At 39.7% G+C, this 144,179-nt stretch overlaps 1 protein-coding gene across 4 annotated transcripts; it reads left to right on the top strand.

Annotated features, from left to right (window-relative positions):
- Positions 1 to 1,537: 1,537 nt before the first annotated feature.
- Positions 1,538 to 106,257, top strand: BCAT1 (branched chain amino acid transaminase 1). Of its 4 annotated transcripts, none has more exons than XM_045873747.3 (11): positions 1,538 to 1,885; positions 34,773 to 34,844; positions 44,758 to 44,958; positions 53,176 to 53,286; positions 55,627 to 55,746; positions 73,946 to 74,109; positions 81,701 to 81,843; positions 86,731 to 86,816; positions 89,845 to 89,985; positions 92,076 to 92,150; positions 99,964 to 106,257. In XM_045873747.3, exons 1-11 carry the CDS (start codon positions 1,682 to 1,684, stop codon positions 100,003 to 100,005), a joined length of 1,359 nt encoding a protein of 452 aa, XP_045729703.1. In that variant the 5' UTR covers positions 1,538 to 1,681; the 3' UTR covers positions 100,006 to 106,257. The 4 variants fall into 4 exon arrangements, with proteins under 4 accessions (XP_045729703.1, XP_054363121.1, XP_064447565.1 ...); XM_054507146.2 differs by lacking the exon at positions 1,538 to 1,885 and adding an exon at positions 33,560 to 33,711; XM_064591495.1 differs by lacking the exon at positions 1,538 to 1,885 and adding an exon at positions 33,923 to 33,993.
- Positions 106,258 to 144,179: the final 37,922 nt, after the last annotated feature.

Raw genomic sequence — 144,179 nt, forward strand, 5'->3', positions numbered from 1 at the left:
ATGAGATTCATTCTTCCACTCCACCAGACAAGGACCCTGTAACCCTATAACATCAAAAGAATCCTTAGGAAGTCATTGACAGGCATGCTCTAGAATTTACACATTAATTCATTCAGGTCTACTGCCCTATCATGCTCTTTCCCCTTACTTTGCTTTATTTTCTCATAAAATTTACTACTTGCTACTTGATTTTAAAAAATAACATTTTGATGGAGATGTAATTCATGTATCATACAATTCATCTATTTAAAGGGTATCATACACTGGTTTTCAGGGTATTCACAGAATTGTGCAACCATTACCACAATCCAATTTTAGAACATTTTAATCACCCCAAAAAGAAACCCTGTACCCATTAGCAATCACTCCTCATTACCCCCTCTCCCTAGGTTGGCAACGACCATCCATTTTCTGTCTCCGTGAATCTTCGTATTCTAGACATTTCAGAAAAATGGAATCATACAATATGTGGTCATTTGTGACTGTGTTATTTCATTTCATGTAGTGTTTTCAAGGTTAAGGCATGTATGTAAGCATGTATCAGTAATTCATTTCTTTTATTGCTAAATAATATTTCATTGTATAAATCCATTCATTAGTGCATGGACATTTTGCTACCTGAATTAATGTTTATTTTCTGTTTTCCACACTAAACTATGAATTCTATGAGCATAAGAACATTTTTTTTTTACCACTTTATGCCTAGAATCTTGCCCAGCATCTGACATGTCATGAGATCAATACATTTGTTTAATGATCTAATCATTCATTCCCCTAACCAACATTTGCTAAGCAACGCCCCCCCCCCCAAGTTTGTGTTCAACATTGGGATCCGTCTTCAAGAATCTCATAATCTAATGAAGTACCACCTGTGCAAACAAATAAGTAAAAGAAAATGGATTTTAATAAAGGGTATGGACAAAGCATGGTGCATAGACAAAAGGTTCAGGTTTGCTTGAGAGACTCAGCAGGACTGCCTAGCAAAGAACTTCATCTGAGATTTACAAAAACAGTACGTTGCCGGAGTGAGCCATCAACCACGAGGGTATTTAAGGGTGTTTAAGCAAAGCCCAGGAGCCTAACCTGGAAAAGTAGCAGTGCTGGAACTCTTGTGAAGTGGGGAGGCATCCCACAGAGGATGAACTGGGCCAGCAGGCAACGTTCAAATCAGAAAGAATTCTAGATGTTCAAAGGATTAAGGATTATTTTTCCAGATCCTGAAGAAACTGGCAAAAATGGTGGTATCTGAGGGTGGGCTGTGGAACTGAAACAAAGAATGGGAGAAAGAGAGACTGGCAAACTTTTAAAAACCAGACCCATGTTCTTTCCATTAAAAAATACGTTTAAAATGTTCTGCCTCTGATGATGGGAATCCACTGTATAATTTTGAACAGGACGTGCGGGAACGTTTCTCTGGGGGTAGTGGGAAGTGAGGCGGGCAGGCAGCCGGCTAAGAAGGGAGTGGCAGTCAGCATCGTTTCCTCCTTCTCCTTGGCATCCCGGCACTCGCAGTCAGTGACTGAGGCGTGACATGTGCAAACGTGCTGGAAACCCTGGCACCCCCAGCAGTGAGTGGCGAGGGAGGCCAGGGCGGGCGCTGGGTCGGACTCTCGGCGCTGGGAGAGACTCTACCCTCTGGGGGCGGGCTGGGGGAAACACAGCCTCAAGACTCTTCCTGCTGATGCAATCTGCGAGAGCCCGCGATCTCGGCTGCGAGAGGGCCAGGCTGCCGTCCCGCCCGCCACGTGTCGCGCCGCCACCCCGGCCGCTTCCCCAGGCACTCGTTCCCGCCGCCGCCGCCGCGCGCACCCCACGAGGGCTGGGACGCACCCGGCTTGCCCTCCGCGCAGTTGCCCCGGTCGCCACGGCTCACCGAACCATGAAGGTAACTGCTTACGATTTGGGCTGTATTTTACAAAAAGCCGTGTGTGTGGATCGAGCCTGCGATTCCCCAGAGACACAGCTGGCAGAGAGGGGACGGAAGCACGCCTACCGTGGTGTTTCCACGCAAACATTTTCCGTTCTTTCTTTGTCGGTCCTCGTTGGTCGGGACCTGCCGTTCTTTTCTTTTCGGACTTGCTCACAGGATGTGCCTCCTCAGGCTTTTTCCCTACTGCATGGGTGAGCGGAGATGAAAGACTGCGCGCACCTCCCTCCCCTACCTGCTTTGAAGTTTGGAAAGGAAGAGGAAGCTTTTTTTCAATTGCTAAGATGCACAGGAGGTGGGGGGCCTGGGGGGAACAGGTCTTGGGGTGTTTCTGGCTGTAAACAGGGGTTTCCTGGTGGGTGTATATAATGAAGGAGGGAGGTGCAGAGCCAGGGGATGAGGGTGGGAGAAGGGAGGGAAAACTGCCTCATCGCTATTAAAAGCAGAAGGCTAAGTCTTTTGCTTGTGGAAATTAAAAGCATCTACGAGTTACAAATCATGTTAGCCTAAGGGCATTTTTTTATTAAACTGAGTGAGCCGCCCTAATGGTTTTCATTCTTATGCTAATCAAGGATAATCAGCCTATCGGCCTATTCTGATGGTTTAGGTGTAGGACTGGTGTCTTCCTGTTCTTACACTTCGGAAAACTGCAATGACGTCAAAAACTGAAGAGCAGCTTTTTTAAGGGAAAGTGAAGAGGAGCCGGTAGCCCTGCCATCTAACTATCTTGGGAAGCGGCTCCTGGCGGCTCGGTCGGTTAAGTGTCTGCCTTCGGCTCAGGTCCTGATCACAGGGTCCTGGATTCGAGCCCCGAGTGGGGCTCCCAGCTCAGCGGGGAGCCTGCTTCTCCCTTTGCCCCTCACCCCACTGGTGCACGCTCTCTTTCAAATAAATGAATAAAACTCTTTAAAAAAATGTCTTGGGTGGAAGAGATATATAACCTGAACTTTTAGGAGAAATAAACCCACGTTTCAGCATTTTGAAGGAGGAAAATTGAAGTATGGTTCTTAACTGCACTTATCCACAAGCCATCCCAATCCACAATTTCACTTACAAGAAGTAATGTGTAAATGGTGCCTCTTTCACCAAACAAAAATTTCTGCTAAGATTAATCGGGAACTGAGTGAAAACACTGTTTTGTGTTAAAACGAGATCATGAAAGTGCACCACAGTGAAAAATTTAGCAGCCTTTCCTTCCATAGTCAGATATTCTATTTCTGCCCTGCTCATTCCTGTCTAATTTTAACTGAAAAATACACTCTGATCACATTTAGGGTTAGTGAGTAATAGGAGAAAATCATGAGAATAAACACTCTTGCTTTTCCAGGTTTCCCTGTGCTGTGTGAACTTGTAGTTGACTATACATTTTTGTAAATTCATGGATGCTTTAACTTGAGTCCAAAAACCCCTCCTGTGTTATAAAAACACAGGAAACTAGAAGATATCTTCAAGTAGTCTCATATCTCTTTTCTGATATTTTACTGAGATTGGGAAAGAAAAGATTGTTTTTTTAGGCATTGATGTGGGAAACAAAGGCAGAAGAAAAATTATTAAATTTCCTTACTACTTAGAGCTCACTGACAAGTCCTTGAAACAGGCAGAGTGACATTCCTCTAAGGACTCAAAAGCCTCAGTGTTAATACTTTGCTAAGGGCAAAAGGCAATCCCGAACACCGCCCCCCCCCCCCCGCCCCCAATCAGGATCCTGTAAGTCTACTTTAACATATAAAAATTCCTTTGGAAACTTCCTTTATCTCTAAACCCCCCAAGATATGTGTTGGCAATCATACCCCAAGCATATGGCCCACCGATATACATCTACAGGGTTTCATGACTAAGGTTTCATTAGATGGTAATAAATGACCTCTTCCCCAACAATAGCTAGCCCCATCAAGGTCCTGGAAACCTTACTTCCAAAATTCCTTAGAGACTTACGCGATCCCTAACCCCCTACCAACTTGAAAGTATATAATGGGCCACTCCTCATGACCCCCTTGCAGCTCTTTCTACACACAGGTCCTGTCCCTGTGCTTTCATAAAATCACCTTTTTGCACCAAAGACTTCTCAAGAATTCTTCCTTGTTATGGCAAAAACTTTTCTACCTTCCTTTCACCTATTATTATTTTTTAAATGTTATTTGCACTTGGCACCAAGATAGGCTCTGTCCTTGACAGATTTTCCAGACATGGCTCCCTTCCCAGGGAGCGTATATTTTAAGATGGACACATAAAGCTCGGGCTACTGAATAAGAAAACTAGCATATACATCAAATAGAATGTGTATAAGAATAGTAAGTACATATTATGATTGACTAAATTAGGGTGGAGATTGAAAAGATTCATATATCTAAAGGGGTAGAGACAAGAGAAGTCATTGTCAGGGATGTATAGTCAAGTGAAGGAAGTGAGAGAGCTTGACTGGCAGCAAGGGTAGAGAGGGCTGTTTCTGTGTGTGTGCAGAGGGTAGGACCTGGGGCCTGGCAGGGAGAGTGGTTTACTTTTCAGACACAGGATGTGGCCCCTCAGGCAAGACTCAGGGATGCATAGCTAGTGCAGCAGGCCTAACAAAAGGGCATTGGTAGAAACTGGTGGTGAGAAAAAAGGAAAAAGGGAGGGAAAAATAAAAGACAAGAATTTATTTTGAGCTTATATTTCATTTAGTGAGTTTCCATAATAAACCATTTCATTTGATTTTAGAACTACAGAGAGAAAGGAAGGAAAGAAAATTTTCCATTTGTATGCAAGAATTTCTCTTGCCCAGTCAGCTCATTGAACCCCCAAGAAGGTCTAATGATTTGAAATGGGTTTAAAACCTCCTGAAAGAAAGTTGAAAACAGTCATTTGATTATTACAGAGATTTATGCTAAGAATGAAAAACAAGTTGTGGTTTCTTTCAGCTGTGTATTTTTTTCATTGTTTTCATAATTTTAGATTTTATCCCTTATTTCAGGTCAGGCCTGTTAGTTCTGTAGGGGAGGAAAAATAATTTTCCCTCTATCCTTCTAGGTTCTTGGCTGAGACCCCCTTGTCATAAAACACAGATTAACAGGAGAAAAACAAACAAACGTTTAATAAATGTGTACCTCCTGTATACATAGGAGATATCCAGGAAAAGTAACTCCCCAAAATGGCCCAAGCTATCACCTTAAATATCATCTTCAGCTAAAGACAAAGGAAAGAGGCTGGGGACGTGGTGAGAGGGGGAGCCAGGCTGGAAGTTTTTAGGCAGAGCACAATAAGCAGTGTAAGGTTGCAGATTTAAATCAGTACTTTCTCCACTGATAAGTGTTCTGACACTTAGTTATCCTTCTCTTCAGAGAAGAGACACCCTGTACAGAGGTGGGAGTCTCCCTGAAAAATGGAGGTTTCCCTTATAAATGTAGATTTCCCTCAGAAAATGGCAACTTCCACTGTTTTCAGAGATTATCCTGTGTCTGACACCTCTCAAAAATAACCAGTCCAAAATAATTATTATGCCAAAGAGGCAAATTTTTGGTGTGGCATATTCTACTCCCTTTCAGCTTATTTCTAATATCAAGATATAAACCAGCAAAGTGAACAGCTCAATAGTAGTGTTATTGACCTGAGAGGTCTGGGCTTATGAATAACTATTTCTGTGCATCAATGAAAACTTGTTTCTAAACTGGCCATCTTGAGTGTTTGGGTTGGTTATATCTTTTGGGGTTTCACGTTGTCTGCTTCTTCAAATGACCTCTTCTCACTGGGTGTAAGAAGATGGAAATTAAGAGCTTTCTCTTTTTCCCTTTAGGCTTGGCAAGCACAATTCCTATAAATAAGAGATGCCACCCTAGGGAAACCTAGTGGAATGTTCACCCATCTGCCTAAGGGGATTTGGTTATCATATGATGGAGAGAATCTCAGACCATCCACGATAGACATTATTATCCCAAGCATCCTCTACTTTCTGTATGGTACCATCATTCTTTCTGAGCATAGGAGGAAACTGGTCTGCTCACTTTACAGTTGTAAATGTGGGCAGTCTGTGTTGTAACTTTATTCCCTCAACAGCTGTCCAAATGCACTAAACATTTAACATAACATATGGCAAACATTCCTACTGATAGGCTTTCCTGAGCCTCTGTAGCCCATTTGGTAATGCATGTTAGTGCCCATTCAACTAACACCTCTGACATTGGATTCTGCATAAATCAACTGAGACATAAATGTGAGGTGCAACTCAGGTTTTTTAAGTGTTTCAAAATTAAGCATTCGGGATGCTCTGATTTACAAATATAACTTTGCAAATATTTGCAAACATCTTAATCCTAAGATCTGGTCTGATTCACAGCAGCAGTGGTGAATGCAAAGCCAAAAGCAGAATCGATAACATCAGGGTTCAAGTGCCAATTGCACCTATGCTTCTGATTAGTCCCTTCAAATCCACAAGCTGAAGAATATTACCTCTAGAAATTGAGTATTTTTATTTAATTAATTTTTTCCTTTTTTTATTATGTTATGTTAATCACCATACATTACATCATTAGTTTTTGATGTAGTGTTCCATGATTCATTGTTTACGTATAACACCCAGTGCTCCTTGCAGAACGTGCCCTCTTTAATACCCATCACCAGGCTAGCCCATCCTCCCACCTCCCTCCCCTCTAGAACCCTCAGTTTGTTTTTCAGAGTCCACAGTCTCTCATGGTTCGTTTCCCCCTCCGATTTCCCTCCCTTCATCCTTCCCCTCCTGCTATCTTCGTCTTCTTTTTTTTTTTTTTTAACATATAATGTATTATTTGTTTCAGAGGTACAGGTCTGTGATTCAACAGTCTTGCACAATTCACAGCACTCACCATAGCATAGCACCATACCCTCCCCAGTGTCTATCACCCAGCCACCCCATCCCTCCCACCCCCCACCACTCCAGCAACCCTCAGTTTGTTTCCTGAGATTAAGATTTCCTCATATCAGTGAGGTCATATGATACATGTCTTTCTCTGATTGACTTATTTCACTCAGCATAATACCCTTCAGTTCCATCCATGTCGTTGCAATGTCCACAATAGCCAAACTGTGGAAAGAGCCAAGATGTCCATCGACAGTTGAATGGATAAAGAAGATGTGGTGTGTGTGTGTGTGTATACTTGGAATATTATGCAGCCATCAAAAAGAATGAAATCTTGCCATTTGCAACGAGCATTTTTATTTTAAAAATAACTTAGAGGGATGCCTGGGTGGCTCAGTCATCAAGCTTCTGCCTTCGGCTCAGGTCATGATCCCAAGGTCCTGGGATGGAGCCCACCCCCATGCCCCCATAGGGCTCCCTGCTCAGTGGGAAGCCTGCTTCTCCCTCTCCCACTCCTCCTGCTTGTGTTCCCTCTCTGACTGTCTCTCTCTCTATCAAATAAATAAATAAATCTTAAAAAAAAACTTAAATAAAAATAACTTAGAAATTAGATCACTGTATTTATCCAGCATAGCCCATCACATAAATGTTTTTCTATTGTCTTATTGGCTGTGCCTTTTTTTTGTGAGAAAAGCTATTTTGCAAAAAATGCTTCTTGTGTTCCGTGATTAATGGGTGAGAGAAAATCTTAAATATTCATGCTTCAAAAATACAGAAAAAAAGTCAAAGAGAGGGAAAAGGGAAGACAACTTAAAAAAAAAAATAGAGGAAATTATATTACCACAAGCAATAATCCAGAGAAGTTGTACTGAAAAACACATGATTCTTTGTCATTAAAAAATTGTCAAGTACTTGTAAAATCCAGCTTGTCCCCTTAACACTTGTCATATTGTTCATTGGAAAAGAACCAATTTATTAGTTCTTTATTTTGATAGGTAGATCTGAATATTTGATCAATTGCATTTATAGTCTATCCTAGCTTGAGAAATACTTTTTACTATTTTAACTGTGGATGGTTATTTGCCTTGAGAAGCACTAAGAAGCCTAGGATGTAATTAGAAGGTTCAAATTCTGTCTGATTCCTTTTCAGTCTAGACAGAAGGAGCACCTATTGGGATGTTCTAGGCCAAACATGCCACAGATATCTCTTACATGACCAACAAAGATTTCAACAGAGTTTGGGCATGAAGCCAAGGATGGATTTGCACAGGGTGACCACTCAGCAGCTGTTAGCATTCCACCACTACATTAAAGGGTGATTTTGCTTAGTACATTTTATTTTAGCTGATTCGGATTCACAGTTATATTGTTTTGATTTTAGTACTAGACGATAGTTCAGGAATCTGATGTCACAGTAAATGTTAATTTGAATTTTGAAGATTAAAAAGTAGAGTTAAAATGGAGCTATAAGGTTTTCTGTGGAAGCATAATGCATTCCTCAGGGATTCCATGGTTTTCAACATTGTGAATGTTATGTATACTTGCAAGGTTAATGCTGGTGTTAATGGAAGAAATACATGCAAGCTTGAAGAAGGACTTCTTTGCTTAACTAAGATAATGATGCTTAATATTTCTAAATGCCATATAAATTACATAACATTGAATTGTAACCTCAAAACATTTGTATGTTTTGCATTGCAGCTATTATTAACCTCATTTTACAGACAAGGAAAATAAGGATCAGAATACAAGAATTACTTAAGATCACAAATAGCAGAGCATAATAGAAACTAGATATTTTGAGTCCTAGTCCAACATGCTATCCACTTTACCAGTGCTTCTAGGATCTCTTGGGTCTGATATCACATGGGAAATCTTATGAAAAGTATAAACAATCTCTCCAGCAAAATGTACAAACACGCATAGGCATATAAGTTTGCATCTCGGTTATTTGTTATTAAAATCAGGACAATAGGGGCGCCTGGGTGGCTCAGTTGGTTAAGCGACTGCCTTCGGCTCAGGTCATGATCCTGGAGTCCCTGGATCGAGTCCCGCATTGGGCTCCCTGCTCGGCAGGGAGTCTGCTTCTCCCTCTGACCCTCCCGACCCTCCCCCCTTTCATGTGCTCTCTCTCTCAGTCTCTCTCTCTCAAATAAATAAATAAAAATCTTAAAAAAAAATCAGGACAATAGAGTCCATATAGCATGGGAAATTGAAGGAAAATACTGAAATGATCTAGTTATTTAGAGCAGTAGAGAGCTATTGGCTCTTGCCTCTATAATCAGCTGAGATATGAAAATATATAAAAGATCCACACTGTCCTTTGAATATTGAAAAACCCCAAATAATCACCTGCCTTTAGCTCAAACAAAAAGGCAGTTTCCTTGTTTTTTTAGCAGCATGTGAGTTATCAGTTTCTTCTTTATGTTTTATCTCATGAAGATCTAAGGTGTATGGTGCAGGAGAGGAATAAAAACTTTTTTCTGATACCCTCTTAGGTTCTGTACCTGGGGCCATTCAAATTAGACTGACGAAAGGTAAAGAGAGGAGAGCAAGGTTATTAGTTCATGCAGCATACATGCACGTGAGACAATTTCAGTGATGAGTAACTCAAAGGGGTGGTCTATACTTGTGCTTATATTGCATCTTCATGAAGAATGATAAACTTGCAGAAAAGTAACGAGGATAAAGGCACAGGTTTTGGGCTTCCAAATGCATCAAACTGTGGGCAGGTGAATACACTGGGGGAATAATCTAAGGGGATTAGGTTTGTTTGTGCAGGTCCATCTCACTGCTGACCTTCTGTCTTAATGCTGTAAAATTTTCTTTCTTTTTTTTTTTTTTTTTTAAAGATTTTATTTATTTATTTGAGACAGAGAGAATGAGAGACAGAGAGCATGAGAGGGAGGAGGGTCAGAGGGAGAAGCAGACTCCCTGCCAAGCAGGGAGCCCGATGCGGGACTCGATCCTGGGACTCCAGGATCATGACCTGAGCTGAAGGCAGTCGCTTAACCAACTGAGCCACCCAGGCGCCCCAATGCTGTAAAATTTTCTAAGAAGTGTCTGCTTTTCGTCAGAGAAGGGAAAGTCCAGGAAGTCTTCTTTCTGCATCTCTTGGATCTCAGTTGCTGTTAGCTCAAAGTAATCCTTATGGCAAAAGGGCATATTTTGATCCCTACACTATTCACAGAATAGAACTTGATTTATAGAAGCTGCACCCTGATAGCTTTGATCTCAATCTAGTTTTGAAGTGTGTGCATGGTTGTTTGGTTAAACAGGGTTAATACATAATTTTTTAGTAGAGTTTAATAGTTTTGGGTGCCTTGTTTTCCCATTTCTTAGATATAATTCCCTACCTGTAGTGCCTGTCAAAGGGGCAGGCCTACAAGGCCATGTTCCTACCAGGTGCCCCCAGCTAAGCCACAGCAGATTGTAGCAAGGGTGGATATTTGATCCAATGTCAACCATCTTTTACTTCTTTCTTATTCTCTTGTCCCCCCCATTCAATGAGATATCCTACCCTGTGGATTCTCTTTTCTCCATATCTATATGTTTAGTAAAACATTTTGATTATACTTACCCCAAAGGATGGATCATTAAATTATTTTAAAAGTAAGATCATATTTTTCCTCTGTGTTTGCTGGAAAATTTTTCCTCAGTTGAAAAGATGGAATTCTTATTTTCCTTGTTATACCAAAATTACTTAAGGCTCTCAGTTAAGCTAGTGAATCTCATAAGTCCTAAAACATATCATATAAATATATTAACATATTAACCAAATATTTCAATCCTAAATCAGTTTAATTATACAATTTAATTAAGTTTAAATAGATAATTTAAGTTAAATTAAACTGATTTAGCATTGAAAAGGATATCAGTTCTTTTTTAAAAGTTTTTGCTGTTGTTCATATTTGTTGTCAACTAAATAGATAAATAAGAAATAGATGTAACATTATATATCAGTTATAGTATGTAATAAATTTAACTTGAATTTAAGAAACCAATAGTGTGCTCCTATAGACAAAGAATGATGGATCTCTGAGCTGTATTATTTCAAATATTAAATATTAGAAATATTTTAAACTGCTATTATTAAAAATAAATGGGTTAATAACTAATAATTTCATACTAAAACAATTATCTCATGTAATTAAGATCCTATGGTTGCAAATGACCCCTCATTCCCAGCTTCAAAGTGTTGTCCTTTAACAGCAAGTGGTAGACTGATGGGCTACTGTAAATAATGTTCTCGGAACATAGGTCAAGAGGAAGGAAGGTGCCTGGTTGACCAGCAGAAATGACGTTAATGTTAAGAGGCATGCATAAAATTATTAAAGGCACATAAAACTCATTGACATCCTTTACCTACATATTCACGGAATGACTGACATTACTAATAGAATATTCACCCTAACGTTACAAAAGAAAATGCCAGTTTAGTTAATAATATTGTACTTTATGGGGCACCTGGGTGGCTCAGTCAGTTGAGCGTCCAACTCTTCATTTTGCCTCAGGTCATGATCTCAGGGTCTTGGGATGGAGCCTCATGTTGGGCTCTGCCCACCCCCCCAAGTGCGTGCTCTCATGCATGCTCTCTCTCTCTCAAATTGATAAATAAATCTTTAAAAAAAGATAACATTGCACTTTAAAACCAAGCAATGAAAACATACATAATGTTATGTGATATATTTTTAAAAAGCATAAAGACTTGTGGCAAACAAGTCAGCATAATCAAGCATAAATGGTTGATGTGTATAACTGAAAGGAAAAAGAAGTAAGTTAATTATCAGGAAACTTTAAAGAGTGAATATGCTAGGTGGCAGAACTGCCCACAGAAGATTTGAAAAGTCTTGGTTGTCAAGGTATTTAAGTGGAATAGAATTGAAAGCTAGAAAAATAAACTCGAAAGAACAATCCTTTGGCAGAAGTAAATGCCTAAAATGACCTAATATTTTTCTTCCAAAATTCCAGTATTCAGTGAACACTGCCTCTAAGTCCCTCTTTTGTTAGATTTGTTTGTCAGTGTATGCATTCATTAGATTGCTTAAGAACGGCATTGTTCGCAACAACAACAAAAAACATGTTGAACAGTATTGGAATTGGTTAACATTCCCAGACACATGACTTTGTTCTATATTCTAAGTCAGTTCCGGGGCTATGACAGGGGAGTTTCCCATTACAAACTGTTGAAATATAAAAGCAGTAGTGATTTAGCAGAGTGGCACTGCTGGGTTTATTTGTTAGGAATTTTGTGGTTTTCAGTTCGTATTGCTGTGAATTTTCCCAGAAATATTTATAATCTGTTTATGCTTACAGTCTATTTGCAATCTACATAGTTTCACCACTGACATTCTGTAAAAAATCAATCAGGAAATAACAGCTACATAAAATGAGTTTGGCAATAGGCATTAAAACATGTAAATACTTACTGTTCTCTACATGTTTATATTTTGGAAGTCAGTTAAAGTTTGACTCCAAACAAATATAGACATGGAAAGATGTAGCTGCTGTTTGAAAATGAAGAGGTGAAAAAACACAATTAATTTGACCTGTGAAGCCTAGAAATAGTAGATGATTTAACTCAGCTAATATTTGTAAAACACCAACAATGGTGCAAGGTTCAGGCCAGAGGAAAGGAAAGGTGAGTGCAGAGAGATTGCAGGGTATGATCAGTGTATAAGATATCCTAACTTCCTATCCTAAAATGAAACCCTACTTTTGCCTTTCCACCTTCCACCAATGTTCATTTCCCTGTGAAAATAGTCACTGTTCTCAAAAAGTCCCTGGGGAGTGAGCCACATAGTGAGGGGTGTGCCGGAGGGTATAGATGGAGAAGCATAAATGGGGAGAAATGGGTTAGGAGTGAATATGTGGAAATGTAAGTACTCATTCTGAGGTACAGCAACCCCCCCCCCCCCCCCGTTATGACTAGAGGAGTGCACAGATTAAAAAAGTGATGGGAGAACAGATTAGAAAAAGACCTCATGCACTAAGCTAAATTCAGTAGACAATAGGAAAGTCATAGAGGTATTTGAAGCGAGGGAATGACATAATTCAAATAGTGCCTTAGGAAAATTCAGGTTGAGGCCAGTTGAGAAACCTGAAATAATTCCAACAAGAAGCAATGAGAGCATAAATCTCTCTCTCTCTCTCAAAAAAAAAATAAATAAATAAATAGGGCGCCTGGGTGGCTCAGTCGTTAAGCGGCTGCCTTCAGCTCAGGTCGTGATCCCAGAGTCCTGGGATCGAGCCCCACATTGGGCTCCCTGCTCAGCAGAAAGCCTGCTTCTCCCTCTCCCTCTGCCCCTGCTTGTGTTCCTGCTTTCGCTGTCTCTGTCTCTGTCAAATAAATAAATAAATAAATAAAATCTTAAAAAAAAATTAAATTAAAAGTAAGATCATATATGTCTTCTATATTTGCTGGAAAATTTATTTTATTTTATTTACATTCAATTAATTAACATAGAATGTATTATTAGTTTCAGAGGTAGAGTTCAGTGATTCATCAGTTGCATATAACATCCAGTGCTGATTTCACGTGCCTGCATGAGATAGATTTAATGGTTCAACATCATTGTTAATACTTAGTTTAATTGGAAACGCCTTGTATTTACTTGTAAATGTGTGAAATGACGTATGAACAAGAGTATTTATTGCAGCAATGTTTGTTATAACAAAAGATTAGAACTCACCCACATATTCATCAGGTGTGAAAAAGAATGAGGTAGGGGCACCTGGGTGGCTCAGTCCTTAAGTGTCTGCCTTCAGCTCAGGTCATGATCCCAGGGTCCTGGGATCGAGCCCCAAGTTGGGCTCCCTGCTCAGCGGGAAGCCTGCTTCTCCCTCTCCCACTCCCCCTGCTTGTATTCCCTGTCTCGCTGTCTGTCTCTCTGTCAAATAAATAAATAAAATCTTAAAAAAAAAAAATGAGGTAAAAAAATCAGTGGAGAGAAGAATGAGGCTCTCTATACAAGAGGAAAATCTCCATGAGACTTTTCACTGTACCTGTTTATATATTGTTTGATTTTTGACACGAGTTTATTATATTCAAAAATGAAAGAAAAAAAGAAAAGGAAATGCCTTATAGTGGTCTTAACTTGACTCTAAAGCCATTATCAAGAAAATCTGAAATTTTGGGAAATTCAGAAATACCAGAAATACTGGGTAATTCAGCATAATTCAGTTAAGACCAAGGATATATATATCTTGACAAAATTTCAAACTGTTGTAATTAATTTTAACTAACTGAAAATGCTCTATTGAGAAGGCAGGTTAAACATAATGCACACACCCAAGTTCACAGTAACTGTTATATTAAGAGTATGCAAACTCTTCTTTAAACCTAAAATTTATATATTAGTGACCAGCAAACAATGATTGATTCAAGTTTCATTTGGTTAAATACTTACATAGCTCTTACCAAGGCTATCAGGCTTTGTCCTAGGTTAATAGGCAAATGGAAATGATTCAAGCATTCTTTTTACTCTTGAGAAATAACTATTCAGGGAGAGAAATGTATAATAAACAAATGCAATGAAGAATAATAGTTGCCACAATAGAAGTCTGCAAAAGGTACAGAGGTGCCTAATGATGAGTCAGAGAAACCAGGAAGGCTTTCCAGTGGAGATGAGGTTTGAGCAGAACCATGAAAGGCGGCCAGACGAACGAGGAAGTGAGCTCCTCTTAGGTACATATATGTTCTGCTTTCATCCAACCTCAGACTTCTGGACGGAGGTTCAACCACTCATTTACTGACCATAGAAGACTGTGAGGAAACATACCCGACCATCGATAAACATAGACAGCCCTGAGTATCCAACATCCTCCAGGGAACAAACGGTTGGAACCCACAACATTGGCAACCTGGCAACCAGTGAAATGTTAGACCTTTGCACAGTGCTCTCAGGCACCTTCACTCTCTCTTAATGCTCTGTGTTTTCTGCCTTGACTCAACACTCACTGGAACCTCCCACCCAAATTTGTCCACAGTACCCTTTGCAACTCAATACTAGCACATTCCCCTTCCCTAAATATATCCTGCTCCTCCTGGCCTTAGGTGAGGTCACTTCCCTACCGACCTCTAGGGGATGTTGCTCATTTTCTCCACCTTCCTCTCTCAGAATTGGAGGGGTGCTGATCTCCTTTACTGTGCCCAGTGCTGTTTCCACATCAGGCTCCTCCTGTGAAACCTCTTTCTGCTACTCATACCATCAGTCTGTGATAACCCATCTCTTCCTTGTAACTGTCACTGAAAGACAGCCTGGTCATTTTGCCCCCATTATGCACTGAAGATTTTAGCACTTGGTTCCTGCTTCTCTCTTCCAACCCAAGTCTTGTTTTCCCATATTATTTCAAGGTACCTGGATGGCCCATTTTCCTTTCTGGTATCTCAGTCACTTTAATTTCTCATCTCCTTTAAGTTGCTTCATTTCCCAGATGCCACCCACACCTATGGCCATACCCTGGACTTTTGAGTCACACTAAATTACAAGTCCTGTGGGTTATTTTTGTGCAAGATATAGCTGACATTTGTACAATTCTATTTTAGCTGCCATGTGCCCCATTCAAGCCACTGTCTTCTCTTTACTATGTTTCTTGCTCACTTCCATTTCCCACCCCTAATCTGTTCTCCATGGAGCTGAGTAATGACATCGTTCATCTGCTTAAAAGAATTTCTGAGCCCCTACCTGTTATGCTTTGAATAAAACCCAAAGTCTCTACTTTGCTCTAGAAGTCCCAGAGGGATCTATCTCCTCTCCCCTTTGCAGCCTTACCTCGTTACCACTGTGACCACCTTCCCTCATCCCCCAAACTGTTTCTTCAAGGCCTTTGCATTTGCTGATCCCTCTGCTTAGAAGGTCTTCCTACTCCTCATCTTGCCAGCATCTTATCACCCTGCCAGCTTCAGATTGAATGTTGCTACTTCAGAGAGACCCTTATGACCCCCTGTGATTTCCAGTCTTCCAGAGCATAACTCCAATCTACAATTATTCATTGGTGTGATTATCATTGTGGTTTTGGGACTGATGTCTGATTCTCCCACTAGATCATACATTTCTTGAGGGGAGGGAACATAATTGCTTTTTACTACCATGCAACTGTATGTATTCCAATGCCTGGTCCATTATATGTGGTTGGTGAGCGTGGTAGGCTGCATAATGGCCCCTCAAAGATGTTTATATCCTAATCCCCAGAAACTTCTTATCATAAGGGAGATTTTGCAGATGTGGATAAGTTATGGATCTTGAGATGGGGAGATTATCCTTAATTATCTGGGTGGGCCCAATGTAATCAGAAGGGTCTTTACAAGAGGGAGCAGGATGGTCATGGTCAGAAGGAGCTGTGATCATAGAAGTAGAGGGGTGTGTGTGTGAGAGAGAGAGAGAAAAAGAGAGAGAGAGAGTTAGATTTGCATATGCTTCACTGCTTGCTTTGAAGATGGAGGAGGAAGGGGCCATGAACCAAGGAATAGAAGTGGCTTCTATGGCTTCTAGAAGCTGGAAAAGGCCAGGAAATAGACTCTTACCCTGCAGCTCCCAGAAGGAATGCAGACCTGCTAACACCTTGACTTAGAATTTGTGACTTCTGAAACTCTAAGATAATAAATTTCTGTTCTTTTAAGCCGCAGTATTTGCAGTAATTTGTTACCACAGCAATAGGAAATGAACACAGATTTTGGTACCTGGAAGTGGGGTGTTGCTGTAACAAATATCTAAAAATGTGGATGAGGTTTTGAATTGAGCATTGGGCAGAGAACGGAAAAACTTTGAGGAGCATGACAGAAGAAGCCTAGATTGTCTTGAAATGGATTTCTGGTAAAAATATGGAAATTAAAGGTTCTGCTGGTGAGAACTTAGAGAACTTAAGAGAACTTAGAAGGAAGTGCGGGACATGGTAGAGAAAATATATAGAATTTTACAGAATATCTAAAAAGTCATAGACTGTTGGTAGAAACGTGGATGTTAAAGCACTGCTGATGAGGAATATGTTCATGGAAACCAGAGCAAAGGGGATCCTTATTATATAGTGGAAAAAAGTGTATTGGAATTGTGTATTATAGTTATGTGGAAAGCAGAACTTGTACATGATGAAGCTGGATATGTAGTTGAGATTTTCCAAGCAAAATATTGGCTTTTTTTTTTTTTAAGATTTTATTTATTTGTTTGAGAGAGAGAGATAGTGAGAGAGAGCATGAGCAGGGGGAGAGGCAGAGGGAGAAGCAGACTCCCCACTGAGCAGGGAGCCCAATGTGGGGCTCGATTCTGGGACTCTGGGATCATGACCTGAGCCAAAGGCAGACGCTTAACCGACTGACCCACACCAAATATTGGCTTTAAAGCAAAATATTTACCTCCTTCTTTCCATTTCCCTCATAATGATTACCTCAGAGACTGTAAAGTATTTACCGAACAAATAATTGAAGAGTGCCCACCATGTAAGCATCAGGCACTGCTGAAGATCTTGAAGCCTTGAGGATGAAGAGTTGGCAAAGTCACTGCCCTCATGGCCCTTGCAGGGAAAGGACATGTGTGGTGGTAGATATAAGCACATACTGGGGCCACACTGGAGGTGTGTGAGTCCTGGCTTTGCTCTTGAACGACCTCTGTCAAGTTATTTGTGCCTCAGTTTCCCCATTTAAAAAATGGTGGTAATAATAGTCCCTACCTCATAGAGATGCTGTGAGGATTACATAAAATAGCAAGTATAAGTGCCTGATCCAAAATAGCTCTACATAAATATCACAATTTACTCTCATCTAGTACCAAATCTTTCAATTAGTGGTGTAATAGGAACAAATAAAATGAAATGATGTTAAAGTGACAGAGTTGAGGGGAACCTGGGACTAATTCATGCTGGCTGGTCAAGGAAATCTTCCCAGAGAAGGTGAACTCTGAGTCAAGAGTGTACCACATACACACACAAAAAAACTAGAGGGTGATCTTGAGGTAGAGTGTCCCAGGTAGAGGGAGTAAGAAATGAGACTTAGTGGGGTCTTAGACTTCTCTATTTGTTTGACATTAGACCTCCAAGACTGATCCTCTAATTTTTTTTAAAGATTTTATTTATTTATTTGTGAGAGAGGTAGAGAAATCACAAGCAGGGGAGGAGGGGCAGAGGAGAAGGATAGGGAGAAGCAGACTTCCTGCTGAGCAGGGACCCCCTTCCCCCCAAGATCATAACCTGAGCTGAAGGCAGACACTTCACCAACTGAGCCACCCAGGTGCCCCTATCCTCTAATTTCTAAATTTTTTCTCCTCTTATGTCTAATTTTTGGGTTGGGATGATTTCATCAATGTTATATTCCAACCTTTTTTTCTAAAATTTTAGCCTTCGTATTTCTAAAATTCTCTAATTATTCCTTTTTAAATTTTTTTTTAAAGATTTATTTGAGGGAGAGATTGAGTATGCATGCACACAGGGAGGAGGGGCAGGGAGAGAGTCTTAAGCAGACTCCTTGCTGAGCACAGAGCCTGATGTGGGGCTCAACCTCATGACCGAGATCACAACCTGAGCTGAAACCAAGAGTCGGATGCTTAACTGACTGCACCACCCAGGTGCCCCTCTAATTATTCCTTTTAAAAAATAACGTCATGGGCGCCTGGGTGGCTCAGTTGGTTAAGCGACTGCCTTCGGCTCAGGTCATGATCCTGGAGTCCTGGGGTCGAGTCCCACATCGGGCTCCCTGCTCAGCAGGGAGTCTGCTTCTCCCTCTGACCCTCCTCCCTCTCATGCTCTCTGTCTCTCATTCTCTCTCTCACAAATAAATAATAAAAAATCTTAAAAAAAAAATTAAAAAAAAATAACGTCATGTTCTTGTTTCACGGATGAAGTATCTTCCCTATATTTCTGAGAAAATTAGCTAAAAATTTTTTTTCTGGTCCCTGCATTGCCCCTCCCTCACACCCATTTTGTTTCTGTGTTTTTTGGTGGGGGTTGGGGGGAGGTTGCCTTTCATGTTAGTAGGCTTTCCTCAAATATCTGGTGACTTGTAGCAATCTATATTTAAGAATGAGGCATGAAGAATCCTATAGGAAGCTCTGTGGTATGCTTGGCGCCTTCTCTGGTTGTTTCAGTTATACGACCACATGGAAGTGACCAGGCCATTCTACTGGAGCACTCCAGTCTTACCGCTAGGTATTTTCTCGGTGTTTTTGCAAGAAGAATCATTCAATCTGCACAGGACTTCCTGCCAGTGTTCTACAGGCCCACGAGGGGTAGGGGACTAGAGGTTTCATCATTTTCATCATTAAGAGGGTTTTCACTTAATCCCTTGACAACAGTGTTTAGATTACCTCAGACCTGGCTCTTTTCTGCTCATGTCTCCAGTGAACACACCTCCCATTTCTTGCTGGAATCTGGAAGGGGTAGTTACCCTGTGGTGCTGGGCATAGAGACCCAGATGTAGGTGTCTGTGAACCTCCTATGGGTGACACAGGATGCCAAATGAGACAGTGACCTCCATGGAGGTCCCAGTGCTGAGCACAGAGCAACAGGTACCTCCACAGTCCAAACAGCCATGTTGGCATATCCAAAGAATTTTCTGAACAATAGCAAAACCAATTCTGCAACCTTTAACTCCTTATTTATCTCTAAGTTATATTTAAAAGAAGTCTGGAGAGGGGCACCTGGATGGCTCAGTCAGTTAAGTGTCTGCCTTCCACTCAAGTCATGATCCCGAGGTCCTCGGATCAAGCCCCACGTCAGGCTCTCTGCTCAGCAGGGAGTCTGCTTCTCCCTCTTCCTCTGCCTGCCGTTCTCTCTGTCTCTCTCTCTCTCCCCCTTAAATAAATAAATAAAATCTTTTTAAAAAAAAAAGAAGTCTGGAGATTGAGCAGGTAAGGAAGAAGAGGATTATTTGGGAAAAAAAATTGTTGGCCAAGCAAGTGTACTTGCCATTTCCCCTTCTTTACCCCAGAGGAGGGAGGGAGTGATTTTTCCATCTCTCCAACACAATACTCACCAAACATTTTGTGAGGATTTGTGGGTTCCTTTGCCTTAAGGGCTGGAGTGGAGCCTGGAGACTCTTGAGAGCACTAGATTTGTGTTCCCTGGCCTGTTGGTGTTGGGGGAAATACCAGGCTGTGACTCTCCCCTGGGAAAGTCAAGGCTGGCTGATGCTGCCTATGATGGGACAGTCAGGAAAGGGTTTGCCATGAGCTTTGTGGACTTTGAGGAAAAGAGCCATATCGGGATCACCTAGACAGGTCCCTGTCCAAGAAGGCTACTTGCTGGGGCAAGGAGAGCCCAGCTATCAGAGGCTGTGCAGGGCATAATGCCAGAGCTGGAGCTGAAGGGGCATCATGAGAGGTGAGGCAGAGCGTGCATCATTGCAGTAGGGAACTGTAGGGCAGAGGCCTTCTCTGGTGGTGGGGATGAGTGAAGAAGGGTGTGTGAAGAATCCATAAATGCTCCATGATGCTAAAAAAGAAAAAAAAAAAAAAAAAGCAGCATTTGAGCATTTGTCTCTGGAGGGGCGAGGGAGGCCAGATTATAATGGTCCCAGATAAATAAGGCCTTTCCCATTTCCTCTCACTCATGGTCCAAACATGATCCTGGGGGGATCCAGAAGCAGCGGTGGCTGGGGACTGGAGAGGAAGTAGAACAAGGGTTTATAGTAATAATATCTACCTTTTAGTGTTACAACATGTGTGTGGAACTAAGGGCCCGATGGAGGATGCATCTGATAGATGGTGGTTGTTACTACGGAATGTGTTAACTGTTCATATAAAGAGCATCTTGTGTTTGTCAGTGTATGCTCATGTCTTTTTGTCAGGTAACACTGACCTACAAATGAATTAACTCTCAAATCTTTGATGACTCATTTGATGGGAACAACAGGTTCCTAAGCTAGTTTATAAGGACTCCTGGTTCTTTCACTAAAATGTGTGTGTGTTCATTACCTAAGAGGTATTAAATAATTTGGGAATTTTATGGTCTGAATGTGTCCCCCCAAAAATCACATGTTGAATCGTCACCCCCAAAGGGGATGATATTAGGAGGTGGGGCCTTTGGGAAGGGACTAATCCTTCATGACTAGGATTAATGCCTTATCAAAGAGGCTGTAGACAGATCCCTTGCCCTTTCCTTCTTGTGAGGACACTGAGAAGTCTGTAATGCAAAAGAGGGCCCTCACCAGCCATGCCAGTGCTGTGATTCTGGATTTCCAGACTCTAGAACTGTGAGAAAGAAATTTCTGTTGTTTATAAGCTTCCAGTCTGTGTATTCTGTTAGAGCAGCCCAGATGGACTAAGACAGTTTTCCTTTTTTTTTTCCCCCCTCTTCTCTTCATGCTTTCCTTTATGTGTCCCTGGTAATCTGTAAACACACACTACATTCATGGCAGAAGGTTACAGAAGTGAGGAAGGGGCATGGAGTGGATTTAGAGAGAAACTTCACAGGTTCTCAAGTTGTGACTAATAGGAACTATTAAAACAAAATGTACCAAAGATATAGCATAAATCCACGCCCTCTACAATTATATTTCTTTTTTTTAAAGATTTTATTTATTTACTTGAGAGAGTGAGAGAATGAGCACGAGGTGGGGGGAGGGGCAAAGGGAGAGGGAGAAGCAGACTCCCTACTGAGCAGGGAGCCCGATGCGGGACTCCATCCCAGGACCCTGGGATCGTGACCTGAGCCCAAGGCAGATACTTAATTGACTGAGCCACCCAGGTGCCCCTACAATTATATTTCTTACACAGTTTGTCCGTTGGCTGTCTTGAGGTGGATGGAAATGCCGCTGAATGTCTCATTAAATAATCCAAAGATCTCTAAGGTTGGTGATATCTCTTAGGGTCAAGAAAGCAAAGCACTGAGGATGCTTCCCCGCTGGTATGGGACATGCCTCAACACCACAGGCACCACACTGCATGAAAGCTGACTTTGAGGAAGAGTACAAATCATACTCACTAAAGGCAGAATCCCAGGGGATATTGGCTCTTGGCTCTGTGGCTCCAGATTTAGAACAGTCTCATATTGAAAGAGTCCTCCATCCTTGAGAACTGTCCATTCATGCCTACATATGTAAAACATGATGGGGGGAGACTGGAGGCTTTGGAGTGAAAACTGGCCTGCCCTCCCCTGGCTGCCATCTGCCATCTGGGCTGTGTGTAGAATCGCTCCGTTCACTGCTCCTATTTTCTGTGTCAGGCCCCAGAGGGCTGGAATATGCTCCAAAAGGGCACCCTTCTTCCAGTTCCTCCTGCTCCAACTGATGCTATACATTCTCAGGAGGATATCACCTGTAACTTCTTGAATCAAGTGCCTTAAAAAGATTCTCCATTGCCCGTAGAATAAACTCTTGGCATAGATGTTCCTTAATAATCCTCACACTACCTCCCCAAAATAATTCTCATTAATCTCCTTTATCTTCTATTTTGCCCAGCTTCCTGTGACTAAACCATACTTCCTTTGTACTGCTATCTGCTTTAAAGATGTATGGTGATGCTGAATTGCAATGTAAACCTGTTATAGGCTATTTGGTCAAAATAATTTATGACCAATAGGCTATTATTCTGATGATTTGAAGTAGCTGGAATCAGCACAGCAAAAAAACACGAGGTAAACATAAAACACACGTATGCTAACACTTTTAAAACTGTCCTTTTTATGGCAGAAGATAGGCTAGTAGAGAGAAGTGCAGTTCTTTACTGTAAAAATAGGCACAATTTTTACACAATAGGTGATTGCATTATTTTAAAGTCATAATTTCTGCTTTTACTTTGTAAGCTAATTCCATTCAAATGCACACCGTGAATTGGTATTTAAAAGCCATCAGTGGCAAAACTTTTGCATATTAGAAACCTCATATCTGTTTTGTAAATTGAGACTGTCATCTATTGGGCTTACTTATAGTGGGAAAAAAATGTTTGCTGTCATCATTAGTGAGAAAGAGCTTCCATGTCAATTTTTTAAAGTAGAGAAATAAGTTAACCAGACTTATTGAGGAAGCAAGTTTTAACTGACTTGAGGACTGTACCAGATACAAACAGTAAAGGATCTCCAGTAGAAAATTGCTCCAGTAATCTGAAGAAAGGCTAAAAAAACAGTGGACCTCCTACTACAATGGAAGAAGTTCTGGCCACATGGAGTGGTCAGTTTGCCAAGAGGATTTATGGAGCATGTAAGGTCAAATCACCACTTCTCAGCCAGGCAGCAGGGTTCTAAGGAAGCCATGCCACAAGGTTTGGTTTATAGAGAAGTGAAGTATCTACAGGTCCTTTCTTCTAAAATTATAGATAATTCTAGTTTCACAGATGCCAAATTTTCTCTGAATACCTCCAGATTATATTGATGAATCTTCACTGTAATTATTAATTGTAACTAACATAAATTGAGAATTCTCTGGGTGCCGGCATGGGCTTTATGTGAATTTCTCATTCAATCTTCATGAATAGCATTTCACAAATGGAGAAAGTTCCAAGGGGACGACCCAAGCAAAATATCTTGTTAATAGAGAAAGGCAGTTTTAGTAAGTAGGGTTCAATATATCTATGACACAGAGCCTGAACAAATCACCTCATTGAAAATCTATTTTTGGGTGCCTGGGTGGCTCAGCCATTAAACGTCTGCCTTCAGCTCGGGTCATGATCCCAGGGTCCTGGGATCGAGTCCCGCATTGGGCTCCCTGCTCGGCGGGAAGCCTGCTTCTCCCTCTCCCACTCCCCCTGCTTGTGTTCCCTCTCTCTCTCTGTCAAATAAATAAATAAAATCTTAAAAAAAAAGAAAAAAGAAAGGAAAATCTATTTTTGATTCTTCTATGCCTAACACAGTAGAGTTTATATAGGTATCAGTTTTCTGCTCTCCCCCGTGTGTGTGTGTGTGTGTGTGTGTGAGAGAGAGAGAGAGAGAGAGAGAAACACATCAGCTTGTCTATCAATTTTTGGGGGATTACTGCAATAAGTTTAGCTAACATCATACCAATTTTTACTTTAAACAAAAACAGGTGGATTTATATATTCAAACAGTTTATTCAGAACATATTTTTTGAGGTTTGCACATTTGCCTGGTTGTGTACTAAGTACTGGAAATCCAAAAGACCGGCACCTGGCTGGCTCAGTTGGTAAAGCGTCTGCCTTCGGGCTCAGGTCATGATCTTGGAGTCCTGGGATCGAGCCCCACATCCGGCTCCCTGCTCAGTGGGGAGTCTGCTTCTCCCTCTCTCTCTTTCCCCCTCCCCCCCACCGCACTCATGCTCTCTCTCTCTCTCCAATAAATAAAATCTTAAAAAAAAAGAAAATGAAGTCATCACCCAGTCAGGAGGGTACTGGTGAACAAACGAGCAGGTCGGTAATCAAGCGTCATAACTGCTCTAGCAAGTATAAGGCTAAACTAGCATCTCCAACCTCCAGTCATAGCCCTGCAGTTGCAGGATGACTTCCTGAAGCAGTATACTCGGCCTGGCGAGTTAGGAAGCCCATCAATTTCCAGGTTCCTAACCTTCTTTAAGTCTTTTCCCAAGTCCTGCCTGCAAGGAAACGTCCAAGGAGGAAGCATCTTGCCGGTTCTCTTTGCCACCTCCCATTACACAATGGCCCTTCTCCCAGTCTACAAAGGAAAAGCTCTTCTTTCATTCACTCCCAATTGTCCAGCAAGCCACCAGAGCATAAAGAAATGGATGGTTCAGATGATTGTGTCAGCAAAACCTCTCATCAAGTCACCATAAACCCACTGCCAGGCTTCCTGTCTTTCTCACTGCTGCTTCTCTCCCACTCGGGGTCAAGGACGGTATTAGAAACTGGAAGTTTTGGTGTGCGTTGCCACCATTAACATTCAGACTATGTTAAAGATGGAAGCAGCAGGAACAATGCCATTTTGTTTAAAAATCTTGCCTCTTCCATGCCCTTATTCTGGTCTGTGAGAATCATCAGGGCTGGAGAGGAACACTGAAGAGGGTGGGCCCTTATTTCATCTAGGTGACAGACACATGGCATGCTTCCGTGCCTTATCTCTCCGTATTAAAATGAGAGTATTTGAGGTTTATAAAAAAGCGGACCAGGAATGACAAATCTATGAGGCATGCCTTTGTACTGTCAGTGGGAGAAAGCTTGATACACTCTCTTCCCATCTGTGTCTTTGTTGCATACTTACAATGTTCTCAAAGAGGTGTTAAGGCTCTGTTTACTTCTGATGGAGAATGGCCTATCTAACCGCAAAAGGGACATAGCTAAGAGAAGTTAGTAATTTATATTTTCTTGAACATGTATTATACTCACAGGAAAAGCATTTTTTTTTTAAAGATGTTATGTATTTATTTGACAGAGAGCACAAGCAGGGGGAGCAGCAGAAGGAGAGGGAGAAGCAGGCTTCCCGCCGAGCAGGGAGCCCGATGTGGGGCTCTATTCCAGGACCCCGGGATCATGACCTGAGCCCAAGGCAGACGCTTAATGACTGAGCCACCCAGGTGCCCCAGGAAAAGCATTTTCATTAACTTTTCCCAAAAGATTACTGTATCCCCAAATACCAAATTTTCCTTTGTGCTTATCTTTTGCTCAGTGTCAATCATCAACCACTTCTCATTTTTTCCCCCTATTTACCATATAATTAAAACTAGTTTATCTTAGTGGTAGTATATTGTGGATTCCACTGTAAATAATGTACTTAACAATCATGAATAAAACTTAATATATCTGGGTTGTAGCCCAGTGCCTTTTCTTTTTGCTGTTAATTTCCTCCAAGTAGATTAACCTGGACTCTTAACCCAATAGCTACTTATGTAGTGGTGTAAAACAAAATGTTCTCTAAAGCAATCCAGGATATAATACTCTGGATTTTAAAAAAACAGCCTCATTTAATTAGGATTAATTTCTCCCTCTCAGACTTGATATGTGATTCTATTTTGGTAAAAAGCATAATTATAAAAGCTTACTTATTTCCAGACATGAAATGATATTTCTAGTCTAGATTCTATCTGGAATTTTCAGGTGTCTGTTCCTCTCTGTCCAGCTGTCATTTCTCTTTAGGGTACCGCAAGATGACCTAGAGATTTGCCATGCTGAGGGTTTTTTCTGTGTACAAAGGAAAATGGGAAGTGCAAATGAGGGTGAGGGGAAGGTCAGGAAGGGAGAGATAAAGAAAGAATCCTGACAGGCAGTTCCAGAACCTGCAGAACCCCACACACAAACTGAGCTCAGGAGTCTGCACTTCGGAGCCCAGGGGTTTCCAAGTGGAGTGTGTGCATACAGGCTGTGCAACAGAGAACACTGGGGTGTCAGAAGCATTGATTATATGTGTGTTTTCTTTAATGGGTCGGAACAATGACTTGTATTGCACTCACCTGGGTTGACACGGGCACCCTCTGCTCAGTCTGTGCGTCAGATGATCACACTGTCATAAACTTTCCTCGGGGAGTGGAAGGGTAGTTTCACTGCTCCAGGGGCCACCTGTGTGGCCTTCTGCATTTGCCCTTTTTCAGCAGGGCTGTGATTGTGGCAATTTATGGAGCTTGGTTAAGAAGATTTACAGATTATGCCAGCCGGTGTTCATTGATAATCCTTGCAAAAGGGACAACTGGCCTTAAAAGATTTCTGCAAACAAAACAAACACAAACAAAAAATTAAAAGCATAAAATCAGATTAAAGAAAATATTGGTAACATAAAAACAAGGATCTAACAAAAATAAGACAGCTATTTGTTTTTCAGTTCTTATTATCACAAGTTCTCCATTATTCATGTTCCAAGATAAAAATATTAATGATTTAATCAGAACTGACAAGCAGTGGGCCACAGAATTTTGGTATCATCAAGAAGGCTGTTTAAGAGGGATTTATATCTACTGTCATTAATGATTACTTGGGTCTTGTGTATACTAGGCCTTCAGCCAGGGATGGTATAAGAAAACAACCGTGGGGCGCCTGGGTGGTTCAGTCGTTAAGCGTCTGCCTTTAGCTCAGGTCATGATCCCAGGGTCCTGGGATCGAGCCCCGCATCAGGCTCGCTCCTCGGCGGGAAGCCTGCTTCTCCCTCTCCCACTCTCCCTGCTTGTGTTCTGTCTCTCTCTCTCTCTCTCTCTGTCAAATAAATAAATAAAATCTTTAAAAAAAAAAGAAAAAAAAAAACAACCGTAATTCAGAAGATATTTTAAAATATGAATTATTTCATGATTATGTCATCTTTTTTACTATTTGTATGTATGATTTATTACATATTAGGTTATTTTCATAAATAACTAAGCAAACATGTTAGGCTTGTATGCTGCTTTGGTTAACATTGCTGTATAACCAACCAACCCAAAGCTTTGTGCCTTAAAACAGCAATGTACTATTATCTCTCATGATCTGTAGGTTGTCTGGGCTCAACAAGGTAGTTTTAACCTGAGGTTTCTTAATGTGGTTTCAGTCAGTCTTCTGGAAGCTCTACGGGGCTGGATGTTCAAGATAGACACTCAGGTGGCTGGCAGTGCATGCTGGATGTTGGCTGGGAGCTCATCTGGGTTGTTGGCTAGTGAGCCTGTACATGGCCTCTTCATGGGGTTCGGGCTTTCACAGCATGGTGTCTGGGTTCCAAATGGGGGAGACCCAAATGCCTTCCTAGAGGAAGGAAGCAGAAACTGCCAGGCCAGTTGAAGTATGCCCCTAAAAATGGAACAGTGTTACTTCTACATTTGTGCCATGTTCTTTTGGTCAAAACAGTCACAGGGCCTACCGAGATTCCAAAGGGTGGGTAAGAGCATATAATTAAGACATTATTAAGAATCTGGTCCCTGGGGCGCCTGGGTGGCTCAGATGGTTAAGCGTCTGCCTTCGGCTCAGGTCATGATCCCTGGGTCCTGGGATCGAGCCCCACATCGGGCTCCTGACTCAGCAGGGAGTCGGAGACTGAAGTGCTAGCTGTGAGCCAAGCAACACCTGGGGTTAACAGAAGTTGGAAGAGAGGCAGAGAAGGATTTTCCACTGCAGGTTTTAAAGGAAGCCAGGCCCTGCCCACACCTACCCTCTAGCACCGCAGGACAGTGGGTGAGTGAGTGAGTGAGTGAGTGAGTGTGTGTGTGTGTTTAAAGATATATTTATTTATTTTAGGAGGGGTGGGGCAGAGAGAGAGGGAGAGAGACACTCAAGCAGACTCCACACTGAGCATGGAGCCTATTTTGGAGCTCCGTCTCGCAACCCATGAGATCGTGGCTGGAGCTGAAATCAGGAGTCTGATGCTTAACAAACTGAGCCACCCAGGTGCCCCTTTGTCTGTGGTTTTAAGCTAGCCAGTTTATGGTACTTTGTTACAACAGCCCTAGGAAACTGATACAGTAACTATATATATTATATATATATATATATATATACTACAAAGATTTATTCATTTTACTTGGTTAAAGGGGCTTGGCATTAAATAAGCCCAACTAATTCTTTTGTCAAGATTTCTTTCTGGTTCACCTTTCCAGAGACATGAGATGGGGCTTTCTCAGGGCAGGTAAAGCTGTGCCTCATCCATCTGTGCCTTCCCAATGGCAAGCAGAAACATGTAAATAATAGGTATGCAGTTTGTTTGATGAACCAAACTGGGCCTTTAAAAAATTTTTTATTAAAAAAAAAAGAAACAATTAGGGCGCCTGGATGGCTCAGTCAGTTGAGCATTGACTCTTGGTTTTAGCTTAGGTCATGATCTCAGGGTCATGAGACTGAGCCCTGCATCAGGCTCCGCATTCAGTGCAGGGTCTGCTTGAGTTTTTCTCTCCCTCTCCCCCCAAACATGCCTCCCTCTCTCTCTACAATAAATAAATAGGGCGCCTGGGTGGCTCAGTTGGCTAAGCAACTGCCTTCGGCTCAGGTCATGATCCCAGAGTCCCGGGATCGAGTCCCACATTGGGCTCCCTGCTCAGTGGGGAGTCTGCTGCTCCCTCTGACCCTCCCCCCTCTTGTGCTCTCTCTCTCTCAAATAAAAAAAAATAAAAAATAAAAATAATAAAAATAAAATAAATAAGTCTTTGGGGGAAAAAAGCTAGATAGATATTTTTAAGGTTTCCCCCCCATATAATATTGTCCTGATCATTACTATACCCAATCAAAGGGCTACCTATCAGTGAAAAAAAAAAAATCATGATTTTTAAAAAAATTATAAAATAGAAACATAACAATAGCTAACATTTATTGAGCAATACCAAGATGCTAAGTACTGCTGAGTCCTTTATACATACCTTCATGCTGAATCTCATCACTGCCTTATTACTTACTCTGATTTTAAATGTGAGACTCAAAATAGATAATTTGCCAAATAATTGATAGAGCCAGGGTACCAACCCTCCATTAGGACCAAATATATGAAAATGCTCAAATCTGCAACAAGACCAGAGCCATATGTGGCTATTAAAGTATAAATGAAAATGAATTAAAATTAAACAAAATTAAAAATTCAGTTCCTTAGGCACACCACCCACGTGTCAATGCTCAGTAGCCATATGTGGCTTGGTGCAGGTACAGAACATTTTCATCACTGTAGAACGTTCTATTAGAAAGCACTGGTCCGATCCCTTAACAGAATACATTGAAAACCCATGTTACAGCCAGTTAAGGAAAGAGAAGGAATAGCAGAAGGAAGAGAACAGAGGAAAAGGGAAGAGAAAGATTTAGGGTTGAGGGAGAACCTTTCAGTGAAGAAAGAAGCCTATCTCTAGGGGTAGAGTGGGCTCTGAGAATATTTTTAGTCTGTTGCATTATAAAGGTTGACAGTGGAAATTCCAAAGCATATTAAATATATACTTTTTAAAAATTAGAGAGCTACAATTTAACTGATAAATCTCAACTGTGTGCCTGGCATTGAGTGAGGGCAGACTGCTAGGTCAACAAATAGGCCTAAGTTACCATCATAAAAATTAGAGAGCTATTAATCCAATAATTAGAATAAAGTATGACAGTTGTATTTTGAAGTGGAAAAAATTCTATGGAAATAAATAGCAGAGGGGCCCATGGTAAACTTGATAGGGTTCAGGGGTTCCTCCCTGAGGATAAAGTGCCACATAAACTGAGAAAGGAAGGATCATCCAATCATCCAACCATCCAGTGGCAGGGGGGTGTTTCAGGCAGATGGCCAGCGGTGAGAAGGCCTGATTCGAAGAAGGACTGAAGCAGTTAAATGTGTGGCTGGAGACAGGGAGAGCTGCAAAAGGTGAGCCAGGGCGTCTGGGCAGGAATCAGAATTTGGGATGGGTGGGGAGCTTGCTAACATATTTTGTCATAAGGGTGATGTAAAACTTTGAGGATTTTTTAGCCAAGAAGGGGTACATTCAGATTTGCATTTGTAGAAGATCTCTCTGGTTGCCATGCTAAGGATGGTTTAAAAGGAAGCAAGGCTGAAGATGGGGAGGCTACTTGGAAGCTGCTTGGTACTCGGATGGCAGTAATGCCTGGAGAAATGGTGACTGTCAGGATATTTGGAGCTAGAATGTATAGACATTGGTGATCACTGGGTTGTGTTTGAAGGACAACCTTTAGGTTTCTAGTTAGGGCAACTGCATGGAGTAGGCATCTGCAACCTACAGCCGACTGGCCAAATCTGCTCTGTCTTGTTTTTGTAAATAGAGTTTTATGGGAACCCAGCCATGCACATTCTTTTGCATACTGTCCATGGCTGCTTTGAAATATATTGACAGAGCTGAGTAATTGCAGCAAAGATCACATAGCCCTAAAGGCTAAAATATTTACTATCTGGCCCTTTAAGTAAATGCCAACTGGGATAAATTGTCTTACTCTCATTTATTGAGGGATTAACACTTACCAATGTTCTAAATAATTTTCATGTGGTGCGTATGTTATGATACTCCATCCCAATTGGCAAACATGAAGTGTTGCTATTGTCCCATTTTAGAGGCACAGATGTGACATTCTTACTCATACCCGTAGCTTCAGTTACCACCCCCATACCAGGGACTCACCAAATGTTGACTTCTAAACCAGACCTCTCATTTGAACTTCGGATAGGCGTATCTCTAACAGCCAGTCTCAGAGATGGCCCAAAACTCAATATGCCCCAAACCAGACTCCTGCTTGTCCCCTCAAACCACATCATCTTTCAGTGTTCCATTTTTCTCAGCGAATATCACCAACCAGAAGAGCAAGCCAGAATCGAAGGAGCCCTCCTTGGCACTTCTCTCTCCCTGTCCCTTCTCTTGTCCATTTTTTCTAAAGATTGCTGAAATCTGAAATCTGGCTGCTTCTCTTCATCTGGATCACCTACCACCTGCCAAGTCCATCTTATTAATAGGATCGCCATTTATGTGGGTTCTGTAACAGCTTTCTCATAAATCCATTTCACTCCACCCAGACCCTCCCCCAATCTTCAAACTGCAGCCAGAGTGCACTTTCAATCCTGTCAACCTCCACCTCCATTCCCCACCTAACCTACCTTTTCGATGGCTTTTCTTGTTCTTAGGATGCCCATCAGTTTTTTCATTGTTTTTATGTTGTTTCATTGTTTTTTAATTACTCTACAGACAACTGATAGGAAGGCAAAATAATTCTTTTCAATACACATGAAATAAATTCTGAAGGCCAGGGTTCAGTGAATTTAGCCTCCCAATTGTGGAAGAAGCCAGTTTCATGTCCATTACTAATTCATGTCACTGTTTCTGACCCAGAAATGTGTCTGTCTGAGCAAGTTTTAACATCTGCCTGGTAACTTCATTATAGGAGTTAATACAAGACTATAGACTATAATACAAGTTCATTTTATATGCATATGACAGTCATGCTTTTACCTTTATCAGGGAAATTATCTTCTAACTCTCTTTATAAGGCACAACCTGTGGTTGGCTCTCTGCCAATGCTCCCAGTCTCACCCTGGACCAAGCACCCTCTGTTTGTCTCCACTCCAGCCCTGGCTCTCTCTTGTCTCCTGTAAGCACCACGTTCCTTCCCTTCTCAGAGATGTCCTTTCCTGGAATTCACTTTCATCCCAGATGTTTTTCATCCCTTCTTGTAGTAAATACTTTTTTATCCTCCAGGTCTCTAGTTAAGGATCCCTTGCTGGAAAGCTTTTCCAGACCTTTCAGAGAAGGATGCATTCTATTATTAGAGGCTGGTAAAACACAGGTCGTGCTTGTTACTTTTGCAATTTTACATTTGTAGGATTAGTTGATGCTTTTTAACACAAGTAACATTTTTCTATATGACTAAAGGCAAAGCATGATAATAGGATGGAGGTATGCTCACACTGCCTCCTCAGCACCTAGCCCAATGCCTTGGCCTTTGCAAATGTTACATACACAATAAATATTTTATACAGATTTTTGGCTGTAAGTACTTACTGCTCAAGAGAGGTGGACTGAAAAAATATATATTTGGGAGCCATCACCATATAGGGTTAGCCATGAAGATGCACAGGAAGCAAAACCATTGGGCTGAGCAAAATGAAGGCTCTTAGGAACCTTGTTCAGGTGGAATAATTGGACAGGAGTCAAACTGTAGCCACTTGAAGTGGGTGAACTAGCAGTTAATACAGATGGCACTTGCACAAAGTTTGGCTCTGAAGAGATGAGAGGTATAAGTGACACTGTGGTCATTCTTTAATAACCTCATTCTTGTATTATATATGCTTTCTTGACTGAAAAGCAAGGATTTACAAGTAACATTTAAAATAGCAAGAAAATTGGAGCTGTGTAGTATCTACCTTTAAAACAGTAACAGGCTTATAATGCAATCTGGTGTTGTCAGTTAAACATAGCTTTTGAATGCAAATAAATTGTTAATTCTTCAGCTAAGGGTTTCTTATTTTTAGGCATGGGGACAAGGTTGGAAAATGGCAGCGCTAGAGTTTACTTAGTCTGTACTTTTTAAAAAATTCGATTTTAAATTTCTTCAAAGAGACTGGTTTCCAGGAACCTGTGACCTGCCTGGGCTGTACGGTCTTTGGAGCTTCAGACTCCACCCAAGCATAAGAGGCTTTTCTGTGCCTTTTATGAAAGGAAGGGAGGAAGGGAGAAATGAATGTTGCTTTCTGAGTTGATAAGATTAGAGCTATATTGTCGTTAAGGCTGTATGAAATCAATTCTAAAACCAGACCAGATTTAACCGCTCTTACCCAGAGTAAAGGGCCCTCCCCCTTTCCAAGAACAAATCAGCCCAAGTCACCACTTCCTATTAATTCTAAAGCCCAGAAAAGCTCATAATTTAGGCTGACGTTGCCCTGGGAGAACACAGCAAAGGAGGCAGTAGCTTCCTTTTCCCTTTCAAAGGTCGCTTTATCAGCGCTCTTTCTAAATATTGCTTTCACCTGCTTACATCAGAAAACTGTCAGTTCGATTGGGAGCTCTTGGTAGTCTATTTTGCCTGAAAACACTGAATGGGTGGGTGGATCTAAGTAGCATCGAGGTCTCTGGGCAGAAAGAGCTCTTAGAGATGTGAGCCTGGTAGCCCTGCAACACCCCGCAACAAATCCAACTTGAGTAGGTGGCGCAAAGAAATCTAAAACCCAGATTCACGTTCTTCCTCGTCAGTTTGCGCGTGGGGGTCGGTGGCAGATAAGAGCCAGTGCACAACTGCCAGTCCTGGGCTGCAAACTGCCTTTAGTCGGTTTGTCCAAGGAAACTCTCCCCGATGTAAATTTCTCCCAAGGTTGCCTTCGCCTTGGCCGAGAGGCGTTTCCGAGCCCGTTCACCCAGGGGTTGTTTGGTAAACAAGGATGCTCACGAAGTGCCTGTATTTGGAAAGGCGCTGGCCTGCGGCGCGCATTCCCGTGCACCAGCCCGGGACCAGGTGGCGGGGACGAGGGCTCTGGTTTTACCCACAGAAGAGCGAGAAGGACCAGACCGGTGGAGGCTCCTCCTCCAGAGATGCTGGAGGCACTGCGTAGTTCCCTGCGCCTAACCCTGGCGCGGGGCCCCCGCCGGTGGCAGCCCGCGCCGCTCAGTCAGTGCGCGGGGGCTTGGCCGCGCCGCTCGCTTTCGCGTCCAGCCGCGCGCTGCGTGCCGCCGCCGCTCTCCGCAGCGCCGCGCTCCCGGAGCCTCCCCATGGCCAGCCCGACCTGTGCCGCCGCGGCCCTCGCCCGCCAGGTACCCGAACCCGGGTGTTTGTGGAAGGGGGGCGGATTGGACCCGGGTCTCCGAAGCCAGCCGGCCTGGGGGGGCGCATCGCTGGCGTTTCCTGCACCATCCTGCTTCGCCGCACATCGCCGTTCCGTCTCCACCCAGGCGTTTCCTCTCTCCCCAACCCTAACCGAAATCTAGACCTCCAGCCAGCGGACTCCGCGTTGGAGAGGCCCCCGCCGGCCAGTTCTAGCGCCCAGCCGGTGACCCGCTCCGGAGCGCGGCGCGGACAGCCACGGGGAACGTGAGGTTCGCCATGGAAGCCGCTTTGGGGGAGGAGGGAGAAGCGGAATTTCTGGGCTGCCAGAACTGACAGCCACATCCTGCGTGCTTTGGCCACCCCAGAAGATTTTGACCGCAGCCCTCTGTCTCCTTGGATTCCCCACCCCCCCGCACGTAGCTATATAGCAGATTAGGCTTTTTTCTATTTTATTTTATTTTTAAAGGTCTGCACCTTTTCCCAATTCGTCCCACTTCCATTGTGTCCTTAAGTATCTTTTAAATTACCTCCTAATTCCCTGAGGTTTTGTCCTTAACCCGTGAGGTTTGGTGTCGATGCGCCTGCATTGCAGGACCCTGCCCTTGGAGAAAATGGTTCATTCTCGTCCTCATCCCTTTTCCAGTCTTGCTATTGTGCGCCAGTGATTGATAGGACCACGAGGCTGAGAGCGCCCAGGAGATTTTTCTATATATGGCTGAAAACCCTAGTCTAGACTATTTACTCGGATATAAGGGGGACAGCTACCTTCTTGTTCTTTGCTGGTGAACCCTGGCTCTGTAGGGCGACCCTGGAATTTAACCAGCCTGCCCTAAGCCAGCGGTGGAGGACGAAAACAGCTGGGTAGAAAGTGAAGGACAGCACTCCCAGGACGCTGTCCTTTGGGGCTGCTGCCTGGGTGCTTGATCCTCCTTTTCCTCTTTGCTTGGGTACCTGAGCGGAGCCCGCGGTGTGATGGTGAGTGATACTGATTACCCCAGGCCGCAGTTACCCACCTGGTTGTACTTAATGAATTTAATTCTTCTTTAAGGACTGCAATAACGGATGCTCCCCAGAATGTACCGGAGAAGCGGGATCAAAGGAGGTGGTGGGGACTTTCAAGGTAAGTTATTTGCCAGAGGTTAAGTGAAACAACAATCAACTGAATGAATCTATTTCCTGTTGAGATTTGGGCAATTTTTCCCGGGTGCGTTATATAGTAATTTAGATATGCTGCCATACATTTTAAATTCCATTCTTGGGGGGGGGGATCATTTGGGGAGCAGTAATATCTTCACATCTAAAATTACCTGGCAGTTGTTTATTTCATTTCATGAATCATAACTGTTTTCTTGGAAAACAGTTAATTTGTAAATATTCACCTAGAGGTTTATCTGATTGTATAAATAAGTATAACCCTTCACTAGTGGAAAAAGTTACACTTATAATTTTTCTCTTTAAAGCAACACCTAACATTATGCAGTAAATCTGTTGTGTTTCCTTACTTTCTCTCTGAATTATGGGTTTTATATATTAAATAACCTCATAACTTCCCAGACGACTAATAAGCAAATGAGAATCTTGTAAAAGCACTTTGAAAATCATAAAAATACAACTATAAGGTGTATTATTATTTTCTCTATGAATCTTTATCTCCACCCCACCCCACTGCTTCCCACCAACCATGGAGGGTTTTGCTTCTCTTTTAAGTCTCCCTCCTCTCTCCTGCCTATTTCAGTCACTGTCAATTGTCATCCATAGCACAGAGTGTCCTAATGATCTCACATCCTGGCAGGGTTCAGAGAGGGAGTGGAAACTTGACTCATCAATTTCCCACACACCCAGCTCTTACTATGTGGTAGGCATTGGAAATCTGAGGATAAATTCAAGATAAGGTCTCTGCTCTCAAGATTAAAAAAAGAAGAAGAAATAGGTAGATAGATAGATTCAAATATAGTAATTTCCTGACTAGAATAAGTCATTGAGTTTATTTGTCCATAATATTCCTGGTCCTTTAAAGATAATATCCTCTATAGCCTTATAGCTGATCTAATCTACTCTGCTAGTCTATGAAGACTAAGTTTTAATACATTCTGGGGACGTAGGTATTGAGATATGGATTCTAGAAAGAATGAGATAAAATGGACTATTTGATACTCTCTCAGGGTTATTTTATATAGTAGGTATATTCCTCAAAGGGTATATAGACAAATGTGATTTTTCCCTGAAAGGCCTTTATATTTTTATACATAGAGAATTTTTACAAAGTTAAAATTAATTCATAATGTTGGGGCCCCTGGGTGGCACAGTTAGTTGAGCATCCAACTCTTGGTTTCAGCTCAGGTCATGATCTCAGGGTCAGGGGATTGAGCCCTGCATGGGGCTAGAGCTCAGCGAGGAGTCTGCAGGAGTTTCTTCCTACACCCCCCCCCACCCCCCACCACCACTCCCTGTGCTCAAGCTCTCTCTCTCAAATACATCTTTTAAAAAATTCATAATATAAATAATCTATTTGTTGAATTTAGATTCTGTATACTAGGTTTTAGTTAAAGGGGGGTGTACTGACATTCTATGCTTGTATTTACATATTAAAACATGAGTTGTAATGGTGGTTGTATTCACAGTGCATATATAATGAGGCAAATGAAAAGTGAGATTGATAATTTGGGGGGGAAATGGTGGGTTTTATAGGACTATTTTTGCTTTTGACAAAAAGCAAAGATTTTTTTCTTTATTTACTCCATTTGTATTTTTAAATTGCCTTTTGAGTTTCTTATGGGTAGTTTTCATATTGCATCCCTTCCCCCATTTTGATGCAGTCATTTTAAAGTGAGGATGCAGTTTCCCAACAAGGCCCAGAAATGAGATGCCTTATTACTGGGGAATCCTACAAAATCTTTCTATGAACTCCAGAGCCTTCTTTGTTTCAAAGAGATCAGCTGTCTATTTCTTCCACTTTCCCCTGCTTTATAGATCTCCACAGAATGTGACACTCCAAATCTGTAATTCTCTTCTTCATACCTTTCTACTAGATTTGATTTGACTTTTTTAAGGATTTATTTATTTATTTGAGAGAGAGTGAGCAAGCAAGCTGGGTGAGGGGCAGAGGGAAGGGAGAGAGAGAATCCACAAGCAGACCCCCTGCCCTGCTGAGCATGGAGCCCCATGCAGGGCTCGATCCCAGGACCCTGAGATCATGACCTGAGCCAAAACCAAGAGTCGGCTGCTCAACCTACTGAGCCACCCAGGCACTCCTCTATTAGATTTTAAAAGAATATCTCTAAAAGATAATGAACATAGCACCTAAGGCTTTCCAAATAGAGTAAGAAAAGTGTACTTATTGTAGAACAAAGTTACGTATTTCCTGATGTAATGCAGAGAGAGCTTTTAAACATTTAAGTGTGTCCAATGCAGAGAAGTATGGATACGATACTGAGTGGTGAACAAGAGATGTGGCCTGAATGCTGGCTAATACAGAGCTCAGGTGCAACCAGGTTGCATTAGCCTGCTCCGGCCTTCCCCATTTCAGAGCAGATGGTTACCCAAGCATGAATTTTGTGTTAGGAAGTTGTTGTTTTTAATATGCTTTGTTTTTGTCAATACTTCTTGTCATTTCACAGTCTAGTCATTGTGGCCTTCCAAATTCTTCCACAAGCATATGGCCTGAAACATCCTGACTTTGAAGTCATCAGAGAACATGGAGCACTGGAAGGAGACAGATTAATTATGCAGGAGAAAGTATCATTTTACAAAGACTGTTATTTTTATCCATCTTTGGAAAGGAAATGTAGAAAAAGGTTTCTAAACAGTGATAAAAACTGTTTGCAAAATTTGTTTCTTTATGCCAAAGATTTTTTTCCCCTTAGAACTAGATTTCACAGCTACTCAAAACCATTCACAAACCTTCAGGTAATATTGGTTATTTTTGAATTTCATTCAGTTTACTAACTGTTTTGATTTAATATTCTTAGGTAATTTCTCTTGGAGCTTAGGTTAAAAGCTGTTAGTGTCAGTTTCCAGAATTACAGAATTTTTTTTTTTTTTTTTTTGAGAGAGAGAGCACATGCACGTGGGGGGAGGGTTGCCTGGATGGGCAAAGAGCGACGGAGAGAGAAAATCTTAAGCAGGCTCCACACTCAGCATGGAGCCCTCCCTGGGGGCTCCATCACATGATCCCGAGATCATGACCCGAGCCGAAATCAAGAGTCGGATGTTTAACCGAGTCACCCAGGCACCCCAGAAATTGTTTTAAGTGAAGGAAATTAGACTTCTTGATGAAATTCTGAAGGCACTCAGTTGTGTATTACTTTGAAAAAACTGCATGTAGTGCAATCCTTATTTACAAATTAGAAAGTTAGAGGGTTGCTATTCCTATCATTAATAAGTCACATCTTACAAAAGGATATAGTCACTTACTAAAATAGAATACCTGGTAATTTAATCATTTGTATTCAGTTTTCAGGAACTTAAATAGTAGTATCAAGTTATAATTACAAGAGCACGAAGTCCAGCATAAAAACACCTTATTCTATATCTTTGCCATTAACTAAATCTCACAGGGCCAGTGGATCACTGTGGGTTGTCCTAGAGATATTTTAAGGACAGAGTTCAGAAAAGTAAAAATTATATACTGGGCCATGGTCATTCTTAAAGTTGGTTCTTTAAGGATTTGTAATAACAAAAGGGTCTTCTATGAAATACAGCAAGCACACATGATTTTTTAAAAAATTATTTGACAGAGAGAGACACAGCGAGAGAGGGAACACAAGGGGGGGGTGGGAGAGGGAGAAGCAGGCTTCCTGCAGATCAGGGAGCCTGATGCGGGGCTCGATCCCAGGACCCTGGGATCATGACCTTAGCCGAAGTCATTCGCTTAATGACTGAGCCACCCAGGCGCCCCAGCACCCACAATTTTAAAAAACTATAGCAGTCTGTTATGTTGAGATATCCAAAACCATGAAGATCAATCCATGTTTAGCGAAATTTAGAACAGAATTATTAGCACATATTTGATGTGTATAATAGTTACTGTGCTAAATGAGAGTCCAACATAATCTAAAGAAATGACTCCCTTTTCTAATTGTTCAAATTAATTAAAAGATTTTATAGGGGGTTGGGATGTCCAAATAGAGGGGTTGTATGAGCAACTGCTAGGTAGTTTGAAAAGCTGAGGATACCACCAGCCTGCTGGGCCAGATGGGGTGCTCCACACTTCCTCCTGGAGGAAGAAAGGAGTTGGGATAAACTGGCTACACCACATGTCCAGTGTTACAGATGGAGGAAATGTTGGGGGAGAAAGAAGAGGTGAGGATGGGAAGGCATCTGTAGCCAAGTGTAGTCCTTCCATGTTTTTTTTTTTTTTAAAGATTTTATTTATTTATTTGAGACAGAGAGAATGAGAGAGAGAGAGTACATGAGAGGGGGGAGGGTCAGAGGCAGAAGCAGGCACCCTGCCGAGCAGGGAGCCCGATGCGGGACTCGATCCAGGGACTCCAGGATCATGACCTGAGCCGAAGGCAGTCGCTTAACCAACTGAGCCACCCAGGCGCCCCGTAGTCCTTCCATGTTAAACAGAGGCATGTAGACAATGCTTAAGAGCTAGTCAGGGTTCAGGCACTGGTGGGTGTGTACCCCCAGTACAGCCCACCCATGTTCCTTGTTGACAGATGCTGTTTGCAGTTCTCTGACCTGCCCTGCTAGCCTCCCTTGCAGCTAGATAGATCAGTGTGACACATTTCTGACCAATGAGGCATATGGAAATTCCTGGGAAAATTTTGCTCTTGTGATCAGAGGAAATAGACTTGTCTGCTGTTATCATTTTCCTCCCCTATCTGTGGACCTTGAAAATCATTAAAGCTGAAGCTACAGCCATAATGAGCTTTCTTTTGACTCTGATGAGAAGGCTCAGAAAATCACACGGCCTTGGGATTATGGGGTACTGCCAGGCCTGGCTCCTCCAGACTTACGTGAGAAAACCAATTCCTATTTGTGTGTTTGACTTACTTGCAGCTGAATGCATTGCTAAGTGATAAGTAAAAGGTTAATGCTGGACATTAGTGAGAGGTAGAATTGAACAAAGAAGTTAATGCCATACTTGGGATACTTGATTTTGCAGCTAAAATATTTGGACTTATCTATGGCCATTATTCTATTCATGGACATTGAAGATTATGATCAAGCATGTGATTATGTTCAGAAAGATGATAGGGAAGAGATACAGGATAGTTGCTACTGACAGGGTAGTAGAAATTGAGGCATCAGACTTACTAAAGAGATTCTTGAAAGTACAGGTGTCTCAATTACTGATAGGGGAAACTGAGGGCTGGGAGAATGTTGTTGAGAAGGGTAAATCATCTTGAAAGTAATGAAGATGTAAAGAAAATATAGGAAAACATGCACAATGAATTTGTTAATGGAGGTCATGTCTGGGAAGTGGGAACATGGTGGCCAGGGTACTAGTTGGAAATGTTATTGACATTTTTTGAAAGTTGGGAATTTTATACTTTCCATTTTTCTTCCCTTTATGGTAGAATTTTAAATAATAAACATGCATTCCTTTTATTAGATGAAGGATTAAGAAGTAAAGTAGAATGTAATATGATATCAGAAATAGGGATCAAGTTTTGGAGGAAATATGTGCTCTATTTTAGATACGTTCAGTTTGAGATAACCAAGGTCCTGTGATTACAAAATAATGTATGGCTTTTGATAAGAATTCACAAATGAGACTTGAATCTCTTAAGTGGTTCTCAGCCCTTCCAGTGCCTTGTAATCTCCTGGAGAGCCTTCAGTGAAAATTGATGTGAAGTCCCACTCCTGGGTTTCTTTCTTTTTTTCCGGAGTTTTTGTGCATCTTGGGTACAGCATGAGCAGCGGTATTTCCTTAAGAAAAAAAAAAAATCTTCCCAGGTGAACCAATTCAGTAGCCAATGTTGGAAATCATTGCTCTTCAGGTTGCTGAAATCTTCAAGGGAGATAATGTGGTGTGGTTCTGAACCCTGAGTGCCCAGTTAGAATCACTTGGGTAAGTTTGAATAACCAACCAACCACTCCCCTGCCCTATCCCTCTGAGATTCTGGTTCAATTCTGGAATGGACTGTGGTTTAGTGTTTTTAAAAAGCTTTGCAAAAAAAAAAAAAAAAAAAAAAAAAAAAGCTTTGCAGTTAAATCCAATGTGTAGCCAGGGCTGAGGATCTCTATGCAGAGGAGGAAATGTAGAGGCTTAAGGAAAGAGCTCAGTGTTACCCAGATTTTTGTATTTTACCACCATCAAACATCTCCCCCTTCCTGCTTTGCTCCTTCGTATTTTTAAAAAATTAAGGAAGCATGGTAGCCATGTCTCTAGTATTATCCCTGATGGCTACTTCAAATTGCCTGGAGTAAAGGGGTAAACTGGGGTTATTTTAATTGCTAGTAGCCTCTTTGGTAAAGATTCCTGGGGAAAAAAGATGGGGTACAGTCTTTTTATTTTTTTCCAAAGATTCACTTATTTATGAACGAGAGCATGTGTGGGTGGGGGGAGGGGGAGAGGGCAAGGGAGAGGGAGAGAGAATCCTCAAGCAGACTCCCTGTGGAAACCAACGTGGGGCTTGATCCCAGGACCCCAAGATCATGACCTGAGCTGAAATCCAGTCAGACTCTCAACTGTCTAAGCCACCCAGGTGCCCCAGACAGGGTACACTCTTGATTGCACAGAGTCAGAACCCATGGAGAATTGGAATGTTGGTCAGTATAGGATGAAGTTCCCTTTCCCCTACCCCAGCAGCCACAGTGCCTCTGTGACATCTTCTGCCCCTCCCTTTCCCCCACATTTCCTGAATTCCTGCCACACTGAGCCTTTCCTGTTCCTTGAACATGCCAAGTCCATCCCCGTCTCGGGATCTGGGCCCTTGCTTCCTCTGCATCAAATACTTTGCCTCTACATATCTACATGGCCTACCTTCTTCATTCGAATCTCTGCTCAAAGGACACCTCATCAGGGAGGTCATTCCCAACCTTTCCATGAAAAATAAGCTTTTTCTTCCCCACTCTATCCTTTTAAGCAGCTTTCATTTTCTTCATAGCACTAATCACCTCCTGACCTCTCTTTATCCACTTATTTCTTTATACTGTTTTCCCTGCACTAAGAGAACAGGACTTGTTTTATTCCCTGAGATTCCTTTGGGCCCATAGCAGTAAGCGCACAGTAGCTCGACAGATACTAGGTTGAATGAGTAATAGTTGCTCACAGTGGCTATTTCTGTCCACGGCTGACGGTGAACTTGCCTGAGAAGGAGGGGCTGGGCCACGGGGCATCTTTGGATCTCTTGTGCCTACTTAGTGCAGTGCCTGTGAACCATTGTGCTGGTGCTGAGTGAATAAAAAGGCAAAATACTAAGAATAAGAAAGCAGATAAGAAAGAGCAAGGGAAGGAAAAATAAAATCACCCTACAGCTGTTTGATATGAGGCCATAGTCTCGTTTTTAAATTATGTAGATTGTTATTGATATAAAATATATATTCCAAGGCCTCTTGTTTTCATGGCAGGTGGTTATTTATTGGAAAGCTTAGAAATCCTGAAAAGTATAAGGATCATGTGTAGTTGATTTCTTGTTGATTAGCTCATGGGAGAATTGGTTTGCTAATGATAGAAATAACGGGGAAGGTGATTTTTATTTTACTTTTGAAGAACCATGCGAAGTAATGGTTCTGTCATTGGGGGGAAAGGCTAAGGTCTGTTGCCTTTGCCATATTGAAGATGTACCCCAAATTCAACAAGCAGAAAAAACTCACGTCTTCTACTCACACTCTCACTTCTCCATTTTTACCTACTCTCATCTTTCTGTTTTGGGTCTTACTACCCTCCCCTGTTATTGAGAAGCTTTTACTAATGATCTTAATAGGTGAAAATTTGCATTGTTTGTGTTACTATATTGATATAGTTACAGATTTTTCTTAGCCCAGGACTAAGAAAAGCCACTTAAAAAAAGCTCACTAAAGCAAAGTCCTAAGTGCTTCATTGTGCAAGAATACTGTGAAACCATTCATGTAACGAAAAGTTTATGTTAGAATTTTACTCACTTTAAATCCCGGCCATCTTCTGCGGATGAGTGTGTCATCTATCGGGGAGTACATTTGAAATCAGCGGAATGTTATTTTGAGTATTTAAGATAACTTGTACTGTATTTTGTATGTGTGAGGCACTGTGCTAGGTAGGGTCGGAGATTTAACTGGAATATCTACTCAGTTCTTGTCTAAACAGTCTCAAGGGACTGGCAAACTTTTTAATGGGTCGGATAATAAATAGTTTAGGCTTGAGGGCCATAAGGTTTCTGTCACTATTAGTGGACTATGCCATCACTAAAACTAAAAGAACAGTGTGACTGTGTTGCAATAAAACTTTTATTTACAAAACAGGCTGGAAGGCTGCATTTAGCCTGCAGGTGAAATTTGCCCAAATTCTACTTGGGGGATGAGGTCTAGAGGATAAAGGGAGAGAAATGGGATTCAAGGAGCAAAATAATTGAGCTGGAGTATATCCCTTTAAATAAATTATATTTTTGCACTTAATAAAAGGTTTTAAGTTAAGTTACTTATTTGAATTAAATAGTGGTAGAAGAAAGTCCATTTGCCCCCAAATTTGGCATTTTATTGGCATATTCCAAAGTAGCATTACTAAATCTGGAAATTACAGTAATATGTTGTCTTTAGTGCCTTAGGCTTCCCCGTAATATGAGCTTTCTTGTTGTTTTAGAATACATTCAGCTGAATATTATTATAAAAATAAAACCGATTATCATTCATAATATATCAAATGACTAAGGCATGTGTAAGGCAGTGAATTAATCAGAAGCAATTGGATTTTTTTTTTTTTTTAAAAGAGAGCATGTGCATGAGGCTGGGAGTGGGAGGGGGAGAGGGAGAAAGGGTATCTTAAGGAGGCTCCATGCTGGGCATGGAGCTGACACGCGGCTCGATCTCATGACCCTGAGATCATGACCTGAACTGAAATCAAGAATCAGATGCTTAACTAAGTGACTTGAGCCACCCAGGTGCCCCTGGCTCATCTTAAATATAAGGATAAGAGCCGATGATCTAAAGGGAACTCCTGTACTTGATTTTGGGGGGCAATGAGTACTTTTGTGGAGTTTGACCTTCCTTACATCCTGTTAACAAGTAGAACCTGTCCCTGGTTAATATTGTCTTTTAACTGATCAAAAAGCTCCTTCCCCCCATGGTTTTGTTGGCAGTCTACAGTTGTTGTGAAGTTAGAGATGGTGCTGTGATTCGGGTGTGTGTGTGTGTGTGTGTGTGTGTGTGTGTTGGGCCATTTGTAATGGGCTTTGTGGAGAGTTGGTGTAATGCTTCTGTGTGAAGTTGTTCCCTATTACTCTTATTTATCTTTCTCTCAAGAAGAGGCCCTTTGTTCACTGTTTCCTCAACACAGAATAGAGGATTTATATCTTGGTGTTCATTCTCTACTTCTCTGTTTTCAAAGAGGAAAATATTTGTTTCATTCTGCTCCTTTCTTCTATGATGCACCCAGAAGGTTTTGAAGCTTTATGCCAAGAATTCTTTGAGAGAGTTGGAGTACAGCCATCACCAAGAGATTCAATTCTTAATGACTTTAATTTTAGTTTAACAAATCATTATGAGTGTTGTTATCATTGTTCTAGAAGACACCCCTTACCTCATTCCTCAGTGCTCAATAGGAGTCCTGTAGTGAGAGTGAAGGCATGTGTTCTCCTTTTTCCATTATTTTACCCCATCTGCTATTTTGTCCCTGTTTCTAAATATCATTGAATTTGGTTCTGGTCTTTATTAGGCAGTGTTCAGCACAGAGATTTCAAACAACAAGCCAAATTCTGAATGCCAACATGATTTGTTTGGCTCACGTAGTGTTGTTAAATTTCTGAGTTCATTGCCAGCATTTAAACGTCACATGATTTCACTTTTTAGTGGCCAGTGGCCTAAATTTTGTCTTTTCACCCTCTCTATCATCCAGCCAGTGGCTGTTCAGTAACTTTTCTTTAATGATGTCGATTTTTCTTCCCCAGGCTAAAGATCTAATAATCACACCAGCCACCATTTTAAAGGAAAAACCAGACCCCAGCACTCTGGTTTTTGGAACTGTTTTCACGGATCACATGTTGACGGTGGAGTGGTCCTCAGAGTTTGGATGGGAGAAACCGCGTATCAGGCCTCTTCAAAACCTGTCATTGCACCCTGGCTCATCAACTTTCCACTATGCAGTGGAAGTAAGTACATGGGAATCAGTGATGGTGATGTACTAGATCTTCACTGTGAGTAGGGAGTAGCTCTTCCTGCTAAAATAGCTTTTGGGCAGGATGGGCTTTATCATAGTGACTTGAGGAAATCATAACTGTCTTTAAAACTTTTCCCATAGACAGTCGGATTGAAGGTAAGTCTTAAGAACTAATCTTTTAGATAATCTTGAACTTTCCATAATGTCAATAAAAAAAATCATTTGCAGCAAATGCAAGGATAATAGATAAGAAAATTCGCAAGCAAAAATCCAGGACTGTTAATATTTTACTAAGTCACTTCTCAGATCTTCTAATGAGTGAGAAGGTGTCATTGAGCACAGTATTATAGTTAGATTTTAGTGCTTACTGCATGTTTTTATGACCAGCATTAATGTGCAGGTGTATGTGTTAAGAGACATGTAATTAAATGTCATCCTTCAGGCATGAGTGGAGTAATTATAAGCATAAAATATTAAATATGTCGAGAATGCTTTCTCTAGTCCTTGTCAGGATACACACTGAGATCCATGATACACTCCTCATTCTCTTGACCCACATTTTATTTTACTCATTTTTAATGTGTTGGACATCTTTCCCAGAATATTGGGGTGCTGGAAATAAGCAGTGGCCTACCTATTAAGGGAGTAAAAGTAGTAGATATTCATAACAGTAATGATAAAATTACTTGTGTTTATTAAATTCCAGCACTGTGCTCCACACCTTATATGGGTCATCTCATTTAATTATTTTAAGTGAGAAAACAGTTAAGCATTCAGGTTCTACAGTCAGACTTCCTGGCTCAGATTCGGTGTCTGTTGCTCCCTAGGGAGCTCTATGACTTGGGAAGCTTATTTAAAATCACTCTGTGCTTCCAATTTCTTTACCTATAAAATTGACATAGGGATAATACTTACCTCATAGTGCTAGTATAAGGATAAGGTAAGGTAATTTGTGTAAGTGGATACAGCCATGCCTGGTGCATAATGAGAGCCCAGTTGTTAGCTGTTGTTGTTAACCCTTACAACAGCCTTATCTGTTGTAGAAGCAGGTTCAGAAAAGTGAAGTTTCTCAGCCAAGATTACACAGTATTAAGGGAGGAGACAGGGTTCAAATGCTGAGTTCCTACTCCCTGCGACATCACTCCTAAACATATACACTAAAATTCCGAAGAGGCCTGTCCAATTGATGTGTTCAAAATTATAAATTTGAATAATTTGGAAACCTGTTCGGTGCCCAGACGTATTCACGGGCTGTTGCATCTTTAGTTTCTCTTCCCAGCTCTGTGTCTTCACTGTATCAACTTGGATGAGCTCTGTGTCTTCACTGTATCAACTTGGATGAGTTCTTTGATTATTTGCTCCAAGCCTCAGTTTCAACTATAAAATAAGAGTGGGTATATGCCTGTGTCATAGGGTATAATAAAGAGCAAATGAAATAAAGGAAGGGCCTAAAAAAATTGAAAGAAGGAATATGGCAAGTCTTAGGGCAGTGGTCTCAAACATAGCACATGTCCTCCCCTCCGAGTTTCTGATTTCCCCTGAATTCCCAGGCCACGTTCATTCTGCTGCTTCAGGGACCACACTTTGAGAACTGGTGGCCTATGGGAAGTACCTGAGAAAGGATTAATGTGATTTTTGAAAGCTAAAAACAATTTTGATGGCCGCTGGCTTTTGAAAACTTGTTGGAAATCTAATTAGAGGAGCTAGAAAGCTTGTTTGCTTATTAGTTTTGCCAGTTTAGATTTTTGTGACCAGGAGAGTTTAAAACTTTTTTTTTTTTTAATTACCGTTATCCTTTGTCAAATGAAAATTGAAAACTTCTCTATATTATTACTGTTCCACTGACAATATAGATACAAGAAGTGTTTTGCATGAAGAAGATTGTATATTACATCAGTTGTTGATTGCAATGCAACAGATTAATGACTTAAAACAACAACCATCATTTTGTTTTTATCTTCCGTGATTCTGGGGGTTGATGGCTAGGATGGCCTAAGTGGTTCTTGCTTGGGGTCTCACATGCAGTTTCTGTCAGATAGTGACTGGGGTTGGAGTCCGTTCAAAGGCTTCCTGACTCCTGTCTGGTGCCTGGGTGGGGAAACTCAGAAGGGTGGGGGTGAAAAGCTGAGGCTCTGCCAGCATCCCTCTTTCTCCACGTGGTCTCTCAAGTATGGTGGCTTCAGAGTAGTCAGACTTGGTTCATGGCACCACGGGCTCTAAGCTGTGTGTCTCAAGACACTGAGCCCAGATGGAAGCTTCTAGTTCTTTTTATGTCCTAACCCCCAAATCACACACCATGACTTCTGTCATAACTATCATCCTGGCCATCACGAAGGCCTGCTCAAGTTAAAAAAAAGGAGATACACCTTTCTTGATGAGGAATGTTGAGGTTCCAGAAGAGCATGTAGGACTGATAATATTGTGTGGCTATTTTCGGAGATGCAATCTGTGATATGTATCAGGGATAAATGGGGAGGTAGAGGAACACATTTAGTTTGCTTTTTGTCAGATTGGGTTCTTAGGTTTAGCAGGCAAAATATTAGGACATTGTCATAGGGATTTAGGAAGTGCACAGGGATATGCCTCGTGCAGAGAAACTGGATCCTGGAATTTTCTGAGGCATTTCAGTCAATTTCCTATTTACTTACTTGTCCAATGGATGCTGAGGGTCTACTTGGTTCCCTGGGCCTGTGCAGTGTGCTTAGGATAGGATGACAAGCAAACTGCCACGATCTTGCCCTCAGTATAAAAATATTTTTTTAATCTTTTAACCCCCACTAACAGGCAGATACTTTTTTACAAAAATTTTCTTCCCACATGTGCTTGAAACATTCATGTTTTATGCTTTTTCACAGGTATGACTGTTTCTTTTATACTGATCCCCTTATGGACACTACATTATTGGATGCCAACCTGACTTGGAAGTTCAAAAATAGTTGTAGTTGTATTTTTTTTAACCCCAAAGTGAATATATGAGCAGTCTTCTTAAATATCATTCTCCTCCATTAATCAGCCCTATTGATTTTAGAATCCATTTTATTTTGAGATCTGCAACTACATGTGGTTTTTATTAATTATGAAAGTATTCTTTATTTTTATTTTTTAAAGCTTTTATTTATTTGATAGAGTGAGCACAAGCAGGGGGAGCCACAGGCAGAGGGAGAAGAAGAAGCAGGCTCCCCACTGAGCAGGGAGCCAGATGCAGGACTCCATCCTGGACCCTGGGATCATGACCTGAGCCGGAGGCAGATGCTTAACTGACTGAGCCGCCCAGGCATCCCATGAAAGTATTTTTTAATAGATACATATGTGAAGATTTCAAATAGCGAAATATGAACCATGAGTAGGGAACTTGGGCAAAATATGAAACTTGATAGTAGTTCATTTTCAGGTTGAGAGAGTCAAAACATAATTTGACAAAAAATGGGTAACGTACTGTTATTTAATGAATACTTAACAAATGAGTGCTTTAGATTGTATCTATCTTTAACACTATAATTCTGCCCTTTTTTAGTCTTTTTTTTTTTTTAAAGATTTTTTATTTATTTGACAGAGAGAGAAAGAGAGCACAAGCAGGGGGAGCAGCAGAGGGAGAGGGAGGAGCAGGCTCCCCGCTGAGCAAGGAGCCCAATGCGGGGCTTGATCCCAGGACCCTGGGATCATGACCCAAGCCGAAGGCAGACACTTAACGACTGAGCCACCCAGGCACCCCTAGTTTTGCCTCTTTTTGAAACTTTATGTAAATGGAAATATAAAGTGTGTGTGTGTGTGTGTGTGTGTATTGTTTGAGCTCAATATTATGTAAGATTTATTCATCCAGGACCCACATGAACATCAGTGGGGCCTGGGACAAAAGTACAAACAGAAACCCGGTGGTTCACCCACTACCTCTTCCTGCCTTGGCTCCATCCTGTGCCACAAAGAGCCTCATACACATATGTGTAGATACCTATACTATGTGCAAATGGATGAGCCTTGGCCATCCGTTGGTCTTAGGCATGGGCACACCAGTGGTGCTATGTGTTTTCAGTAGGATGAACCTAAGGAGAGTCATTCAGGCTCTGAAAATGGGATCAGGGCCATTTGGGAAGGGAATTCCAGGGAAGTGGGTACTTGGAGCCTGGTCTGAAAAAGGAGCTCAGGGTCCAGATGACTACTTGCCCCAAGGAAAGGTCACAGCTGGAGGAAGGCAGAGATGAGAAGCCCTCTAAAGTATGGGGCTCCTTTCAAGAGGTTGCCAAGGTTAAAACACTTCACATTAACACCAAGACCATATTTTTCTTTTTCACTGTGTGTTGACATTTGCAGTAAGACTCTGACACCAGCTTCTGCTAGTTAGCCATTATATTCTTTTTTTTTTTTAAGATTTTATTTATTTATTTGACAGAGAGAGAGGCAGCGAGAGAGGGAACACAAGCAAGGGGAGTGTGAGAGGGAGAAGCAGGCTTCCCGCGGAGCAGGGAGCCCGGTGCGGGGCTTGATCCCAGGACCCCGGGATCACAACCTGAGCCGAAGGCAGACGCTTAACGACTGAGCCACCCAGGCGCCCCAAGCCATTATATTCTTTACTGCCAAGTGTTAAAGTATAAAGAACATAAGCTTTACTTAAGAATGTTCTTGGTGAAGTGGCAATAATTATTAATTTATTAAATTTTGACTTGAGTAAATGTCATTTTAATCTGTGTGGTGAAATAGAAACTTTGCCTAAAGCACTTCTACATCCTTAAATACTACTACAGTTGTCTCAAGGAAAAGTAATTGTGTGATTTGTGTGTGTGTGTGTGTGTTGTGAGCTGAATCGGCTGCTTTTTTCATCTTAGAACCATTTTACTTGAAAGAACAAAGTATAGTTACACAGAATTGGGCATTTTGCACGTGTCTTCTTGAAAATGAACAAAGTGAGTCTGCCACTTCAAAACAATGGACTATATTTGTTGCCATTGATAAAATTCTAGCTTACAAGTAAAAATTAGGATTTTGGAAAATTTGTATCCACCACCATAAGCTTGAGCCTTTCCACTATTTAGAGAGTTTTTTGATGATGTTAGTATAAAATTAACAGATGTAAAAAAATACGTTGTATGAAAAAGGTGTTAACCTTGGGAAGATCTGCATAACTTGAACCAATGTTTTCCAAATAACCATTGCATGACATTACAAATTTATGCATGACTTAAGATCCATTCAAAATGCAAGATAGACTGTGATGGCTTTTGATGTGTCAGTTTGGCTAGTCTGCACTGCAGTCCCCAGAATTTGATTTTTAGTTTCCTTCTAGTTAGAATACCTACAAGACATTCTCTTGTGAGTGATGGAGGACAGAGGGAGGCATGACCATTTTATTGCATACACATAACCTTCTTCTAGGTATTCAATCAAACACCCATCTAGGTGCTGTGGTGAAGGAATTTTGTAGATGTGATTGAAGTCCCTAATCATCTGACTTAAAGTTAATCAAAAGGGAAATTATTCTGGGTGAGCCCAACCTTAGGACTTCTGTGAGGTAAGAGACTCCACACATAGCTAGACCTAGCTTTCTTTTCCTTTGTCTCTCCCTTTCTAATCACCTGAGCGTCCCAGCCTGCTTGTCATCTTCTCTCCCTGATGGCCTGTCTTACAGATTTTGGATTTGCTTAGTCAGCCACCACAATTGCGTTGGCCAATTTCTTATAATAAATCTGGTAATAATATAGGTATCTCCTGTTCTGCTTCTTTAGTTGAACTCTGATACACTATTGGATTTTAATAAGTTAACAGAGTATGAAAACTTTATTGATAAGGCTTCAAATTCCGCATTGCAGCTAACCTTCAAGGAACCACCACTGGTCAACTTTTGAAGTGGTATCAGAGAAGAATAACCACAGGTATCTGAAAAGGCTATCAAAAATACTTCTCCCTTTCTCAAGTGCGTATCTGTGAGATTGGGATTTTCTTTGTGTACTTCAACCAAAACAATATACTGCAAGAGCAAAAGCAGATATAAGACTCTAGTTGTCTTTCATTAAGCCACCCTTTAAAGATTTACAGTAATGAAAAACTGCCACACTTAACAATAATCCTTTTGGAAAATATAGGTAGTCTTCATTAAAATATGTTAAACATGTCACGGTTTATTATTGTTAAATAAATTTAAATGGCTCACTTCTAATTTCTCATATGGTAATTATTGATAGAATAACTGCATATATAAAAGCTTTTGGGGGCCTTCATAATTTTTAAAAGTTTACACTTGATCTTAGCCAAAAGACCGAGAAGCAATAATAATTTTTAAAAGTTTAAAGACCTCCTGATGCCAAAAGATTTGAGAAATACTGTGTAAGCTTATATCGAGGAATAGTGCTGCTAAGTCATCGGATGTATCTTTAGTTTTATAAGAAAAGGGAGACTCTTTTCTGTAGTGGTTTTACCAATATTTATACCCACCAGTCTACGGCCGTACCACCCTGAACGTGCCCGATCTCGTCTGATCTCGGAAGCTAAGCAGGGTCGGGCCTGGTTAGTACTTGGATGGGAGACTAATATTTATACCCACCAGCCATGAATAAGCATTCTCACTGTTCCAAAACCTTGCCAACTCCTAATATGGTCAGATTTTAAAATTTTAGCTACTTCCGTGTAATGGCATCTCATTATTGTGATATTAATTTCCTTTACTCTAAGAGGTTGAACACCTTTTCATAGGTTTATTGGGCAATTGGATATCTTATTTAAAGTGCCTATTCAGATCTTTTGCTCACTTTTCTATCATGTTGTCTTTTTGATTTGTGGAAGTACTTTTTGCATCTGTGTTGCTTAATGAGATTATCATATAATTTTAACATATATTTGAACCTACATCAGGTGCATACAATTTTAAAATTAAAGTGAAGTAAATGGAACCCTATGAAGTTATTTTCTTTTATCTCCAGTTAAATTTAAGTTAAAAATTTATTTTGTTTTGTATGTACTAATTTTGTTTTGTATTTACTAATTAAAATGTATTAATTTTCTTAAAATTAAATAAAATTTAATTTTGTTTTATATTTACTAACAATATAACCTCACCAGCTTTACTTTAGAAAAAATTTGTATGACATTTTGCTTACTATGCCTTTTTGTTTCAGATGTTCTCAACCAAGTCCAAAATCTGACAACCTTCTCTTTTAACTGAAGCTTTACTCCTGTTCCATTTAATAAGTTACATATTTGCCCTTAAATCTAATTTAGTGCTTTGAAATTGCGCTACATGATTTAGATTTCTTTTCTCATGTGAGCTGAGCTTTAAGGCTACAAGCTTCTAAGGGCCCAACTATCCTTCAGTTCAACAAATTTTCTAAATTCCCTTATTTTTCTTCTTTGACTCGCACTTTATTTAGTGATGAGTTTCTTCCTTTCCAAAATGTTGACATTTTGTTGTCCTCTTTCTGATCCTGATTTCTGGTTTATGGTTGGAAATTGTGTGAAAAAAGCATGCATTCTGCAGGTGGTGTGTGCAGGGTTCTGTCTGTCCGCTAGGTTAGTTTGCTGTTCCTGTTGTTCAAATCTTCCATATCTTTGCCGAGTTTCAGCCTGTTTGTTCTGTCAGTTATTTAGAGAACGAGTGTTAAAATTTCCCACTAAAATTATTGATTTTTCTCTTTTCTCTGCGTTTATCAGTATGTAGCTACTTCAGAAGAGTCTTTTAACATCCCTGCCCAGTGGTTTGTCTGGCGTGGCATTTTGAGAAAGGTGGCCTGGCCCTACCATAGGATGGTCTTGAGCTGCTTGGCTTCTGTGATTGGGGTATAAACCAGCCCTGATCACATCTAGATTATCTACTATCCAGAGTTTGTATGAGCCAGATTAAATGAAAGGATGCATGCGTGTTTAGGGTGGCAGGAATGGGTTCTTTGCGTCCATTTTCATTGACTGGGCAGTTAGCCCATGTTGTGTGATTGGAGATGTGTTCTCCCCACCTCCGTGGAGGTGTTACTTGGCAATGTGGCTCCTGCTAAGGAAAGGATGACTTTGAATTCCTATCAGATTTTGGTACTAAAAGAATTTCTTTTTAACCCAGCTACGGTAACCAGCCTGTCAACTGTTGGCTTCTTTAGATTTGGAGATCTTTGGTCTATGTCAACAGCTTGGCATGATGAAGAATATGAGTGCCCATAGAAAAGTCAGTCTTTTAAACACAGAGATTGTTTTCATTTAGTTATCCCCTAAGATTTATTTCTCTTTTTATCTTTAGTTGTTTGAGGGATTGAAGGCATTTCGAGGAGTAGATAATAAAATTCGACTGTTTCGGCCAAACCTCAACATGGATAGAATGCACCGATCTGCTGTGAGGACCACTTTGCCGGTATGTAAATTTAGGACTTTTTTTGGTGTTTCTCTTGATGTAATGGGTCACTGTGAATTTACCACAAAACAAATCATTTCTGAATACAGTTGACCCTTGAATAATGCAGGGGTTAGGGGCACTGACCCCCAGGCAGTTGAATATCCTCCCAAAACTTAACCAGGATCCTACTGTTGACTGGAAGCCTTACCAAAACATAAACAGTTAACACATATTTTGTGTATATATATATTATAGATTTGATTCTTATAACAAAGTAAGCTAGAGAAAAGGAAGTGTTATTAAGAAAATCACAAGGAAGAGAAAATACGTTTACAGTACTGTACTATATAAAAAAAAATACACATGCAGATGGACCTATGCAGTTCAAATCCATGTTGTTCAAGGGCCAACTGTAGTTAGATCAATATTCAGTAAAAACCATATGAACACTTAAGTTACTTCCGATCTACTTGGTAATCAGTGAGGTAAAAATACAAGCAAATAACCAATACCACTTGGCAGTTCCACAATCTGTTTCTTCGTAAATGTCCATGGGGTGTTAATGTGTATGTAAGAGATAATAGGATAAGGAAGAAAAATATACCTTAAACTAAAATCAATAAAATTTGAAGACCCTATGAAATTATAATATGTGAAATGGAAAATAGGGTGTGCCACACAGATATTTTGGGAATATTTTGCCTAATTGCTTGGGACACTAGCAAGTTTGCAATGATTTAATTTATTTTACCCCAGGCTTTATTTTTTTTTTAAGAAAATGATATCGAATGGTTTATCATGGCCATTGGTGACTGTCTATAACATTGTTTTGTAAAGAGCAGAATTCATTACATGGTGGGTTGGATTTAGATCCTAAGGCTCATGTCTAGGTAGGAGGTGTCTTAGATTACTTCCCTTCCCTGAGACGTGACTAGGCTGCCTTTCTGAACTGAAGGAGTCCTTTTCTTCTTTTACAAATTCTGTGTGCCTAACTTTTAGGAGCCTAGCCCTAGCTATGCTTTGAAGAAGCCCAACTAACTACTTCTTTTTAGCCGGGCTCTTCCTTCTCCTCCCTATTTTTGTAACCCATGCTCACCCACCTCCTTCAGAGGCCATAATATAGTGCCAAAAGGGAGATGAAGGTAAGTTCTTTGGACTAGTTTCACACTTGTGCCAGTACAGACAAATTACCAGGAAATACTTTAAAGTGGGGACAGAAGAAAAGGGCAATAACATCTGTTGGACCACAGCTCTGCCATAAACTGTGTTATGTGGTTATACATTCCTTCTCTGTTTAATCATAACAGTGAGCCTCAAGAAGGTATGGGTTTAAAAAAAAAAAAAAAAAGGTATGTGTTGTACATTTTAGTAGGACCTTTGTACCTAGAAGAAAACTCAAACCTCTAGAGCATAAACGACTTGCCTAAAGTCACAGAGTAAAGGGACAGGGCAAGAAATTGGGTGCAAGTCTTTTTAATTCCTAGTCAAGTTCTATTTCCACTAAATCCTCGGTGACTCAGGGTGATGATGTGTCCTATATGATTGGCAGTCCCGATTTCCTATATTATTGTGCTGTGATTGCTGTTCTAAGTTCTCATTTAAGTAGCCAATTCTTGGTATCATGAGTTCTACTTGGATGTGTGTTTCTGACTCATTTCAACCTTGCATAACCCATGACATACATCTCTGAAAGTATGTTTCTTTGCCCTGTTAAGTGAGTAGAAACTACTTATTTTACAAACTGTCACCCATCTAGTATATGAAAGCCTTTTTCTCCTTAGAAATAAACTGCTCTTTGCCTTTGCCCATTTTCCTATTAGATCATTTGTGTCTTTCTTACTCATTTTCAGAGTATCTTAACATATTCAAGTTATGATCCTTGGTTAATTATGGATTATGAATAACTTCACCCAATTTGTTGCTTCTCAGCTCAGAGTCTGCTTAAGGACTCTCTCCCTTCTCTCTGTCCCTTCCCTCCACTCTTGTGCATGCGCTCTCTCTCAAATAAAAAAATCTTAAAAAAACAAACAAATGCTTTCCTACCTTAAGGTGACAGAGGTATTTTTTAATTTTTACTTTGTAAAAGTCTTAATGTTTTATCGCATTTAAATGTATAATCCAACTGTAGTTGATATTTACTATGGTAAGAGGTAGGGATCCACTGTTTTATCTCCTCCACGTAGGTAATCCATCATCCCATCACAATTTGGGGGTAAAAAAATGACAGAAAAAGATTCTTGGTTGGTTTTATTATTACTACTTTTTTTTTTTTAACAGTCTAAAGCTTTCAAGAGGATCATTACTTATTGCTACAGTGGAGGAAAATTCCACTCTTCATTATGTTTTCCATTCCTTCAGGTATTTGACAAGGAAGAGCTTTTAGAGTGTATTAAACAGCTTGTGAAATTGGATCAAGAATGGGTCCCCTATTCAACATCTGCTAGTCTGTATATTCGTCCTACGTTCATCGGAACTGAGGTACAAACTGACTCCCCGTTTCTGGGTGGGCAACTTATCATTTATTCATGTGTGAAACTTCTAATATCTAGTTTGAAATAGCCCCCCAAAACATCATAAATGACTCCTTTCTCCTGGTTATCAAGACCAGGTGTCAGCAAACATTTTCTTTCTTTTTTTTTTAAGATTTTATTTATTTATTTGACAGAGGGAGACAGCGAGAGAGGGAACACAAGCAGGGGGAGTGGGAGAGAGAGAGAAGCAGGCTTCCCGTGGAGCAGGGAGCCCGATGTGGGGCTCGATCCCAGGACCCTGGGATCATGAACTGAGCCCAAGGCAGATGGTTAACGACTGAGCCACCCAGGTGCCCCAGCAGACATTTTCTTTAAAGGGCCAGATGATAAATATTTCAGGCTTTGTGGGCCTTATGGTTTCTGTCGCAACGACTCAATTCCACCATTGTGATACAGAAGCAGCCACAGTTACCAATGTAGATGAGTCAGGAATGAGCAATGAGCAAGGCTGTTTGCCCTTCCTTAATCAGGATTCGCCAATATTTCCTCATATTTTCCTGAGTGTCCTCAGAGGCATTCCTCAGTGTAATGTCTCTTGTCTTGGCAACAGTTCTCCAAGGCAGAAGTGGTAATGGTTTTGAAATTTGGAGGAGGGAGAGCTGCTGCTTTTTATTTTCATTTTCCTGAAGTCCTGGGATTACCAAGGAGTGGGAGTGGAAAACTCTTCCCCCACAGGAAATACTGAAAATGAAGTTCACAGTGGGAGTTAGGGAAGGAACTTGAGAGCTAGAGTTGTAGCTTTACACATCATGCCGATAAGATCCGCTGGTAGGTCCCAGTCTACTGGTGGGTGCCCTTGCCAAAGAAGGACATGCCTGGAGTAGCTAAGGCCATTTGTGTGGGTTGAGGATGCCTTATAAAGACCCTATCACTTGTCTCCTTCCTCTTCTAGGCAGCTCTGGTTTTATGGAGAGTGGTATGGAGGGATGATTGAGGTGGGGAGATTGAGTGTGGGTGGGCAGTGAAGGGGCTGTGGCATATGGAGATTTTTAGGAATAGGGAGAATGAGATGGCACTCTTTTGCTATATAGTCTAGCCATTCTGCTCTCTACTAGGTAATTGTATGCTTACCAGGTTCTCTACTCTGTCATCTGAATGCAAGAAGTACGGAAATACATAAGGCCATAGAATAAATACCTAAGTGGTCCTTTGGCATCCTTTTGATGCCTTTTGAAAGACTATTAAGAATCTAGATAATGAATTTCATGAATTGCAGTCTCCCTAACAAATTTGGAAGAATTGGGACAATTAAAAAAGTTATCTACTCCTTATGTCTCTGACATTTTAATATTAATGAAGTTTTAGTTTTTAGTTTTATATTTTTATTTATATATTTTTAGTTTTTATATTTTAGGATAGGAAGAAGCAATTTTTAAAGTTTGTTGAAACATTGTTACTACTCTGGAAGCACTGTCTTGCATTTATTCTGAAGTACTTTCCGCCTCTAAGATCGGATTCTTCTATTCCAAGTTTGTTGAGAGTTTTTGTTATGAATGGATATTGGATATTGTTGATGCTTTTTCTAAACGTCTTGACATGATTATGTGGTTTTGTCCTTTATTCTATAGTTATGTTTGTTATATTCATTTTTTGGTGTTAAAACAACCTTGCATTCCTGGACTAAATCGTACTTGGTTACAGTGAATAATTCATATTAGATCTTGTATCAGTTTGCAGGTATTTTGTTAAGAATTTATGTCAATGCTCCTAAAAGGTATTGGTCTGTAGTTTCCTAGCATATTTTGTTCTGTGATTTAGTAAATTGTTCTGACTCCTGGAATCCTTTAATCTAGAGTTAGACAAGCTTTTAAACCTGATTTTATAGTCCAACATGTTGTCACAATAATCCTCTCTATTGGTGGTCTTCAACTTTTTGCATTTGAATCACCCAGGTTTGTTTGATTAATTGATTGTTTGATTGGGCGGGCAAAGGGAGAGGGAGAAACAGAATCTTAAGCAGGCTCTAGCCCTAGCATGGAGCCTGATGCGGGGCTCGATCTCACAACCCTGAGATCATGACGAAATCAAGAGTTGGATGCTTAACTGACAGTAGTCAGTTGCCCCCACCCAGGTATTTTTTTTTTAAATACACGTATTGACCCTATTCCCAGAGATTCTCATTGAGTAGGTCAGAATGGTGATTCTGATGCATGCCTAAATTTAAGAATCTCAGTGACAAAAGCCTTGCCAACTAGTTCTCTCCAACTACACTCTTTCAACTTACCTATTTGATTATGGTTTGGAATCAAAAAATTTTTTAAATCTGCTTTACAAGCAGTAAGTTAAGAATCAAAGGAAATAACGGATATCATTTGGTAAGTCGACATTATTTACATTTGGTATATTTATATCAACTAGAATTTTTCTAATTAAAGGTACAGGCAGAAAACAATCACCTGTAATTCAGAAACAAGCATAATACAATGTTCAATAAACCATATGGATTTAAACATTTGTACACCACACAGATGTTCTACAATCTAGTCTGGTAAATTATCATGCACTGTCTTTTCATGGTGGCTGCATTTGATAAGTGCGGTGCTGGCTGGAGGATTAGGCCCAGTGGCTTCTGGTCTACTGGGCCTCTTTCATCAGGGGTGGCTACTTTTGCTGGCCTTTTTATGTTACTTGGGTTCGTGATGGCTCTGTCTTGTCACTGGCTTCACAGAATAATTGCAGGCTCACCTCTGTATCAGTTATCTGATGTTTTGGTCTTGTCTACTGCTGGCTAACATCCACATTTTTCTTTCATGTTCTTTTCATGGTTAGATTAATTGATTAAGTGGGTCTTCAATCCAGGAGGTATTTTGACTTCTTTGAGTGAGCAAATAAATATATGTCGGGGTAATTTATTACGTGATATCAGCCCCTCCTTGATCTCATGTGCCCAGTTTCTCTTCTTGTGTGTATAGAATATTCAGTATTCTACAACAAACTCATCTGTATTGAGCTCCAGTCCAGATCCAAATAATCTAAATCTGTGGAGCCAGGATCAGAGACTCTGCATTTAAACAAATTCTCCAAGGATTTCTTTAACTACTTTCAAGGGTATCACCATCTCAAGCCTTGTGAAAGAATTAAGTATATGTCTAGCAGTCTTTAATGCTTTATTTGCTCCTGGGTTTGCAAACTGGCACCCGGTAGAAATATTTACATCTTTGAAAGCTCAACTTCATCCCAAGGGCAGGGTGTTGTTTTCACTTTTAGGGGCCATGATATAACAGTCTAATATTAATTATTCCTTCTCACGCCCAGTATGATTTGGTAGCAGCCATGGAATAAGAGAGTGGTTCTACTCTCAACTTATGAATTTCATTATGTTTGCAAAGTATTCTGCTTCTTCACATGTTTTATAATTAACCGACCCTTCGTTTTTATTAATTTCCATAGGTAATACTTATGTATGAATGTTTTTATGCAATTCTTCATATGTCTTCCAGCCTTCTCTGATAATAATTGGATCCATTGCTAAAATCCTTTTAGATTTGGGGCGCCTGGGTGGCTCAGTTGGTTAAGCGACTGCCTTCGGCTCAGGTCATGATCCTGGAGTCCCGGGATCGAGTCCCGCATCGGGCTCCCTGCTCGGCGGGGAGTCTGCTTCTCCCTCTGACCCTCCTCCCTCTCATGCTCTCTGTCTCTCATTCTCTCTGTCTCAAATAAATAAATAAAATCTTTAAAAAAAAAAATCCTTTTAGATTTAGGATTATAGTAAACAGAATAGTATTTTATTGGAACATTTGTAATTAGCTATTAATATATAACCAGTGGGTAGAGCTTGCCAATAAAAAATACCAGGCTGCCAGTGGGTGAAAATTTAAAAAAAAATATTTTTTCCTATAAGGTTCATATTATTAAACAAAATACTAAACATTAATACATAAACCTCTTGTAAAAAGTTTAAAGAGTAAAGTCATTCATGTTACCAAAAGATTTCTCATTAAAAAAGGAATTTCAGTATCCCTTTAGTATCTTCTGAAATATTTATTTAAAAGCTTTTTTTTTTTTTTAATTTATTCATTTGAGACAGAGAGATACAGAGAGAGAGAGAGTAGGAGCAGTAGGGAGAGGCAGAGGGAGAGGGAGAAGCAGACTCCCCGCCGAGCAGGGAGCCCGATGTGGGGCTCGATCCCAGGACCTGGAGATCATGACCTGAGCCCAAGGCAGACGCTTAACGAGTGAGCCACCCAGGCGCCCCTAAAAGCTTTTTTTTTTTTTTTAAGACTTTATTTATTTATTTGACAGAGAGACACAGCGAGAGAGGGAACACAAGCAGGGGGAGTGGGAGAGGGAGAAGCAGGCTTCCCGCTGAGCAGGGAGCCAGCCGACCAGGACCCTGGGGTCCTGACCTGCCTGAAGGCAGACGCTTAACGACTGAGCCACCCAGGTGCCCCGAGGTAGTTAAAAACTTAAAGAGAAACTAAAAGCTGGAGTGCTTCAGACTACGGCTGATTATGTGTCAATTGGAAATTAAGATAAAATCTGAAAGCCTAATATTTAAATAAAGAACATTTACATGAACAGTTTCTAGATTTTCCCTTTATTAGACAAGAAGTTAAAATTACATGACTGTCCGTTTCAATACTGGATGCCAAACAGCCTTACATCTGAAGAAGCTGGGTTTTGCTATTTTAACATCTGTTTTATCCAACTTCACTCTATTTAGTAACTCCAAGCAGGTACAGCTATATGAATATACAAACAAACAGACACAGGCTTTATTTCCTTAGTGATTCTAGTAAGTGTACAAATGCTTTGACCTCAATCTATACCAAAATAGGCACGAGCATGAATTCTGAAATCCCATGTGATCACGGCGTTCAGCCTTTCACTTTTCCAGTTTTTCTCAGTATCCTCTCATCCCACTGGAGATAATTGGAGAGATGGTGGAATGAGGCAGCACTGAATAGCAGCAGGGCTGAGAATCCATGTCACGGAGAAGGGTCAGGTCTGATGGTCGAGAGTCAGCCCACTCAGCCACTTTGACCAGGTCCCAGGCTGATGCCACAGATCTGCAAGCTACCAGCAGATTGGGCTTTTTCAGCTGTACGGCTAGACAGATTGACCTTGGCTCATGTGGAAGGTGAGGAATCCCTTATATTCCGTTAACTCATACTTCTACATTCAGAGCGCCCCTAAATAAATTTCTGAGGATGAGTTCCACTAGAGAAGCAGTCTGCTTTTGGTTAATTCCAAGCTCGGATGCACAGAATACAATCTGAACAGTGCAGAACATTTTCATTCACTTCACATAAACAATTTCCCCATTCACAACTTCTGGAAATCTTTCAGTATGACATTTTCATTAGAGCTCGCATTTATAAAACTCCTGCTGCCAAATGGTCCACTCCTTGTTTTCTGGTTCACTGCATAGGGAGCTTAAGGACATAAATTTCATAGACATGTCTTTCTTTTCCTTTTATCACCTTGTAAAATCTTTATATTACACATATAATGTAACCTATAATCGTAACAGTTCCCATGAAAAGAATTCCCTTTATTCACTGCCTTTATTTATGCTTATATATCTTGTATCTTACCATCATTTCTCTTCACAATTAGCCTCTATAAATGAAAGAATCTGAAAAGATTTGAAAACTAGGTATAGCAGTGATTTGTGATCCTATAACTTGTGTTTTGTCCACACTTTTAATGTACTCTTTTGCAATCCTATTTGAGATATAGGATACACACATATACATATACATATATATACACACACACACATATACATATATATATACACTCATTCATTCATTCCACTGCTTATAAACGATATTAAATTCTCATTTACATAACTCTTAACATGCTTCAGATTAACAGCCCCATCTAAGTATCTTCAGACCTTGAGTTTGAAGCTTATTTGCATTGATTGTAGCCTGTGATAATCAGCTTGTTGTTATCAGCTACCGTCCACTCCTACCAATGGACAGCCTCATGAGGCTGTTCTTGTCCATTTCATCATTACCACAGGGGATGATTGTTGTTGTTATCTTCATTTTTACTCTTGCACTTGTGGTGCAGCTGGTTACTACCTCTCAGTTCATGGCACTTCCCATCATGGGCACTGAGGTCCCGCTCTTATTCCCTTCCATCTTCATTCCCTACTCTCATCTCATCTCCTCACCCCCCTCCTCCCCGCCGCCCCAGCAATCATCAATCATCTCATATATTGAATGAATATTCTTTTAGTTTGTGTGTGTTTTTAAGTATCTCTTATTACTTTGTATGCCTGGCATTTTAATTTCTAGAAATGGTTTTGTTCTACAGATCTCCTGTTTCTGAACGTTTTCCCAAGGCATGTTGTTTTCGTTTTTGTGCAGGTTACTGTGTGTATATCCAGTCCATCACTTCTGAGTGCTGGAAAGTTCTCCATGCCGGACACCTGCCACACCTGTCCCAGTTCCCTTACTGGGATTCCATTCCCCTGTTACCTTACATAATACTGCAGTGAGCAGTTTGACAATATACAACCCAGGGAATTCTTGAAAGAGTTAGTGTTTCCCAGCAAGATGCCCTTGGCCCATCTTACTTTTGCAATCCAGGAAAGTTCTGCTGCTTTTCAGGGAAGTCCTGGTTCTTTTTGATGAAATACAGTAACTTGTCTGATACGGTCACCAACCCCGGGCATTATGAAGCTCTCCTAAGTATCAGGCATGGTGCTTGGTGCTTTCCGGGCACTGACGACAACCCTGTGAGTAGGAGCTGCTGGTGTCATTTTAGAGATGAGGAAGCTGAGCCCCAGAGAGATGAAATAAGAAACCTGCACTCTTGGGGGCGCCTGGGTGGCTCAGTCGTTAAGCGTCTGCCTTCGGCTCAGGTCATGATCCCAGGGTCCTGGGATCGAGCCCCGCGTCGGGCTCCCTGCTTGGCCGGCAAAGCCTGCTTCTCCCTCTCCCACCCCCCCTGTTTGTGTTCCCTCTCTCGCTGTGTCTCTCTCTGTCAAATAAATAAATAAAATCTTTAAAAAAAAAAAAAAAGAACCCTGTGCTCTTAGCCTCTCTGCCACGGGGCTGGGTTTAGGGAAACAGTGCTGAGCAAAAGCCACGTTTCTGCTCTCAGGGAGCTAGCTCAGTGCCTGGTGCAGCAGTCACTTTTCATAATAGAAACCCACGAAATGAATGTGTATGGACAGAGGGAGGTCCGTGTTGTGGAGAAATGGGCTGTAGCTCAATAACAGTGGTTAGTGTGGAAATATAACAGGGCCACTAAGATCTTCCCCATCTTGTTCTAGTATCAGTTCACCTTGTGTCTATTTCCTTTCCTTCTCTGAGCTAACAGCTTTCCTGCTCTGAATTACATTTGACCTAATCACTCCAGATATTATAATATGTTATACATTCTGTACTACATAACATACACTATCATACAATACACACACGTGTTACATAACACACTCCTACATCTTACGTTCAGTTACAATACTTCCAAGTTTAGGAATATCAGTTCTCACGTGCAAACTTGCCCATCTGTTTCTGGGATTTTATTTTTATTTAAAATAATTTTTTAGCCTGGGTGGCTTAGTGGGTTAAGCGTCTGCCTTTGGCTCAGGTCATGATCCCAGGGTTCTGGGACTGAGTCCCGCATCAGGCTCCCTGCTCAGTGGGGAGCCTGCTTCTCCTTCCCCCTGCTTGTGCTCTCTCACTCTCTCTCTCTGACAAATAAGTCAATCAAAAAAAATTTTTTAATTCAGGTTTAACTGTCAGGTGGAGAGCATAATGATCTAATACTTGCATGTATTGCAAATTGATCACTACAATAAGTCTGGTTAACAACCATCACCAGACATAGTTACAAATTTTTTTTCTTATGATGAGAACTTGAAAGATTTACTCTCTTAGCACCTTTCAAATGTACAGTACAGTATTATTAACTGTTGTCACCGTGCTGTACGTTACATTCCCAGGACTGATTTATTTTGTACCTGGAAGTTTATACATTGTGATTCCCTTCACCCATTTCTCCCACCCCCTGCCCCTGCCTCTGGCAACCACCAATCTGTTCTCTGCATGTATGAGCTTGTTTTGTGTGTATTTTCATTTTTGTTTTAGATTCTAAATATAAATGATATCCAGTATTTGTGTTTCTCTGTCTGACTTATTTTCACTGAGCATAATGCCCTCGGGGTCCATCCATGTTTTGCAAGGCCAGATTCCTTCTTTTTTCATAGCTGAGTAGTATTCCATTATATATATACACCACATTTTCTTTATCCATTCATCTATCAGTGGACACTTAGGTTGATTCTGTGTCTTGGCTATTGTAAATAATGTGCAGTAAGCACAGAGTTCCTTGTATCTTTTTGAGTTAGCGTTTTTGTTTTCTTTGGATAAGTACCCAGAAGTGGAATCGCTGGATCATATGGTATTTCTATTTTTAATTTGTCCGGGAGTCTCTGTACTGTTTTCCAGAGTGGCTGCACCGATTTACATTCATACCAACAGTGCACAAGGGTATTTTTCTGGGGTGGTAAAGGAGTGATTTGGAGGAGGCAAAACTATCTGGCAACAAACTCAAATAGTACCAAAGGTATATAAGGGTAAAGAAGCTTCCTTTCCATTCTCATCCTGATCCAGAGTTCCACAGTTTGCCTCCTTCCAAAACATTCCTGTGGCCAGCTTTTCTTATATCCTTCTAGAAGTGTACATAGTCATACCTCTACCTGCATGCATGTGTTTGTACATTAACTATTATCCTTCTTTTTACAAAAGTGGCTTTGCTCAGGTTCCCAAACTCAAAGATTTTTACACACACATTCACACACACACACAGACAGTTTAAAGAAAAGAATTAAATATTAAAATCTATGCACACAACACCTAGTTAACATTAATATGGCTAGTACAGTTGGGATTAGAAAGTGACTAGTACAATTGAAACCTTTTGTATATGTTTCTCTGTTGATTCCCTTTCCTTCCCCAGAATCAACTAACCATGGTTCGCTATGTAGTTCATTCTTGATTTTCTCCTCCTTTTACCTCCTGCCCTGAAATATGGGATTGTTTTACTATGGATGGACAATTGGCATATTTCTAACTTTTGGCTATTATAAATAAAGCTGCTGTGCACATCCTTGTACATGTCTTAGGATGGACATATGTACTTGCTTCTCTTTGCTATTTACTTAGGAGTTAAGTTGAGTAGAAGGATATACGTGTGTTTGGCTTTACTAGATACTGCAAAACAGAGTTCCAGAATGCTTATACCGGTCTATTCTCCCACCAGCATTGTATGAGAATTCTATTTGCTTCCTGTCCTTGTTAACACTGGTAGTATCTTGTCAATTTTACCCATTCCGATATATGCAGTCTTATCTCTGTGTGGTTTTATTTATTTTATTTTATTTTATTTATTTTTATTTTTTCTCTGTGTGGTTTTAATTTTTATTACCCTGAGGACAAATTATGTTGAGTACCTTTTTATATGTTTATTGTGTATCGAAAATCTTTTGGGGAAGTACCTGTGCAAGTCTTTTGCCATTAAAAAAATTGATTTGTCTTTTTAATTTTTTTAGAGTATATACTCTAGGTATAAACCCCTGGTCAGGGATATATTTCACAAGTACTAATTTTCCATTCTGTGACACATCCTTTGTCAGATAAATGTATTGCAAAGAGTGTTCTAGTCTGTGGCTTGATTTTGTGTCTAGTCTTGCTTTTTCACTCTCTTACTGGTATCTTTTAGGAAACAGCAGTCTCGGGGGCACCTGGGTGGCTCAGTCGTTTAAGCATCTGACTCTTGGTTTCGGCTCAGGTCATGATCTCAGGGTTGTAGGATCAAGCCCCACATTGGGTTCCGTGCTCAGCCCGGAGTCTGTTTGAGGTTCTGTCTCATTCTCTGCCCCTCCCCCTCTTTCTAAAATAAATAAATAAATCTTTTTAAAAAAGAAGTATTTATTTTTAATGTAATTACATTTTTTTTCCTATGTATTTTGTGGCTTTTATGTGCTTTAAAGGAATCCTTCCTTACTCCAAGGTCATACTTCTGTTTTAGAGTTTTGCTTTTCCATTTAAATGAAATCCATTTGGAAGTGAACTTTGTATGAAGGACTCAATTTTATTTTTCTCCATATGGATACCACATTATTCCATTACTGTTTACTGAGTGGTCTGTCCTTTCTTCCCTGATTTACAGTGCCGGCTGTTGATATGTTAAGTTTCCATAGAAGAAGGCTATTTTTGGCTCCCCAGCTGTACCTTTTCTCTCTCTCTCTCTCTATATATATAGATTTGTGTTTTTGTCTCTCGGTCTCTTTTTTACATAAATGGCAGGCATACTATGAACAATTTTGTTTGTATTATTGTTTTTGCATTTATAATTTGTCTTAGAGATTCTTCCATATCAGTACATATGGATCTACTTCTATTTTACCCATTTTCTTAGCTGGAAGGTATTCCATTGTACATATATATCACTTAATTGAATACAGGATGCCATAAATTATAAGTCACCCATTATTTTATGCATTGAAATGGAAAAACATTGCTAAACTATGATGCAGTACTTTCCTGACAATCCTGGCTGATTCATGAATTAATCATACCATCCTTTTATTTATTTATTTTGTAATGTGTGTTTCCAGAGGACATCTGCAATTCTTCCTGCCATCATTTGCACCGCTTGGCTTGCGATAGGCATTTTTATTTTTGCATGTAGCTTAATAACAAAAACTAACACAGCTTTATCTTCATATGGATTTCTTCCTACCAGAGGTCCCATGAAAAGACTGGATGTTGCGTTGCAGGAAAATACTCAATTGCACTTGTTCCATGTTACTACGAATATTTGTTTGACTAACATCAAATATATGTCCAGCTCCTGTTTTTGCACTTTCTGTTCAGTAATTTTTCTTTTCAGTGCCAGATCGTACTGTAACTTTTTAAAGACATTTTAAATGGCAAACTCAACATGTATGGTATTTCCCATGCCAGCTTTTCCATGAGTGCTACTTCGCCAATAGCAATTGTAAAATGCTGAGTCTGGATTGCAGACACATTAAGTGTGAGGAAGAAATGGACATCTTAGAATCAATGAAATGTGGTAGCGTAATTTATGCAACCAGGGTCCTGTTCATCACCCATCATGTTGATAGAGCAAACGTAAGAACTATTATTAGTAAATTGAATAAAATGGGACAGTTAAATTTGGGAATCTTAAAAATGCAGGTTTCCTTCAAGGAATTTATGTTGTAGGCCTATCCCCTAGTTCACATCAAGACATATATTCAAGGATATTTATTGCAACTCACAAAATTTTCTGACGGATTGGATGTGAATATGAAAGAAAGGTCAAGTTTTCCTTTGGGCCAGAGCAGCTGGATAGTGACCATTTGTTGGGATGGGGAAGAGTGAGGGAAGAGGTTTTTCTTGCGTATTTTGTTGGAGCAATGATGGTTAGAATCTAGAGTTCAGTTTTGAGCATGGTAATTTAAGCTCAAGTTATCAAGTAAGTGGGCAGATCTACAAGTCTGGAATTCAGGGGGAGAGTTTGGAATTTAAGTAATACATTCTAGTGTTTAACATATAATGCCTTTAGAGTCAAGGGTCTAAGTGAAGTTATTAAGAAATCTAGATACTGATGAAAAGGAGGTGAGGACTAAACCCTGGGGCAGGCCAACATTTAGAAGAAAGGGAGATAAAAAGGAATCAGCTAAGAAGTCTGAGAAGTAGCAGCCTGTAAGGTAGAAAGAAAAACAAGAGGGCTTGGTATACCAGAAGCCAGTAAGGGACATGGAAGCAGTGATCAGTTGTGGCAAATCCTGCCCACAGGACCAGAGAGGTGGGGCCCAGGAACTGACTATTGGATTTGGCAACATGAAAGTCCTTGGTGAGATGGTTGTCCTGGAGTGGGACACGTGGTAAAGGGAGTGTGTTTGTTTTAGATGGGAGATACTACGACATATATCTAAGCTGATGGAATGATCCAGAGGAAAAGGAAAATTGATTGTTAAAATATTGAAAAGATTTCCCAAGGTCTTCTTCTGTCATGGTTCAACTTCTAAGGGTGATGGTACAGGCAGGCAGTGATATGTGACTAGATGATGGGGACAGAAGTAGAGTGCATCTGTTTCTCTGCTCCACTGTGATGCAGAATGCCCCACAAGATTTGTACATACTCGCCATCATAACCTCGTTTCCCTTTGTTCTTTCTTGAATCCACAACATTCAGACTTTTGACTGCCCCCAACCCCAACTCCCACTGAAATATGCTTGTCAAGATCACCATCGACCTCCATGTTGCCAAATCCAGTGGTCAGTTCTTGGGGCTCTCTTGAGTGTAGCATCCTTTCCCTTGCACCTGCCCACTCAGGATCTCACTTGGTTGGCTGGGTTGGGACTTGCCTATTTGGGGAACATCTTCATTGCAGTTGTCAGCTCCCTGTGCTGGTGGTCTAAGGTGTCTCTCTATTCCAGGCCCATTGTGCACTTGGCCCAGTCAACTGAAACAAACTTGATGGAATCACAAAGTCAAAGTCTGAGCGCTACGGCTAGGTCAGTGAAGAGATCCTGGTTTTAAGGCCATTCTTGATACAAGGAAAATGCTTCCGTAGCATTTTCCTGTCCTCTAGAGAAGGGGTCAGCAAACTTTTCCTGTGAAGTCAGGCAGCTACTCATCTCTGCCTTTGTGGCACAAAAACCTCAATAGGCAACACAGATATGCATGAATGCACGTATTCCAATAAGACTTTAAAAAACAGGAAGCAGGCTGAAGTTTGCTGACCCCTGATCTAGTCATTTCAGAAAGGGAAATGAAGCATGGTTTTTCTAAGAGTGACTCATTCTGGCTCTTCCTGGGTACTTCCCTATCAAGTTTTCTTGACCCGTTGTTTAATAATCCATGCTAAATTTTTATGTAGCGTTGATTTCAAATATACTAAGCTGTATTTCCGGGGATGTTGGTATAATAATCCTGTCTTTTTCCCAAGTGCTCATTCTCCACAATTTCAACATTGAGTGTTGAATGCAGTTCCATGGTCCCATCTACAGTCATTCTAATGTCGCCTTCATGCTTTGCGTATTGGTACATACTGAATTTATATACCACTATTACTGTTCTAAATGAGTATTTTTAAAAACAAAAATACTTACTGTTTGTTGGATACTTGAAAAAGAGGAGGTTCTGGGTGCTTTCCACAGTTTATCTAATTTAACCCTTACACTGATGCTATAAGCAGTCACTATCACTGCATTTATGTAACCTTAGGTAGGTGTTCTTTTCCCCTTATCTTAAGTTTTCTTTTAACTGTGTGCTTTCTAAATTTTAAGTTCATTCTTATTTAAAAACTAAAAAAAGAATGCTAGCCTTCTTTTTGTCAAGTGTTAAATATATACTATCTTTCTCTTTGAACAGGCCTGAGATTCCCCTACCCATTTTATAGCAAGCCTCAGAAACTTCTGGACTTTAGCTTCCCTCATGGTATTCTTTGAATGTCTACATATGAATTCTGTTAGTTTCGAGGTCAGCACTAAAGGAAATAAGGCAGGGGACAAAGGAACATTTTCTCTTTGGTGTCAATGCAACATAGGAGGATTAGCATCAGTAGTTCAAATATGGCAAACAAATCATCTAGGTTGTTTTCAGAGCTCCTTTCTATAAACAACTTCTTATAAGATGAAGAGTCATTCAACAGATATATAGTAAACCTGGTATAACAAGGTACAGTGCTCTGTAGGGGACGAAGATGGCCTTGCCCTTCACCGAGTGTGCAGATTAGCTAGAGGTAGAGAATTAAAGAGCTATTTGTAAGTGAGTGTGATGGACATTTTATCTAAATGGACAGAAGTGCAGGGTGTTGTAATAGCATGTAACACAAGTACCTAACTTTGTGAAGGGGCTCATTTTCTGAAATGACATTTAAATTGAGATGGAAGGGTTTGTATTACTTAGGAAAGAGAGGGGATGTCTTAGTCGGCTCTGGCTGCCATAACGGCATACCACATTGAATGTCTTAAACACTAGAATTTAATTTTCCCACAGTTCTGGAGATGATCTGGAAGTCCAAGATCAAAGTGCCAGCAGGGTTAGTTTCTGGTAAGGTCTCCCCGTAGACATCCACCTCGCTGTGTCCTCACAGAGCCTTCTGTGTGTGTGGAGCGAGTGGACTGGAGAGGGAGTGCAGAGCTCATGGTCTAATGTCTCTTCCAGTTCTTAGGAGGACACCAGCCCTGTTGGATTTAGGGCCTCACCCTTTCTCGACCTCATCTGACCGTAATGGCCTCCTTAAAAGCCTTAGCTCCAAATGTAGTCACACTGGGGGTAGACACGTTTCAGTCCATAACAGGGGAGGGGGAGAGTGTTCCAGGTAGGGAGAGTAGTTCAGGAAAACGTGTAGAGGCAGGAAATTGAGGAGGTTTGAGCATGAGGTGCCCATACAGAGTGTGAGGGCCGTGCTGAAGGCTGAGGTAGCAGGAAGCGACGCCCTGGCTTGAACTCTTTCGAGAGCAAGAAATCTTGTGTACTTCACTTACTGTTTTAAACTTTGATATCATAAAAAGAGGTCTGGATTAAGAGTAAAAGGTCTAGAGCTTAATAACTGAGACCTTGGGCAAGTCATTGGTTTGGAGTCTCAGTTTCTTCAACGTAAAAACGGTTATAACCCTTAACTTCCCGGCTTGTTGGATTAGATGAGGCTTTAACTGTGAAATGTCTTAGAAAACAAAAACTGTGTAATTATTGAGGGTTTTTAAATCATTCACCAACTAGTTTTTCCTACAAAAACTGCATGAATTTGTTATCCCTCCATTTTGTAACTCACACACTCAAGGCCTGGCGTGGACCCCTGGTCCTCTCCATATCTCTTATAGCACCCCTCAGTCCAATATTCTTTACTGTTTTCCCCTCTAAAACAAAGTAGGCTCTTCTTGGAGTTAAAAAAAAAAAAAAAAAGTCATGCCACTCTTTTTGAAAAAATGTTCCTGTTGTTCCCAGTTATCTTATTTCTTCTGTCCCATATTTGTCTCGCTTAAACAGAATTACTTTCTGCTGTGCTTCTCTACCTCCCATACCACAACAAGGACTAGTACCTTTCTCAGCTCCTGGGACACTTCCTGCCATCGTTCACATAACCTCTGAAATTCTGCCTTTTTATACACTAATTTTCTAACTGACTCAGAAGTGGTGATTTTCACTGGAATACATCACTTTATTTTCCATCACACCCAAGTGTCTTGTTATTTTGTGCAAAACATACAGGTACTTAATACCTTTATATATGTATTTGTGAGATATAATATAAAATAAGATGAGTATTTTTTTTGTACACATAAGAATTTCAACTTAAGGGCGCCTGGGTGGCTCAGTTGGTTAAGCGACTGCCTTCGGCTCAGGTCATGATCCTGGAGTCCCGGGATCGAGTCCCGCATCGGGCTCCCTGTTCGGCAGGGAGTCTGCTTCTCCCTCTGACCCTCCTCCCTCTCATGCTCTCTGTCTCTCATTCTCTCTCTCGCAAATAAATTAAAAATATATATATTTAAAAAAAAAAAAGAATTTCAACTTAAGTCAGTATGGTCCCTTGAGAAGTTATATAATTTGCATCTGTGAGATTTTATATTCCTCATTTCCCATGACTTTTATTTTTTTAAAGCCCTCTTCAATATGTAATGAAATAATCCAGGAAACTAGAAAAAAGAATAAAAAAAATGTTCATAAGGAAATGAGACTTATTGAAACATTTACACAATTTATCAGGTGTTCATATTTTCTCTTTATTTATGTGGCTTTTGCTTTATTTGAACAGAAGCCTGACCAGGTCATCATAGAAGTATGTTTCCTAGCATTTAATTAATATTATAGAAGAAGTTGCTCTTAATTGTAGCAGTAGCACAGAATTTAAATTGCTTTCCAGAATAGAAGGGAGAATTAAGACAAAACAGATAATGGTTCCTGAGGCTAGAAACAGACCCAGTCCCCAGGCTCCTCCCAGTTACCTTTTATTTATTTTCACTCTTGAAGCATCTGACCATTTGCAGTAAAGTCACAGAGTTCTTTTCATGAGAAGACGATCAATATAAGTAATCATTTAAGGATGAAGGTGGCCAAACTGTGATCGACACTAGTACTTGAAATACTTGTAAAAAAAACATGAGTTGGCTTTGCTTAAATTTCAGAAAATAAAATGTTAGTACACATAAACATATCTCTCAGCATTGAAAACTTCTCATCTATAATTTATCTGCTTGCTAAGAATAAGTGTTACTTAAAGGTTTATTGATTTTTTTTTTTTCTTCCAGAGATTTAATGCATGAGATTATTCCGTTTTTCCATCTGTGCTCTCTATACCACCACCTAGTGGAGTAAATGCAAGTTTACCTGTCAACGTCAGGGGAAGGAAATGAATAAGATGAAATTTATCCCACAACAAAATTTCCATGATGATAAGTTATTGCTTTTAGTATAATGCAGGTTGTGAAAAATACATGAGTTTAGAGTGAAAAAAGTCCAGACATTTGTGTGGTATCTAATAAAATGCTTATCAGTTTGTCCACAAATAAGCTATTTATTCGGAAACTTAGAAGCTAGATAAACTACTGAGGCTTTGTGCTGCAGATTGGATATCTAAGTTATGTTGGGAAGCTTCTCTTTATTACTCAATATGAGGGCCCGGGAACATTTAATACTTTTTAAGTATTAAGCTTCAGAGCTCCTCTGATAAGAAAGAATCATTGTATTTACTTAACTAATAGGGTTCATAAAAGTGTAGAGATAAGTTAGTCAATTTTTATCAAAGCTGGGAAGAAAGACAGGTAAGTATTATTATTCTGAAGTTTTTTTCTCCCAAACAATGAAATTAAAAAAAAAAAAAAAGGCAAATGAAGCTTTAAGGCTTTTCACTCTTTACTGGTAGGGGAGTCTTGTTTAGCCCCAACTAAGAACAAATCCAAACAAGTAAAAAACCAAAACCTGTTGTTTCTTGCTGACTCTGGCCATCCAAGCCTTTCTTGGTCTCATGTTCCATGGAATGCAAATGGAATCATCTTCCCATTTTCTGAGGGTTGCGTGCCTTTCAGATGGCATCAATGTACACATATACAAATACATTTTTTATGCCCATGAATATTTTACCTACCTGATTTTTGATGATATGGGCATAAGTAGTGAGTGAGGGCCTTGGGCCAATAGGTAGTAGAGGGGAGATAGAATGACATTCAGGAAAAAAAAAAAAAAAAAAATCCCCAGACCCACTTTAGCCAGTTCATCAAACAAAACAAAAGGCACACAGTCAGCTGTCATTGAGTCTCTTCTTCTTACCATGACAGACTCTTACCACCATCTAGTCAGACAGGACTCTGCTGAAGACTGGACATAAGCACTTTATATCCTGAGACTGTCACTGTAATAGTCCTGGACTTGTTTTCTTATTCCTGATGGTCTTGAATCGCATAGAATAGCGCAGTGGCCTTTTTTTGCTTTTATAATACACAACCCTCAAAGCTTTCAGTCTTTCAGTTTTCCTCCTTAGAAAACAACTGAGTAATTACTTACAGCTGTTTTGTGCTGGAGACAACACAGTTTTGCATGGTTGGCTTATGACTTCCCAGTGTTTGTGGGGAAAGACCATGTTCTGTCGTTGTCATTCATCCTCTGGCTTTTTGGGGGGATATTGATGTCATCTGGTATCTTTGCCTCTAGTGGTGCTCCGCTCTTGCTGTCTGCTGTCTGTGACCGGGGGGTGTAGTAATGACACACTCACTTGTACTCACCACCTGTGGGAGGCCCTGGCATGTCGTGAAGTGGTTAGTAATCTGTGAACACAGAAGGGGAAGTTAGAAAAGCAAATATTGCATTTCCTCTCCAAAGACGAAGATCATGTCTGGGTTCTTCCCTTTTTCAATTCCCAATCAATGCAAGGTGTTACATAGCTGGTTGTCAAAGATACATTTCTCCTCTCGCCCTGCTCACAAAAAATTGTGACAAATTTGCTTTTCCCCTAAAATCATAGCTCAGAAGGCAAAGCAAGATGAATCCTCAGCACTCCTTTCTTTGTGTTTTCTTCTTGAAAGACCATCTGGCTTTGTGTAACTCAGCTTGAGAAGGAACAGCTCCTGTGCTTTAGACAGTGCCTCTGGGAGATAGTTACAGATCTATTCTAGACTTGAAGACTGGTGTCTACATTTAAATTAACAGTTGTGTGTACTTTTACTCTATTACAGCCTTCTCTTGGAGTCAAGAAGCCTACCAAAGCCCTGCTCTTTGTAATCTTGAGCCCAGTGGGACCTTATTTTTCAAGTGGAACCTTTAAGCCAGTGTCCCTGTGGGCCAATCCGAAGTACGTGAGAGCCTGGAAAGGTGGGACTGGGGACTGCAAGATGGGAGGGTAAGTGAATATTAGTTTCTTTCTAAAGGAAAGAGTCCCTCACAACCATTGAGTTTTCGCCATCTCAAATCAGCCCAAGTATATATGTTAATATTCAAGTGGAAAGGCCCTTTTTTTGTTTTGTGTTTGCTCTTCAGTGTTAAATTGCGCTAGTTCAGGGGCACCTGGGTGGCTCAGTCGGTTAAGTGTCTGCTGTCGGCTTGGGTCATGATCTCAGGGTCCTGGGATCCAGCCCTACATCAGGCTCCCTGTTCAGCAGGGGGAGTCTGCTTCTCTCTCTGCCTCTCCCCCTCCCCGCTCGTGCTATGTCTCTCTCTCTCTAATAAACTCTTTAAAAAAAAAAAAAATTTGCGCCAGTTCAAAGGATAACCTGTGACTCTTTGAAGGGAGAACCATCGAATGTGATAGGCAAGAACTGAAATAAATAACTAAAGCAGGAATAACATTAGTGCTTTGAATTCACTGCCTCTGGAGGCTGGTGCTCTGGCTGCAGGCGGACAGGGGGCCTTAAAGAGCATCTGCTGCTGGGGCCGAGGTGCTCAGTTGGCTCCAAGGAGTCCTCCTGGGGAAGGTGCCCGCTTCACTCAAGCGCCGTCTTCATTGCCACAGATTGTAGGCATACCTGCTGCCAGCTGGCTGAGGGACAGCCCTGCTTTGGCTCTGTCAGGCCGGTCTCATTGGCCATATGTAGCTGGCTGGAAATAAAAGAGCATTTGAAAAGTGTTAGACAATTTCAGCGGTGCACTTGGCCCTGATAGGAGAATGCCCCTATGTGTGGGCAGGAATAGCCACGTTAACCAGGGGGCTCTTCCTTCGTGTACATCGAGCGCTGATATGTATCCCATACGCAGGCAGCTCACTGGGAGGTGACGCGGTGGCGGCTTCTGGGCTCGGGGAACACGTGCAGATTCAGGGAGCCCTGGGAGTATGGGGGACATGCCTCTAGGGTGTGGGAGAGACGCTGACAGCTGGCTTTGAACCCTCTGGAGTCCTTCTGTATTTTCTTTCTCTTTTCTACCCCCCCCCCCAAAAAAAAGGTTAGAACATTCTGGGTCCTGTCCTCGCTGCATTTGTAGCAGCCGCATTCTCTCAGCTAGAGAAATCCTAATGAAGTCCATTAAACCAAGAAGTCCCTTTCTTTTCCTTTTTGGCGTGGAGCACTCCTTCCTGACTATGTGCTGTGCCAGGCAGGTTGAAACGACTACTCTTGTGCATTCTCTTGATATCTTTTTCACCTGTTCAGACTTCTTCCCAAAGCATATGCACTCCTGACACCATATATATCACTTTATTAGAACTTCCCCTAGAGTTCACGTTCCAGTAAATCAGTCTTGATGAAGAGGTCATAATACGCTAGTTCTTCCTCTTTCAGTCTTGCTTTCCAACTCCCCCCTACCTGCCCAGGGTAAAGATCACATGGAGACATTGAGAAATTGCAGGGAAATCTTTAGTTTTAGTGTTGGGGATAGGTTGTTACTTATTATAAAGATGATGTAACGCAGTATCAACCGAATACATGGTCACTAAAGGCCAATTAAAAACTGTTCTTTTCTGTACAACACAAAGAGTGAACCCTAATGTTACTATGGGCTTCAGTTAATAGTAGCGTATCAGTGTTGGCTCATCAGTCATGACAAGTGAACACTAACGTGAGAGGTTCATGGGGAAACTGAAGTGGGAGATAGGGCATAGGGGAACTCTTTTTGCTTACTTCTTCTGTAAACCTAAAACTGCTTTAAAAAAATAAAGTCTATTATAAAAAAATTAATACTTCGACTCACTAGGCTCAGGTGGACCATGATCAATGGAAGTTGGGGTGAAGGCTCTTAGAGAAGAGAATATAGGATCTTATAAATAAAAGCAGAAATGACAAGTGGGAGGGCAGTAACCCAAAGGGTGGATTTTAGCCAAAGAAGTGCAAGGGAAACACAGGATTCTTCATTTAGTATCAACCTATTTAGTTGGCAAAGACATTTGGCAGCCCCCTTAGATTTTATTATTGCTTCTTCTCTAAAGCAATTACTTCAACGATTACCTTCCAAGTTTTTTAGGACCTCTGTAGTCAACTGGCATTTATTAAATAGCTATTGGTTCTCCTCAGCTCAAGGAGATTTAACTGCTTTCTCAGTAAATCTGAGGAAGAGAGAGAAGGATTTTCTTTTTTATTCTAAGATTATTTCACTTTTTTGGAAGCCATTAGAGATAATATTATTCTTTTATATCTAAATATGCATAAGTGAGAAAAGTAATACAATGGCACACAGCTGAAGGAGAGTTCTAGCACAGTGGGTCTCACCTGTGGTTACAAATTGAAATCAGCTTTACCAACTACTCCTCTCTGGGTTCCACGGCGAGAGCCTAAGCATCAGAATTTTCTAAAAATTTTTATTTAAATTCAAGTTAGTTAACATAGAGTGTATTATTGGTTTCAGGGGTAGAATTTAGTGCTTCATCAATTGCGTATAACACCCAGTGCTCATTTTGTCAAGTGCCCTCCTTAACGTCCATCACCCAATTACCGCATCTCCCCACCCACCTCCGCTCCAGCAACAGTTTGTTCTCTATAGTTAAGAGTCTCTTATGATTCACCTCCCTCTCTGTTTTTATCTTATTTTATTTTTTCTTCCCTTTCCCTGTGTTCATCAGTTTTGTTTCTTAAATTCCACATAAGAGTGAAATCTTATGGTATTTGTCTTTTTCTACCTAACTTATTTCACTTAGCATAATACCCTCCACATCATTGCAAATGGCATGATTTCATTCTTTTTAATGGCTGTGTAATATTCCATTGTATTTATATACCACATCTACTTTATCCATTCATCAGCCAGTGGACATCTGGGGTCTTTCCATATTTTGGCTATTGTGGCCATTGTGGCTATAAACATTGGGGTGCATGTGCCCCTTCGAATCACTATTTTTGTATCCTTTGGATAAATACCTAGTAGTGCAGTTGCTGGGTCATAGGGTAGTTCTATGAGCATTGGAATGTTTTAATGTGAAGCCAAAGTTGAGAAGCACTGAGTTAGAAGAAGGTCTTTCATCATATCAACATCTTTATTCCCAATCTGTTAGTTTCATTGTTAATATGGAAAGAACTGGCCCTGCCCCCACTCTATCTTAATTAATTAATTAATTAATTAATTAATTAATTTACTTTTACTCTCATTGTGTACTTGGAATACAAGCTTTGAAGTCAGATAGACCTGGCTTAAAAACCTTACTGTCCTGGGATGTTACTTAACTGCTTTATGCCTCAGTTTCTTCATTTATGAAGTTAGGGCAGTAATACCCAGCTCATCTGTGAGGATGAGCAGGATAATACAAAGTGCCTAGGACCGTGTGGTTGGCCTATAGAAAGCTGCCAATACATGTGGTGCTATAACCTAGCAGTTAACAGCATGGGCTTGGCTGTCAGAGGTATCTGAGAGTCCTACACTTATATCTGTGTGATCCTATGTAGTTAAGTACCCTCTTTCTCTAAGCCCTCCAAAGTAGAATAAAGTCTAGTGTTGTTTTAAGATGATTCAGTGAAATAATGGACTTAAGTACTCAGTACCCTGCCTGGCAAGTACTAAGTATCCTCTCAGCAGACAACAGTTGATACTGGGAGGCTTGCTTTCTTTCTCATTTCATCTCCTGGACACTCTGCCTTAGGAGCAATCAGTTGGATTTCATACAATAGAATTTACTCTTTTGGACAGATGTATTTAATATATCTTCTCCCAGATTTTTATTCCATGTACAATTAAAATTTTTCTGTGTAGACATTTGTCCAAATGTTTCATGTTTCTCTTTCTCCCAAGGACATGTGTTTCTTTTCTGAATATTGGTGGCACTTGGGAGGGAACCCAAATATATTATCAAAATATTAATGACCCTGGAGATGTTAATAATACAGTTTACACCTGGGAGAGAATTTTGAGGAAAAACTCGTTTAGGGAAAAACACCATCTATAGAATATAGTAATCAATCAATCAAATAAGCACCAAACAAATAAAAACCCTTTTTCTTTCAATGTATTGAAATGGTTGAGGTCTTTAATTCTCTTTCTTGCCCAAATAGCTTCATAATGCTAAGGAACCATGGTTTTAATTCAGCTAACATTCTCAAAAGTGTGTATGTGTGTGTTTTTAGAAACTTCTTGGAAAAGCTAGTTATTCATGCTATGAAAATGTTCTTTTTAATAAAGAGCATTTTATGAGAGAAATCATTTATTTTCATATATGGTAAAATCTCAACGGCAATGTCTATGAACTAGGCAAAAGTCAATTGAAATTGAATAGTTATTTTTTAAAGATTTATTTATTTATTTATTTATTTGAGAGAGAATGAGAGTGAGCATGAGGCGGGGAGGGTCAGAGGGAGAAACAGACTCCCTGCTGAGCAGGGAGCCCCATGTGGGACTTGATCCTGGGACTCCAGGATCATGACCTGAGCAGAAGGCAGTCTCTGTCTTTTCTTTTTTTTCCAATTTTATTTTATTATGTTATGTTAATCACCATACATTACATCATTAGTTTTTGATGTAGTGTTCCATGATTCATTGTTTGTGCATAACACCCAGTGCTCCATGCAGAATGTGCCCTCTTTAATACCCATCACCAGGCTAACCCACCCCCCTACCCCCTTCCCCTCTAGAACCCTCAGTTTGTTTCTCAGAGTTCATAGTCTCTCATGGTTCGTCTCCCCCTCCGATTCCCCCCGCTTCAAATAATACATTATATGTTAAAAAAAAAAAAAGCGGAAGGCAGTCTCTTAACCAACTGAGCCACCCAGGTGCCCTAGAATAGTTATTATTTTTTAAAAAAACTTAATTTTGGGGTGCCTGGGTGGCTCAGTCGTTAAGCGTCTGCCTTCGGCTCAGGTCACGATCTCAGGGTCCTGGGATCGAGTCCCACATCGGGCTCCCTGCTCCGTGGGAAGCCTGCTTCTCCCTCTCCCACTCCCCCTGCTTGTGTTCCCTCTCTCGCTATGCCTCTCTCTGTCAAATAAATAAATAAAATCTTTAAAAAAACAAACAAACAAACTTAATTTTATTAGGATATAAGAGGCTCACATAAACTGTTTCTTAGCTTTTATTGTTATTGTTTCATTTTTTCCAAATAGCTCTATGCAGTGTATAAAGCAAATATTTGTATTTGCCAGATGAATTCGTTAAGGCAAAAGTATGAACTGACTTGCTTAAGTGCACACATAGACAAATAGTAGAAGTTCAAGAGCTGTACTGCAGTCTGCTGGCCCCAAACCCATGCTCTTTCTATTGGACTGTCCCCTGAAGTCTCATTTATCCTCATTATTAAAAGGTATTCCTACTTTTAACTCCATTATTGCTTATTTGCCATTAGTTCTTAATCTGGGTGGTCCAGCTTTTATGGTCATCAAACAAAAGCCTCCTATATAAAGAATTGTATCCTCTCTAGGTTGTCCAATAATTTACATTTTATTATCTGCATTTTGAAGGTCTTTTTTTTTTTTTTTTAAGATTTATTTATTTTAGCAAGAGAGAGAGCGAGCATGAGCAGGGGGAGAGGCAGAGGGAGAGAGAATCCCAAGCAGACTCTGCACTGAGTTTGGAGCCTGACGTGGGGCTCCATCTCACGACCCTGAGATCACAACCTGAGCCGAAATCAAGAGTCGGACACTCAACCGACTGGGCCAACTAGGTGCTCCATTTTGAAGGTCTTCTAATAACTCTTACATTACCTTGATGTGAATAAACTCATGACCCATGTTGCTATAGCCATATAATATAATGTCTCTTGCCCATAGTTTTTCTAGAATGTTTTAGTTATTAGTCAATATTCTTTGAGTTGCAAGTCAGAAAACCAACTCAAGGGGTGCCTGACTTAGTCAGTGGAACATGTGACTCTTGATCTTGGGCTTGTGGGTTCGAGCCCCACATTGGGTGTAGAGATTACTTAAAAATTAAAAAGATATTAAAAAAAGAAACCAACTCAAACCATCTTAAGCAGAAAATGAATTGAGTGGCTCATGTAAGTAGGATGGTAGCTCATGGACCCGCTAGAGGCTCAAATCATTGTTGCTGTTTCTTTTGCCCTTGTGTATGTCCTGCTCATGTGCTATCCTTCTCCCCAATCCGTTTCTCTCTCTCTTGCCCTTCCCTTTCTGCTTCCCTCCTCCCTCCATCTCTTGTGGTAGCTTCTGCCTGTGCATTAGCCTAGGGCTCTCCTCCTTCAGATGCTTTCTCCTGTGAAGGGTGGTGATCATGAACACAATAGACCCCAAGCTTATGTCATAGCAAACAGGCTGCCACTACCCCCAGAGGGTAAAATAACATCTTTCAGGTACCCTACATTAAAATGAATGAGTGAATCATTCAAAGAAGGGCTTCTTATATGAGCAGCTTAGGTTACATGCCCACCCTTTATTTCAGTTGTGTAGGGCAAAGTAGAATGACTGTCAACCCAAGCAGAATGACTTGGCTCCAAAGGAAGGGCCAAAGAGAATATAGTGGGACCGGGAAGCTGTGCAGAAGAAAATGGCAGACAGCCACGGTGAGTGAATGTGGCTCTAGTGCTTAACTGATACTTTTAATTAGACATTTTGATCTTGACCAGATGTAAAATCTTGACCTTTAAAAAGCCTAGGTGCGTATTTTGTGAAAGCTGACATTAATGCTTTGTCGTAATTATTGTAGTGTGTTTGGTTGTTTCTGCATGTTTGTTTGGGGGCATCATAATCCAAGGGCAGTTTAAGGTTTCTTTCCAAGCCCTCGATTTTCATTTGGTAGTGCTTCTCAAACGTGTTTGCTAATGTCCTGTGAAAACCGGGGAAAGTGAATTATACAACCAGGGGCTTAGGGAGGCTAGCAAACATATTTATTTGAGGACTCTTATGTTTTATCTAAAACATTCATCCATATTTTGTAATATACGCCATATTTTCTCATTCAAGTTTAATAAAAGATGACAAATTTAAAATATTAAACTAAACTGTTATTCTAGGAAGATGTACTATCCTTGTTGATTTCGAATAATCTAGGATGAATAGTGCAGGTTGAGAAAAATGGGCTTTTGGAATACTTTTGGTTAAAATCAGGATTTTTAACATTTTGTCCCACCCTTTGGAGAATTTAGACATTGGGCATTTGCGGTCTCTTGGATATATTGAAAGGTCTCTGCTAAGAGAGCACAGCTTGGTGCTCTGCTACTTCATGTAATTTGATACATGTTTGGCTTAGAGTATTGGTGTGAGGTTTAAATGAAGTAGTTCTTGGACGATAGCTTGGAAGGTGAAAAAATACCTAGGAACTTTTAACTGTTATTGTTAACTTAGCTACTTATCTTTGTACTCATTATCTCAACTTCTCAATTTAGGATTCACAATTTTGCTGTGTTCTCTCTCTCTCTCTCTCTCACGTGAGTGCAGTTAGATCATTTAGTTTGTCTAATGAGTTTCCTTTAATGTTATGCAGTTAACTGGAGTACACACACACACACACACACACACGGGCATGGTGCATTGACTACATCCACATACAAATTAAAGACCTGAGGATTTTAGTATGGAAGATGGCAGAGGAGGGGCAGTATATTCATAGTCAATATGTTTCCTCTTTCTTAAAAGGAATTATGGCGCATCCCTTTTTGCCCAATGTGAAGCAGCAGACCACGGCTGTCAGCAGGTTCTGTGGCTCTATGGAGAGGATAATCAGATAACCGAAGTTGGAACTATGAATCTTTTTCTTTACTGGATAAATGAAGATGGAGGTAATTCACTCAGATTTCAGCTCTTTGCAATTTGTCAATCATTTTCAATAGGGCTGGAGAAAAAAGAACGAGGACCTTAGAATAAGGAGTAAGTAGCATGAGCCCAAAGGCTAAGAACTACTGTGCTTTTGTTGTTCAAGTAGAAAAGAGTTTAAATTCACAGAATTTATAAAGGTTTTGTTTTGGGGTTTGGGCTCGAGATGTGCTTATTACTGAGATGGCAACTTAAGGAATTTAAGACTCTGTGATTTGAAGATTTGTTGCCTTATCCCCTCTGCCATCTTCTTACCCATTTTCCTATCCAAAATCCCTTTCATTTGGAGATAAGTCTCAGACCAATTCAGCGGTCATTCACCATATGCTGTATGTATAAAATGCTGTAGTGATAAGCATAGTCTACTTTATGAAATTTACTGTATTCTCTTGCTAAAAGTTGTATTAACAGCTGTTGCCCTTTCTACATATTTTGATAATACATCAGAAATCTTCCAGATTTACTCTGGAGCTCAATTTGATTAAAACACACTACTTTTAAGGGCAGATTGGTCCATTTGGGGATTGTACTTAGACCCTGGTTCATTCAAGACTGTTAATATGTGTCTACTATAAAAATCTATATTTCTTCATTGCCTTAAATATCCTGAATGCTCATTATCTTTCTTTTCTATTTTTTCAATTAGTTGGCAGAGACCATAGAGGTTTAGCAAAGTGTTGACAATGTCTATGGTATTGAATGAAATGACCAATAATGGGAAACAATACAGATATATGCATTTATTTCCATTAGAATTTTAATAGTCATAACAGTTTAAAAACATCTTTTTAGGATTGTTTATGTTCTTAGGCAGTTCATTTCACAGTACTGAGTATAGAGACTAGAAATATAAGTTTCCAAATGCTTATAAAGTCTGAGTATTCATTTCAATTAGAATTTTAAGTGAAATTTTTATTTTAAAGTAGCTACAGTAACTTCTATTGCTCTTTTGTTTTTTTGGCTACTAATAGAGGAAAATGGTGATTCAGATGTGGCTGACTTCAGAGCTATGCACTAATTTGAGCATTAGTTGCAGAGACTAATAAGATGAGCCTTATATTCCAGTCAGATGTAGAATAAACAGGTGTGGTGAGTACACCTTGTCCTTGGGTTGACCATTGGTAATCCTTGGCATTTGAAAAGCCAGATGCAGATCATGCTGATTCTTCCATTCCTGTTGTTTGTACTTGACACAGTTTAGAAACAAAATTTATACTGGAATATCTGTGATTGCTAAATTTGAGTCATTGCATATGACATATATCGAAAGCTATGCTTGAAAGATGACAGCCAGTGTTGCACTCTGTATTTAGTAGGAGATAATATATTGATTCAACTTCTTTCCACCTGCCCACTCCTACCCCCAACCTCGATCCCCCCCCCAAAAAACCACACAACCCTAAACAAAAACAATTCCATCATACAGAAGTGGTATAATCATTATTTATGGTTGGGAGATGTCAGGATTTAAGTACAGTCTGAATCAGAGCTACACGATTTAACCAGAAACACTAGAAACTTGTCCTGGTGAAAAATTACCCCTTATCCAAACAATAATCATGAACCATTTCTACCATGACTTTTAAAGGTCAGAATAGACATGGGTGAATTTGTCTTTTGACTCTTACAAAATATATCAGATCTTTTGTTTTGTTTTGTTTTTTGTTTTATTTATTTATTTTTTTCTTTTTAAAAATTTATTTTATTATGTTAATCACCATACATTACATCATTAGTTTTTGATGTAGTGTTCCATGATTCATTGTTTGCGTATAACACCCAGTACTCCATTCAATCGTGCCCTCTAAGAGTTACTATTCAGATTATGGTTGCCTGAGATAGCTTTAGTTTTAATGCTTTTTCAACTTGTGCGTGTTCATCTAACAGAGCAAATAAAATTTTAAGTAAAGGGAAAGGAAGTGCAATAAATGTTTGGACTGTACCATGAGAGAAGTCACTAGAATGTCAGGAATAACCTTTGGGCTAAAAACAAAAGAAGACATTGAGGGAGCTCTACAGTAAGGTAGAATTCCAGAAAGGAACGGTTGCTCCAGAAAGGTGTACGAAGTAAATAATCTGTTTTCACAGCGTGGTGCCGAGCACCATAGCTATCTGTGGCACTTGGCCTGTAACTCACGTGGTTTTCATTCTAGTAACAGCGACCCTGGGAGTAAGATCACACAGCATTGATTCTCTGCTGTACTGTGGTGCTGAGTAATTTATCATACATGCTTGCTGTTCGCAGCTGGAACAAACCATTTTACCTTGCACTGGACGCCGGAACTACCCTGAGAATAAGACCCAGTTGTGTGGCTGAGTTTAGGGTTAGTTTGGGAGAATGATCATGGCAATGAATGTTGATGTTGCTCAGTCTGCTCGGGCCCCATGAGCCTTCTCAGACATCAGGCATTTATAGACTTTGTTTGGAGCATTGTTCTCTCCGATGTGTGCATGCCTTGCTCCCTGCTTTCAAGTCTTTGCCCACATGTCCCTTTCTCAGTAAGGCTTTCCTCAGACATCTTAATAAATTGCAGACTCCCTCTCCTATCACTCCTAGCATTTCCCTCTGCCTTCCCTCTTTTCTTTCTTTTTTTTCTCCATAGTCTAACATACTATTTGACATAATAATTGTTTGCCTCAACCTATTAGAAAGTAAACAGGAGTTATATCAGTTTTGTTCACTGCTGTATGTATAATGCACAGATAAGCCAACTGTCCATGGTAGGCACGCAATATATCATTGGTTGAATAAATAATAATTGTGCTGACGGTGGGCACTTATACAAACCCACATTCCTGGTTTTTTTTAGAAATTCACTTTGGGATGTCACAAATGACTTCTGCCGTTACTGCTTCTCAATTCTTCATCTCCTACAAATGAGTTCTTTGTCAAAAACAAGTTGTATTTGTAGGCTCTGTTTTCCTCATGTTGGGCAATCTGGAGCTAGTTCTGGCTCTCGTAAGCATGTTTGTGGTTGCAGAGGAAAATGAATATTTCTCACCCAAACGTTGTCATGTCATCATCTCTGTCTGGCAACCAGAGAAACAGATGTTCTGTGCCTTGACCTTAGGCTAGTGGTTACGGTTTTGGGTGTTAAGTGTATTTCACAGAACTGCACTTGCACTTGCGAGGCCTCTGTTTTTATTTAACTTTACGTCGTCTTAGAGCTCAGCAGGCTTTAGGAAAGGTCCAGTTTGGAGGCACTGGAAGTATGTTTGTCTCTGTGTGTGGGGTCTGCGCACATACACACACGTAGATCCCTACATTTATGTGTCCAGCTAGCTAGCTATTGCAAAACACAGGTTTATTTTGAGATCAACACTTCTAAACATGACAAAGAGTAGCCCTAAGAACATTGCCAAGAACAAATTTTCTCCTTTCCAGAAAGTGGTTTTCAGCAGATGATTTTTAGAAACAAACCTCAAAAAAATGCTGCTGTCTCCTAGCAAAAAGGATTATTCATTCATTTATTTATTTTTTTAAATTCAGAAACACTTACTACGTACCACACTGGGCCAGGCATGACACCAAGTTTGGGGGACACAGGCATGAATACAGAGTTTTGGTCTTCCAGACAGCTTGGCTCTTGGGGACATCTGGTGGAACCACAGTGGAATAGGGGAGCCCTGACCACAGGATACTAAAAGAAAGGACAGTGGCCCCAGTGTTGGGACGCGTAAGTTCTGATCTGACTCCCCCCCAGTGTTACCAGTCTTGAAAGTCATTTATGTTTAGAGAGCCTCTGTTTTTTTCTGAAAAGTAAGGATTGTATGAGGTGATTTCTGAAGTCCTTTTCAGCTGCTTAAAATGGCTTGGGGGAGCTTAAAGATACCAGTGTGATTTCTACAGTTCTTGCTACCTGGTGATCCTTTCAAGCATACCTTGTTTATTGCTCCACAAACACATGATAAGCAACGTCTGTTACAGGGTTCAACGTCTTTATAAAGTGATGATTTAAGGCTTAAATTTCTCCCTAGATTTAGCCTCCTGGATGCCAGATGTGGGGAGGAGGAGGGGATGTTGAGTACTAGAGACTTTTCCTGTAAGGAGGGCTTGTGTGGTTGTCGGATCACGCTGACTCTTGTAGACAGATCATCATACTGGCCCTTGTGTTGGTTAGGAATGCGTGTGATAATTCTCATAGTAGACCAGTGTCTCGGCCTTGGCTCTCCATAAATCACCCATGGAATTTTGTTTTGATTCTTTGGATTTCTTTTTTTCTTCTTTCTTTTTTCTTCGTTAGCCACATACATGCTTGAGCTTACCCTGAGCCCGTTAACATTTGAATTGCAGAGGGTGAAGTCAGTATCCCCATATTTGATGTGGATACTCCTCCAGGTTTGGAAATCATTATAGATAGGTATATCTACAAAGGGTGGTGTAGAAGCAGTGACCAACCTGAATAGGCAAACATACTTCCTGAGGCTGGGTTCCTCCACAGGATTCTTAGATGTTTTGGTAATGACCAGTGTTCCTGCATCCGGTCTATCTACATGATTCTAATTACTAACCAGTGTTAGTCCACGGAGGTAAATTTTGACTTCAGAGGGTTCCTCTTACTGTTTGTTAGTGGAACATCATCTCAGTTTTTACTAGGTAAAGATAAATTGAGGATGATTTGATGAAGGGCTTTATTTCCTTTTTCTTCTTTCTCCTCCTCCTTCTTCCTTTTTTAATAAAGAGTTACTTGAAGTGTGAATTGATTTGGGAAGTTAGATAATGCAGAACAGTAACATCATCTTCATGTTTATTACTAGCAAAGTTTCAAGAAACAGTTTTTAAAAATAGCTGTTAATATAAGGCATGGCTACTGTAGTTAAAGTTTGAAAATATTCCAATTTCTAATTGACAGAAGAAGAGCTGGCAACTCCTCCACTAGATGGCATCATCCTTCCAGGAGTGACAAGGCAGAGCATCCTGGACCTGGCACACAAGTGGGTGGGTGCCTTTGACACGAACAACTTTATAAGCATGAAACAGAAAGTAGTCGAAATAAACCTGGCTTTGTGTTGAAATAATATTCTGTGGTTCCATCCAGTGTTTTCTAATCTTTAAATCCTGACTTGAGTGGAAATAGCTCTTCCAGAAGGACTGTCTTGGCAACCCCACTAAATAAGTATTGTTTATAGGAAGGGCAGAGAGAAAACAGTTTGGCGAGTTATCCTAGTGAGGAAGTATTCCAGTACTAATCTCACGCTCTTTACCAGGTGTCTCCTACCAACTCACCTGGTTTATACTTCATGTGCTACCATTTCGCCCGTCCTGAACTTTTCCAATCTAAGTGTGTTGTTTCCAATTGGCAGTGATTTGTAGTTCTTCCTTTCCTCTATTTATTCCAGGGTAACCATGCTAGTCAGAGAAATTAAAGAATTTTACTGACATATAAATGTTTGCTAACATCACATTATTAGTTTGGCTGCCTTTTTTCTCCCTCCTTCCTGCCCCCTGTCCTCCCCAATTCACATACATGCTTATTTTAAAGTCAAAACACTCAGGCAAATGTAGTTGTTTTCGGTAGAGTTTCTGATCCATGTGACACGGGCAAGCATGTTAAACCATTTGGGATTGAAATGACATTTATAACATACTCAAGACGAATGTTGGATGAGTTGGTTATCTGGCAAAGATTCTTGGATGGAACTTTTGACCCATGTGTTAAAATGGTCTCCAAGGGACATGAAAAGACTTTGAGCACACTGTGGTCAAACAGTATTAATAGGACAAATGTTTAGAAACGCACATATTATCTAGGAGAGGACTAGCATAGTTTCTCTGGAAAAGGCTTTGGAAATAAAGGAAATGTACTATAAATAATTCTACAAAACCCCGAAGTAGACAAGACCCAACTGCCACATGCTGGCTGGCACATTGGGCATGACATTTACAAACTGTTGGTATAATTTCAAACAGCTTGCCCTGTCCTAAATATGTTTGCAGTTGGAAAGATGTATTTTCGAAGCTCAGTAATTTTTGTTTTATTAAAGAAAAAAATCAACCAAGTACAGAAGGTTTGATGACAAGTTGCAAGTGGAAATGCTTTCCCACACTAATGATTTGCTAGCTTGAAAAATAGGTTATTATGGAGGAAGTTTTTCCTTGACTCCTTAGCTGTAATTTATTTTAAAAGCTATTTTAAAACAGTGAGATATAAATGCCAGGAGGCATGTGGGGGGTTACCATTACTTGCCAGACAGGGGAAATTGTCCAAAGATAAGTAAGGGTGAGCAGAGTAAAAACAATTCTGTTTATTTACAAGAGATTTTTTTTTTTTTTCTTTTCCAGAACACAGAGCTCATCTTGTTTTCAGTTAACTTGGCTGATTTTCTGGAATTTTATTTATTTATTTATTTATTTATTTATTTATTTATTTACCTTTGAACAACATAATTGCAATTACAGGCTGAGATAAATTGAAACTTGCAAAAAGCCATATTTCTATTGTAGGCATATTTCCCTACCCTTCCAAATCGTACTTACAGCATGATGCCTTCTTCTTCTAATGTTTTAAATCTTGCCAAGGGCTGTGATTTTCATTTTTATCTATTGTGGATTTGTAAGTTTTAAAAAATACTCTCATCTTAATTAAAAAAAAAAGGCAACAAAGAATGGATAGTTTTTTTTTTAAATAAGATGAGACAGACTTTGAACTTTAACCATTAACATAAAAGAATGAGAATGAAACAGATTGAAGAATGAGTATGAAACAGGTTGTTTAAGCAGATAGCTTAAAAACATCAATTTTTTTTTTCATTTCCTATCTTCAAGCAAATAAGTTCAAACGGTTCAGCAGAAGTCGATGAGGTTATACCAGTAATTCTGTGATGAAATCTGACCTAGTGGGATACTAAAGAGAAGGAAGAGGATTTCTGCTATAAAGTCAACTGAATCAGTGAATTTAGGAAGAAAAGAAATATACAGTGCAATTTCTCAAAGTCCAAATATATTTTCTATGTTTTAAAATAATGAAATATTTCAGATAGTGAAACTCAGTCTATGTTTTCCCTCCATGAAAAACCTAGGAGAGGAGGAAATTTGGAGACAGTCAGATCAGACCTGAGTTCAAGTTCAGTTTCTGCCATTTAACTAGGTGTGTGGATTTAGGGATGTCACTTAGCCTGCCTTTGAACCTTAATTTCCTCATCCGTGAAATGGGGATGATAATATCCACCTTAAAAGTGAGAGAACTTGGCATGCAATGGGTGCTCAATAAATGGTAGCTATAATTATTAATATTATATGATATATTCTTTTATGATAAATAGGGTTCAAGACACTGTTAACATAGAGCATACCTTAATTAGCATTGGGGGTGCCTTATCTTGTGAGACCTCAGACTTGGCAACAACTAAAGGCTAAAAAAGCTGGCCTGTATGAAAATATACCATGTATTTTATAGTGATCGTCTTATTTTATATTCTCTGATCATCTCATTTAGAGATGCTAGACCTCATATGAGGAATTTGAGAAACAAGACAGAGGATCATAGGGGAAGGGAGGGGAAAATGAAACAAGATGAAACCAGAGAGGGAGATAAACCATAAGAAACTCTTAATTCCAGGAAACAAACTGAGGGTTGCTGGAGTGGAGGAGAGTGGGAGGGATGGGATGGCTGGGTGATGGACACTGGGGAGAGTATGTGCTATGGTGAGTTCTGTGAATTGTGTAAGACTGATGAATCACAGATCTATACCCCTGAAACAAATAATACCTTGTATGTTAATTTAAAAAAATAAAATAAAACAATAGAGATGCCGTGACCTCGAGTAGGTAGCTTAACACCTCGTGTGTTTACCCATAAGATGGTGGTGCTCTCCTCAGCTTTCCCTCAGAGGATAATTCTCACATTATTTGAGTTCAGTCAGAATGTAAAGTAAGAAGGTAAGTACTGCAGGGGTGTTTTTTTTTTTTTTTTTGCATGCCTTTCCCTTGAAAATATTAATATTTTTATTTTTTGTATTCCAAACAGGGTGAATTTAAGGTGTCGGAGAGGTACCTCACCATGGACAACCTGACAACAGCCCTGGAGGGGAACCGGGTGAGGGAGCTGTTTGGCTCTGGTACAGCCTGCGTTGTTTGCCCAGTTTCTGATATACTGTACAAGGGTGAGGTAAGACTATTTCTTCACCTATCATTTCCAAGCATTTGCCTATAATTTAATTCTTCAAATGTGTAAATGAAATGCTAGTTGGACCCAAGATACAAAGGATTTTTTTTTTTTAAATATAACAGCAGTTTGTCCCAATGAACCTGTATTACCAAATTACTTACTCTCATCTTTCCAGTGATTTTGTGTAAGCTCCAATCTTGGGGGGAGTCAGCTTTGTCCTCGGACAAGTATCACATCTGCCTTATGTCAGTTTAGGGACTGGAGATGTGCCAATAAGTTTCCACTCTTATTTCTTTCTACTAGCTCACTGAAAAGTTCTGCAGGTAGTTAGGTTTCAGTTTCTGGTTTCCAAAAGGACTCCTAAACTACTGGAGTAGTAATGGCAAACAGCTGTGGGAAACTCAGTTGAATGATCAACTCCTGCATTTATTGTTATTATTATTGCTGCTGTCGTTATTATTCCTTAGACCATTTTATAAAAAAATTTTCATTTGGCAAAGTTGATACACCTGCTAAAATCCTCCAAAAGAAATTCAGTCATTTGGTTGGAAGAAATTTTCTTCTCCCAGTAAATTAATCTGATTTTATATGTGCCGTATTTCCATTCCCTGTGGGGGGCAGAGGGTTGTGGGTTTTTTGTTTTTTGTTTTTTTTATTCATTCATTCATTCATTCATTTTTTTAAAGATTTCATTTATTTGAGAAAGAAACAGAGAGAGTGAGAGAGAGAGAGAGAACACGAGCAGGGTGAGGGACAGAGGGAGAAGCAGACTCCCTGCTGATCAGGGAGCCCAATGTGGGGCTTGAAACTGGGACCCCAGGATCATGACCTGAGCCAAAGGCAGACACTTAACCGACTGAGCCACCCAGGTGCCCCTGAGCTCTGATATTTAACATCATTGTCTAACGTCATAGCTTAAAGGCATGTGGGTATAATTCTTACAATGTGAATTGGCTTAAATTAATCATTAAATATAAATTTGACTGGTTTTTAAATTTAACATAATTATTTTTCCTCAGTAGTTTTCTTTTCTGATTTTAATGGTGGCTGCTTCATTGCTTGAAATTTTCAAACTTGATTGTAAGGAATGACTTTTGACATGATTCCATCTAGAGATTGATCGTTTCGAAGGAGAAGAACTAAATTATTATGTATCAATACTTATACTGATTATAAAGCTACTGTTTCACATTTTATTATGGTAATATCTAGGTAAATGCATTATTGGTCCACTTTTTTTAATTAACTAAAATTGCCATTAGGTCAGATTTTTAAAGTCCAATTATTTCACCTCTAGAAATAAGAGGTCGATAAAGTCCAATGCATTTTTAATAGTCTTGTTTCATAGGGTATTCAGAGCTAACCAGTACATCTAATTATCCTGTTATCACAAAGAGTGTAAGAAGAAAAGTGACAGCATGGGCTATATCTGCTAAAATCAGACTATCAAAAGCCTGCAAGCCAGTGAGGCAGGAACAGGCATGACTCAAATGTAAATTAGGGGCATGAAATCTCTCAGCACCCAGTGTAACCATGCTATCCAGCATTGTGGAGGTTGTAGCCCCCGCAGGTCTGACTTTGAACAGACATAGGTTTAGTCGCCCCATTTGTGAAGGCATAGACTTGCTTTAATTTATGTTCCTGCAATGACTTGCTTTAATTTGTGGCAAAATGTTTTTGAGTTCTCATTCCCTGCCAGAAGGATTAGGTACAGAGGCCAATCGTTCATCCTGTAGATTCTCAGAATCCTGAAAGGTGTAAGATTCTTTACGTCTCGCCACTCTTTTCGGTTCCCATAGCTTCTCTTTGGTTCCTCACATCAGCCTAAAGACTGACATATAAACCATTGTGCCCTCAAATCAGTTGGTAGACAAGAAACAATCTGTCATTGGCTAGTTTGTTTTTATTCAAATTCAGAATAGAAAAGAGTCTTTGGCATAGGGAGCTAGTGTACATAATCAGGTTATCATAGTGCCATTCCTTATCTCCATGGAATTGCCTTGACACACTAGAATTGCTGAGTGTCTTACTTACTGTCACCATCTACATGGATATCCTCAAATTATACTGCATGTGGTTTTCTTTCGTAGACTATACACATCCCAACTATGGAGAATGGTCCGAAGCTTGCAAGTCGGATCTTGGACAAATTGACTGATATTCAGGTAAGTGCTTCTTTCTTTGAAAATGTCATCTTATTTCAATCAGAACTTAAAGTCAAATCATATTTCAGTGGAGAGAAGAGAGTAGTAAGCACTGCCATTTGGGGTTAACAAATTAAATTTATAGAATAAAGCACAGAAGAAAACTATTACCTGTGATTTCAACGCTGAAATATAACCATTGTTAATTTTTGATGTCTCAACTTTTGATATTTTGTGTTTATATACTTTTCGATAATTTTTTCTAATAGGGTCATACGTGATTTTGTTACCTGCTTTTTTTTCACCTAATAAATCATTTGCTCTTTCATATCAATAAATTTCTTAATTCCATGTAATTGGATCCCATTATATGGATGCACCACAACTTTAAAAGAGGTATTATTATTGAACATCTATGCTGTTGGCAATTTTTTAACTGTTATGTACAGTGCAATCTTTGATTATTTCCTTATGATAAGTTCGTGAGATTGTTAACTGTTGGGTCAAAGAGTGTGCATACCTATTTTTTTTTTTTTTATACTGTTAACCTTGTTCTGCTTATGTTTTCCTGAGCAACAGTTTACAGTAGTGTCTCATCAGGCAGTTAAGCCTATTTCTAGGCAGGCATATCAAGTACCAGGTATTGATTGCTGGGTCATATAAAAGAGACTGTTCTGTAATTTGCAAACACCTTACAAGTTGTTGAAAGTTTTTGTTGAGCCCAGATATCATCATTACCACTCACTGAACATAGCCAGCGGAAGCTGAGATTCATACTGAAATGTGAAATAAAGTCTGATAGTTTGGGTGATAACCAACAGTGCCAGGTCTAAAAGCTAAAAAAGTTGGTTGGCAAAGCAGTAGCCCCCTCCAGAGTGACTGAGGTCCTAGGATAGTGATAAAAATGGTATTTTTGGAAGACTTACTCAGCAACATTTATGCAAAATTAATAATATTAAAAGGTAAGAATGATTGTGGTTTTTGAATCAATGAACTATCGATCTTCCCCTCTTCAGTGAAGGCTTTCTATAAAGGAATCTTCCGTAAACAAAATAAAGGAATTTCTTAATATTAGAAGACATATAATTTACTGAGTTGTTTTGTACATAGAAACAATTTGGAATAAATTAAGTAAAACTTTAATGAAAAATATTGGGATGTTTTAGTCATCTTAATTTTTTTTTACAGTTATCTGAGTAAATCTGATGAAAGTAGTAAGTTATTAGTGTTTTGGTCAAATAAAAAGCATAAATAGAACAAAAATATATAATTGGCTAGATTATGAAAGCCTTTATCCAAAAGAGAAGTTGAAAGATTTTTAAGGGGAAGGGGGTATGTCGTTATTGTGATAAGAAAATATCACTTTGGAAAAATTTCTGGAACAAGTTGTACAGAAGAGAGAAGAGAATGTTTCATTCCATTGAAAGTCAATACACAAAACAAGAGATTTCAGAGTCACCTCTTAGAGATTAGATAAAATAAGAAAATTTATACTTAATTTGATTTGGTTGTAAAGGATTAGAAGAAAAGGAATAGAAGTCGACTAGGCTGAGGGGAAAAATCAAACTGTATTAAATTTGAATCGGAAGAAAGATCTAAGTAGAGGTGTTTGATGGACATAATCATCATCTTAGCTTTGGCTAAGACCGGCAAAAGCAGAAATGCGTGTCATCCCCAGGGAGATAGTGACAAAATATATGCATCAGAACCCTAAAGTATAAATAGAAGAGAAGCCCAAAGACATATTTTCGGGGCAAGGTGGCAAGCCAATGCAAAAGTTCTCAGAGCGTTTTTAAAGTAAGATTAGGGCTGCAAGGAATGTTTTTGACTAATTCATTCAATAAATATGTGTGTGGAGCACAAACAGTATGCAAGAAGCTGTTCTAGGTGCTGGTGATATAATAGTGATAAAAGGGATAAAAAAAATTAGAGATGTCAAAGCTATAGAAAGACAAAATAAATATTCAACTTAAATGTGAGACCACATGAATATGTTTAAAAATAAAAGATATATATGAAGCAGAGAATGAGAAGAAACAATATTCCCGTCTTACCTGTATATAGTCTCTATAGTGCCTAAGCTAAGAAGAAATTAATAATTTCTCTTTTTACCCTAGGTAGTAAAGTATAATGGTAGTAACACTGAAAATTAGTGATACATTCAGAGCTCCCTAGGAACAAGGAAACAAAGGGATAGTCACAGGATACATGATTCTGAATTAAACCACAAACCAGAAGGACCAACTCCCCTCCAAATTGTTAAGTAACAAAGGACCATCCATTCAGAATCTAAGACCACATTCTTTTCCAATTATTTTATGTCTGTGGGCATGGAACCTAAAGTTTCAAAATTACTCTCTTACAAGATGGCAAATTGGTGCTGTCAACGAAGCTATGGGTGTCTGTTTCTCTCCAAGAAAAATAACTTAAGCGATTGTTGAGGAGGAAAGCATAGAATTGCATCATGTTTTACGTTTGATCTCTTTGACATTACATGGAAACATGGATATTTCCTACAAAGTGCTCTGGTAAATTGAAGAAGAGGAGAGAAACAACAACCAAAAAACCCTCAAGATTCTTGTGGGTTCACTGTGACCTGGGGGGGAGATTCCTTCTTAACCACAGATTTGCTTTTCATTTAACTTGTGTATTTCTGTATCTGAGTAAGAACCTCTGAGGTTAAGCATTCATTCCGTTTGGCTAATTTTCCATATAATTTCATGGGTTTTAGATTGCCTTACAAATACCTCTTAGGAGGGGAGCATTTCAAATGACAGTCTCTTTTTTTTCTTTTTTTAAGCCACAAACAAAAACACGTTTATGTTACTTAACCAAACTGAAACTTGGAGAACATTGGCCATATTGCCAATGTTTCTTTTCTCTCCCATTCCTCTTTGCTAATCTGATTACTCACCATCATATTAACCTATGTGCCTGCCATTTGGGGTCTTCTCTGTTGCTTCTTCCTGCCTTTCTGTACCTTTTACAGTTTTCCCACTTGAGAAGTTATTGGTTGTCCTTCAAGGCACGCCTCCTTGAGGAACCTTTAAAATCTCTTTTGAACAACATCCCTTTCCCGCAGTACAAACACCTATTCATTCATTCAAATGCTAGTTCTTCCTCCAGCTTCCATAGCACCTGGAATGATCACATATGGCCTTTAAATTGTATTTAGTCACACACTTGTCTTTGTTCCAGGTTGTTTGAATGTAAGGATTGTTTTATTCCCTTCTCATAACCCCAATATTCAGTGCAGGGCCTGGGCTATAGTACGTACTCAGTGATGTTTCTTGCATAAATGAAAACGGAATGAATAAGTGAGGGATATACCAGGCAAATACTGAAGAACAGAAACGTGTTGCTCTTGTATATTAACACATTCTGAGGAGAGGTGGGAGGAAGGTCTTGAATAACGTCAAATTACTTTGCAAGAAAACTTTCAGAGGACCTGATTTTTCACTTAAAAAAAAAAGTGAAATACACATACCAAGACTGCTATCAGGATCAGATAAAAGCTGGAATCCAGGCCTCAGCTATCAGGACAGTATGTTCGTGTAAGTAGCAGTGCTGCTGTTGAGGTTTTAGAAAGTGGGAAGTAGTGATTGCAGACTTGAGAGGTCCTGAGTAGGTTAGGGAAAGGAAATCCCAGTGAGCTAGGAGCAGGATCTGTATTTTTTTTTTTTAAAGGTTTTATTTATTTATTTGAGAGAGAGAGAATGAGAGACAGAGAGCATGAGAGGGAGGAGGGTCAGAGGGAGAAGCAGACTCCCCGCCGAGCAGGGAGCCCGATGCGGGACTCGATCCCGGGACTCCAGGATCATGACCTGAGCCGAAGGCAGTCGCTTAACCGACTGAGCCACCCAGGCGCCCCTGGATCTGTATTGATTGCAGGCCACCAGATGGAATTTCTTTCAAAAATCTGTTTTCCCCACTAGTGGCTACAGCTTTGTGAGAATAAATGACCATTAGTGGTCTTGCATTTTTCTTGTTTTCAGTGGAACCGCTTGATGGCTTTTAGTTACATAAGTTAAAGAGCCCCACCACTTTCCCCTGCTGATGTCCTGAGTTACCCTTCTCTTTGTGTGCATACCAAGTGAACATTGCCAGATTGCCTTGATGACACAGTCCCTTGACCAACTTCCCAGCCCCTCCTTGTTTCCTAATACACACTTCTCCACGTTACAGGATTACAGAGCTTTGCAGGCCATTGAATAGGATTTAGAACAAGAATAACAAATTGTTACCTGGTGGGCAGCACTGATTATATTTTTATTGGCATCACAGAGAGTAAATGCATGACACGTAGATTGCCCTTTATGTTGCTAAGATCTTTCTGCTGAAGGTAAAAGGCATTTTAGCAAAGGCCAGGTAAAATTATTTGCCATATGTGCATTGAATGGGAAGTAATGAACTTGTCATCATTCATGTTTTGGTGTAGCGTTCTTCCTGGAATTCATGAAAGGTGAAGTTTCTGTACATCACGCTGTTAGGCTCAGAGTATCACACCACTGGCTCAGTCTGATCTGCCATGTTGCTTTAACTTCGTCTTTGATTCCAGTGAACAACATCAAGTCCATGTGACTTAGAGTGCACCTGCCAAATGCTGAAGGTGTGGGCCTATTGCTGTGGTTTTGTAATCACCCTGATGATGGGATAAGGATAGCCTCGCCCAGGCAGACATTGTTCTTTCCCCTCCTCTGGACACCTGCTCCTGAGGAAAGAAGATAATTTCTATTTCTACTAAAATCTGTCATCTCTGCTTTTGAATTATTTTGCTTTGAAAAATTAAATCGAATTATCTGTCATCCAAATGAAAAGCTTGATTGCTAACTGCCTAGGTGTAGGTATTATAAATGACCTGTATTATCACATCTCTTGGATGCATCTCAGAATGCTATAATTTTACATAAAAGCATAAATTACAGGATGTGAGGGGTAAATCTTAATATATGTTATGCAGGTTCTTAGATGGCCTATGACTCATTGTAACCAAAATTGATTTTTGACTGTTTATAAAACTAAAACAACTAATTGGAAGCAAATTTACTTTAACTGATGAGATTCAAGATGAAATTATGGTGGGCGTGAATCACAATAATGTAGATCTGCTAACATGTCAGTGTGATGACACTCAATTGTTATTAATGGCATAAGTGTCTAATGTATTAATGGGAATCCAGGCACGAGAAATAAAACACATATTTTGATCTTAGCTTAAGTCATGTCGGCACCATACATAAATCAAGCAGAATTTGGGAATGTTTTATCCAGCATTCATCATGAATCAACAACTGTAGTTATAGTGGGAAGCCACACTCTTTAGACAACTCTTTCTGGTATGGATTCAGCAAGTCACTTATAGTCATTGGGCTTCCTTCATTCTCCTTTTTCTATAAACTGGAAGGTCGTAAGTAGACCCCTTCTTGGCTTCCAGTATTTTTTAACCAATTTTGATAGATTCTGCTCTCTGAGGTCTTTAAAGCTCTTTAAGAGGAACACAGCACATGGACAGTGTAACATAGGAGAAATGGCATCAAACAGAGGCAAGAGCTCTGGGCTTATGATTAAGAGTTTTCTAGAGCCTTAATGTACTTATATGTAAAATGAGAAGCTTGGCTTAAAAAGTTCATTGCTCTTCACACTTGATTTAAAAAAAAAAAAAAATTTTTTAAGATTTTATTTATTTGAGAGAGAGAGAGAGCACAAGCAGGGGAAATGGCAGGCAGAGGGAGAGGGAGAAGCAGGCCTCACAATGAACAGGGAGCCCGATGCAGGGCTCGATCCCAGGACCCCGGGATCATCACCTGAGCCGAAGGAAGACGCTTAACCGACTGAGCCACCCTGGAGCCCCTTGATTATTTTTTTTTTAAAGATTTTATTTTTATTTATTTGTGAGAGAGGAAGAGAGAGAGGAGAGTTGAGTGTGAGTGGAAGAGGAGCAGAGGGAGAGGGAAATACAGACTCCCACACCGAGCATAGAGCCTGACGCGGGGTTCAATCCCACAACCCTGAGCTCATGACCTGAGCCGAAATCAAGAGTCAGATGCTTAACTGACTGAGTCACCCAGGCACCCCATACTTGATTTTGAAGGAGCAGAACTTTCTACAAAAGAAATCTTTCCTGGAATCTCAATATACAAAACCAATCAACGTGGAATTGTCCTGAAATAAAAATCCAGAGCCCCACTATTTGACTCATCCCCTACATTTTATTTATTTTTAAAGGTTTCACTTTCAAGTTATCTCTACAACCAATATGGGGCTTACGACCCCGAGATCAAGAGTCACATGCTCTACTGACTGAGCTAGGCGCCCCGAATCCCCTACATTTTAGATGATCATTAAAGTTCTTTCCAATTTGGAACTTTGTATGTTTTGTATGAATTTCAACTGAAGTTCTATTAAGACTGAAAGGGGGACATCATCTGAGTGATTTAGGCAAGCACATGGTGGCAGACATAATGGCATGCTGCTCTGGGTGGTAGGGGAGATATGTTTCAAGTCTGTCTCCACACACATGGCTATGTGAACACGTGGCAGGAATTCCAGATAGTAGCAAAGAACATGTAATTTGGTGTGAGAGAGACCCTTGGCTAGAGTCTGGGCTCTACCATTTACTAATTGCCTGAGTAAGTTTTTTAATCTCCCTAATAGAGTTTTCTCATCCATAAAGTGAGATTGATAGTGGCAGCTACTATCTGGGGTTACCATGAGGATAAATGTAGTCATGAGTCTGTAAAGCACTTGGCACCATGGCCTTAACATGCAGTACTTGCTCAAAGAGTGAGAGCTCATTTACACACAGAGATGTTTGTTGAATGAATGAATGAATGAATGAATCAAAACTAGCTTTCTACTTCTGACATCTGGAATATCTTTATTTCATTTAGTTCAGTTTTAAGTATGAAAATTCTGGTTGGTAAAAGTGAATCACTTGATGCAAATAATCATTCTGATTATGATGTAGTTCCATAACTTTTGAAAGAATAAGAAAAATTGGGCTGCTAACATCACAGAACAACTTTAATTTAGAGAACAGAGTTGCTGTTCAGAGCCACAGGGCTTGTCCATTTAATATTTTTGTCCACAAACACAAAACACTCTTGAGAAGGGGGCTGTTAGAGCAGTGACTCTCAACCTTAACGTCACAATCACCCAGAAGTGTTGGCTGAGGCATGGTTGCCTGGACCCATCCCCAGACTTTCCTGATTCAGTGAAGTCTGAGCTAGGGCTTGAGAATTTGCACTTTTTTTTTTTTAATGTTTTTTATTTATTTATTCATGAAAGTCAGAGAGAGAGAGGCAGAGGCAGAGGGAGAAGCAGGCTCCCCGCCTAGCAGGGAGCCCGATGTGGGACTCGATCCCAGAACCCTGGGATCATGACCTGAGCCGAAGGCAGACGCTTAACCATCTGAGCCACCCAGGCGCCCCGAGAATTTGCACTTGAAACAAGTTGCCTAGTGATGCGGATGCTCCTGGTCTGGGGGATACACTTTGAACATTACTTCTTTAGAGTAAAGATGACAATAATTAAATTTAACTCAGTTACTTTATTTGGACAGCAGAAGCTAAATACAGAATGGCAATAAAAAGGCAGTACTTCGACCTATACCAGCTATAAATTTGAGTTCAACCATAATTATGAAATTTGTGATTCTTTCCAGGTATTTGATTCTTTCTCTCTAATCATATTTTTAATGGGAATATGCTTTTAATGTTCAAAACAGGAGCATACCTTTTGTACAATGTTGGTTGTATTGCTGAGTTTAGAAGCGATTCCTCCACTGTTAGCTTTTGCACTTAAATATGTTTTCTTGCTTTTTTTTTTGTTGTAGTACGGAAGAGAAGAGAGCGACTGGACAATCATAGTGTCCTGAATGGAAAATACAGGATATCACCTGTGTGCTGTTGAGACAGACCGTTGCAGTTGAATTATGATAGATTTCTTTAGCTACCTGTTTTTAGTTGTGCATAATGTAGTTTGTATTATCAGTGTTACCGGGGTGATTGTTTCTTCGTGCCAGAGAAAATGAATTGCAATCAAGTGCTATTTTGTAAACTTGGTAGTAGAAGCTTACTTTACCTTCTCTTGGAAAGATGATCATGTAAGCCATATAGCATAGAATTTTCCTCAATAATCTTAGTGCCTCCCTTAATACTTTACTCAGATACAGAAGTGTTTGTTTATTCCTTAGCTTAAGTTATAGTCTCCTCAACCAAATGAATTTGTGTTTGAAAACTGATCTGAGTAAATGTCATAGGTAACATTTCCTGTGATGTATCTTCATCTTCAGAAAATGGTTGGGTTTTGTTTTGGTTTTTTATAATTAAGACTTTGAAAAACTGGTTTTCTTCCCTTTACGGTTTTTTTTTTTTTTTGCAGCCCCCCCCTCCCCCCCCCGCCCCATGTCTATCTTAAGGTAAATCTCTCCCCTTCTTCTTGATGTTGTCACAGTCTGCTCCAAGTTCTCCTTGTGCATCAGCAAGACCTGTGCACATTTCCACCATTGTCCTTTCTGCAGTGTATTGTAATTGGCGGTTTGCCAGGCTCTAATACAAGACTGAGGGTCTTGTGCCTTAGACATCTTTGTAGCCCCCTGCCTGGCACATAACAGACACTCATTAAATAATGACCATTTAGCTTCTATAGAAGTGTACCACCTTTGTTTCTATATTATGAAACCTCTTTATTAGAATTTGTGGTTGATTCTGACATTGTGCACATGTACCTCATATTGTCTTTATTTTCCAGGGACTGCTAAGTCATTAGAGATACTCAAAGGCATAGCTTGTTGGAGGGATTATTTTGTATTTAAAGACTGTCTTGGAATTGAAATAACAGCTCTAGTGAGGTCATGATATCATACCAACCAAATGGAAATGACATTTGTTAAGTGTTAAATACAAAATAAATCCTCATATCTAGCTTTTTGGTAGAAAGCAAAGGGGTATACTTTGCTTTTGTAGGCGTTCATTTCTTTTGAATGGGGATTGGATGATCACATGGTTAGGATACAGGGAGAGCAATTCTAGATGTTATTTTCCTCATTTAGGAGCTGTGAGTTAAAATTGAATCCTGGTTTATCTAGGGGAAAGTCAGATCTTGCTAGAAAACATTTACCCTTGGAAGGTCAACTCTCAGACATTATAGTTTGGTTTCCCTCAGTTCTAATAACTTTCATCTTGCTGATCATATTTCATTCTCTTTTCAGAGCAAGGAAAAAAAACATTCTAAAAGTTTGATGTGTTAGAAAAATTTCCTTAAGGCATTTAGCAGCACATAGCAAATGGGGCTTTGATTCTTTTCCAAGACTTTTGACCATAGGATCCTGTTAGATAGGGATGGTAAAATGAAAATTAGGGAAGTATAAGATGAAAAGGAATAGTAAAAATATCTCTTAGGGGGCCTTTAATTGGTGATCTGAAGTCTTGGAAGAGTTTGTTCTTTTCAGGCCTCAAGTACTTTAACTGTCCTCTACACACATTCACCAAGTAGTATTCTAAGGGTGTGCATTTGCCTTGGCTAAATCCCGTGACCTCGTTTTTAATATAGTAGTCTAGAAAAGACTTAAAGGTAATTCTAACCTGTCAAGTAGCACTTAATAACTAGACTCACATTTCTATGAGAAACGGAAATCATTTGTTTGCCATAAATACATTTTATACTTTGCATCTCTAAATTTAGTATGGCAACACGTGTCCGTTGTAGAAGTTAGAGAACAATGTATCTTGACATTATGTCTCTGTGATTTCTTTGATCAAACCTTAAGAGCATTTTAAGCCCTTTCTACCAGATGGAGTGAAAACCAAGGATATACATTTTAAAAAACTGGGGGAGGTCTCCTAAAACAGAGAACACAATCTGCCATTCTCTTTTAAGTAGTAAGACAGAAAATTGACCTTGACACTAACTTGTTAAATAGATTTAAAAGGAACATCTGCACATCTTTTTTCCTTGTGCACTATTTGTTTAATTGCAGTGGATTAATACAGCAAGAGTGACACATTATAACTAGGCAATTATCCATTCTTCAAGACTTAGTTATCCTAACACTAATTGATCATTTATGGCGTAAGATAGTCTAGCATTAGGAACATGTGAGGCTAATCTGCTCAAAAAGATCAACAAATTAATATTGTTGCTGATATTTGCATAATTGGCTGCAATTATTTAATGTTTAATTGGGTTGATCAAATGAGATTCAACAATTCACATGTGCATGAATATAAACAGAACTGGTGGCACTTAGAATGATAATGATTAACTTACTTTGCATGTTCTCTTCCTCCCACTTTTTTTTTTCAGTTTTTACATTTCAGACCAAGTTTGTCAGCTTTTTCCTAAACACATGGGTAGAAACCAGGATTTTAAAATCAAGTGTTCAGACATAAACTTGGGCATTTCTTAAAGATACTGGCTATTAGAAATTTTCTCGGTTACAGTCATTTATTAAGGATTCCGTTCATGATGCCCCAAAAGAAGCATCAGCTGCAGGAGTTCGCAGCATGTTCTCTAGGACCTGCCACTGGCAGGAATGAATAAACTAATAGCTGTTTTTACCTTTGCTTTCAAAAGTACAAAGGAAGAGTGAAAGGGAAAGAGAAATAAGGGAAGAGAAAAATTGTTAGGGAATCATGTTTTTTTTCCTACTTGGTAAATACCCTCTATTCTTTTCTCAAAATATTACCAAAGGAAAAAAAAAAAGGTCACCAATGGTAGCAGCAAGAAAGCACAGCGTAACACCACCTACACGACATGCAGGGTCAGCCCTCCTGGAGTTAGGGGAAGCCTACATTAGATGCCATAGGTTAAAATTCTTCATCGTATCCATTTTATTGCTTGATGTAATTGTACCGAAATAAGGGGTCTTGCTTTCCTCACATCAGCAGTCTTAAATGCTTGAGGCAATTAATGAGTATATCTTGGTCAGAAGAATTGTAGGAGCCTTTTTACTAAGGTGGCAGAATCAGCTCCCTCCACTTTAGGGGTGATGTGCTATAAAATCAGCTGCCAGTAAGTTTACTTATTCTCCCCTTTCCCACTCAGCGCTCAGTCACTGTATTCTTTTTCTTAAAAAGTTTCTGTTTAAAAGTATATGTTCAGTTTACCATTATGATTGGGAAAATGTATTTTAAGCAGAAAATGACAACACTTGTTCACTTTATCTTTTCTAAAATATTTAGGGCAATCAGTTTTCATCAGATGGACTAAAAGCAAAGGGCTTAGGGGTTAGAGAACCATTGTAAGGATTCCCTATTTCATGTTCTGATGCTAAATGTGATCCAAGAATTCTTTGTAATGTGGATTTCTTATGTGGATATGCAGAAACTTAGGTTATAAATAGTAATGCTCACAAATAGTGGACACTTTATAACACCTGTCACTTTGTTTTACCACAAGTAGGATTTGTTCACCTGTTTTCCAGATGTCTCCCCCCAAAGGAGACAAAGAGTACCAGCTTTTCGATAAACATTACCTATGACAAAGGTCATAAAGATTATAGTTCACTTTGTCATTTAATTTGGTAAATGTTGAGTACCCACAAATTTGTATCTAACATAACTAGCAGTAGGGATTAGGAAGTTAGTTTTAGAAAATAAATAGTACATAGACATTATATTCATGGAGTTGATACTCTACTACATAAGCAAATTTTTAGATGAAAAGGGAAATATTTAATGTAATTAGATGATGAGATCTGACAGCCAGAACACATCTCTTATCAAGAAGTCACAATGAATATTATCATCTCATTTTTTTAGGGAAATTTGTTCCTTTTTTCATTCCTTCCTTCCTTCTAGTACAAAACTACTCAGTGGGTTTAGTATTTAGAGGTTATTCAGCCACTGTCTGTCTACATGGTGTGAATTCCCTCTTGGTTTACCACTTACTGCCAGCCTACCTAGTATATTTGTTAACTACATTCTTTGGAGCAATGTTAACTTGTCATGGTTCATCTAACAAAAGATCACCTTAAATTACAGCATCCTTGCTGATCTTAAACTCAAAGTCAGGTATTATTGAACTAAAATGTTCTTAGGGTGCGTTTTTCTGGAAAATATAATGAATCAAACTGTTTAGAGTGTTAGCTTGAAAATGATGGATCCAGCTACTCAGAAAAATCAGATGGAAGACTAATATAACAATGATTTTTCATGGTTTGAGGTTTTAAAAGAAAGGCCATTTAAAGTATTGCAACGAGATTATCGTATTCATCATTGCCAAAACACATTTTGAAGAATTCAAAGGTAGAAGAAAGTGATTTTTCTCTTCAGCATACATACTTTATGACAAGACTTCTCAGATATTAATTTGGGGGGCTTGATTAAAAAAAAGTCAACAGGATATAATAGCATTTGTGGGTAAATAATTCCCTGGGATCAGATATAAGTAAATATATTTGCTTTAGTGAATGGTAAAGGCATGAAATTCGGTATTAGAAATGAAGCAGTCTTTAAAATCTGCTGGATACAGTGACTGAAGTCTTAAGTAATCATATTCTGTCTGGAGCTGTATTTTTCATAACACTGTAGACCCTACTAATAAGGTCTGAAACTTGAGTTGCATAATGTCCAGCTTACAGAATCCACTGCTGGGATGGTAAGAATTGACGATAAGCTGTGGTATAAGAATGAATTGAAATACAGTTTCATTGACACATTTCTCTGCACATCCACTTCACAATGGCTAGGTTCCTTGTTGCCCATTATTAAATTATAGGGAAAGAAACTTTTAATTAGAGATGTCAGAAGAAGAACAACTGAAGGTAGAGGAAGGAATAGAGGGGGAAAAAATCAAACTTGGCTTCTGTGTTGTCCAGAGAAGCCTTTTCCTTATTCTGCCAGCCGTAGGCACCTTTAGCTTTCAACATAGGTGCCAAATACAAATAGTGCCAATTAGGAAAGGGCTAAACAGAGTGGTCAGTTCATCGGACATTAGAATTAAGCCTAGATCTTGAGGTAATAATCTGATAGTCCTGTTACATGGAAAACACTTTACTACAAATTTAGGTAAGAATTTATTTTATAATTGCAATAGTCTGTAAGGTCTATTGTGTCATTTCTTCAACATTTAAGATTTGTGAAGCTTCTTGAGGCTGAAAAAATAAGTGACAAGGAGTAGATTGTGACTTTTCCCCACCCCGTGCCCCCCTTAGAAATACAATTTACCACCATCCCCTTTTCCTTGGTGAAGGTTAACTGACTTGGAAATTAGTTGAATATTGACATTTAGTCTTAAACTAAAATCATGCTGCAGTTTCCCCAAGTTGATTTCACAGTGGTCATTAAAGTCATCCTCAGGGTTAGTGCAGGAATGCAAATATCTGCCTCAATTTTTACTTCATTGATAAGTTTTTGAAGAGTGCAGGAATTCTCTCAAGTATATGGCTATAAGTAGATTTTGAATGAGGTCTTAGAAATAAGCTGGCTAATCTGTAAGTATCTATAAATTCTGCAGATGTTTCCCTGGTGACTTTTGAGAATGAATGATGGTTCTGTAGTGGACTCAAGTAGCTAATAAACAGAGCCTAACCTACTGTTGTGAAGAATTTGCACTTACTTGGTAATGGTGGCTGAGAGAAAATAAGTAGTTTGAGGAAGCAGTTTTTAAATCAGAGTTTATAGATAGAAACAGGAGAATATCAGCTTAACTATGGAATTTTTAGAATGTGTTCTCTTGCATCTAAATCTAATTGCAATGAAAAAGCCCAGCCAGTGAGTCTCTCAAATTTCTCTAGTTGTGTAGTAATTCTTGAAATTCTCTTTAAGAAAAATCAAGTAGAAAGAAACACTTTGTAAATAAGGCTTGGCCTTCTGGAAAAGTTGTTTACAGGTTATGTGAAAGGACTCAAGATCATTGAAAGTGTAGTGGAAACGTGGAGAACAATGTGGGTAAAGGAAACTACCTCACTCTTTGAAGGTTTTGTAGAAGCACAATTAAACCTCCTAAAATGGCTCTGTCACATATGAACCTTCTGGTGTAAAAGAACTCTATATTTGTAGTGTCTAAAGGACCTGGAATAATTGTATTTTGCTGGCAATAGACACATTCTTTATTGTTTGCAGATTCCTCATCAGATCTTTAATTATGCACTTGTTTCTGTCATCAATAAAACAACTCAAAAGAATCCTGTTTGTGTAGTCTCTTGAAATCGGCATTTGTTGGATGCATGAAGTATAACGTTTAATTGCCATTTTCGTGGTGTTCCAAGGCTTTTGGTCATAGGATGTAAAGGTAGTGTATTTTTAAACCAAAATGACATTGAGAGCAGGAGAAGAATTGAGCACACCAGAAAGACCCGAAACCATATACCTGGATAGAATCTAAATAGATCTATTTTCAAACATTTGGATATAAATACAGTGGGCTTTTAAGAATTGTCCTTTCCTCTGAGTATGGATCTGTCTTTAGTAAAATTTAGCTTTGTCTTAAATTTTGCACAGAATAAGGGGAATAGATTGCTTCTTCCTATTCACTGCCCTAATGCATCTACCTCACTGATACGATACACCCGGAAGTGGCTAACTAGCTTTAGAATTAAAAACCCAATATGAAGTGAAAGGCATTCCATCAAAACTCAGAGAACATCAATGGTGTGTCCTTTCAGTCAAACCAGACCTTGTATAAACTGCCCTCGTATGCACATATCTGAGAGAATGAAGCCAAATGCGTTCTGAGGGTCGCATATATTCATTTTCTTGTCATTTGTCCCAGTGATTGCCAAGTACAGCAAAACCTAACGTTTTTCATCAAGTTACTATAAACTGACTTAAAAGTGTCAAAGTGCTCAGTGACCCGCTTCTCCCAACCCTGTCAACCTGTGAAAATATTAGCCTTTATCAAGGAGTTAACGTGCAGAGTTTGGAAGGTCCAGGTGAAGGTTACTAGTCAAGTTCTCATACAGCATCAATGCTCAAATCCCACAAGAGTGACAAAGATAGACCTGTCATTCCTGAGGGTGATGACATACATTCACTGGAGCTAATATGATTTATCAGTTGAGACAGCAGTCTCCTTCAGGGGAGAAAGTGTCTCTTCGACATCAGTTTACTAACAAGCCAAAAAAAAAAAAAAAAAGGCTTGGAGGAATGGGGAATTTTCAATCTTTATAATTATTTTTCTGCTAAGCTGATTCAATTTGATTGTAAGCATATTTTTAAAATCAAGAATCTGATTCCACAACATGGTATATCATAGTTGCCTTCCACCATGATAACTTACCTTTAGATGAAATGTTCTATTGTAGCCTGACTTGATTTATAATGGTGATGACTTGCAGGATCACATTCTTGTAACCAAAAAACCCACAGCCATGATGTAGATGCTTCTTATGTGTATGTAGAACAATCACTGGGCTTAATTCTCTAGTCATGTCTGTGATATGATAGTGTTGGGATAGGGATAGTGTTGACTGAAACCCATGGTCATTCTCTCCAAAGTCACTAGGTCTCTGTGGTCACTATGTGGATAGGATTTTTGAAAAATCTATGAGAGTAACTCATAAAAAATTTTTAGGGTTACAAGAAACAGGCAGAAAGTATCCCAAGTGTAGTGTAGCTATTTTTAAACTGAACTGATTCAATTGAGAAAGAGGCAATTAAACTGCGTTTATTTTATTTTTTATTTTTAAAGATTTATTTATGTGAGAGAGAGCGTGAGTAGGGGCAAGGGGAGAGGGAGAATCTCATACAGACTCCCCACTGAGCACAGAGCCTGACTTGGAGCTCGATCCCAGCACCCTGGGATCATGACCTGAGCCGAAGGCAGATGCCCAACAGACTGAGCCACCCAGGCGCCCCACAAAACCTCTTTCTTAATATACAGATTGCCTAATAATTAAGAGAATGGTTAAGGGCCATCAACTGACCCTGTAATTTTAAACCAGTTACTTAAATTCATGAAAAAAAAAATGGAGATCATAGCAGTATCAGCCTCATGGGTTATAAGGATTAATGAGTTAATATTATAAAGAGTTTATAACAGTTCATGTGTAAAGTGTGAGCTAATGGAATTTTATTAAAAATAGATGAATGAACCCAAAGACAGAGAGGAGCTAATAGATACTTCACAAAAATGTACACAGGTGTGGTGATCAGTTCTTCCTTCCATGCCTGGGGGAGGTGGTGAAATTTCCTAGCTCCAGACCAATAGCACAGGACTAGAGGTGTAATCTAGCTTCCCCAGGCTGCTTAGGGTGAGTTAGAAATGTGTGATCTAGTCAAGCCTGGAGGTAAAATCCAGGACTAGTCCAAGCAATGATTGATAAAAAATTGAGAACTATTTAGATGGTTTTAGTTTTTAGAAATAAAGTTTAGTTCAATGTTCTATACAATACAATTATGATGGTTAATTTTATGTGTCAACTTGACTAAGCTATCATGCCTGGTTATTTGGCCAAACACCAGCCTAGATGTTGCTGGGCAGAAGGTATTTTTTAGATGTGATTAACATCTAAATTGGTAAAATTTGAGTAAAGTAGAATACTCTCTACCATGTGAGTGGGCCTCATCCAGTTGAAGGCCTTACCATCAAACATAGATTTCCCAAAGAAGAAGGAATTCAGTCTGAAGACTGCAACATAGAAACTGTGCCTGAGTCACCAGCCTGACTGGTCTGCCGTGCTGATTTCAGACTCAAGCGGACACAATGACTCTTACCTGAGTTTTCTGCCTAACAGCTTGTCCTACAGATTTTTGATTTGCCAGACCCCATGACTGCTTGAGCCAATTCCTTAAAATAAATAGCTCATGAGATATATATCTCTCAAAAGATATAATATATATTGCATATTATGCATATATATTATATAGGTTCTATATATATATTGGTTCTGATTCTCTACAGAACCCTGAATAATATAAAACAAATAACATTCTTAGAGTTTCCTCTTTTTTTTTTTTTTCATTTATTTATTTGAAGGAGGGAGAGTGAGAGAGAGCATGAGTGGGGGCAGGGGCAGAGGGACAAGCAGATTCCCTGCTCATCGAGGATTCTGTCACAGGGCTCAATCCCAGGACCCCGAGATCATGACCTGAGCCAAAGTCCGATGCTTAATCGATGGCCCAGGTGCCCCTAGAAGCTTCCTCTTCTAAGAAAGAAAATCATGTGTCATATTTTTCCCTTTTGACTCAGGTATCTCATCTAAGGCATGGCTAGCATTCAGAAAATTGTTAATTGCGTGAGGCATCAACATTAGCCTGTTCTAATTGCAAACAGTGCTTAGGAGAAAGGAAGAATTTCAGGACAGCGATGTTGCACAAGGCAAACCAACTAAATGAAGGCAGATATAACAAGTGAAATTTCAGATACCAGTGAGGGAAATATTTGAGTGTTGGGCCATCAAATGCCCCATAAAATATTGTTAGCTTAGGGTTTCTGGCCTGAATCTATGCCCTGAGAATGCAATGTGGCCAAAGTAGATGGAAAGAATTCCCTCTCTGGTATAATTGAAGGATGGGGTTATTTTGATAGGTAAACAGCCTTCTCATGATAGAAATCAGCTTCATAGATTTTCTAGATGTATGGCTACAGCGATCATCACGAGAGCCATCTGGACTCTGCTGACTTCACACAGCATGGCAACCAGGTTCAACCCAATACTTACTGATGCTTTCACTACCGTGCTTTATTTAAAAGAGTCATCTTTTATAGTTATTTGGACTTTTATTTACCTATCTTCCCAATATATTAAAGTTAACATTTTGCAAGACAGTTTCTGTGAACTCCTGAATAAAGAGAATAAATAGGTCTGCTTCTCCAGTGAGATTTGACAAGGCAATTTAAAAGGCAATAAGAAGCCAAATGAGGTTAAGTGATGGGGGCAGAGATCACCCAAAATAGCTCCTCACCAGTTTGGTTATTCTCACAGAGGAGAAGGTGATTTCATATTTCGTATGAGAAGGAACAGTATTTTTCTTGGACTTGCTTTTGTCATAATCTTGAGGTTAATGTTTGCATTTTTTGCAAGGGTATCCCCACCCTCCAACCCCCAAGTCTAAAGCAAACTTTCTTTAATGGCAATAGTCCTCCTCCTGATGCTATTTAACAATTGTTCTTGCTAATCATTTGAATGCATAGCCTTTAGTCAAGTGTATGAAGGCCACAGACAGCTCTGCATTTAAGCTTCCCCTTTCATCTAGGCGGCTTTGAGAACTTGTAATTATTCATGCCAATGGTTGCCTCTCCCACTTGACTAGTAACTCTTCAAAGGATTACAACACATTCTCCTCTCTTCCCAGAGAAAAAAAAATCTTTAATCGTACATAAGCAGTATGTACTAAGCACCTTGCAAGGTTCCTAGCATCCAGTAAGCAGCTTCACACCTTCCTTTCTCAAAGCACCACTTAGCTCCAAGTATTGAAGACTTCTTGTCTGAAGGCTAAATCTCACCCAATTCCTGAGGTCACTGGGAATAGGTGCGATAGTGCACTAACGGCTGAGCTTCAGGGGCATGAAATTAGCTTTGCTGCCCTAATCCCAGCATCTAGTGTCTCTTGGATGAGCCGCTGATCCCACCCGAATTTCTTCCTAACCCTCAACCTTTATGTCCATTCATTCTGATTAACTGGATTTCTGCCCTGGTATAGTTCTTCTCTGTGGTAGTCACGTTGCTTACAAGGCCTCAGCCTGTTTGACCGGGCCCAGCTACCATCTCAAGCCTGGACTTTGTCTCTTCCCCTCCCAACACACACAAATCCAGTTTCGATAGAGATCGACACCTTTGGAACAAAATCACTGCCTCTTGGCTCAATTGTGGTTATTGCTGGACCCTGTCAACCAGACTAACTCTTTGTTATGAAAAATGGCCTTGATTAGCCCTGAGTTTGCCATAACCCCTTGGGCATGGTGATTTGGGCTGATCCCTACTTCCTCCACAGGCTAGAGGCTTGCCTGGCACTGCTTTGTCTGCCAGCTTGCTCTTGAGGTCTCAACTTGCAGAAGCTCCTTTCTTGCCCCGAAGAGACATAACCATTTAGCATTGAAAATCATCGTAGCTTCCTGTTGCCTGGGCTTAATTTAATCTAATTTAATTTAATTTTTTCAGAGAGTGTCTTGTAAAATCTAAAATAGCAACTGCCAGATGAGTTTAGAAGTTATCTAAAGCCTTGCTACTCAAAGCATCATTACCAGACCACCAGCAGCATCAGCACTTCTGAGGCCCTTGTTAGAAATGCAGAATCTCAGGCCCCTCTGTAGACCTACTGAATCAGAAGCTGCATTTTAACAAAATGATTCATCTGCACATTCAAATTTGAACGCACCGATCTAAACACTTCTCAGTGAACAGAGCCACATCAAATGGAGGTACCACTAAGAAATCATTGTGGGGTTAGAAACAAGACTCATTTAAAAGGCAGAATCAGGGCGCCTGGGTGGCTCAGTTGGTAAAGTGACTGCCTTCGGCTCAGGTCATGATCCTGGAGTCCCAGGATCGAGTCCCGCATCGGGCTCCCTGCTCAGCAGGGAGTCTGCTTCTCCCTCTGATCCTCCCCCCTCTCATGCTCTCTCTCTCTGTCTCATTCTCTCTCTCAAATAAATAAATAAAATCTTAAAAAATAAATAAATAAAAGGCAGAATCAATTTTATAAAGAAAGACATTCATTCTGAAGAAGTGATTTTTTCCATCCCTATACTCAAGGTAGCCTTGAGTTTGCTCAAAACCCAACATATGCAGGTCTGATTATGAAATGTGCCTCCTAAATTGCTAATCCCTTCTGACTTTTTTCCTGGCACTTCCTTTCTGTCTCGGCCTCAAGTGAGTAAATTATCATGGTGGTCTCTGTGAAAATTACCACACAGGAAACAACAGGAGACTCTTAATTACTGAATTCCTGCACACTATTTATTCTTTATATTTAGAGCCATTGGAGAGCCTCTGGGCATATATACACAATTAAAAAGATAAACAAGATTCCCAGCCAAGTTGCAGCTGTTCTTAAGTTTCTTGGAATACTAAGCTAGATAAGTGCTTCCTTTTACATTAAAGTGAGTTCTCTGCCAATGACGGTTGGCTGATAACCCGAGGGACTCAAGTGTTCTTGCAAGGCACTGCAGGTACAGCCCTTGGCCCAAGTGATCCCAGGGAGTTATCCTTCCCCACTTTTGAGTCTAGGTTTCCTAGAATCTGAAATTAGGATGTTGAGAATCAAGTCAGTTAGGGTTAGCTCTTACCAGAAACGTGGTTCCTTGTTACATTTGTAGACCAGAAGTAATTCTTAGATTGGGCTGGACTGCATCTAAATCAGCAAGATATGAAGAATTTATTCCTTTATAGCTATCTCCAGAACAGGAAAAGCAGCTGGCCCTTTTTGGAGATCATTCTAATGTCTAAAGTGTTAAGGTTTTTTTTTCTCTCAAGTCTAAGTCCTTTTTGATGCCAAAGACATTTTCAATTCTATCTACAGACAGGCATCTACAAACTGAAGAAAATCTAAGTTTCCCCATATAACATCCTTCCATATGATATAATATTATTATTCAGCTATCAACAATTTTTGCTTCCCTAGGTGAGGTTCTAATTTTCCTCTTTGCATCTCATTTTTTCTCTTCAACTTTTGTGCCTGTTCTATTAAAGCCTCTGAAAGCTCTCTGCTTCTTTCACCCTTCAGACTCTGCACCTGGACAATGAGCTTTAGTAACATTCTTGTTAGTGGAAAGGACACAGTCCTTTTAAGTGGCATTTCTGTCGTACTTCCTGATATGATGCTCCTCTTCCTACATTGCTTTGCTTCTCCTAGGTAACCAATTGCATTTATATCTTCAGTGACTTTTTCTTTTTGGCCATGGTGGTTATCTGAATCATTGTCCATTAGCATCCTGGTTTAAGATACTTCTTCCAGTTTGCCAATAAATATCATTTTGAGGTGTACTTTTAACTCACAGATGATCTTTTGTCACAAAAATGAAATTTGGATGCTACCAGCGACTGAACAAAAAGGAAACTCAAAGAAGTTGTGTAATGCTGAGCACAGACTGAAGTCGGGAGTTCTGGATTTGAGATTCTTACTCCCGTGTCCTCCAACAGCTCCACTGGCTACATGATCTCAAACAGATTAACTCGTCTAAAAAGAAGGGCTTCCACTTGTGGGCCCCTAAAGTCCCTTCTTGCTCTCAGCCTCCTCAATTCTGAGAAATCTGTTGTTAAAGGACTCAGTCTTTTCCATGATCTTTTCCATCCCTTCCCTCCTCCTTAATTTCCCTGTTTTAAGAGCTTACTTGTTTAAAAAATGAGTCTTAGGAGAGACTCTGAAGGTAATCATCCACTTAAAAAAACTCTTAAGAAATACACAAAATCCAAAACATTATAGACATGAATCCTTTATCATTCTTGCATCCACGTCACAACTTCAATAAATAAGATATTACCATGAAAGTTTAATCTTCTGGATATCCTCTCATCTATAGCAATTCCCTCTCTACCCCTAGGAGGTCCCCTCTCTTCAAGATCATCACATAGTTTTTAATGTAAGTTTAAGTCATAATGTTACTCCTACAAGAAATATTATATTCAAGCCTAATCTCTAATAATAAAATAAATAGGTTGTATATACCTGTGGCAGAATTTTTGGCAGATGGAAAACATGTGGGAAGCAAGGTGTCCTTCCCACTAGTAAGAGCTAGTTCTGAGAATCATAATATACTTATGTTTTGTCCTTTGTATTATCAACAAATGGATTTCCCCTGTTGCTGGTGCTTTATTTACATACATAGGACTCTACCAACAGTACTAATTCTAGGAAAAGTATTGTTTCTGAACAAAGTGACGGGGTTTTGTTTAGTTTAGTTTTGTTTTCAAAAAAATTCATTCCCAATCTCTTTCACCAAAAGGCCTGGGGTCGTTTATAACAAGGACAAATATAATGCCCTTATTTTAAAATTAATTACAAAGGAGAAAACAAGTTTAAAGGCAAATACGAAAACATATTAGCTCTTGGGGTTAATTCAAAGTTTGTGACCTGATTCTGTGCAAAATCAACAGATTCTAACTGATTTACAACTGGAAACATACCAACACTTCAGAGGAAGACAGAGACTTTTTTAGTTCCTAAAACAATAAAAGTTTTCATAAAGGACAACCAAGTATGCTTATAAGAGATACAGTTTTGTTTTTTTTTTTAAAGATTTTATTTATTTATTTGAGACAGAGAGAATGAGAAAGAGAGAGCACATGAGAGGGAGGAGCGTCAGAGGCAGAAGCAGGCTCCCCGCCGAGCAGGGAGCCCGATGCGGGACTCGATCCAGGGACTCCAGGATCATGACCTGAGCCGAAGGCAGTCGCTTAACCAACTGAGCCACCCAGGCGCCCAAGAGATACAGTTTTAATCACCTTCCTTGAATTACAGTGACTGTAACAACAAATAGAGAAGCACAAAGCTAAGTCATTGGCTGAATTGCTCCCTCATATGATGTTAGAGCTTGTCCTAGACCTTCAGGGTCACTCACATGTAGTTGAAACACTCAATGCTAAATTCTCAAATGTCACCAAAGTACACTGTATTCTTAAACTCCTATGTGTCAGTCACAGGAAATAGGCAGTATGGTAATAATTAGAACTATTCACAAATATTCTGGTTTTCCTCCTTCTGGACCCCTGTTAAGATTGCAATTTCCTGCCCCACTGACTTGCTTCAGCCAATAAAATGTGAGTGGAAGTGACACAAGTCAGTTCCAAGTGGAAGCATTTAATTGGTGGTGCTCAACTGCAAACTTCCTTTTTCCTACTTCAGTGATTATGGAGTCATGAGTTAGCATGCGGCCTCTGTCATCCTAGCTCCCTGGGAGACAAAAGTAAGCAAAGACCCCTGCCGACCCATGTTGGACATGTTGCACGAATGAGAAATAAACCTGGATGGAGTCATTGAGATTTGAGGGTTGTATATTATCATAGTTTAACATCCTCCCTCTTGGTTGTTATAGAACAAAGAAATCTCTTAAAATACATTTATTTGATTATTCTGTCAAGTCAGGTTTTATTTCTTGAGGCTAGTTATGCCCATTTCCTCCTATTGATGAGTGCAAAAAAGTCTGGCTACAGTGTCTATAAAGGGATATATGTATCACCACCAGTTTAGCCATAAATATGATTTACTCCTTGTTTCCTGTGAAAATAATCCACGCATGAACTCTACATGAAAATGACTCTAGCACACACTGACACTTTGGGAAGATCTCATGACTAGTCCTATGGGAACTAGTTGACAAGTTAAGGGACAATAGCAGATCATTAAATCCCAAATCTAGAGGGTCAAGTGACAAAGGAAGATAGAAGGAAGATGGCTGTGTCTGCCTCTGAGACACTTGGCATCTGCCATGGATATGGACCACTTCCTGCAGGTCATCGCTCTTTGGTGATAAAAGAAAGGTGGGCGGGGGGGAGGGGAAGGTACTCACATGAAGCATTTTTAATTATCTGTTAATTGAATGAAATGGCAACTAAAGTGCCTAAAGGCCATATGAATATTCATAGATTGTCTTCAAAGGGTACAATTACCAAAGACGATGAAACAGATTATGAGTTAATATTGGATTGTGATTTGGGGCAGAAGAGGGTGAGGCATGTTCAGATAGCTTCCTCCAAATAGCTGCTAAGATTAATTTGTCTCTCTGGTTTTATATGATAATATGTGGTGGTACAATTTGCCTGAGAGCATAGCATGTTTGTCAAAGGAACAAGTTCCAGAGTGGGCAGTCACCGGCAATTTTCCTGATTGCTCTACGTGTACAATCCTTTTGAGGTGCAGGATAAGTATCTTACGCCACATGAAAGTTTAGATAATATTTTCCATGATAGTCCTGTCTAATATTATTTCCACCAGAAATAACTATTTCTGCTTGTGGTAAGGATTAAATATAATATTCCCTTTGTGAATTTCCACAGGAACATAAAAACAATATTTTTGAAAGCAGTAGCAAAATTTTCTTTCAGAGCTCCCAAAAGAGTATGGAAAAGAGATCTGGGGACACCATGGTGAAGTCCTCCCTCTTCCTTGAGGAATATTTTGACATTTAAGATTTAATGTTCAAGTGACAATGCAGGAAGCAGTAGTTCAAATTCCACAGGGCCCAGGAATGGATGGGAATTGCAGACACATTATTCTGTCTGCCCTTTTTCTGCTCAGCTGCTGAGGTTGGTGCAGGGGGAAGATGTGGAAGGGAGAAAAAGCCACCCGTATCCCCAGGGCACCCTCTAAGTGCCTGAGTTTTTGTCACTATTTTCCTGCCACTTCAGATAACATAAGGCAGCTGGTGAAATATAAAAGGCTCAATGACCACAGTTTGGAGACTTCCCACAATAAAGTATTTTCACTTACTTTGTTGAGTCCATCAGAAAGAGCCATCGACTTTCTAAAAACTGTATTTTAAATCAATAGACTTTCTTTTTTAGAGCTGTTTGAGTTTACAGAAAAATTAAGTAAAGGTCCAAAGAGTTCCCATGTACTTCTTCCTCCCCCCATTTTCCTATTATTAACATATTGCAGTAGTGTGGATTTGTTACAACAGACATGAATACTGATACATTATTATGAACTAAAGACTACTTGGTGTTCACTTTCTGTGTTGTATGGTTTTAGGGGTTTGACGAGTACATTATGTCATGTATCCACCACAGAGTATTATACGGAATACTTTCACAGTCCTAAAAATCTGCTATGAGGGACAGTGATCGTATGGCTATTTTAGAAGCATGTTCCCAGGCCCGTTCCCCTTGTAACAGTCTAGTTCCACGAGGTTGTACGTTGTGTACAAAGAAGTGCTCTGAAATTATGATACACGTGGCATGACAGTCAAGTAAATTGGCCCTGCTCTGCCACTGCCGAGTCATTCAGCCTTTCCCATCTGTAAAGTGGGGATAAGAACTGTACTTAGTGAGTATTGAATGAGATTACACATGCAAAGCACTTAGAACAGTGCCAGGCCGATAGCAGGCACTCCATACGTTTTAGCCGAAATGACTATTTAAAAATGAATATAGGTACACAACCAACACACACACACACACACACACACAGGTACAAGTTAAAGTAGGGAAATCTGAATAAGCTTAGTGGATTGTATCAATATCCTGGTTATGATAGAATCATCCAGTTTTGTAACATAGTGTTTCTGAAACTGAGTAAGGTATAACCAGGATCTCTCCGTATTATTTCTTACATGTAATATGTGACTCTACAATCATCTCAATAATAATAATAATAATAATAATAATAATAATAATAATAATTTCAGTTTAGAATAATTAAAGCAGGGACAGGGGGCAGTGTTGGAGGTGTTGCTGAAGATTTATAAGGACATTAGAGATAAATCAACAGCCATGTGGGATGATCAATCACACTCTGCCTGGGAACCAAAACCGGCTGTCAAGACCTTTGGGAAAAGTTGGAGAAATTTGAATATGGAATGGAAATTAAATGCTCTTAGGGAACTTTCTTCTTTATTTTTGTTAGGAGTGGTCCAGGTGTTGTGGTTATAGAATGGGGAAAAAAAATGAATTTAGCTCCTCAACTCTCCATGGCCTTAAGCTGCAGTCTGTGACAAGCTGATTATTAGGAAACCTCCTAACATAACTCTTCACTTTAGGGTTATAACCACTGCCACACTTGCGGTGTCTGCTCGAATTTTCTAGGAGAGACTCAATAAGCCACAGCAGGCCATTATCTTGCCCAAGACCTAAGCCTTTAGATACAGCAAACAAAAAGTCTTTCTCTAAGAGGGTCACCAGCTCTCCAGGACACATTCTCAACAAGGGATTATTAATCATACATCATGTGCAGGCTTTCTCCCAAAATGAACTACCCAGATATGAAACAAAACAACAGGCTCTACTGAGCATTCGGCTTCCTTGAATTTAAATGCCACCGATGTATTGCCAACAAGAGAAATGAATGAGTAATTATTGTTCAGCACAGCGATGGCCTGTATATTTTAGACAGCTTCCTTTCAACTTGACTTTAGCAGAGGCGTTTAACGTCTCTGTTTGTAAAACACTTTGTTCACATCAACAGCTGTATCTTGGGTGTTTCCTTATTGTCCAGCTTTCTAGTTCTTGCAATTCATGTGAGCATTTCAAGTATGGAAGTTTGGGGAATGCCTTTCCACCTGCTGAAGATACACTGCTTAGAAGTTTCAGATAATGAACTGCTCTATGTCTGCTTTAAAGAACTGTAAAAACATATGCATTTTTTCGCTAAACAGCTTTTGTCCACTAGGCTCCTCTCTCCTTGATCATTTCTGACAGAAAGTTACCAGCATGGACATGTTTGTGGTATTCCTGCAACTGTTACATCAAACCAAAATTTTAAGGGCCTTTTGAATTCAAATATGAGAATAAGCTCCTATGAGGTTTGTTCCCTGAGTGTAAATATATATATATATATATTTACCCAGTAGTAGCTCTGAATGCTCATGGAGTCACTTTTAATAGAGTAAATAGTAAATCACAGACAAGTAACATGAGCCACTGAATTTAGTTTTTCTCTTGATTGGTATTATTTCTTTCATTAGCTTTAAGTATATATTATGGGTTGTTCCTCCTTTGTTCTCAATGATAAAATTGTCTCATGCATTATAGTTGGTTGTTTTTCTTTTTGTTTTGTTTTGTTTTACATCTTGAGAATGGGGAGGTCTTTGTTTAGGTGATAGTTTAGCCATCACAATTTTCCTTCTTGCAACAAAAAGTGGGGAGAGTAGGGAGTTGTAAGCAATAAGCTCTAAGTCTTCTTCAGATTCCATGTTCTATGAATCAACTCAGTGCTAGTCCAGAAGAATACCCAGAAAACTATCACATCTAATATCTGTTTGAAAATTATAATTTCTATTTTCCAAACTACCTTTCTCAACTTGAAATGTCCCAGTTGCTTTAGCTTTCCCCGGATTTAGATTTTTCCTGGCATGAAGTTAAAGTAATTTTGGTAAATTGTAGCTTGCTTTACCTTGAAACCCATTGGAGCTTGAAGGCAAATATTTTCTGATAAATAAAACATCATTTTTCCTCTAAGTAAATGGACATGAAACATTACTTTGAGAGAGGGAAAAGGTACAACTTGCAACTATATCAAGTCAAAAAAGATTTTAATAAATTGCCAAATGAGAACAGCAGCATTAGTTATGCTAAGAAAAATATGGCTCTTTAAGGTAAATCTGTCTTTGGAAGATGAAACTAAGGAAAATAGTGCTATAGCTTTCTCTTAGATCCTTTCACTGGGGGCATTTAATTTGAGCACTTTCCCTCCATATGTGCGCGCACACACACACACACACACACACACACCCCCCTCCTGTGGTATCACTTAGAGACCAAATACCTGGATTAAATTGTATGAATAGAGAGACAGACAGATAGATAGATGGTAGATAGATAGATATAACCTAATAAGAGTGTCACTTTTATAGTTTTAATTATGGACCAAGGCAGTTATACCCCCCTATAAACAAACAAACAAATAAACAATATCTTAAAAATATATAAACCAGTTTGTTTCTCTGTGTTTAATATTGACCCTTACGGCTTTAATTGCTCACTCTCATTTATCCTTTGTTATAGCTGTATGAAAGTTGGTCATACATGAGTGTCCCCCCCTCCATTAAGTGTCACTTACCCCCCCCCCCCCATTAAGTGTTACTAGATTTGTTTAGTTTGGCTTGGGATGTAAGCTCCTAAAAGCTTGTACTTTTCAGCATGGTCTAAAAAAGTAATCTCACAGCTCAGTATTTTGGGCTTTTTAAAGGTAAAAGAGTAACTTTGTTCTCTTAAAAGAGCAAAATCTGTCCTCGTGCAAAATTGGTCCTTTAATAGAGAAATCGGCATTCTTCAATGTGAAGAAGATGATGAACAATTTTATGGAGTATAGTTTCTGTATCTTCCTCCAATAGGAGTTGAAATTAATATTTTATTTTGAAGCCTTTCAGGCAACCTCTGTTATTTTCACTTTTATCTTATCCTTATTTTGGCTTTTCTAAAATAATCCAATTTTCATTGCCTGAGTAGCTTGAGCATACATTTCCTGATAAAATGCACTTTCCAACTCCTACTCATTTCACTTAATGTTTAAAACTTGTCTTATCTCCAGCTATTAAAGTGGTCCTCATTGATTTTGGCTGCCAGAATCACTCAGGGTTATTCTTTACAACAGACTTTGCATAGGGTTTTTTGTTGTTGTTGAAGTAGACATAAATTATTTTTTTACTTTCAAAAAGCCATGTAGGCATTTCTTCCTCTCTTAAATTAGCTTTGAGGTCTGACTTGTATCTACCCAATACAAAGGAATATTGCTCCTGCTGTATATTTTCACACCTCCTAATCAGTGACTTCTCTCTACATTCCTTTATCTTTCAAGCCCTAGTCCTTGACAGTAAGTCTCTGAGAATTCTTACAGTCTAGTAAACAGAAAATGATGTCTTTTCCTCAAGAAACTAATAATTTTATGCAGGAAAGAAGGCTAAGGAAAGTCAAACATTACCTGAGCTTGTTAAGAATGGGTAGAATTAATTTGGGAATGCTTCTTAGATTATGTGGCTTCACTACTGTAGTTTAGGAGTATAGTTGGACAGACAACTTCCCAGAGATTACTCACTTCCTCTTAATATTAGAATACACCTTTAGCCAATTTCTTATATTTATCAATTTTGACTTTATAGCCCTACTATGGCACTGGAGGGAACTGATATGATTATAGCTGTGGATTGCATACAGGGACCCTCTAGTTTAACGGATGTGCGTATTTTTTCCTCCTTTGGGAAAAGCAGAGAGGTTCAGAAGATGGAGTTTTATCAATGTGATTTTGTAAGTCTGTGTGAGTTGAGATGAACTCTCTTCTTCCTAGGTTTGAATGAGAGGTGATTAAGACAGAAAGGAACTGAACATCTGAGCAACAGATGCTCCACATGAAATTCTCAGCAGTAAACCAGGGAACACAGAATGTGTCACATGCAACACACATAGGTGGTGAGAATGAACAAATGGATACCAGGGTGGGCAGAAGAGGAATGAAGAAATAGGCAACAAAGAGGCAGGGCCAAGTGTGTGAAAAGAATGTTTCCATAAAGTGGTTGATGGATTGTGAAGAGGAGGTACATTTTATTTTTACTTAATTTAGGCTGTGTTTAGGTGTTAACCTAATTACTGTTTACCTCCATGCAAAATGAAAGAGTACATATTTGCACAGAATGTTTGCCTAATGCCCATAAGTCACAAGTTTTGTGGATAAATATTGCAAAAAGAAAGTATTTTCTCTAATGGGTTTTCACTAAGGCACTGTTTGAGATATTTAGGGGTTCACTTATAAAAATTAAACTATTCTCTCTTTGGCATTCTTCTCTCCTTGTGTCTCCTAAGGCCCATACCGATTTCTTGACTTGCTTTTGAGTACCTTTTGCATACCAGGTAGCAAACAAGTATAGGGCTTATCAACGTATTATTTCTGTCCTCATGGCCTTAATTTTGCCTTATTTTTATTTATTTAAAAAAATTTTTAAGATTTTACTTTAATTATTTATTCGACAGAGAGAGATAGCGAGAGAGGGAACACAAGCAGAGGGAGTGGGAGAGGGAGAAGCAGGCTTCCCACTGAGCAGGGAGCCCAATGCGGGGCTCGATCCCAGGACGCTGGGATCATGACCTGAGCCGAAGGCAGACGCTTAACGACTGAGCCACCCAGGTGCCCCACCTTATTTTTATTTTTATGAGTAATTGGTTTATGAGGGAGTTTTAGAAGTATTTCAACTAAACACCAAGAGCATTGATTAATTTCTAGAGGCAGAAAAATGGGACCCATTTGACTATTGTTAAGGAAAGATTAAGGATTCCTCTTTGGTTAGCAAGAAGTATTCAGTGTGATCATTGCAATGTAATAGCCATTGTCCTATTACATAGAAATAAATGGAAAATCATTCAAACTTGAAATATTGTGTTACATAAATAATTTTACTTATTTAGATTTAGTAGTTGATTATTTTTACATTATATGTTTTTTTTGTTATTCTTATGTTAATCCCCATACATTACATCATTAGTTTTAGATGTAGTGTTCCATGATTCATTGTTTGTGCATAATACCCAGTGCTCCATGCAGAATGTGCCCTCCTCAATACCCACCACCAGGCTAACCCGTCCTCCCACCCCCCTCCCCTCTAGAACCCTCAGTTTGTTTTTCAGAGTCCATCGTCTCTCATGGTTTGTCTACCCCTCCGATTTCCACCGCTTCATTCTTCCCCTCCTGCTACCTTCTTTTTCTTCTTCTTCTTCTTTTTTTTTCTTAACATATATTGCATTATTTGTTTCAGAGGTACAGATCTGAGATTCAACAGTCTTGCACAATTCACAGCGCTTACCAGAGCACATACCCTCCCCAGTGTCTATCACCCAGTCACCCCATCCCTCCCACCCCACCCCCAACTCCAGCAACCCTCAGTTTGTTTCCTGCAATTAAGAATTCCTCATATCAGTGAGATCATATGATACACATCTTTCTCTGTTTGACTTATTTCGCTCAACATAATACCCTCCAATTCCATCCACGTCGTTGCAAATGGCAAGATCTCATTCCTTTTGATGGCTGCATAATATTCCATTGTGTATATATACCACATCTTCTTTATCCATTCATCTGTCGATGGACATCTTGGCTCTTTCCACAGTTTGGCTATTGTGGACATTGCTGCTATAAACATCGGGGTGCACGTACCCTTTCGGATCCCTACTTTTGTATCTTTGGGGTAAATACCCAGTAGTGCAATTGCTGAATCATATGGTAGCTCTATTTTCAACTTTTTGTGGAACCTCCATACTGTTTTCCAGAGTGGCTGCACCAGCTTGCATTCCCACCAACAGTGTAGGAGGGTTCCCCTTTCTCCGCATCCCCGCCAACATCTGTTGTTTCCTGACTTGTTCATTTTAGCCATTCTGACTGGTGTGAGGTGGTATCTCATTGAGGTTTTGATTTGGATTTCCCTGATGCCGAGCGATGGGGAGCACTTTTTCATGTGTCTGTTGGCCATTTGGATGTCTTCGTTGGAAAAATGTCTGTTCATGTCTTCTGCCCATTTCTTGATTGGATTCTTTGTTCTTTGGGTGTTGAGTTTGATGAGTTCTTTATAGATTTTGGATGCTAGCCCTTTATCTGATATGTCATTTGCAAACATCTTCTTCCATTCTGTCGGTTGTCTTTTGGTTTTGTTGACTGTTTCCTTTGCTTTGCAAAAGCTTTTTATCTTGATGAAGTCCCAATAGTTCATTTTTGCCCTTGCTTCCCTTGCCTTTGGCGATGTTTCTAGGAAGAAGTTGCTTCAGCTGAGGTCAAAGAGGTTGCTGCCTGTGTTCTTATTTAGGATTTTGATGGACTCCTGTCTCACATTGAGGTCTTTCAACCATTTGGAGTCTATTTTTGTGTGTGGTGTAAGGAAATGGTCCAGTTTCATTCTTCTGCATGTGGCTATCCAATTTTCCCAACACCATTTGTTGAAGAGACTGTCTTTTTTCCATTGGACATTCTTTCCTGCTTTGTCAAAGATTAGTTGACCACAGAGTTGAGGGTCCATTTCTGGGCTCTCTCTTCTGTTCCATTGATCTATGTGTCTGTTTTTGTGCCAGTACCATGCTGTCTTGATGATGACAGCTTTGTAATAGAGCTGGAAGTCCGGAATTGTGATGCCGCCAGCTTTGCTTTTCTTTTTCAACATTCCTCTGGCTATGCGGGGTCTTTTCTGGTTCCATACAAATTTTAGGATTATTTGTTCCATTTCTTTGAAAAAAGTGGATGGTATTTTGATGGGGATTGCATTGAATGTGTAGATTGCTCTAGGTAGCATTGACATCTTCACAATATTTGTTCTTCCAATCCATGAGCATGGAATGTTTTGCCATTTCTTTGTGTCTTCCTCAATTTCTTTCATGAGTATTTTATAGTTTTCTGAGTACAGATCCTTTGTCTCTTTGGTTAGATTTATTCCTGGGTATCTTATGGTTTTGGGTGCAATTCTAAATGGGATGGACTCCTTAATTTCTCTTTCTTCTGTCTTGTTGTTGGTGTATAGGAATGCCACTGATTTCTGTGCATTGATTTTATATCCTGCCACTTTACTGAATTCCTGTAGGAGTTCTAGCAGTTTTGGGGTGGAGTCTTTGGGGTTTTCCACATAAAGTATCCTATCATCTGCAAAGAGTGAGAGTTTGACTTCTTCTTTGCTGATTTGGATGCCTTTTATTTCTTTTTGTTGTCTGCTTGCTGTGGCTAGGACTTCTAATACTATGTTGAATAGCAGTGGTGATAGTGGACATCCCTGCCACATTCCTGACCTTAGGGGGAAAGCTCTCAGTTTTTCCCCATTGAGAATGATATTCGCTGTAGGTTTTTCATAGATGGCTTTTATGATATTGAGGTATGTACCCTCTATGCCTATACTCTGAAGAGTTTTGATCAAGAAAGGATGCTGTACTTTGTCAAAAGCTTTTTCTGCATCTATTGAGAGGATCATATGATTCTTGTTCTTTCTTTTGTTAATGTGTTGTATCACATTGATTGATTTGCAGATGTTGAACCAACCTTGCAGCCCAGGGATAAATCCCACTTGGTCATGGTGAATAATCCTTTGAATGTACTGTTGGATCCTATTGGCTAGTATTTTGGTGAGAATTTTTGCATCCATGTTCATCAGGGATATTGGTCTGTAATTCTCCTTTTTGATGGGGTCTTTGGTTTGGGGATCAAGGTAATGCTGGCCTCATAAAATGAGTTTGGAAGTTTTCCTTCCATTTCTATTTTTTGGAACAGTTTCAGAAGAATAGGTATTAATTCTTCTTGAAATATTTGGTAGAATTCCCCTGGGAAGCCATCTGGCCCTGGGCTTTTGTTTTTTGGGAGATTTTTGATGACTGCTTCAATTTCCTTAGTGGTTATAGGTCTGTTCAGGTTTTCTATTTCTTTCTGGTTTAGTTTTGGTAGTTGATACATCTCTAGGAATGCATCCATTTCTTCCAGGTTATCTAATTTGCTGCCATAGAGTTGCTCATAATATGTTCTTATAATTGTTTGTATTTCTTTGGTGTTGGTTGTGATCTCTCCTCTTTCATTCATGATTTTATTGATTTGGGTCATTTCTCTTTTCTTTTGGATAAGTCTGGCCAGGGGTTTATCAATCTTGTTAATTCTTTCAAAGAACCAGCTCCTAGTTTCGTTGATCTGTTCTACTGTTCTTTTGGTTTCTATTTCATTGATTTCTGCTCTGATCTTTATTATTTCTCTTCTCCTGCTGGGTTTAGGCATTATTTGCTGTTTTTTCTCCAGCTCCTTTAGGTGTAGGGTTAGGTTGTGTACTTGAGACCTTTCTTGTTTCTTGAGAAAGGCTTGTATTGCTATATACTGTCCTCTTAGGACTGCCTTTGCTGCATCCCAAAGATTTTGAAAAGTTGTGTTTTCATTTTCATTGGTTTCCATGTATTTTTTTAATTCTTCTTTAATTTCCTGGTTGACCCATTCATTCTTCAGTAGGATGCTCTTTAGCCTCCATGTATTTGAGTTCTTTCTGACTTTCCTCTTGTGATTGAGTTCTAGTTTCAAAGCATTGTGGTCTGAAAATAGGCAGGGAATGATCCCAATCTTTTGATACCAGTTGAGACCTGATTTATGACCTAGGATGTGATCTATTCTGGAGAATGTTCCATGGGCACTAGAGAAGAATGTGTATTCTGTTGCTTTGGGATGGAATGTTCTGAATATGTCTGTGAAGTCCATTTGGTCCAGTGTGTCACTTAAGGTCTTTATTTCCTTGTTGATCTTTTGCTTAGACGATCTGTCCATTTCAGTGAGGGGGGTGTTAAAGTTCCCCACTATTATTGTATTGTTGTCGATGTGTTTCTTTGCTTTTGTTATTAATTGCCTTATATAATTGGCTGCTCCCATGTTAGGGGCATAGATATTTACAATTGTTAGATCTTCTTGTTGGATAGATCCTTTAAGTAGGATATAATGTCCTTCCTCATCTCTTATTACAGTCTTTGGTTTAAAATCTAATTTGTCTGATATAAGGATTGCCACCCCAGCTTTCTTTTGGTGTCCATTAGCATGGTAAATGGTTTTCCACCCCCTCACTTTCAATCTGGGGGTGTCTTTGGTTCTAAAATGAGTCTCTTGCAGACAGCATATCTATGGGTCTTGTTTTTTAATCCAGTCTGATAGCCTGTGTCTTTTGCTTGGGGCATTTAGCCCATTTACATTCAGGGTAACTATTGAAAGATAGGAATTTAGTGCCATTGTATTGCCTGTAAGGTGACTGTTACCGTATATTGTCTGTGTTCCTTTCTGGTCTATGTTGCTTTTAGGGTCTCTCTTTGCTTAGAGGACCCCTTTCAAGATTTCTTGTAGGGCTGGTTTTGTGTTTGCAAATTCCTTTAGTTTTTGTTTGTCCTGGAAGCTTTTTATCTCTCCTTCAATTTTCAATGACAGCCTAGCTGGATATAGTATTCTTGGCTGCATATTTTTCTCATTTAGTGCTCTGAATATATCCTGCCAGTCCTTTCTGGCCTGCCAGGTCTCTGTGGATAGGTCTGTTGCCAATCTAAGTTTCTACCATTGTAGGTTACATATCTCTTCCCCCGAGCTGCTTTCAGGATTTTCTCTTTGTCTATGAGACTCGTTAAGTTTTACTATTAGATGTCAGGGTGTTGACCTATTTTTATTGATTTTGAGAGGGGTTCTCTGTGCTTCCTGCATTTTGATGCCTGTTTCCTTCCCCAAATTAGGGAAGTTTTCTGCTATAATTTGCTCCAATATACCTTCTGCCCCTCACTCTCTTTCTTCTTCTTCTGGGATCCCAATTATTCTAATGTTGTTTTGTCTTATGGTATCGCTTATCTCTCGAATTCTGCCCTCGTGATCCAGTAGTTGTTTATCTCTCTTTTTCTCAGCTTCTTTATTTTCCATCATTTGGTCTTCTATATTACTGATTCTCTCTTCTGCCTCATTTATCCTAGCAGTTAGCGCCCCCATTTTTGATTGTACCTCATTAATAGCCTTTTTGATTTCTACTTGGTTAGATTTTAGTTCTTTTACTTCCCCAGAATGGGTTTCTCTAATAACTTCCATATTTTTTTTAAGCTCAGCTAGTATCTTTAAAGTGATGATTCTGAACTCTAGATCTGACATCTAACTAATGTCTATATTGAGTAGGTCCCTGGCAGTCGGTACTACCTCTTCTTCTTTTTGTTGAGGTGATTTTTTTCCATCTTGTCATTTTGTGCAGAGGAGAATAGATTAATGAGAGAACAAAATGCTAGCAGAGTAACGTCCCCAGAAAATATACTCTAAACAAATCAGAAAAGACCTGAAGCAGTGGAAAAAGAAACGGAAAGAGAGAAAAAAGAAAAAGAAAAAGATAAAGATAAAAACAAGCAAAAACAAACAAAACAAAACAACAACAACAAAAAAAACCCAGAATGTGATCAAATATGATCAGGCTGGTATATAGATCAGTGCCACACACTAGATTTGGGGTGAATTTTGGTCTTTTAGAGGAAAATGCCTCCCAAAATTTTAAAGAAAGAAAAACTTATATATGTACAAAAAAATAAGGGTTGATATGATGAAGGGATGGAATATGACTGTAAAGATGGAAATTATAAAAAATTTTATAAAAGGAATTGATAAGAAGTTGTTTGAAAAAAGAAAGAAGAGGATTTAAAAAAGAAAAAACAAAAAAAAAAAGGGAGAGAATGTGATCAGGCAGGGGATTAGAAGAAACCATATACTAGAGATTTAGGGTATATTTTAATCTGTTAGAAGAAACGATCTCAAAATTTTAAAGAGAGAACAACTTATATATATATGCCAAAAATACGGGTAACTACTATGAAGGGATAGAATATGACTCTAAAAATGAAAAATAAAAATGTTTTTTAAAAAAAGGGATTGATAAGATGTTGGTTGAAAAAGGGAAAAAGAAAAATTCAAAAAAAAAAAAAAGAAAGAAAAAAGTTAAAAAAAAATTAACTTTGAAAGACTAAAGAATCATGGTAAAAAAACCGTGAATTCTATGTGCAGTATTCCCCTAGCGCTGGAGTTCTGCCGTTCTCATTGATCGGTAAACTTGGTCTTGGCTGGCTGTTCTCGCTGATCTTCTGGGGAGGGGCCTGTTGCCGTGGTTCCCAAATGTCTCTGCCGGAGGCGGAATTGCCCCGCCCTTGCCCCCTCCCGGCTGAGTAATCTGCTCGGGTTTGCTCTCCGGGGCTTTTGTTCCCCGCGAGCTTTCCGCACAGCTTTGGAGGCGGAGAGTGAAAATGGCGGCCTCCCAATCTCCGCCCCGGAGGAGCCAAGAACTCGGGCCCCGCTCCTCAGTGTGCCCCCAGAGAAAAGCCGACAGTCACTCCCGTCTCCCCGGTCTCCGGCCGCACTCCGTGCTCACCCGGCCTGTGACCGCGCATTTCTATCTCTGGCACCCGACCCCGCGTGCAGTCTCCAAACCCAGCAGATCCCTGCGGTGCACTCCCCCCCGGCTCCTCCCGGGGGAGGAAGGTGAGTCTCCCCGGATCTGCCGCTTGTTGGGTCCCTGCTGGAGGAGCAGGGGCCCGACTGTGCCGCGGATCACGGTTTATGGCGACCCCGAGCTGAGAGCCCGCGCCTGGGCTCCGCCTCTGCAGCCGGCTTCCCCGCTCCGATACCTGGGAGCTCTGCCACACTCAGGCACCCCCGGTCTTTCTGTGACCCCGAGGGTCCTGAGACCACACTGTCCCGGGGGGTTCCACCCCCCGCTTAGCCACCAGAGTGACGTCCCTCAGCGGAGCAGACTTTTAAAAGTTCCGATTTTGTGCTCCGTGGTTCTATCACTGGCCAGAAGCGGCCGACGGAGGCCCCTCCCTCGCCGTCTATCCTCCCGAATATCACCTCGGATTCACTTCTCCGCATGTCCTACCTTCCAGAAAGTGGTCGCTTTTCTGATGAGAGAGTTGTTGCTATTCTTTTCTTTGATCTCCTGTTGAGTTCGTAGGTGTTCAGAATGGTTTGATCCCTATCCAGCTGAATTCCTGAGAGGAGACGAAATCCAGGTCTCCTACTCCTCCAGCATCTTGCTCCGCCCCCTAGTAGTTGATTATTTTTAAACTAAATTTGGTGATAAGTATACAAACTTGCATAATATTGCTCAGCTTATAGGAAAAAGAAGAATAAAAAACCAAATTCTCAAAGGATGTGATCATTCCTCTCAAGTGACTTGATAATGCTTAACCTTTGTGATGGAAACAAGGACAACTTGACCAAAGAAAATGCAATCACCAATCCCCTTTGAAGCAACCAATGATTAAATGCAAAAAAAGCATTTTTTTTTTTGCATTTGACTGAAGAATAAGCTGCAATGTTTCTTGCTCTAAGAAGTTAAACATCTAAAAAATAACATAGAGTGTTTCTCACAAATAAGAATTACATTCTCTGAATCCTTCCTTCACTAGCTAGTTTTTAAGAGAGGTGTGTTCTCTTTTATTGTTTCCTTACTAGCATTTAAATGATCTTAAAGTTACTATAAAATCTTTTATTTTTATTTGTTTATTTATTTATCTATTTATTTATTTTTGAGAGAGCGAGAGGGAGTGTGTGTTTGCAGGAGCCCAAGGCAGGGGGAGGGGCAGAGAGAGAGGGAGAATCTCAAGCAGGCTCCATGCCCAGCACAGAGCCGGACACAGGGCTCAGTCTCAGGACCTTGAGATCATGACCTGAGCCAAAATCAAGAGTTAGATGCTTAACTGACTGAGCCACCCAGGTGCCCCACTATTAAATCTTTTACATTAGATGTAACAATTTGAAACACCTCATATGACTTTATAATTATTTTTGATAGTTTTATTACTCAGGCTTTGTGTGCACATGTCTCTAGAAGTGCTTCTATATTTTAACTATTTAGTGAAAATCTTAGAAATTTTTATATGGACATTTTGTGCATTTAGGTTCCTAAGTATATTTGAAACTCTCCCTAATGCTGACATGGTTTGGTTTATCCTTTTGTATGGTTTTTATTTTTGTCTATACTTCACAATATATACAGGGAATTTGTCATTTCTCAAGAGGATTTAATTGCCAATTAACTTAATTACCAATTTAACATGGCTTTGTGAGTTCTGGATATATTTCTAAAATGTACATAGTACTATGTATTGGTTAAGTACATCAGTCCTCTTCTAAAGGGGATGGGATGTCAGTTTAATTCTAACTTGATTTTATTTAGAATATGGACCCAGAGACAGATAAGGATTTGGACTTACTTCAAAAAGTCATGGTATAAGGGCACCTGGATGGCTCAGTCGTTAAGTGTCTGCCTTCGGCTCAGGTCATGATCCCAGGTCCTGGGATTGAGCCCCACATTGGGCTGCCTGCTCAGTGGGGAGCCTGCTTCTCCCTCTCCCTCTGCAGATCTCCCTGCTTTCTCTCTCTCCCCCTCGCTCTCTCAAATAAATAAATAAAATCTTTAAAAAAAAAAATCATGGTATAATGTCTCTCTCGTTTCCAAACATTACTGTTTTGGTGTGTATTTGTGTAATGATGGTGTGGAGTGGGTAGGGCGTAGGGGAGTGAGTTATATTGGTACTAATTACACATGGTCAAGAACCATCAACTCATATCTCAAGTGGCCTGAGGCAGTGTTGCTATAACATTTTCTCAGAATGGACTTCTCTTTGCCTGAGAAGGGTAAAATAATATAGTGTAAGTTAGCTGAGGAAATTACTATGTGCTCATGAGCCCTGAGAGAAATAAGTTCATCTTCTCACTACAGAAATCGGGTAGTAAGCCCTTATGAAACTTAGTATGGTATTTCTTGCTTTTCGGTTATTTTCTTGCCAGACTTTTGTGGCTTTCATATTTGTGGTAGGCAAAGTGTAAATATTCAGCTATGGCAAATTCTGGACTCTTAATAGCCTGGTAAGGACCAGCAGGAGGAGAGAACACAGTGGGTGGCTGAGCAGAGTCAGAGACAGTGAAATGTGGGAAACAGACATGGGTACCCTGGATTGTCTGTTAGCAATCAGCCTGACCACTGTCTGCTTTTACATTCTTCTCCTGCAAGGGAGAACTCTGAAAATACAATTCTCAGAATCCCTTTCCAATATGTTTCTAGGTTAAATTCTGCTAAATGACCGACATTTACATGAGATTTGAAGGGTGCAGAAAGGGAGAGCCATTATTCTCAGGGGCAGCTGAGATCAACCACGGTGGCTTCTGGGATCCCCCTAGGAGTTACCCACTGTTCCTGTGACTCCTGTACTTCCTTGTGTCCCAATTAAAAAACTTGACCAAGGCCACCTAAGTGAACAAGCATGAATTCACATGAATTCAATCCCAGGAATGGAACTCTGGGGCCCTTGAGTTTTTTTGTTTGTTTGTTCATTTTTTGAGAGCAAGCGAGAGAGAGAGAGAGAGAAAGAGAGAGAGCATGAGCAGGGGGAGGGGCAGAGGCAGAGAGGGCAGGGATCCCGTGGCAGGACTCGATCCCAGGACCCTGAGATCATGACCTGAGCCGAAGGCAGATGCTTAACCAACTGAGCCACCCAGGCACCCAAGGGGCCCTTGTTTTTAGCCACTCTCTGTGGTAACTGCCGCACAGGGGAGAGGGGATGCTACTCTGCTCTCTTCCAGGGCACCTGTGTTTTCTTTTCATTTTACCAAATCCTCAGGCCAAGTTTTGATCATCCTTTAACTGTAAACCTTTAACCTTTTTTGATTGCCTCCATTTATCACATCAACTTATAGCATGATCTACTTTATTAAACACCTGAAGAGGTACATTATTTGTAGAATTTATCCAACACCTGAGCTTAGAGAACTTGTACTGGGTAGCTTTATTAGCACTTCCCAAACCTTGTTATGCATCACAATCCCTGAGGGCATTTCAATAATAAATATTCCCACATCCTATATCAGACCTACTGAATGGGAGTTTCTGGGGTTGGGACCTGGACATGTACATTATCAACAAGCACCCCCAGGTGATAAGCATGCATTCAGATAGGTATGATCTCCAAACTGTGGTCCGAGGAAACCCAGGTTTCAATAGAGGAGAAATTTTTTTTTTTTTAAGATTTTATTTATTTATTTGACAGAGAGAGGCACAGCGAGAGAGGGAACACAAGCAGGGGGAGTGGGAGAGGGAGAAGCAAGCTTCCCGCCAAGCAGGGAGCCCGATGCGGGGCTCGATCCCAGGACCCTGGGATCATGACCTGAGCTGAAGGCAGACGCTTAACGACTGAGCCACCCAGGCGCCCCAGAGGAGAAATTTATTAGATGAAGTTCTCCATGCCTACTTCAACACAGCAACTCATTTTTAGCTTGTTTATACATTGAGGTTCCACTGGATTTTATTCCCTAAAAGAGTTCCACTGCTTTTTTTTTTTTTCTTTCAAATAGCTCTCCTCAGTTGTATATATTTTCCTGTCTAATTTCTCAGCAGCCACATGAAGTTCCAAATGCTTTTCTTTTTGCAGCTCACCAGGACACTTTTTTCCATTTTGCATTCAATCTCTTCCTGATTCTCATAGACAACTAGAATTGAGCTGTAAATACTCTCAATTAGACATACGCTCCTTTACTTTTCCCTCAGCACTGAAATCATTGCTTGCATATAATTACAAAATGGAAACACTGAAAAAAAAAACCTCCCTCGTTTTTCTTTGAACAGATTTCCATATATCTATGTGACCTTATTTGTTTGTCATTTATATTAATATATTCTGAAAGCAAAAGGAGTATTTAATTTGCTTGACATAATATTCATGAGCTGAGCCAGGTGTACTTAAAAGCTGTGATCACTATGCTAAAGTAATGGTTTCTGCCATTTAATGAAACTATTAGGTTTTATCCTCCCTTGTTTAATGATTATGGACCGTACCCCTAAGATTCTATGTTGTTACTCTAAGGAATTAAGGAGGAGAGGAGACTGAATAATACCAAGTACCAATTCTGATGATGGCTAGAGGTGTATTTCAAAGCACACGCCAATAACATCATGTTCATATACAATGGACAGGATATTGCAGAATTTTTGCCTAAGGAGAATTATACTAACTTGAAATAAAATATGTAATATTTTGAAACTATAATATGTTTTTGTATCACTTTCATCTCTATCTATACATCTCTGAGAAAACTGCAGACACCCTGAAGTGTTTTAACTTCTCAAATTTTGCACCTATTGTCACCCTCCTTTTCTCTGTGTACCAAACCTATACCTGTACCTGATATCTGTGAACCATCATGCAAAGCACTTGATGTGCATCATCTCAAACTATCCTCAATATAATGACAGGATGTAGCTATCGTATCTTTCCCCATTGTACAGATAAGGAAGCTGAGCCCTAAGGATGTTAAGAAACTTTCTCAAGGCCACACTGCTAGGAAGCAAAGAAAGTTGGATGTCAATCCCAGCTTCTAACTCTAGAAGCCACATGTCTACTAGGATGCTATTTTGCCCAGCCCTCTAGGGAAAGGAATGTCTTTTCCTTTTTCCTCCTTTCAAAGTTCAGAAGGGGGCATGCTCTCTGGGGTAAGCACTGCCTCTGTCATTTTGGCAGATATATGAATTTGGCAGATATATCAGTTATTTTAACTCTACAAGCTTCAGGTCTTCTGAAAAAACGGGCACACCAACTCTTCAGGGTCGTAGTGAAGATTAAATTAAGTAGTATATATGGATGTGCTATACCTGGGGCCTCATCAATGGATGTGCAATGAATGCTAGCTTGTCTTCTCATCTACCTTCCTCTTTTTATCTTTATTATTAGCTCTGCAAGACAAACACACAGACACAAAAACCCTAAGCTGCTTTTTATTCTATGTTCGCTGACTCTCCATAATTGGAGGTGTCTAAGTTAGAAATGAATGACTCCTTGACTGAATGTTGTGACTAGAATTCCAGCCATCTGGGCAACTGGCTTAACCAACACTTAATTCATCTCAACTGTCCAATTCTACGATTCCATGGCAAATGAGCAAAATGCATCATTTTATTTTTTACTGAAGTATAGTTGACACACGATGTTGCATTAGTCTCAGGTGTAGAGCATATGGATTCAACAATTCTTTATGTTATGCTACACTCACAAGTGTAGTTACGATCTATCACCATCCAGCACTATCATAATACCATCGACTATATACCCTATGCTCCCTTTTATCCTCCTGACTTATTTATCCCATAGTCGGAAGTCCGTAGCTACCACTCGCCTTCACCCATTTTGCCCATTCCCCATCCTCCTCCTTTCTGACACCGTCAGTTTGCTCTGGGTCTGTTTCTGCTTTTTGTTTGTTCATTTGTTTTGTTTTTTACATTCCACATACACGTGAAATCATACGGTATTTGTCTTTTACTCATTTCACTTACTACAATACCCTCTAAGTCCATCCACGTTGTCACAAATGGCATTTAATATTTCAGTTTTTATTTTTAAAATTTACTTAAAAATCTGACTATATTTTTTGTACTGGGAGGGAGGGAGTGGAAAAGAAGGCAGCCCCTGTACTGGGCCCTATCCGGCGGTAGTTTCCTGTTGCATACTTAAGAAAGACTGAGGGGGAACAAAGGTGTTTGGAAAAATCCAGGTGTAGCTGCTTTGTATGTTATGATGGGTAGAGGGATGAAGCGAAGTGTGAAGGTCCCTCACACCCTCCATCTTGCCTCAGACTTTGTCGGGGAACCTGGGGCGGGGAAAGCGCCATTTGTGTTCCCGCGTCTTGGGATCGCTGAGGGCCACGCAGGGACAGAGCGGGACAAGCAGAAGAGCTGCACCCCCGCCCAGCAAGTCCACCAAGACGGCGGGCAGCAGCCTCTGGTCGTCTGGTCCGCTGGACGCGGCTGTGAGGCGGTCTGCGGGCAAGCCCCCGGTAGGAGACTTCATATGGGATTTCAGTGTGTGTGTGTGTGTGTTTAAGATTTTATTTATTTATTTGAGAGAGAGAGCACAAGCCAGAGGGGAGAGGCAGAGGGAGAAGGAGAAGCAGGCTCCCTGATGTGGGGCTCGATCCCAGGACCCCGAGATCATGACCTGAGCCGAAGGCAGGCCCTTAACTGACTGAGCCACCCAGGCGTCCCCTATTCTTCTTCTTCCTTTTTTTTTTTTTTAAAGATTTTTGAGAGAGAGAGAGAGAGAGGGAGCATGTGCGCAAGGGCGTGCGGGTGGGGGAGGGGCTGAGGGAAAAGGAGAGGGAGTCTCAAGACAACCCCTTGCAGGAGGCGTGGGGAGAAGAGGGTTGCTCCATGGCACCACCTGAGCCAAAACCAAGAGTTGTCACTTAAGCGACTGCGCCGCCCAGGCGCCCCTCCTCTAGCACTTTTATTATTAATTAGGGCTTTGACTTTCTTCCCTGGATTCTTTGTATCTCCCCAATGTCAGGATAAGAGAGCATGGAGGATCACTCGGGAAGTATTTAAGGACTAGAACCTGAAGCTGTTTATATCACTTCTACCCACATTTCATCACCCAGAATGTAGTCCCATAATCATCTCTACCTGTAGAAGAGGCTGGGAAATGTAATCCAGCTGTGTGCCCAAGAGGCAGAGGAAACAGATTTTGCTGAATATCCAGCAGTTTTTGCCATAGGTTATTTCCAGTTTTTTTGCTGTCATAAACAACTGCGAGATGAACACCACTTTATTTTAATCTTGGTTCACATTCTTAAACTTTGCCTTAGGATACGTTATTTACAATGGAAATTTTGGGTCAAAGATATATTTAAGACATGTTTTAGCATTTGTTATAGTCAACCGCCCTTCTGAAAAGCTGGATTAATTTGCTGGACATTAGAATTACTTAGGGAGCTTTTAAAAATCCCAGTGCCCAAGGTTGCACTTGCAGGGCAATCAAAGAATTTCTGGGGGTGGGAGCTGGACATGAGTGTTTTAAAAAATCTCCAAGTGGTTCCAGTGAATAGCAAAGTTTGGGAACCACTGCCTTAAGGATTTCAGAGAAGAACATTTAAGTTGCCTACATTGCTGACAGAATGCCAGTCCAGGACCAACTACAACAGGGCCATCACATGTCAGAGAAATAGACTTCTAGCTTGCATAAGCCTATTACTTGGAGTCTCAGTTATATCCACTAAACCTATATATTAACTAATAAAAGTGGGTCACTGTCATTAAAAGTGACTATATTTAACAGAAAAAAAGAATCTTTTATTCCCACTTGTGTTATATAATTGAGATCATTTCTCCATATCCGTGTCAACAAGTATGCTGTTTAGAATCCTAGTCAATTAGACATGAGCATTACAGTTTCTTCAACTGTAAAATGATATCTGTCCTACAGGGTTGATGTCATTATCAAGTTAGATGATTGTGAACTTTATAAGTTATAATTTCTGTGTACATTCTAGTTATTTTGCAGATCTGATAGGCCTTGAAGTTACATTAGTTTTCAAGTCCTTTTAAAAACTCAACGCCTTTGTTTTATTCCCAAACTTGAGAAATTATAAAAAGAGACTGCTATATTCCAAAATGTTCATTCTTCCTATCCCAAAGTGAAGAACGTTAAACACATCCCAGAGGAAGTGTGGCTAGAACAAACTATTTTCTAGGTATTTCCTTCCTGCCAGAGATCTTAAAGTGGTCAGCACTAGTTATAAATCAGTGAGGACTATGAACAATGTTGTCAGCCAAAAACTGTCTTCTGTTTCTAACTGCCACCAGTGTCTCTGGTCTCAGAGAGGGAATGGGGGAACATATCTCCTGAGCATTCCTCTAGCACCTGAACTTTGCTTCTTCCAGATAGGTCATGAACTGCCAGCAGCATCCTGAGCATCCACCAGCGCGTGTGTCTGTGTTACTGTTATAAATACAGTAAAGCTGGATGCTCAGTACTCATCATCAAAGTTGTCTATCACTAAACTATAAATAGCATTACTATAGAAAATAAATAATAATCACAAATGGCATTGCAGTATTGTAAGGTAGATTAGATGGGAAAGTTATCTATACATTCTAAAAGAGACATTCCAAACAGAACCCCTCAGTAGAACAGAAATCAATCGTTGAAAATTAGTGACATTTATTGAAAATGTTAATATTTATAGATGTGTGTATGCCTCTGTGTACACACATGCATTGGTGACCAGATCAAAGGGTGGGATGGAGTGAAAGGCAAAGGTTGGGTGTTGGAAGAATGGATGAAATAAGGATTGACCCTTCCCCTAAGGAATATTAAACTTAATTGGAATGTTCTTAAAAGATGGCCATTTTAAGAATGCCTACCAGTAAGCATTAGTAAGAGATAATGAACAATTATAGCCTGGGCTCATAAACACAAAAATGATAACACTGACAAATGTTGCAAACATTAGAATGCAGCCTTCCTCCTCTCTGCCCCCAACATAAATAGCAGAATACCATTGCCAACATACTGACTCCACCGAAGGTCAAAAGACTTAAATTTTGGATATTTGCACAAGGATTTAATTAATGCTCTATAAGACCTTGTGGTGAGCAGAATAATGGCTCCCCAAAGATGTCTGGGTCCTAATACCTGGAACCTGTGAATATATTATTTTGCATAAAAAATGGAAAATTTGCAGATGTTGTTAAGGTTAAGGACCTTGAAGTATGGAGATTATTGTGGATAGATTGGATGGGTGCCTCCAATTTACTCACATGAGTCCTTGAAAGTAGAGAATGTTTCCCAGTTGAGGTCAGAATCAAAGGATGATGTGACTACAAAAGAATGGGCAGAATGAATGGAAGAACGCTGGCTTTGATGATGAAGGAAGGGGGTTATGAGCCAAGGAATGTTGGTGCTTCTAAAAGCTCTATCCTCTACAATCTAGAATAGGCAACGAAATGGGGAGATTCTCCCTTAGGAAGAAATGTTATCCTGCTAACCCGTTGATTTTAGCCCAGTGAGACCTGTTGCAGACTCCTAGCCTACAAAATGAAAAGATTAAATTTGCGTTGTTTTGAGCCAGTACATTTATGATAATTTGTTATGGCAGTAATAAAAAACTAAAACAAACCCTCTTTTTAGAACCCCACCTCAAGAATGATTTTCCCCTTTATTTATCATACAGTTGTTTTGTTCTTGAGCAATAGATGGTGCTAAGTATCCATGTTTCTAGTGTTGTCAGCCAGCTCCTCCAATTTAAAATAATTAGGACCATATGATAACAGTTGAAACAGTTACTTGTGAAAGTCTACAAATCGCATTGTTTCACATTCAGAAAACCTTCAACAGAGTAGCGATGAAGACCAGGATGTTGGAGATGTCCACAAAAGGAGTTACGTGGCTGTTTGTTTTTTCATATGTGGTGTGGTACAACACCTAAGAAAAGGCCGTGAAAGATGCCATTCACATTTTTTCTCACAAATTATTCCACTAAAATGTATGAGGGCCAACTCTGAACAAATGCAGCATTATTTATATTTAGCTCCTAGTGGACAAGATTATATCTGTTTAACTATTTTTTAAGAGACTAAAGTATGTGGCTTTGTAGATTTTTGATATTTGCTTATTACAATTTTTAAAAGCATGATCTGTGCTACAATAATATTTTGGATCACAGTTCTATACTCAATTATCTTCAATCTAATTGGATGCAGCGGATGGTTGACATTTTGGATTTGATGACAAGTATTGTAGAATCTGGCTTTTCGGCACTCAAGGAAACCCATTATAAGAGGGAAAGGGTTCATTCTGAGGTGTTCAAGGAGCTATGTATGTGGAAAAGATTTAGGAGCATTCAATGATCTCAGTATCAGTACAATCACTACTTTCATCCCTTTCCTTTTCTAAACAGTAAATTAAATATACTCATTTTCTGAAGATAAGCAAATACATCCCTGATGGATGAATATCTTTCAACTGAGAGTGAAAGCAGGAAATATATACTCTCTCAGAAAAACCACAAACTCATGGGAACTGAATGTTGAATGCTCTGAAATTCTGAGACCATCGACCAGAAACGTGGGTAATGACAGAAATGTCAAGGCGACAACATACAATGTCAAGGTGACATCTCATTTCTGTTTAGGTAAATAACTTCTTAATCTTCTCTAAGCACAGTTCAAGACTTTATCTATTTGAAAGCCTCCTCCATCACTCAAGAGCCAGTCCCAGGAAAGCTTCTCTCCTACTTTAGGTAAAACTGAGGAGCCAAGGGAAAGACAGTACATTTGCACAAGCCACTGTTTATTCTGAGTACAATAGTTTTCTGCTTGGGCTCTTGAATTAGCAAAATCAAAGAAATGTTTAAAGGGACTAAATCAGGTAATTGGAAAGAAATACAAGTCATCAAGGGCAATGTAAATAAAAATATTCTTTAAAAATTAAAGTTAATTAAAAAAAATCTAAGTAAGGAAGAAAAAAAAGAGAGAGGGAAGAAAAAAAAAATAAGGAAGGGAGAAGCCAGAGCTGTGATTTGCAGTTGAGGAGCCAGGGAATTGGCAGTAGTTTTTTAACTTTTAGCAGTGTCATAAAACATAAGAGCATTTTATTGTAAATCCAATGTCATGGGCAAAAGATTCTCACAACCTAATATTAGGAATTTATAGAAATCATTCATATTGTATTGATATACTTCTTAGGAATGGGGTGAGTAATTGCATGTGGCAAGGAGGAGGGGTGGCCTAGAGTGGGTGGGGTTGGGGGTACAGAGATAAGAAGGTGGATATTGAGACTGGTGGCTAAGAGGGGTTTTGAGAAATCCGTTTCAGTTAAGACTGATTTAAATGACCACCAGAGGGACTCCAAAGTTCACTCATCGAACTGTACTTCAGGCAAGAACCGCTTTAGAAGATTTGGATTTATGAAATCATCATGCTAAATAGTTAAAATATAAGTAAAATACAGCAATAAGTGTTAGCCATTAATTCAGAGGAAGAAACTCAGATGCTTAAAATTGAGAGCTTTCCAAGACCTTCAGTGGGGATAAAAAAGACCCTAGTAATTGATATGAAAGATCTGTTAAATAGCTAAATTTAGTCCGTGTTCCCTGCTGACAATTTAAGACACTGGTAGGCAGGCACTGTTGTTTTTCGCTACATTTCCAGTGTCTCTGTTCTGCCAGAAGGTGTTGCTATAATATAGCTGGGCTTGGAGGACAAAGTAATGTGGAATGAAATGTGGTCAGACTGGATAAAAATGTAAACCATATAAGTATATAGAATTCAGGCACAAAGATATCCATTATATGGGGAAAAGAGGGCTTTACTGTAGTATGTGTCCCCGCTATAAATAGTTCGGCAGAATGTAAACATGAAATATTTCCCCAGTGATATTTGCAGCCATATAAACAGTAGCCCTACTTTTCATTAACTCTCACTTCTTAATAAAAGGACTTCTGTAGGGTGAAATTTGGGCAAAAATAGCAATGATCTGTAACTTTTTTATAACAGGGTATAGCATACATGGAATAAAAACTGGAATTTAAAACCAGCAGGTTTTTTTTTTTTTTTTTTACAAACACAGCTTTGCTTTAATGTATAAAGTCCCATATGTTACAGAAACAAGCACAGTGGGTGCATGAAGGAAGACAAATTAACAAAGGATTGAAGAAACTGGAATATAGTCCTCTTTTTTTTTTTAAAAAGAAGTTAGGATTTCTTCCAATATTGGTAAACAAAACTCAAACTGAATACTCCTTCTAAAAATCTCATGCAGTCAAAACTGATTTTTTAAAGTTTTAAAACTGATTATTAAAATGAATTTTTAACTGAATTAAAATGTATTTTTACTCAGACTTAATCCAGAATATATTAATTTTACTCTCAAAATTCAGACCAGTGCAGCTAATTTCTTTTATGAAGACATTTATGCCATGCAAGTTGAAATAAATCAAGCATTTAAAATATGGGACTGCAGTTAGCCCCAAGTTAACTCAGCAAAGGTGACCACACCAAAAATAAACTAAGACACATGGATAATCCAGCCTCCTTTAAAAGACTAGGTATCAACTTTCCTCCTCTCTGATTGTTTTTTAACAAAATTGGTAAAAATGGATCAATGGAATTTGTTGTGAATGCCCTTTCCACCTTATTTTACTCAGTTTATACTCCACTTGTATTGAAATTCGGCCAGTGTATGATTCTGTCCAGAAAGTTTCCCTGAATCCTAGGGCCAGACAAGGTACCTTGTTTGTATTACAGAACACCCTGTACCTAATACCACCACTGCACTTACTGTCTTAAAAGTGAGGCCAGTCCTTCTCGGTCTAATGCTTACTTAACACTGTGCCTACAAGTTGGATAAAGGTCTATGGGACTGAACTGAAATGAATTAAGACTAGATAATCCAAAAATAGTTCTTCGGCAGTCAGTTTTGGGTTTCCTTCAATCCCCAATTGTAAGGGCCTCTGCAGAGCTTGTGGGAAATTGAGACTCCTGTTCCTTAAAAAGAAGCGAGCCTGCAGGGATAGGCCGGAATGAGGAGGTCTGCATCCAGATGTGTTTGAATATCGTAGTGTGAATCAAGCGGCTGCCAAAGAAGAGTTCAGCAGGATTGTGTCTAGGGTTTGGGATTTCCTTACTGATTTCTTCTTTAAAGGGGAATGGAAAGGGGGAAAGTATCAGGACCAATCACCAGATTTCCAAGTTCTGGGAGTTCTGTGGAAGTGCAAAACACATTCTGAGAATAAATTTATTATGTTTTTAAATCTCAGGTATGTAAGTGACAGGAGATATAGGGAGGTACTCACATTATGAACACAATTCAAGAATGTTAAGCAAAACACCCGTAAAATTGCCATAACAGTTTTTGGTAGAGTGAAATAAAGTAATTATGAGGCTTCAGTACAATATCTTTTCCAAATCAAAATCAGAGATGTCATTTATTATTTTAAGTGTTTTACTTTTTCCATCTTTTTTTTTTTTTTTGTCTAAGGTACATTAGTTTTCCCTCTCATATGGCTATATTTGAGCACCCTTTTTTTTTAATTGAGGTATAATTGACATATAACATTATATTAGTTTCAATACAAATAATGGTTCAATATATGTATATATTGCAAAATATTCAACACAATAAGATGGGCCCCTTGTTTTTTCAACTACCTCTGATATATAATGGAAAGATTCTTGATTAATACAGAGAAAGTTTTAGTCCAATTAATAAGTCATTAAGCATTTTAAAAGTAATATTTGTTTCTTTTTCATAAGTAACCATTTTCTATTTTATATGAGTTAAAAATTATTGAATTATTGTATGTTCTCAAGATAGCTTTCATTGATCCAAAAAGAAACTCAGTAGTAGATTTGATTCTATTTGGGAAGAAATAAACTGCTTATTTTAAGGTTATTTCCCAACTATTTCCAGGCACTTAAGTAGTGGTGAACCAATAATCTGAAAAATAAGTAAGCAATATTTCCCTCCATGTCAATATTGCATCCTTAAACTGAGGCAGCAATCAATGGAGCAGCTTTTTTATATATGAAGGTATTACCAACCAGCTAAGTCTATGCAGTACCTAGTGAGATGGAGTTTTGTTCTATCTTTATTTATTTAAGTGAGACCTATATTCAGTAATTTAGATTGTGATGTCATCTGGTGGAACACTACATAATTAGATTAAGTAAAAAACAAAAAACAAAAGATTAAGGCAAATCTGCACCTCACTTTATATTAGGCAGTCATGGGTTATGCTTTCATCAATTACATACTGAATGCCTAGTATGTGCCAGGCACTGTTCCAGGCCTTTGTGATACATGTGTGAACCAAACAAAGAAACCTGACTTTGTGGCACTCACATTCTAGCAGAGGAGTCAGGGGTAAAAGCCCATGTGGCAAGAGCTGGGTGAGCCACAGGGAGGGAAATAGGAAATAAGGTCAAAGGGGTTTGTGGGGGCCTCAGGTGGTAAGAAGTGTTTGGTTTCTGGGGGCGCCTGCATGGCTCAGTTGGTTAAGCATCTGACTCTTGATTTCAGCTCAGGTCATGATCTCAGGGTGGTGAGATCGAGCCCTGTATGGGCTCCATGATAAGCGTGGAGCCTGCTTATCTCTCTCTCTCCCTCTCCTTCTGCCACTACCCTGCATCCCCACTCATGCATACACTCTATCTCTCTTAAAAAAAAAAAAAAGTGTTTGGATTCTGTATATATTTTGAAGGTAGAGCTAATAAGATTTCCTGCCAAATTAGATAAGGTCTGAGAGAGAGAGTTAAGGGTAATGCTAAGGTTTTCATCCTGATCAGCTGGAATAGAAAGAATATGTTGAATAGGAAGAAAAGAGCTGGTGACAGTAAGTACAAACAATTCTGAGTAGTGTTAGTAAAGAGAGGAGCAAAGAAATGGCATGCTAATCACAGGAGATATGCAGTCAGGAGAGCATTATTTTGGATGGGTGAAATAACATTTTGATAGTCTCGTGGGAATGATACAGTAGGAAGAGAAATTTTAATGATGCAGGAGAGAGGGAAGAATTTCTGCAATAATGTCCTTAGTAGGCTAGAGGGACGGGGATCCAGAGTCCAAGTGGAGGGTGTGGCTTTAATAGGAGAGCAGACAGTGCATTTATGAGGACTGGCAGGAGGGTAGCAGATGTGACTGAAGCAGGACTGGAACTCAAATAAAGGTCTGTTGGACTCAGAGCTCAAGCTTTATCCACTATGCTACAAGAAAGGAAGAAAAAAAGTAGAGCTAATCATGGCATTAAACCACTTGCTCAGATGAGTTGTACCCTTTATAATCAGAGAAACACAGAGAAACATCATGTTGTGTTAGAAAGCGTAGGCGTCATAAGACCTCGTCTGACCCTCCATTGGGTGTGTGATTTATCATTTGTAAGGTGAGGATAATATTACCTGCAGTACTCTTATTCCAGGGTTGTTGTGAGGATCAGATGAAATTATATATGGGAAAGTGCTCCAAGCTATAAAGAACTGTACAAAACATGCTCTGATATTCAAGGGTATTAACTGTCCCATGTCCTTTGCACTTCCTGTCCCCTCTATCTGGAATACTCTTTCCCTATTTCTTTGCATATCTGCCTTCATTTTATCCTTCTTCTCTTAGCTTAGAGAGGTCTTCTTTGACCACACTAAGGTCTTCTTCGCAGACCCCGCATTGACTCAGTCATTCTCTATCCCATTGTTATATTTTAGTATCTTCTA

The sequence above is a fragment of the Mirounga angustirostris genome, unplaced genomic scaffold (genome assembly GCF_029215605.1).
Source record: "Mirounga angustirostris isolate CCGP_5_RB_7025 unplaced genomic scaffold, mMirAng1.0.hap1 SCAF_5, whole genome shotgun sequence".
Lineage (NCBI taxonomy): Eukaryota > Metazoa > Chordata > Mammalia > Carnivora > Phocidae > Mirounga > Mirounga angustirostris.

Excerpts from the sequence above, each read along its gene's own strand:
- BCAT1 (XM_045873747.3), top strand. The coding sequence starts at position 1,682 with ATGCAATCTGCGAGAGCCCGCGATCTCGGCTGCGAGAGGGCCAGGCTG. Across the intron at positions 34,845-44,757 it reads AGGTGGTGGGGACTTTCAAG|GCTAAAGATCTAATAATCAC; the intron begins GTAAGTTATTTG and ends TTTCTTCCCCAG. Across the intron at positions 81,844-86,730 it reads CTGGATAAATGAAGATGGAG|AAGAAGAGCTGGCAACTCCT; the intron begins GTAATTCACTCA and ends TCTAATTGACAG.